At 41.5% G+C, this 133,989-nt stretch overlaps 7 protein-coding genes and 1 long non-coding RNA gene across 13 annotated transcripts in view; 6 read left to right on the top strand and 2 right to left on the bottom strand.

The window, feature by feature from the left end:
* The first annotated feature begins 43,082 nt into the window (after positions 1–43,082).
* On the top strand, positions 43,083–56,664 carry LOC108416168 (C-C motif chemokine 13-like). Of its 2 annotated transcripts, none has more exons than XM_037544813.1 (8): positions 43,083–43,183; positions 46,704–46,824; positions 48,748–48,859; positions 49,098–49,189; positions 50,235–50,346; positions 50,585–50,632; positions 55,893–55,971; positions 56,210–56,664. In XM_037544813.1, exons 2-7 carry the CDS (start codon positions 46,749–46,751, stop codon positions 55,933–55,935), a joined length of 483 nt encoding a protein of 160 aa, XP_037400710.1. In that variant the 5' UTR covers positions 43,083–43,183; positions 46,704–46,748; the 3' UTR covers positions 55,936–55,971; positions 56,210–56,664. The 2 variants fall into 2 exon arrangements, with proteins under 2 accessions (XP_037400710.1, XP_037400712.1); XM_037544815.1 differs by lacking the exon at positions 43,083–43,183 and adding an exon at positions 43,665–43,772.
* On the top strand, positions 50,730–53,522 carry LOC119265140. Of its 2 annotated transcripts, none has more exons than XM_037544808.1 (2): positions 50,730–51,515; positions 51,805–53,522. In XM_037544808.1, exons 1-2 carry the CDS (start codon positions 51,440–51,442, stop codon positions 53,130–53,132), a joined length of 1,404 nt encoding a protein of 467 aa, XP_037400705.1. In that variant the 5' UTR covers positions 50,730–51,439; the 3' UTR covers positions 53,133–53,522. The 2 variants fall into 2 exon arrangements, with proteins under 2 accessions (XP_037400705.1, XP_037400703.1); XM_037544806.1 differs by having other exon boundaries at positions 50,730–51,542.
* Positions 56,665–60,715: 4,051 nt separating the features above from the next.
* LOC108414803 lies at positions 60,716–69,311 on the top strand. Its single transcript, XR_005131601.1, has 4 exons — positions 60,716–61,018; positions 64,950–65,070; positions 68,141–68,249; positions 68,488–69,311. It is a non-coding gene; the product is annotated as an uncharacterized LOC108414803 (long non-coding RNA).
* A 5,345-nt stretch (positions 69,312–74,656) lies between these two features.
* Positions 74,657–81,113, bottom strand: ccdc96 (coiled-coil domain containing 96). Of its 2 annotated transcripts, none has more exons than XM_017687709.2 (4): positions 81,058–81,113; positions 79,435–80,057; positions 78,782–79,333; positions 74,657–75,412 (listed from the first exon to the last, which is right to left on the bottom strand). In XM_017687709.2, exons 2-4 carry the CDS (start codon positions 80,047–80,049, stop codon positions 75,071–75,073), a joined length of 1,509 nt encoding a protein of 502 aa, XP_017543198.1. In that variant the 5' UTR covers positions 80,050–80,057; positions 81,058–81,113; the 3' UTR covers positions 74,657–75,070. The 2 variants fall into 2 exon arrangements, with proteins under 2 accessions (XP_017543198.1, XP_017543197.1); XM_017687708.2 differs by having other exon boundaries at positions 79,435–80,052; positions 81,058–81,088.
* Positions 81,114–81,307: 194 nt separating this feature from the next.
* tada2b (transcriptional adaptor 2B) lies at positions 81,308–90,118 on the top strand. Its single transcript, XM_017687710.2, has 2 exons — positions 81,308–81,590; positions 84,125–90,118. The coding sequence occupies exons 1-2, from the start codon at positions 81,321–81,323 to the stop codon at positions 85,346–85,348; spliced, it is 1,494 nt and encodes a 497-aa protein (XP_017543199.1). The 5' UTR covers positions 81,308–81,320; the 3' UTR covers positions 85,349–90,118.
* A 9,164-nt stretch (positions 90,119–99,282) lies between these two features.
* Positions 99,283–107,086, bottom strand: grpel1 (GrpE-like 1, mitochondrial). The gene is made up of 4 exons (XM_017687707.2): positions 106,972–107,086; positions 103,652–103,808; positions 102,701–102,782; positions 99,283–100,579 (listed from the first exon to the last, which is right to left on the bottom strand). The coding sequence occupies exons 1-4, from the start codon at positions 107,037–107,039 to the stop codon at positions 100,233–100,235; spliced, it is 654 nt and encodes a 217-aa protein (XP_017543196.1). The 5' UTR covers positions 107,040–107,086; the 3' UTR covers positions 99,283–100,232.
* Positions 107,087–109,753: 2,667 nt separating this feature from the next.
* LOC108410550 (piggyBac transposable element-derived protein 4-like) lies at positions 109,754–122,121 on the top strand. Its single transcript, XM_037544972.1, has 2 exons — positions 109,754–110,034; positions 118,942–122,121. The coding sequence occupies exons 1-2, from the start codon at positions 109,871–109,873 to the stop codon at positions 120,773–120,775; spliced, it is 1,998 nt and encodes a 665-aa protein (XP_037400869.1). The 5' UTR covers positions 109,754–109,870; the 3' UTR covers positions 120,776–122,121.
* A 7,158-nt stretch (positions 122,122–129,279) lies between these two features.
* The window catches only part of sorcs2 (sortilin-related VPS10 domain containing receptor 2), a 473,194-nt gene continuing 468,484 nt past the window's right edge, over positions 129,280–133,989 (top strand). For all 3 annotated transcript variants that reach the window (XM_037547570.1, XM_037547568.1, XM_037547564.1), the window contains exon 1: positions 129,280–129,593. In XM_037547570.1, the coding sequence (XP_037403467.1) occupies positions 129,366–129,593 (228 nt within the window). In that variant the 5' untranslated portion in view covers positions 129,280–129,365. The remainder of the gene's footprint in view (positions 129,594–133,989) is intronic.

Genomic DNA, 133,989 nt, shown 5'->3' with positions numbered 1-133,989 from the left:
TCTGCATCTTTGAAAACTGCACATTAATTAGAATTTGTTATCAGATCTAGAAGTCTAACGACACAGTTAAGTGCAAATCAAAGGTAAACACTGACTCAGATGTTTTATTTATTGCAGTTTGACAACGAAGAAGGGTCCTGTCTGTGTAGACCCCAGCTTTAGATGGGTCCGGCGGCTCATGGACAGGATTGATCGTCAATTTGTAGAAAATTCTTGTGAGGTACCCAAGACGCTGGAAGAATGTGAAACCAAATTCCAAAGCCGACCTGAACCCAAGACCCCGAAACCAGAGTCAACTACAGTTAGACATGAACGTGAGACTGAAACTCAAACTCATCCTGTACGCGAGACCTCCAGGCCTGATTCTAATGAGCCCGACTGGTTCTGTCAGATTTGAAATTCAAACTCAATCCTTCAGGTCTTTCTCTTTTATTTCTTTCTTTTTTTTTAGAACAACACAGACATGGACACATTTTTCTGTTTTAAAGATTCTTCTATTTTTAAATGATTTGATTGATTTCATGGACAGAAAACGCCACGTGTTGAAGGAAACTGATGCATGACCATGACGGCCATGCCAGGTGGGTCACGGTGGGTGCACACCCTCCAGAAAAGTGAGTGTTTATGTTGTATATTTTGTTGTTGTTTGTCAGTTATGTGGTGTGTTTATTGTGTTATTTTGTGTCAGGATGTGGGTTTAGTTGTGTGGGCTTTATGTTCAGGAGATCACTGTCAGGGTGAAGAAGTGTGCGGCTAATGGTGACCTCCCCTGTGGTTTATCTGTACCCTTTCTGATGCTGTTTAAAGGAGCACTTCTTGCAGCAGAATCATGATCTTTCCTGTGTCCACACAGATTTAATAACATCTATCATCCTGTATGTTGTCGTCCTGTAACTGTAATTGGATTCTAATCTCTGTTTAATCTCCTCTGTAAACTTGCCCTACTTGGTTCTCAGTGGTGGCTGGGGGTCAAATTTGGGTATTTAGCTCTAAACCAGGGATAAAATATGTGACGTGGGTGGGAGGCCATGTGGGGTGGCTGAATATAAATAAAACAGGCAAAATATCAAAGACACACAATTAAGTTTATTTTAATTTAATTTTTTTTTATCTATATTTTGTTTTCACATGGTCACTTCATGTGACTAGTATCTGGATTGCATGGCAACAGCTTTTGCAGTCCATCCTGATTAGAAATCGATTGTTTAGGCCCCATGTGTCAAACACAAGGCCTGTGGGCTAAGTCAGGCCCGTGACACAGCCCTATTTGGCCGTGTAATTATTTTAACCCTGAGATACAGCCACAGTTCCCAGCATGCACTACAACATAGTACGTGTTCTGTCCCCCAACAACAATCTCTGTGATGGCAGTTGCACAAAAAAAGATCTCTGGTGTCTGGTTCATGCAAATAGGCAGTTTTCAAAAAGAATTTTTTTGTATTTTTTCTTCTAATTTACTAATTTCATTCTAAACAGTTTTGGCATATTGTAAATTAACAGTCCAGGTCATGGCAAAATGTTAAGTAAAATGAAAGAAAAACACAACTGGCCCACAGAATTGCTGAGATTTTTTAATATGGCCTCTTAAGTGTTTGAGTTTGGTTTAGACTAAAATCAACAATGACCCCGACTGCAGCTGCAGCAAATGGCACTACAATCCACAGATCAATTCAGAAGTGAGAACAGAGTGAAGACCATGTGTGTCCCCCTTGATTATCTTCTTACAGACGTGGATCACATGCCCAGTGACACACTGCATGGAGAGGTTTTGGTTGTTCTGGGAGGGGTTTTGGTTGTAGTGGGAGGGGTTTTGTTTGTACTGGGAGGATATTTTGTTGTTGTGGGAGGGGTTTTGGTTGTACTGGGAGGGTTTTTGGTTGTAGTGGGAGGGGTTTTAGTTGTAGTGGGAGGGGTTTTGATTGTCAAATGTATCTTAGAGAGAGGGATGTGTTATGTGGCCTCATCCAGATATAATCCTGATACCTGAGACCCATGAAGTGACCTGGTATAGAGGATCATTTTCATTCCACTTTAGAAAATGTGGCTCCACTAAAGAGTAAAAGGACAATCTATGCATTTCACATCCAAGTCAATGACTGTAGAAATTTTGGGGTTTACCAGCCTGCCCCCACTTTTTTTTTCAAATTCAGCAAGATGGCATGAATCTGGTGTCGACTGAGACACCAGGCAGTTCTACAGAGTTCAGCCTTTTTACTTGCAGTATCGATGTAGAATTTTTTTGTATGAATCATGCAGATGGACAGAAGCAGTACGAACTGCAAGAAACAAAGAAGGCACTGAGAAGCTGTCTGTGTGTGTGTGTGTGTCTGTGTGTGTGTGTGTGTGTGTGTGTGTGTGTGTGTGTGTGTGTGTGTGTGTGTGTGTGTGTGTGTGTGTGTGTGTGTTTTTATGTAGCATGCATAAAATCTATATAATGTGTCTTAACCTGACCCAGTGAATGGCAAGCTGTTTATGTTAGGAACCTTTGCAGAATTTTTTGGCCTGAGGTAGAGGTGAAGGGGGTCCAGGACCTACCTTTGATGACCAGCATTATCCAGTGAATGATAGCTGGAGATGATCAACATTATTTTAAAATTTTACTCATTATCTAAATCAGAGGTCACTAATAGGTGGACCGTTATCGGAGTCCAACACGCTGTCCTATGAGGACCTGGATCTATAACTGATGAACTATGTAGAATTATTTAATTTGGATGGGGTGGTCCTTTTTTAATCAGCGTAACTTTTCTATCCTTTACAGTAGCTTTAACAGCCTGGGAGACTCTCAGACAATCATATGTGTTGTAAATATCACATGCTGCTGCTCAGCCAATCAGATCTGTGCATTATGATGAGCACTGAGTGACGCACAAACTGGGGAGGGACGAGGCAAGAAACAGCAGTCAGAGAAGAAAGTGAGTCAGAGGGAAGTTGTGATGTCAAAAGAGAAAATGACAGTAAATGTTGTTGAAATCCGACTGAACTGGACTTTATTTGATCTGATATTCAGTTTCTGACTGTATAAGATGTTTATATAACTGCTAGGCTGCTTCAGTAAATAGTATATGGCACTGAGTCATGATGCAAGTTAAACATGATATTCAGCCCTTTGCTTGAGGAAATGTTCTCTAACTGGACCTTAGTGAATTTTAATTAAAGACCCCTGGTCTAGATGTTGTGAATGCTGCTTCAGTTTCTGTCCCAAACCAGTCCTTGGAGCTCAAATTAAAAACGAGCACCAACTGAACAAAACCCAGAGTGATGTAAGTTTTGACCCCTGTCCTTTATTAATACTGTATTAGTAAAATGATATTCAGGTTAATGTAATTATTGTAATGCAAGTAGCCATGCTGCATCCTTTAAGGTTGCACTTTAATTTTAAATATTTCAGCCACCAAGATTTATCTGTCAGATCTAGAAGTCTAACAGCTTCTTACAGTTTGATGACCATGAAGGGAATTAGCGTCTGTACAGACCCCAGTCTTAAGTGGGTGCAGCAGCTCATGGACACAATTGTTACTAGAGATGGAATGATTGATGATTGGCTAAGTATTGGTATTGGCCGATTTTCAGCCCAAGTAGGGCGATCGGCTGATATTGCTCTGACTTGTCCGATCCTGAGAGCTGATCACTGAAGTAAAAGATATGAGCCGTATTTACGGACCGCTGCAGCCTCTGAGAGGCCCCTTTGTCACAGGACCCAGCAGTTCATAGATGGACATACAGACCTTTTGACTACAGGACTAAAGGCCTTTTCACACTGTTTACTTGTTTGAGGTCATTTTATTTAGTGGAATTATCTCACTATACTGGCAAATAATTTTGCTGTGTTTTTTAAACACATTTCTTAAAATACACAATTATCTGCTAATATGAGGTAATTTTACTTAATAAAATTGCTTAAAACAAGTACAAATGTCTAGAAACAAGGTAAATTATCATAAATGAAGCTTACAACAATCTAAACAGGACCAGATTTATTGACTGTATTTAAAACAGGTTTTCAGATAAATTGGCACTTGTCCCCTACTTTCCAGTCTTTGCAGAGAGCTACACTGAATCTAACAAGGCTTTCAGAAGTTCAAAAGCAAACAGTGTTATAATGAGTGTTGTGTCGGACTGGCCTGGACTGGTTTTCTTCCAAGTCATGTCACATTGAAAAGAGCCCTAAAAGTCTTGCAAAACGGTGGCTTGGTGACCTCTTAAAACATCAGTGAGGCCTCGTGTGGCCAATCGTGTACTTGCACGTAAGGAGACACAACAGGGAAAACACACAGAATGCCAGCACAAGGCACATAAAAGGTATATTACTACTAGGAGTCGTAACAGAGACCCTGAGAGTTTCTGTTCAGGCCCCATAATCTGCTCAGCCAGCTGATACTGTGCTAAATTGAAAGATCCCCACCAGAACTATAGAGTTACAGTCTTGAAGTGAGCAGAATGATTTGCAAGCGATAACAAGTGTTTCCAGTTCAGCTGAGCACGTTCTGGCCTGAACAGTTAAGTCCAGTTAACTTTTGTTTTTTCTGAGAGAGGTCACGGTCCTCTCTGTACAGCTGGGAAGCTCCACTGCAGTGTCGGAAATACAGAAATTGCTTTAGTCCAAAAGCAGATGCTTATTTTAGCCACATCCCCTGCATTTTAGAGCAGGAAGTGAGGCTGCATCCCTGTCCCTCATGACCACATGGCGAGCAGTTAGATCCCACTGTTTTGACGTAAATGTGTCCCAAAGTCTGAAAATCGGTCTGGAACATTAAGAACTGTCACTATTGAAATACATGCTTAAGTAATGCAGTTAAGTACTTTTTTGTGTTTTAATGAGAAATATGATGATTTTGTGTGAACAGCTGTTCACAGCTGTGTTTGCTGGTCATGAACTGGCTGCGTTTTTGAGTTCTGCTCAAAATGAGCTACAATAGTCTCAACCCAGACAGGCACTACTGAAACATCTGGTAAAGTTTTGTGATATGATGATTGTTTTGTTAGTGACAAAATGGAATTTTCATTATATATAATATTATATATATTCTTATTCTGTTAGTAATAAAATAAACGTCATTAAGGTTTAGAGACACTCAAAGCAAAGGATTTTAGTCTAAAGTCAAGCATGTTTTCAACTGAAGCAGTTCGGTGGAACGAGCCACAGTGTGAGAGATAAAGGTTTTCATCTTTATTTATTGTGTGATTTCTTTATCATCTGGTCTTCTTTGTAATGCCTGATGCTCTTTATCTGTGCACAATCAGACTCACTTTAGGTGGTGAAACCATAGAGGCATTTCCATAGAAGCAGAGCTTTTTTCCCTTTGTACTTTCTCTTTGTTAACCACAGCGATGGCAAGGATTAGTGTTAAAGCTACGTTCTTACCACCATGGACCCCCCCCCCCCTCCATCCCCTCCCCTCCAAACTCGCCCCCATACAATTAAAGCAAGAGGATATTTGCCTCATTGCAACACCTCATCACCTGGAGCTGAAACTGCAGCCATGAGCGTCTGCTCTCGTTCTTTTCTCCTGGGTCTGAAGATCATCCTCCACCTTCAGTCAGTGGAAGGATGTAAGTTGAAGTTTATACTTGAGGTTTCGGCTCCTTTTTTCGTGCTCAGCTGTTTTTATGAATTAAAATTGTATTACTGTAGTAAACTAAACTTCATGTTTTTGTGGATGAACTTTTCACAAGAAGAGGAAAGTTGGAGATTGTCGTATTTGTGTAATTCTCTACTTATTTAAATGTTTGGGATTGCATTCATGTACTGAAATGTACTGAAATTTAATGTCTCTCTGCATTGGGTTTGGTTTTTATGGAGACCTCAGGTCTCTTTTTGCATTTTTTCATCTTGGTATCAACTTTGACTCCTGTTTCTGCAAGTTTATTAATTCAAAGGTATCATTAGCCTTTAGGTACCTTTAAGCCTATTTACACAAGTTATGATTCATTCAACAAAGCACTTTTGCATGTTGATCTGGGTAAGAGTGTTAGCTGAATACCATAATGGTAAAATGCACTAGTGTGCTGTGCAACACTGTTGTTATCCAATTTACACTCTTCCTATTAGTCTTCTTCTTAGTCTTAGTCTTAGTTTTGTCTGCTAACTCATCCAGCAGTTCTCGAGATATTGACACTGTTCCGACTCCTGAGTGATTTCGGTCTGAATGCAATGCTTGTATATCTGGTTTTGTACAGTGAACATTAAATGGTGATTTTTTTGCCCATAAAGATGAACTGGGGGCAAATATTGCGTAACCATGTAAGTTACACAGGATACACATACGCTAGCAACACCCTATTTGTCTGTCCCAGGTGGCATCGCTGTATGACCACACTGTCATTTCAATGAGCAGAAAAACTGAATTATATTGTGTGCGTACAGATTAATGCAACATGATTATGTTTATTTACTTCAATTACTTTAAAAAAGCAATTTCACTCATTTAAAGCATGTAAAAGTCATCAAAACCAGTCCGAACAACACAGTCACTATGCAAAATGGTCCTCACAGGTCACTGGTTAATCTAGATAACTAATGTTACAGCATTTATTTTATTTATATATAATGTCACATATTCTCTGATTTGTCCTCATGAAATCTGTACTGCTCACCCATCCTGCACTGAAGCAACAGCATCAATAGCTACTTTTAGTGACCCTCAGGCTTCATGGGGTGGACTATGTGCTAAAACCAACAATATATCAGTCACCAAACTTCACATCTAAATTTTAAGTAGGCGAGTGTAGAGTTAGGAGTCATGTAAAAGTGCTTTTACTGGCACAGTGTCTGTCTTGTGTTGGGGAGCGAGTCCACTATAAAGTTATATAGTTCAGGTTAGTAACGAATGGGAACTGTATAGAAATCATACAACTTTCTATACATCATAGATAAACAGCCATCAATACTGCCACTGCATAGAAAAGTCACCTGACTGAAGCAGATATATTAACCCTGAGGCATATCATAGCAACTACCTAGCAACCCTGAAGCAGCCATCTGGGATACCACAGAATCCATCTAGCACCATCCTTGCAACATTCTGGGACACTATAGCAACTATGTAGCAACACCCAAACAATCATCTGGAATACCACAGCAAATATAGTAACACCATAGCAACCAACTAGCAATAACCTAGCAACCACCTAGTACACTATAGCAACCAACTAGCAATAAGCTAGCAACCATCTGGAACTAGCAATTATTTAGCAACCACTTGGACCCCTAAAGCAACCACCTAGCAACCCTGAAGAAGCCATCTGGGATGCCATAGAATCCATCTAGCACCATCCTAGCAACATTTTGGGACACTATAGCAACTATGTAGCAACACCCAAACAATCATCTGGAATACCACAGAAAATATAGTAACACCATAGCAACCAACTAGCAATAACCTAGCAACCACCTGGACCACTGTAGCAACAACCTATCAATATCCTACAAACTATGCAGATTGCCATTGCAACCTTGCAACACTCTAGCAACAACTTCAGATACCATAGCAACCACCTATAGTAACCGCTTAGCAAAACCCTAACAACCACCTGGGATACCTTAGGAACCACTTAGCATCACCCTAGCAACCATGTGGAGTACCACAGCAACCACATAGAACACCATAGCAACCACCTAGCAATGCCCTAGTAAACAGATGGGGTACAACAGCAAACACCTAGCAACACCTTAATGACCACCATGGGAACCATAGAAATGACCTTTTAACACCCTAGCAACCACCTCTTATACCATAGCAACCACTTCACAACACCATAGCAACCATCAGCAACAGCATAGCAACCACCTAGCAACTTCCAAAAACCTTTTGGCAACACCTTAGCAACCACCTGGAAATGACTGAATCTGCACAATCATTTTGTCAGGAGGTGCCTGATTGTAGTTATTATTACTTTTATTGATCGTATTATTTTTCCACACAGTTGCACTGGAAGAACCGGAGCAGTGCTGTTACAAGTTTTTTAAAGGGAAAATCCCTGAACATGACATTACTGCATATAAACTAACAAGAGACTGTCCAAAAGCTGGAGTGATGTAAGTTTTCACCCCATCATTTATTAATATTGCAGTGGGAAGAGCAAAAATCATTTTAATCATTTTAATCACTGTTCTGATTACTGGGACTGTTATCACTTTGACATGTTGCACATTGTTACAGGACTTCAATTGATTTTATTTCAAATGTTTCAGACATATTCTATCATCTATCAGAAGCTTGACGCTTGTTTTCTGTAAATCACAGTTAAACACTGACACAGGTGTTGCATTCATTGCAGATTTACCACCAAGAAGGGAACTCACATCTGCGTAGACCCCAGCTTTGAGTGGGTGCAGTCAACCATGCGAAGCATTGATCAAACTTCAAGACATTCTAGTGAGCTGCACAAGCTTGAAGTTGAAACCAAAACTTGGCCCATTCCTGAGACCTCAAAACCTGTCCCGTTTACAGATCTGGATGGACATCAAACTGAAACCCAGTTCAAACCAGAGATGGACACTCCGAGCCCTGACCCAACCACAGTTTCACATGGATTTGAAACCAAAGTCCAAACCCAACTTGAAGTTAAGACCTCAAAGCCTGAGTCAACTACAGTTAGACGTGAAACTGAAACCGAAACCCGAACCCGTCCTGTAGCTGAGCCCTCCAAGCCTGACGCTAATGAGCCCAACTGGTTCTGCAAAGTTTAAATCCTAAACTCAAAACCCTCAATTTTGTAGTTATAGAACAACACAAACATTATAGAAAAACACACACACATATTATAGACTAACACACACACACACATTATAGAACAACACACAAACACACACACATTATAGAACAACACACAAACACACACACACATTATAGAATAACACACAAACACATTATAGAACAATACACACACATTATAGAACAACACAAACACACATTATAGAACAACACACACACACATTATAGAACAACACACAAACACACACACATTATAGAACAATACACACACATTATAGAACAACACACAAACACACACACACACATTATAGAACAACACACAAACACACACACATTATAGAACAACACACACACACATTATAGAACAACACACAAACACACACACATTATAGAACAATACACACACATTATAGAACAACACACAAACACACACACATTATAGAACAATACACACACGTTATAGAACAACACACAAACACACACACACACATTATAGAACAACACACAAACACAAACACATTATAGAACAACACACACACATTATAGAACAACACACAAACATACACACACACACATTATAGAACCACACACATGGACACGTTTTTTCACCTGTTCTCATTTTTAAGATGCTTTGCTCTGCTGTAATCTGGTGTTATAAACTGATGTTTAGTATATTATACGGTATTATACAGCAGTTAGTTCCAGCCATGCAAGCTGATTGGTTGGGAAGTGCTCTAACTGTCCTATTATTTCACCATAACATCACATTTTTCACAAACACTGTATCACTCCGCCGAAATGCCATTGCTAAGCAACGACTCTGACAGCTGTAGGAGACGTTCAAGCCATTTGAACGTTTTTACTACTTACTTTGCCACAAACAGAAAACGGACACTGTTAAGATCACATTTGCCCGACAGCCGATTCGGTCCGACTCTGAAGACGAGACGACACTAAATTCCCAAACTGTCGTCACCACTGAGCAGCTTTTCAGTCGGCAGCTGTGACAGAAGAACAGCTGAACAACCTGGAATCAGCCAGAAATTAACCCAACACCATTCGCCAAACTAAACGGGCTGTAAGAAGCTTTACAGACCGGCTGGAACAAAACAACATTAAAACTGATCTGGAAAAACTGACCAAACTGAGCTGAACCTGATATTGGGTCAGTTTTATGGCTCAGTCTGATTTGGTCCGACTCTGAAGATCAGACCACGCGTTTGGTGAATGGTATTGGGTTCAATTCTGGCTGACTGCAGGTTGTGTAGGTGTTCTTCTGTCACAGCTCCAACTGAAAAGTCACCTTCAGCTCGTGCCTGCGATCAAATCAGAGCCGGTCTTTCATGATCTACTGCTTAAATTAAATACGGCTCTTTGTGTTTATTTTCCTTTTTGATGTTTCATTTATGTAAAGCATATCAAATTGAGCTGCCTTTGTATACAAAATATACTGTATGAATAAACTCGCCTTGCCTGGGCTTGTCCAGTTTTGTCCAGTTCTCTGCAGTGACTCATGCTGTTCATCTGTGCAGTTTCCACCACTTAAAGTTACAACCACAACAGCATTTCCTGTAGAAGCAGGTTTCTTTCTCACCTCTCACCTTTTTCATCTCTCGTTTTAGTGCTCCTCAGTGCTCGGCGACCCGCTCTGTAACTTTGCATGGTCTGACACTTCGTGGCTGAGTTGCTGTGGTTTCTAAAAGCTTCCACTTTTCAATATTACCACTCAGAGTTGATAGTGGAAAATCTAAGAGGGAGGAAATTTCACAAATTGACTTGTTGCAAGACTGGTACCTTATTACAGCACCACGCTCGAATGCAGTGAGCTCTTTAGACCCTTTCTTTCACTAATGTGCTGCATGGCTAAATGCCTGATTTTACACAACTGTGGCAATGAGACTGAATAAAACAACAAAACATCAAAAATTAATTATTACATTCTGACCACCTCCTTGTTCCTATACTCACTGCCCATTCGATCAGCTCCACTTACTCTATAGGTGCACTTTATAGTTCTACAGTTAGAGACTGTAGTCCATCTGTTTCTCTGATACTCTGTTACCCCCTTTTACCCTGTTCTTCAGTGGTCAGGACCCCCATGGACCCTCATAGAGCAGGTACTATTTGTGTTGTGGGTCATTCTCAGCACCGCAGTAACACTGATGGTGGTGGTGTGTTAGTGTTGGTGTTGTGGTGGTCTGAGTGGATCAGACACAGCAGTGCTGATGGACTTTGTAAACACCTCAGTGTCGCTGCTGGACTGAGAATAGTCCACCAACCAAACATAGGGATCAAGCCTGATCCCATGGCCGCACCCCGTAGCAAGCCTGCCCCCGTGGATGTCATAGCAGGTCTGCCTACCCCGTGGACGTTGTAGCAGGTCCGCCTGCCCCCATGGACGTCGTAGCAGGCCCGCCTGCCCCCGTGGACATTGCAGCCCCTTTGTTCCCACCCGTTCCGCCCTTGCCTGTCTCTGTTCCCTGTGGGTCTCCTGTGTCTGCTTGTGGGTCTTCTGTTTCTGTTCCTGCGATTTTGCCTTCCTCTGTCCCTGGTGTGGTTTTATTCCCCTCTGTTGTGTTTGTGTCCATTCCCGTTCCTGTAGTGGTGTCCGTTCCTGTTTCTACTTTCGTTTCTGTCCGTGTCCTGTTTTTTGTGCCTGTGTCTGTCTTGGTTCCTGTTCCCCTCTCATTTGCGTGGTCTGTGATCCGTTCCTGTTTTCCTTGTTCTATTTCTCCGGTCATCTCTCATTTGGCGTCATTATGTGTTGTGCCTCCTCGTCCTCCCTCCATGTTTCGTCCTCGGTCTGTTCGTGTTTCCTCTGTTCCTTGTTCCCGTGTGCCCATTTCTGCCTCTGTGCTTGTTTCTGCCTCTGCTTCTGTGCCCATGGTTCTTGTTCCAAGTTCTCTTGCTCTGGCTTCTGTGTCTGTTCCTGTCTAGTTTGGTTCTGTTTTTGGGTCTGTTGTGTCTGTTTTTGTGTTTTTGTTTGGCGCGCCTCACAGTGCACGCCTTTGGGGGAGGGTATTGTCATGATTGGCCCCTCCTTGTCCTGTCCATGTGTTCATGTTTTGGTTTAGCCCCCTCATTTCATGACTCCACCCCTGATTGTCTCCACCTGTTTTCCACCTGTCCCTCGTTTTCCATGCGTATTTAAGCCCTGTGTTGGCCCCTTGTCTTTGCTGGTCTTTGTTAGAACTGTTTGGTTGTTTGTGTTTCTCGTCATGTCTGTCCCTGATTCTTTACGTGTTGGCAACATGAACCTGGACCGTTATGACCTTGATTTTGGATTTGCCCTCAATAAAAGTCACTTACCTCTGCATATGCGTCTTCTACCTCGCTCCACGTTACATATACATTTCTGCTGTTGTTTATGTGCAGTTTTAAAATTTACACAAGTTGTACATGTAAAACCCTCTTTCCTTAGTCAGTTTAAAGCTGCTAAAACAGGTGTGATACATACATATGGGGCACCATGGTGGGAAGCGTAGTCACCTCACAGCAAGAAGGGAGAAGGGCCTGGGTTCGATTCCCCGGCCGGGTGACCAGGGTCCTCTCTGTGTGGAGTTTGCATGTTCTCCCCGTGTCTGTGTGGGTTTCCTCTGGGTTCTCTGATTTCCCCCCACAGTCCAAAGACGTGCAGTCAGGCCGTTTAGACATGCTAAATTGCCCCTGGGTGTGAGTGAATATGTCTGTCTGCCCTGTGATGGACTGGCGACCTGTCCAGGGTGTATCCTGCCTTCTGCCCGATGTCAGCTGGGATAGGCTCCAGCACCAGCTGCAACCCAGAAGGAGAAGCAGCTAAGAAGGTGTGTGTGTGTGTGTGTGTATATAAATATATATGAGGTAAAAAAAAATTTAAACTACTTTTTAGCAAATACAGGGGTAGATGCAAATCAGTTGCATCTCAAACTGCATACAGACCTAGTGTACTAAGTAATATGACAAATTAATTGTGCCATCATGTCTTGAACACAATTAGTACAGTAGTATGTGAACTGAACCATCATTGCTACAGTCAAACATTTGTGGGGTGAACTGGGCAACTGCAACATTCTTGAAAAAGACAGCTCTTTAAGGGTTCTTTAGTCAAGACAGTGGTCCTGTATAGATCCATGATTGTATGTGGTTCTATGTAGAACTTTTTTGGAGAAAAAAGACATTCAGCAGATTTGAGGGGTTAATTAGGGCATTCCAGACCACCTAGGACCCCCAGCATTTTGCACGTTGGTGTCTGTATGAGTTTATATGACCTCACGTTTAAGGCTGCATGGATCATTACGGTGCTGTGATTGCATCCAGCTGACCGCACTGCCGGGCTCATCACCACCGTACTGTTTTTTTTTTTTTGTTTGTTTTTTTTGGAAAAACTTAGGCTACAGCGCGGGACTTGAGGTAAACACGTTAAAAGACTATATATATCAGAATATATCAGTGCACAAGGCCCACCCGGCCTGTCAGACCCAAAGCACCACTTCATTGTTTAGGGCCTCCTGTTTATTGCTAGAAAGCTTTAAAAGTATCTTTTGTTTCTCATCTGCTGATGCTTGACCACATTGTCAATTTTAGTCCAGTCCCAGTAACCAAGATTTAGTCTTAAATAATGAAGATTAGAAAAGAATTTATTGTGTGTTTACAGCTTTTTGTTCAGCATCCAGGAGGAGAGATGCACTGAAAACCTAGACTGGATTAAGATTTTTTAATACAATGAAAGGGGATAAAAGAATGAAATTGTATGTTTACATTCATTTTACATAATAACAATAATAATAATGATAATAATAATATAAATTTTTCATAACTTTTTCATATGGTTAATATTGTTTACTTGTTATCTTTCTTATTATTAAGTCAATTTTTTCCCATTAATTTTTTATGACATATATGACAAAGTGCTATCACCCTCTATGGACGCCCGGCTCCCCTCAGTATAGGACCGAGGACCACCGATAGGCACTTCATGGACCACTTGTAGTCTGCAGCCCCAGAGCTGAGAAACCTTGCCCACCACGCCGGGCAAGTGTGCTCACTGCCCCTTAGTGTGTGTGTATTCACTAGTGTGTATGTTGTGTTTCACTTCACGGATGGGTTAAATGCACAGGTGGGATTAAAAAAGTATCACTTAACTTTAGGTTATGGACATTGATGGAAAGAGGCCAGAGTACAGCGAGAGGACAAACATGAACAAAGAGGAACTTTCTGATATCAGCAGAAAAGAAACTGAAAAGCCCAAATGAACCAGAGAGCAAGGAGAGAACTTTCTAGAGTCGATGTACTCTGGCCTTCAAACTCTGAACGTCAGAGGAGCTGTTTTCACTGGAGATTAAACCTCTTCATCAGATACATCATACAAGACCTTTCATCATGAGAACTGCTTTTAATTAACAGCTGCATTTAATGAACATCATTCAGTCCACTGACTATTTTGCTTGTACTGGTGTGTCACAAACAGATAAACAGGTGGCTCCCTCTGCTGGTGAGGAAATTAAACACTAGTTGGTGTCAAGAAAGGAAAGAAACGCAGAGAAATGATGGAATCAGTCACCATCTGATACAAAAACACAAAGTCTATGTTTATATTGATCTGTTTAGTAATGTCAAATGTCTCACAGTAACGAAGTCGTTTTTGAGAGAAATGGTGCTGACTGATGAGCCGTCCCAGGCTGAAAGGTCTAATTTGCAACTGTTGCTTTTTTACTGTTGGTAGTAGATTCCTGTGCATTTAAGCTTTTCATGGTCTTAACAGCAAATCATTAGTCAGCAAATTAGTAAGAATTAAACACATAGACGCAGTGAGTTAGTGTAGAACAGTTTTTCCCTGACTTGATTTCTTTAAATGTTGATTTGTGTGTAAATTTATGGACAGTTGTAACGTGGGAGCGATGAGGAGGCGGACGCAAATGCTGAGAGAAGCGAGATTTATTATGGGCAAATCCAAAATCAGGGTCAAGACAGTCCAGGGTCATAGAGCCAACACATAAACACAGGATAAACAAACAAGCCAAGACAAAGACCAAACACCTCAAACAAGAACCAAACACTACAAGAACACAAAGAACAGCAAACTCACAGGGGAAAAGACAGGCCTTATGGCCTGTGGGATTATGGGATATGTAAGGCAGTGCAGTACACATCTACACATGGTAAAATGGTTCTTGACATTGATGGAGAATGTGTTGTATGCAGTTCTGTATAAAACCTTTTTGGAAAGGTTCTATACAGCATTAAAAATGTTTTGCTATTGTTACAATGTCAAGCTTATGACAACAGAAGAACCCTTTTTGATGCCATTTAGAACCATTTACAACATATCCTACATCAATCTGAATAACCATTTCACCATCCAAAGTACACTTTAAGCATGCAAAGTGTTAGCATAGAAGTATTTTCCTCACTAAAGATCCCTTGAAGCACCATCTTTTTAAAAGTGTAGATGAGATTAATGTATTGCTATCTTTATCAGATACAAAAATATTGGTGTCATTAACGAAATAAAGTAAAATAAAGTTAAAACAAAATAAAGAATACATCATTTGCTTCCTAGTAAAGATAATAGACACATATCAAAAACATTAGGGGCCCCAATATTGACCCTTGATGAATTCAACAATCTATATTCTGTAGAGTGGGGCAATTACTCTGATGTGAGACACATGTGATAAGTAGCGATTAAACCATTTTAACTCCACATTTTGAAAGACATAATATTATGATTTCTGAATCAGAATATTGTAATTGACTGTTTCGAATGCTTTGGATAAGTCAATAAAGACTCCTGTGGTTATTTCAGTAACACTTTACATTAAGGATGGCAAATTTATTGATTGTTATATGCTAATTAGTAATTCAATAGTTTTTTACTAGGTTCCTTATTAAGAACTTAGTAATTAATTTATCAAAAGCTTGGTTTGTTGATTACATCATTAATGTTTATTCTAAATGATGTCACATTGAACCAATTTTTGGTATAGCTAAAATGAGTCCTTCATATTTGCACATCTCCTCCAGTTAAAGTTTGTTTAGGAATTCAAGAGTAGGTTTTTGTTATGGTAGCACTCCAAAAAAAAGAGTCCTTTTCGCACCGTAAAATTTTAAACAAAAGTATACTAGTATGAACAGACACTGTATCTGTTAAATCCTCATTTGTTTTGAAATTAAAATTTAGAAAGTTTTAGAAAAATGTTTTTGCATGTGTCAATGTGTTTCATTGACACATGCAAAGATCACCAGCAGGAGGAGATACAAGACTCTGAACAGAGAAAGAGGCAGAACATAGTAAAGATGGAAAGATGCATCATTATAGCCTCAACAGGAAATGATTGTTGACATGTGAAATGTATGAAGAAATAATAAAATAATAAATGACAATGAATAAATGTCTTTTAGCAGGTGTTCATTGCTTTGAGTTTTTATTTCTCCATAAGTGTGAAATTTGTTAATTTAAACAGTTTTTGAAACGTGTAAACAAGTACCAATGTACATTAAAACCAGTTCACATTTGTTCACAGTAATGAAGTAAATGTAATTCAGTTTTTTCGTGTATCTGTACTTTACTGAAGTATTTCCAGTTTGGGCGATTTTTTATTTATTTTCACTTCGCTACATTTTTAAAGTCAAATATTTTACGTTTTAGTCCACTAAATTTTTGTTCCTTTTGGTTTCTGTGTGTATAAAAATGTAACATGTCAAAACTAAAGAAGCGCAAAGCCAGAGCACCAATCAGGGCACAGCAGTTACTTTGTTTAGAGCTGGTTTTGACCTGTTGGTCATACCGACCCAGTGCAGCACACGGTTCAACGTCAGCACAGCAACGTAAAATTTTGGGAGAGTCTGTTCAACATAAATGATGAACTAACCTAACTTTGTGTAAATAGAGCACAATAGAGAAATATGTACACACATGCAGTCGTGACTGACGTGTCTTTTTTCCAAAAACCCTTCCTCATAAATGGACATAGACCATTGTGTACCCTGCCTGGGAAAGGGTCACTGGGACCTACCTCTGGAGCCAAGCCTGGAACACCTGGTGGCCGGGCATCTCACATAACCCCGCCAGGCTCAGTCCGAAGAGGCAACGTGGGGAGACCATGTGGGCACCATCACCCGCAAGGTCCAGCATGGAGGAGCTGTGCAGCGGCGTATAGGCAGTGAGAGATTGCAGGGGGGGCCTTTGTGGCCTAGCCCCCTGCGGCAGAAACTGGCTCTTTGTACGTGGAACTTCACTGAGGGGGAAGGAGCTGGAGCTTGTGCGGGAGTTTGAGAGGTACCAACTAGATATAGTTGGGCTCACTTCCACCCACAGTGTCAGTTCTGGAACCAAACTCCTGGATAGGGGTTGGTCCCTCTCCAACTCAGAGGTTGCACAGGGTACTGACAGTCAAAAAAGGTCGCAGCCACAACTGTGGCAGAAGCAAAATCCAGGGCATGGGAGGAGTTTGGTGAAGCCATGGAAAAAGACTTTCGGTCGGCCTCAAGGAGGTTCTGGACAATTGTCGGGGTGGCTACGCCCAAGCTGTATTCAGCAAGGGTGGAGAAACTCTCACTTCAAATGAGGATGTCAGTCGGTGGAAGGAGCACTTTGAGAATCCTTAATCCAGGAGACATGCCTCCCTTGTGGGAGTCAGGGCCAGAGGTTTCTGGTGAGTCAAGCTCCATTTCCCTGGTGGAGGTCACTGAGGTAGTTGGCAAGCTCCTCAGTGGCAAGGCACTGGGGGTGGATGAGATGCTTAAGGCTCTGGATATTGTGGGGCTGTTGTGGCTAACACGCCTCTGCAATATTGCATGGACTTCGGGAACAGTACCCTTGGACTGGCAGATCGTGGTGGTGGTCCCTATTTTTAAAAAGGGGGACCAGAGGGTGTGTGCCAACTATCGGGGTATCACTCTGCTCAGCCTCTCTGGGAAAATCTATGCCAAGGTGCTGAAAAGCAGACTTCAACTGATAGTTGAACCTCAGATTGAGGAGGAACAATACGGATTCCGTCCCGGAACAATGGACCAGCTTTTCAAACTCTCATGGATTGTTGAGGAGACAAGGGAGTTTCCCAACCCAGTGCACATATGTTTTGTGGATTTGGAGAAGGCTTTTGACCGTGTTCCCAAAGATATCTTGTGGATCAGAACGCCAAAGCCCACGCCTTCGGACACTGCCCGATCCACAAAGCACTGAACCCCTACTACTGCCCTTCCCATTGGTGGTTGGTCGATGGGAGGGGGGACTCATGTAACCCTTTTGGGCTGGGCCCGGCCGGGCACCATGAGTAAATGCCCGTCCACCAGATGCTCGCTGGCGAGCCCCTCCACCAGGCCTGGCTCCAGGGCGGGGCCCCGGTAACCCTGTTCCAGGCAGGGTACACAAGTCCTGTTTTTTATTATTTTTTCATAGGGGGAATTTTGGATCACACTTTGACTGACCTGTCACCTAGGACCAGTTTGCCATGGGAGACCCTACCAGGAGCTTTTGCTCCAGACACCATAGCTCCTAGGATCATTCAAGCACGCAAACCCCTCCACCACGATAAGATGGTGATCCATGGAGAGGTACTTAAGTACATTTGAAGGCAAATACTTTTGTACTTTTACTCAAGTGGAGGTCTAAAGGGAGGAACCTTTACTTTTACTGGGGTCATATAGGAAAACTAAACATGTCTTGTTAATGCCTTAATGTAGCTGAAATGTTTTTAATTAATATTAAAAAAACATTATTAACATTGTATATCCTGTGATTTTAATTACTTCCTGGTGTAGTTTATCCCTATTTGAGCTGGATTAGTTTTACCAGATTAGGTCTAATAATGTCATTTGTAAAGACATGGTTACAGCTGGTTGCCGTAACCCTCAGTTCACACATTCCAACACTCAGCACCCCCCCCTGCTCCAGTCTGACCTTCACAATGGCCCAGGTGAGAAATGAGCTCAGGAAGATCAAGGTGAAGAAGGCTACAAGGCCGGATGGCATCAGTGCTAGGCTCCTCAAGTCCTGTGCAGATCATCTGTGTGGGATAGTGGAGCACATTTTCAATACCAGCCTGAAGCTGGGGAGAGTACCGCAACTGTGGAAAACATCTTGTTTGCACCCAAAGGACCTCAGCAACTACTGACATCACACCTGATGAAAACACTGGAGAGGCTGGTCCTTAGACAAGTCCACCTTATGGTGAGCTCATCTATGGACCCACTTCAGTTCACCATCATCCACCTGCTGCATGGAGCTCTTTCTCACCTGGAGAACCCTGGGTGCACTGTGAGAATCATGTTTTTTATTTCTCCAGTGCTTTCAACACCATACAGCCTGGGCTCCTAAAGGACAAGCTGGAACAGGCAGAGGTGGACTATCACCTAATGCACTGGATCCTGGACTACCTCACCAACCGTCCACAGTATGTGAGGACAATGGACTGTGTGTCTGACATGGTGGTCTGTAACACAGGGGCCCTGCAGGGAACAGTGTTAGCACCGTTCCTCTTCACCCTGTACACTGCAGACTTCATGTACAACTCACCAAACTGCCACCTACAGAAGTTTTCTGATGATTCAGCAATCATCGGCCACATCACAAACAAGGACGACGGAGAGTACAGAGAACTGATTCAGGACTTTGTGGACTGGTTTCTGTGGAATCACCGACAGATCAACGCGGGGAAGACCAAAGAACTGGTGGTGGATTTCCGCAGGCGCACACATCCCCCTCCAGCAGTGAACATCCAGGGAACGGACATTGAAAGAGTGGATTCTTATAAGTACCTGGGTGTGCACCTTAACTGTAAACTGGACTGGTCAGACAACACAGCTGCACTTTACAGGAAAGGACAGAGCAGACTCTACCTGCTCAGGAGACTGAGGTCATTTGGAGTGCAGGGGCCACTCCTGAGGACCTTTTTTGACACAGTGGTGGCATCAGCCATCTTCTATGGAGTGGTCTGCTGGGGCAGCAGCATCTCCACTGCAGACAGGAAGAAACTGGACGAATTGGCCAGGAGGGCTGGCTCGGTCCTGGGAACTCCTCTAGACCCAGTGCAGGCGGTGGGAGAAAGGAGGATGCTGAACAAGCTAGCATCCATGCTGGAGAATGACTCCCACCCCATGCGTGAGACTCTGGCAGCACTGGGCAGTTCCTTTAGTGACCGGCTCCTTCACCCCAAGTGTGTGAAGGAGCGCTATCGCAGGTCCTTCCTTCCTGCTGCTGTGAGACTGTTCAACCAGCACTGCTCCCAGTAGACCACACACACACATACATTTACATTTACAGCATTTAGCAGACGCTCTTATCCAGAGCGACTTACAAGAAGTGCTTTGTCAATCTAGAGAAAGTATCTTTGCTAGTTACCAATAGCTTAGAGAAAAAGAGCTCAGATACTGCTAGAAACATAATGTCACTGCAGACACAGAGAGAAAAACAACATACAATATACACACACACAATATACACACATACAATACACACACACACACACACACACACACAATATTTACACACATACAATACACAAACTCACATAATATATACACACTTACAATATACACACACAATACACACAATATATACACATATACAGTATACACACATAATATACACACATACAATATACATACATACAATACACACACACACATACAATATACACACACAATATACACACATACAATACACACACATACATACAATATACACACATACAATACACACTTATATTCAGAATGCAAATATTTTTCATTGTGCAATATGTTCATAAGTGCAATACAGATCTTATGCAACTCTTTTTTATTCTTATTCTTATTTTGTTGTAAATAGTCTAGATATTTTTTATAAAAAAATATTCTAGATACATTTTTATAATTTATAATGTTTATAATGTTTTTACTGTTTCCCGTTTCTACTACTGAGTGCCTTACTTCTGTTACTCTGCTGCTGCTGTAATACTGTCCATTTCCCCGCTGTGGGACTAATAAAGGATTATCTTATTTTTATCATATCTCATATCTTATCTTGCTTTATGCTTCTTTCGTTTTGACGTTATGGTTTTTTCCACACAGAAACCAAAAAGAAACGACACATTTCTCAAAATGTAGTGGAGGAAAAAGAAGATATTAGACTCTGAAATGTAGTGGAGTGAAAGGAAAAAGTTGCCCAGAATGGAAAAACTTCAGTACAGATACAGCAAAAAAATACTAAAGCACAGAAACTAATTACATTTACTCTGTCCACCACTTTAATTCACTCACTAATTAACTGAGTATGATAACTAAGTAAGTTGGCAAATACATACATGTATATGTATATGTGTATATATAAATACTATTCGGGTACAGACTCAGTCAGAACGGAGGACTCTTTCCCTGCTGTTTATTCTGTAACACAATTTAAAATGTATAAATCTTTACCTGAAAAAGATGGCATCAGACTTCACAATCTGAATATGTGAGAATAAGTAAATAATACGCATCAATATTTTTGAATAAACATATATCTTATCTGAATATGCATTCCCATGGATTGGTTAACTACAACATGACAATGTGGTAAGATAATTAACCTCTGTAGAGTTATTATTAATGGCCAAAACTACTCACTGACCAACACATTATATATTAATATTAATTATAAGAGTGATTTACTTTAGTTTTGGCCAAATGTGACATTTAGTCTGTATTGTGTGTGGAAGATCTAATAGACTGTAACACTGCAGCTTTATTCACAGCGTTAACAAGAAGAGTAAAGTTAAAAGTATAGGAAGAATTTATTTGTTTGACCAAAACTAACTGCCAACAGCAAATCTGACACTTTAAGTGGAAACTAAGCACTTTTTAATCATATCTATTTAATCATGTCTATTAATTTACCACCTATTAAACACTACTGAACATCAGTCAGGATTTGTTCAATGCCTTTCATATACTTGATGTAAAACTAAACATGTCTTGTTAATGCATTAATATAGCTGAAATGTTTTTAAATTAATACTGGAAAACCATTATTAACATTGTATATCCTGTGGTTTTAATTATTTCCTGGTGTAGTTTAGCCCTATTTGAGCTGGATTAGTTTTACCAGAGGAGGTCTAGTAATGTCATTTGTAAAGGATTTGACAGGTCAGTTCATGTGGGAGAAAATATTGTTAGCATTTCCCAGATTACTTCAGACAGCCTAAAATAAAGCAATATATCCTGGCATCAGCTTTTAGAATTGAATGAATCCAAACTAAATAACGACAACTAACATGCAGTCAATCCCAGATAGAAAAGCATTTGGCTAGAAAAGTGGGCTCATTTAACTTAATATCACCCAAAAGGACAGAACTCATTCAGTCTTGAGTGAGAACACATGAAACTTTTCAAGCCTGACTGAAGTTCTATGGTGGATGCACATCACTTTGAAAGGAAATTCTGTGTAGTTTCTTAAAGGCAGAATCTTTTTTGTGCAAAGCTGCGGTTCAAGCACACCAAGTTCTTTAAATTAATCACGATATGTCTGTGTGTCAGGAAAAAACATCTTGACCTGCAACCACATCAATTGTCGTTTCCTGTTTCTTAACACCTCAGTGTGAAAATGAGCAGACAGAGTGAGGTCAAAGTGGGATCAGAAAAGGGGACAGAGAAACAAAATTCTTACATATTAACTGTCTTTTTAAACACGCAACCGTTTGAACAAAATGTTTTGACATTTAGAATGTACAGAAGTACAGTGTGAGAAATAAAAGAAATAGCTGTATCTTTATTTATTGTTTTCTTTCTTTATTAATTGGTTTTGTCCACTTCTCTGTGTTCTCCATTTGTGCACAATTAGCTTTACTTTAGATACTAACTTACATATTAACTACAGAGGTGTTTCTGGTTGAAGCAGAGGGTTTTTTAGCTTTAGAGCAACTTACTAACCACTACCCACTACCCTCCCACGTGCTGATAAAAGATTAAACTAATCTCATTACAGGCTGTTCAGATCATTGATCCTCATCTCCTGGAGCTGAAACTGCAGCCATGATCATCTGTGCTCGTTCTCTTCTCCTGAGTCTGCTGATCATCCTCTACCTTCAGTCCTTTGCAGTGAAAATAAGTAAGTTAACATTCATCCTCAAGTTTTTGGCTCTTTCACACTGCTAACCTGTTCATGGGAATTAATTCCCATGTCTTTATTGTAATCAAATAAATTACCTGTTTAAATGCTTCGTAATTTACCAGCGGTGGACAAAGTCCACAATCCACGTGCTTGAGTTAAAGTAGAGTCTCCCAATGTACCGTAGATGTTCCTCCCTTTAGACCTCCACTTGAGTAAAAGTACTAAAGTATTTCCCTTCAAATGTACTTAAGTATAAAGTAAAAGTACTAAAAGAGTAATTCTGGCTCTGATGTCCTGTTATCATTTTTATAACCAGACTGGCTTCATGAACTCATTTCAGGTGAAAGTCCTCCAGCGTCTCTCTTGGTAAACCAGTCTTTTAATAGAACGTCATTAATTAGTGACGCTGACGTCTATTAAAATGATCAGAAGCACAAAACACTGAAGGTAAACAGTTTCCATCAGGGAGAACCGAGTGGCTCTGAAATCACTTTTTACACACAAGCAAAGTTTCAGTTTCAGATTTATTTACAACTTAGTTCCAAGTTTAAGTTGAATAAAAACTGGCTTTAAACTCAGGATCACAGATGAGCTCCTTTGCTATGTTGATCTGTAGGCCTCTGTTCATAAACATACATGATGTCAGAGTCAGGAAAACATCCTTCACATGTACTTATAAAGGAAGCGGCGAGAGGACAACGTCATATTCTGAGTCACATAAGCTGGTCATTTGGAGCTTAGTTTGCTAAAGCTTAGTTTGGAGTTCTGAGCTTTAAACTAGAAGGCCAGACTTCTCTTTGTTGAACAGAGGTAGGACTGAGGAACAAGGAGCTGATGGGGTGGTATGGTATGGTGTTCACTGCATCAGACATAGTCCACCTTCTAAACTTCAGGTATTTTATAATAGCCAGGCTGTAGTAAACCAACAACACTCACTGGCTGTAATATTTCCAATACAAGCAAAACTAAAAGATTCACACCTGACTGGCGTTCAATGGACCTACCAACTCTAAATTATCATCTACAGATCAAGGAATTCGAGGATGGATCATTGTTGTGACCAACTCAACAACAGTTTTAGCCATATATTTGAATGCAAACAATATATAAATAACTGGTGTGATAATCTGTGACATTTCTTAAAATTTCTAAAATGACTGGCTCTTCAGCTAGTTAAGATGCATGTTTTATGGCCTAGCAGCTTTTCTTTACTTCATGTGAAGCTGTATTGACAGTATTGACCACAGTCTGCAGAAATCCATATTGTAGGTAAATATCTTCACTCAGTAGCTACTTACTGATCAGACTGTATACTGTGCACTTTATACTGTACACTGTATACTTTACAAAACACCTAATATTAATTTTAGTGAGCTTTAACATAAAATCCCGTCACAACTTCCGCAGTTGTTTACTCATGTTACTTTGCAGAGTAAGTAAGAGTACCCAAGTCTGATATAATTGGCTTACAACTTATGAGGTCCGATATGACTGGCCTAGGCAGTGTTACACTAAACAATCCACGTGAAATAAACTCTTGATTTATTATAACTGCAACTTTTCACGCAAACTCAGGGCATTTGAGACCTAAACATCGAGCTGAACCTTCTTGTTGAGCCAGTGTGTAAAGTAGGCATGTTGGAAGGATCCATTTGCAGCATTTTGATGTCGGACAGTTCCATTATTAAAATTTTGATAATCCATAAAACAGAGACTTTTAAATGATTATTTCACAGTGTTAATAAGAAGAGTAAAGTTAGAGACGATCACACCTGCTGTAGCACCATTACACTCACTAACACTGTCAACTACAGTTCAGTGTGTCACACACTCAGAGTTCACTACATGCATTAATGTCATTATTATTATTTCACACAGAATTATCTCTACCAAATTGCTGTATCAAGACTACTACATTACAAAAAATCCCACTTAGTCTCATTAAAGTCTGGGAAATGACAGACCCTAAATGTCCAAGAGCTGCAATAATGTAAGTTTCCCCTCTTCATACTTATTAAAGGAGAATTCCATCATTTAGATTCATGTTGATATGTAATCAGAGAGATTCAGAGTGGGTTTCATGTGAAATGGTTCAGATGTCTTTACAGTGGTGGTGATAGGAACCAGACATTGCCATGATTACAACACAGATATAGACATTTTACTTACTATCCAGAACCACCAGTGAACCTACACAACTTTTCTGAGTTTATATGGAATGTTGATGATGGAAAATAGTGGAAAATCTGGAATAAAACATTTTCTTCTGGGACTATTTTGCCTCATAGCGTCCTGCATGTGTCTCTCCACCATGAATATCATTTTAAAACTATCATAAAACAGCGTCTCAGTCATCAGGCAGTGAATTCATGACCATTTTATGCAGTAACTTTCTGTGAGGAGTGTTTAGAGGTGGACGTCTGGTTCCTATCACCACTGTGAACAGTTCCGGCTCTGGAAGTTTATCTAGAACAGAGGGTTTCACACCAAACCACGCTGAATCACTCTGTTTACATCTCAACCATCTAATTATGCAGAAAATATAAAATATAGTTTTAATTTTGTCATGTGTATTTTTAGGATTCAATATCAAATCTAGTAGCTCATTTTTTACATTGTAGTTAAACATTACAAATCTTCTCTTTTCTGCAGCGTTACCACTTGGAGAAACCGTACTATCTGTGTAGATCCTGACTTTAAGGGGTGTGTTTACCGCAGGAGAGTGCATGAATTACTCAGGCCTAAAGAAACACATCTGCATGAACATCATGAAAATGAAGCCCAAACCTGGCCGGTAACAGAGACTTTGAGATCTGATCCACCTGAAGATGAAACTAAAGCCCGAACCCCATCTCCGCCCAAAAATTTGAATCCTGACCCAGCTGAGCTCATCTTGTTCTGCCAAGTCTGATGCTTAAACCCCAAATCCTCAGTTTCTTTCTTCTTGGAACACAAACACAGGGACACCAATGGTGCAATTGGGTGTATGTACAGGTTTACACCATATATGTCTTTTTTCCCCATCACAGTTGTTTGAACAAAACCTCGTATATCTGGAATTGTAACTCTACAGGAGAAAGAAAAAATATCCTTAATTTTAAATGTAAGTCAATGGAACCAGACGTCTTTCCAAGTAATTCTGGGCCATTTATTTTGGTCCATTCATCATGAAATTTACACACAATGTAAAGAACAACAGGCAATTTCAAATTATGTCAAAAACTGAAAAACGTCAAAAATGGAGATGGAGAAGAAACGGTTTTCTTCCGACAGCAGAGATATACTGCCAGATTTTTTGTGTATGCCTACTTACATTTTTATGGTCCAATATTACATTTTGCCACACCTGTCAGGGAGAAAGGTTTGATTGGCTAATTCCATATAGACAAAAACCTCTTCTCCTCAAAATAGGAACAAAAAAAACACATGCATAGCTTTCAGTGGAATTCAAAGTACTTCTGGAGCATTTCTATTGGTCAGTTCATCATTATATTTTAACATTGTAGGGCAGCTGGTGTTTTCAAATGAAAAATACAAATATACAAGTATTGTAATGTACTGTTAATAAAAGTTCATTAAAGCTGTATTTTTGTAGCAGGGCTGAGACTCAACAGTGTGTTTAGTAGTAGTTTGGTTTTGTTTAGGTCTTTCATCATATGAAGAAGAATTCTGGCTTTATACATTATACATTTAGAACAGTAGCCCAGAGGTCCGACTCATACTGGGCAATATCATGTGAAACATCTAAATAGCTCACCAAGCTTTGAATTCCCAAAAATATAGTTTCATTAAATTTTACCTTGCAGGACAACATAGGACTGTGAAGCTGAAGAAGCTCGATATTCCAATATTTAATACTTTTTATTGTAAATCATACATGCATGCAATACCCAATTAACTCCACCCAAATATTTAATGATATTTTCAATAGTCATTTTCATAGTACAAACAACTATACATTACCTACATGTGTGTATTTCTGTTTGCCTTGTGTTGGATTAAAGTCTTTCTTCTGAAACTGTTTTCTCTCCTCTTTATTTCACAATGAAAAGGAATGGAAAGTCAGATTACATCACTTTAATTACAGCACTCTGCTGTTCATCTTCTTACTCATACTTGCTCTCCCAACCATATTACTAATAAGGGTCACGATGTTTTCTTCTGTGTGACTTTCTTTGTTTCTTTGTTTGTTTCATTCTTTCTATTGCAGTGCCACTCCAGTCCAGCAGGGGCTCGACCTATAAAAGCTGGGGGTGAGCAAGAGGGTTACATACTGTTGCTTCCTGGTTTTCTGTCCAATAATCTGAGAAACACTCATGCTTCATTAGAGTAACTATAAGGCTGTGGTGGCCTCCTTTTTTCAGTGTGGTGTGTAAAACCTGTCTGGCTCAGATGGTGTTGACATTACTTTTGAAGTCTGTATGTTCTCCATCAAAGTCCAGCACCTTTACTTCCTCAGTTTAGGGAGGAAGGCCATTTTTGGATATCTCTGTTTTCTCCTGGTTATTGGTTTAATTAAGGAGCTCGGTTAAATTTGATGTATTTTCTTTTCTGTTGGTTTAGTTAGTTGTTTTAATTTAGTTAGCTTTGTTAGGTTTGTTGTTTTCTCCTACCCTGCTTTCTTGTTTTTCTATTTTGGTTCAGTATTCTCATCTACATTTCAACTTCAATAAATCTTTATTTTTGGTGAAGTTGGGTGTGTGAGTTAGTGCACTTGGCTAAACTGTTTGGGAAATGGAGACTGAAACTGAGAGCGGTGACGCTCTAATAAACAGCAGGGGGTTTTCTCACAGCATTCACTACTTACAGTTTAGCACACTTATTTTTTTTATTTGACCTTCTTTTACATCAGTAATGGTAGCTAACATTAGTCATCTGGCTAACTAACTTGTTTACGTTTCAGCTCTCCACATATGGCCAGTTGCTAGGTAACAGACACAACAGTTGATAATCAACTTCAATCAAGTAAGTCAAGATTTCTTGAGATAAGAGAAGATGTTGTAAGATAAGGTTCCTAAACAAAGGTCAGATTTGCTCCTGTAATATGAATTTGTAAAAAAAATCATATCTTGACCTGTCAGATCTTAAGTTAAGACAAAAAGATAGGAAGTTTCTGTAAGTCGACCCCTGATATTTCTTCAGTTAGTAGATTACGGTTCATATAATAGAGAGCAGCTGCTCTGCTGAGGACAGATGGGCTACGTTCACACAGCAGGTAAAAGTGTCTCAAATCTGATTTTCTCACCTAATTACATTGTTTTGTTTGGCTGTTTAGATTATCTTTTAAATGTGATTTGTATGCGACATCAGTCTGAGCAGATCAGCTCCTAAACTGAGCCGCAGGCGTAAAAGAACAGAGTGTCACGCTGCTTCACACATCTCAACCAGAGGTAAACAATCACGACCGCCAACGAACTCCAGTCGCTCCTGGAGGATCAGCTTCATCTTGACCAGCATCACAGGAGCCATCATGAAGCTTCACTGACTGACAGCTGGGCTCATCACCTACAATGTTCTACAACACTTCTTTGGTTCACGCCCTCGGATTCTTTAAACTTTGCTTTCAGACCTTTAACTGTTCTATGATGCTGCAGCCTCATTCTCCTAGCAGCCGTGTTCAGACATTTCTTTAGAAATCTCTTTGAACACAGAGGGTTTTGGGGATATGTCTCGTCAAATTTTTGTACAGAAACATCGGCCTAAAATTTGAGTCTCGCAAAATGATGATGAATGTCAAGTTGGACTGACGTAAAAGTCACATGAATTTGGATCTGGCTGATCAGACTGAGTTGCATTGATACAGATCGGATAAAGATTGGATTTCAGTGCCACATATGAAAGTGTTACAGACTGAAAATGTCAGATTCAGTGTGTTTATCTGTTCACACTGAGACTCAGACACACATCTGTGTCACACATAAGGACCAGATTTGGGCCACTTTTACCTGCTGTGTGAACAAAGCCTTACACTCCAGTTACAGACTGGAACAGCTCTTTGGGGAACTCCCTTCAAGAACTGGAGGGGGGTCTCATACAGATCCTTACAGTTTAAGAGATTAACACAGATGATGCTGATGTTATTGATGTTTCTGAGAGTTTCCTGTAGGGAAAGAGGGAGGGAGATGAGCCTTCTTCAGTCTCTGCTGGAAGTAGAGGCGCTGCTGGGCTCTCTTGGCTATAGAGCTGATGTTGAGGGACCAGGTGAGGTTCTCTGTGATGTGGACACCGAGGAACTTGCTGTTCCTGACGATTTCCACAGCAGAGCCAGTGATGTTCAGTGGGGGGTGGTCACCTCGCACTCTTCGGAAGTCAACAACCATCTCCTTAGTTTTGTCTACTTTCAGAGACCGCTTGTTGGCTCCGCACCAGTCTGTTAGCTGCTGCACCTCCTCTCTGTACGCTGACTCAGCGTTCTTGCTGATCAGACCCACCACAGTCGTGTCAACAGTAAACTTGATGATGTGGTTTGAGCTGTACTTTGCAGTCGTGAGTCAGTAGAGTGAACAGCAGTGGACTGAGCACACAGTGCTGAGGGGCACCAGCGCTCAGTGTGGTGACGCTGGAGATGTTATTTCCTATCCTGACTGACTGAGGTCTCTCAGATAGGAAATTTTTGTGGTTTTTCAGAACTTCACTTTTCTCTCAACAGCACATCTTCTGACAACTTTCAGTCCAACCCATCATCTTGTTTAGTGCCTAAATGCTGAACAGTGCCGTCCGTACGGTTTGCTTTAGGTTCTGAGAAGAAATGTAAGTAGAAAATGATCATGTGGTTGCAGTTCTGGATTCCTGCCTGTAGGGGGCTCTCGTGTTAATCATTTCTCTCCTGTTTGTGGAGAGTCAAGATTAAACAGTGAAGGCCCGTTGGACACTTTGTGAAGGTAAGAGGTTTTGTTCAGTATCAAGAAAAATATCACTTTTCTAAAAGCCATCTGAGCTTAAATCCTCTCTGAAAGGGTTCTAGATACGTTCAGCAGAAGTGCTGGAGTATCACTACAGTCTCTGTGGAAAGTTATGACCATTATTTTTTCATAAACGGTCACTGTTGGCAGAGATTGTTCATGATAAGAGTGACAGCTCCTCACAGAAACTCTCAACTCTATCTGTATGTTTTTCTCTCTGCTGTTATTTGTTGTTGTTTATTGTCTGTGGCTGATTTCTGATCCTATTTATCTGCGTATCAGTGGGTTATATAACTCTGTGTGCAGTGTGAGGGTCTGGATCTGACTGTGTGGTGTTTGTTTAGAGACGTTTGAGAAGCTTCTGTTCAGTTCTGTCCATAAACTGTGAGCTGTGAAAGTGAAAGTGACTCTCCAGCAGTCTTTCTTCCCTCTTTTCCTTCCTCAGTGAGGAAAAGAGGAGGAGCTGCAGGCCTGAAATACCTTTGGCAGGAACTCACAGCATTAAAGAGATCATATCCTACATTTATCTTGCATTTTATTTTCCCCTCAAGTCCACTTTTAACATTTGGGCGAGTTTTTATATTTAAAGTCATTTCTACATGATTATTCTCCAGCTTCTCTTTATCCCTTAGAATTAAAAAGGTTGTTTTGTTTCTCTTCCTTTACAAAGGATATATGTAAATGAGCTCTGTTCTGATTGGCTGCCCATTCCAAAAGCAGTCTGGTTTGAAACGCTCCTTATACCTTCAGTGCAAGTGGGCGGGGCTGAACAGGTGGATGTATGTAAATGTGTTGATTGTTGTGATGTCACAATAACAATGAATTTAAGGTGGGATCTTTTTGCAGCTTAGTCTACTAATATGAAGTGTGTCATCTGGGGAGTGAACGATACATTTGAAAGTGTGACAGTGTTTCCATACTACATCAAACTCTTTTATTTAAAAAGAAAAAGGGGAACATTCAGTTTTCTGTAATATAAGTATATGGAGTGTAGTCAGTATAATGTAGCAAGTGATATAGTATCACTACCCACTGTATCATATGGGTGTATAGAGGTGAATGGTAATATCTCCATCAGCTCTGGATCTTGTCTCAGTTAAACGGTCAGTAGTTGATATATTTGTTTTATTACAAGTGAAAATAAACTGGCCTCCTGCCAGTCAGCTTTACACTGTTTTGCCAACCTAAGATGCAATAAAGTTTCATTTTTTTAAAGAACTACTTTGGAGTGACTAAACTAAGTTGAGAAAAATTTAAGACTGACTTAAAATTTCAAGTTGACCTGACTTTTAATTATTTACAGTCTAGATCAATTAAGATTCAATAAGGTCCAGTTAGAGAAAATGTCCTCAAGTGAAGGTCCAGAACATCATAACGTCTAACTTACATCATGACTCAGTGCCGTATACTGTTTACTGAAGTAGCCTAGCAGGAATATCAACATCTTATACAGTCAAGAACTGAATATCAGATCAAATAAAGTCCAGTTCAGGCAGATTTCAACAACATTTACTGTCAGGTTCCTCTTTTTAGATCATGTCATGTGGAATAACTTCCCTCTGACTCACTTTCCTCTCTGACTGCTGTTTCTCTCCTCGTCCCTCCCCTGTGTGGCATCACTCACTCGAGTCTCAGAGCTCATCGTAACGCACAGATCTGATTGGCTGAGTAGCATCACATGTGATATTTACAACGCATGCGATTGGTCTGTGAGCCTCCCAGGCCACTAAAAATACCTTAAAGGCTAGAAAGATTACGTTAATTAAAATAGGACCACCCAATCAAAATTGAAATTCCATAAATGGCAATTAAATCAAAGCTGGAGCCAGGTAGCCAGCTGACTGGCAGGGCTCTATCTGATAAGCCCTGCATGTAGTAAAGAATAGAGTTCCGTATCTCAGTGACCAGTTGACCAGTGCGTTAAATTAAATGTTGTGCTCTAACCAATTAGCAGCCACCTCTGAGTTCACACTACAGGTAAAGTGGTCGAAATCTGAACTTTTTCTTCATACGTCACACAGATTTACAGTTTTTATGTGATGGTGTGAACATTAAAACACACTGAATGTGACCATTTTAATTCAGATTTAGGCCTCTTTCATGTGTAGTACTCAAATCTGATGTGTATCTGATATGCGGCGATGTGACCTCTATCTAAACAGCCAAACCAGAATTAATGCAACTTTTACATCAGTCCAACTCAATCTTCATCACAATTTCACACATGTGGGAACTGGTGGCACCTTCTAATGAGAGAAACCAATTTACCAGCTTTTCTCTTTATCTGTTATGAACAGCTGGATTTGTACTCCCTTCACATCAGGTAAAAAAGACAAATAAAAAATGATAGAAAAAGCTGATATGTTTTACTGTTTGATCAGCTTCACAATTAAAACAAGCACTTTTTTATGCCAATTATCATTAATATAATGAATCCATGTACCTGTTTCTTATTATTGATATGTTTTTTAAAATGAGCAAAAAAAAAATTGTATCACTTTTAACAGTTAATGTCATGATTGGCCCCTCCCAGTCCTCTATGTGCTTGTGGTTACCTTTTGGTCTTGTCCATGTGCTTCCTTGTTTTTAACTCTTCCCTGTTCTGCCCCCTTGTTTCTAGGCTCCGCCCTTGATTGTTTTATAATATAATATGTTATAATATATAATATATGAATATACACTCACCACCCACTTTATTAGGTACAGTTGCTTATTAACAGAAATAGCTAATCAGCCAATCACATGGCAGCAACTCACTGCATTGAGGCATGTAGAGGTGGTCAAGACAACTTGCTGAAGTGCAGACCGAGCATCAGAACGGGGAAGAAAGGGGATTTAAGGGGCTTTGAACGTGGCGTGGTTGTTGGTGCCAGACGGGCTGGTCTGAGTATTTCAGAAACTGCTGATCTGCTGGGATTTTCACGCACAACCATCTCTAGGGTTCACAGAGAACGGCCCGAAAAAGAGGAAATATCCAGTGAGCGGTCAGTTGTGTGGACGAAAATGCCTTGTTGATGTGAGAGGTCAGAGGAGAATGGGATGTATGTAAATGTGTTGATTGTTGTGATGTCACAATAACAATGAACTTAAGGCGGGATCTTTTTGCAGCTTAGTCTACAAATATGAAGTGTGTCATCTGGGGAGTGAACGATACATTTGAAAGTGTGACAGTGTTTCCATACTACATCAAACTCTTTTATTTAAAAAGAAAAAGGGGAACATTCAGTTTTCTGTAATATAAGTATATGGAGTGTAGTCAGTATAATGTAGCAAGTGATATAGTATCACTACCCACTGTATCATATGGGTGTATAGAGGTGAATGGTAATATCTCCATCAGCTCTGGATCTTGTCTCAGTTAAACGGTCAGTAGTTGATATATTTGTTTTATTACTAGTGAAAATAAACTGGCCTCCTGCCAGTCAGCTTTACACTGTTTTGCCAACCTAAGATGCAATAAAGTTTCATTTTTTTAAAGAACTACTTTGGAGTGACTAAACTAAGTTGAGAAAAATTTAAGACTGACTTAAAATTTCAAGTTGACCTGACTTTTAATTATTTACAGTCTAGATCAATTAAGATTCAATAAGGTCCAGTTAGAGAAAATGTCCTCAAGTGAAGGTCCAGAACATCATAACGTCTAACTTACATCATGACTCAGTGCCGTATACTGTTTACTGAAGTAGCCTAGCAGGAATATCAACATCTTATACAGTCAAGAACTGAATATCAGATCAAATAAAGTCCAGTTCAGGCAGATTTCAACAACATTTACTGTCAGGTTCCTCTTTTTAGATCATGTCATGTGGAATAACTTCCCTCTGACTCACTTTCCTCTCTGACTGCTGTTTCTCTCCTCGTCCCTCCCCTGTGTGGCATCACTCACTCGAGTCTCAGAGCTCATCGTAACGCACAGATCTGATTGGCTGAGTAGCATCACATGTGATATTTACAACGCATGCGATTGGTCTGTGAGCCTCCCAGGCCACTAAAAATACCTTAAAGGCTAGAAAGATTACGTTAATTAAAATAGGACCACCCAATCAAAATTGAAATTCCATAAATGGCAATTAAATCAAAGCTGGAGCCAGGTAGCCAGCTGACTGGCAGGGCTCTATCTGATAAGCCCTGCATGTAGTAAAGAATAGAGTTCCGTATCTCAGTGACCAGTTGACCAGTGCGTTAAATTAAATGTTGTGCTCTAACCAATTAGCAGCCACCTCTGAGTTCACACTACAGGTAAAGTGGTCGAAATCTGAACTTTTTCTTCATACGTCACACAGATTTACAGTTTTTATGTGATGGTGTGAACATTAAAACACACTGAATGTGACCATTTTAATTCAGATTTAGGCCTCTTTCATGTGTAGTACTCAAATCTGATGTGTATCTGATATGCAGCGATGTGACCTCTATCTAAACAGCCAAACCAGAATTAATGCAACTTTTACATCAGTCCAACTCAATCTTCATCACAATTTCACACATGTGGGAACTGGTGGCACCTTCTAATGAGAGAAACCAATTTACCAGCTTTTCTCTTTATCTGTTATGAACAGCTGGATTTGTACTCCCTTCACATCAGGTAAAAAAGACAAATAAAAAATGATAGAAAAAGCTGATATGTTTTACTGTTTGATCAGCTTCACAATTAAAACAAGCACTTTTTTATGCCAATTATCATTAATATAATGAATCCATGTACCTGTTTCTTATTATTGATATGTTTTTTAAAATGAGCAAAAAAAAAATTGTATCACTTTTAACAGTTAATGTCATGATTGGCCCCTCCCAGTCCTCCATGTGCTTGTGGTTACCTTTTGGTCTTGTCCATGTGCTTCCTTGTTTTTAACTCTTCCCTGTTCTGCCCCCTTGTTTCTAGGCTCCGCCCTTGATTGTTTTATAATATAATATGTTATAATATATAATATATGAATATACACTCACCACCCACTTTATTAGGTACAGTTGCTTATTAACAGAAATAGCTAATCAGCCAATCACATGGCAGCAACTCACTGCATTGAGGCATGTAGAGGTGGTCAAGACAACTTGCTGAAGTGCAGACCGAGCATCAGAACGGGGAAGAAAGGGGATTTAAGGGGCTTTGAACGTGGCGTGGTTGTTGGTGCCAGACGGGCTGGTCTGAGTATTTCAGAAACTGCTGATCTGCTGGGATTTTCACGCACAACCATCTCTAGGGTTCACAGAGAACGGCCCGAAAAAGAGGAAATATCCAGTGAGCGGTCAGTTGTGTGGACGAAAATGCCTTGTTGATGTGAGAGGTCAGAGGAGAATGGGCAGACTGGTTCCAGATGATAGAAAGACAACAGGAACTCAAATAACTAACCAGAATCTCTGAGGAACGTTTCCAACACCTTGTTGAAAGTGAGCCATGAAGAATTAAAGCAGTTCTGAAGGCAAAAGGGGGTCCAACCTTTTACTAGCAAGACGTTCCTAATAAAGTGGCCGGTCAGTGTATTATTTTTATGCAAATAGAAAAGTTAATAATGTTTTTCAAAAGTTTTTAACAGATTTATCTTCAAAACTTACTTTGTTGCAGTAATGAGAATGGCTGGGACAGTGTGTGTGAAATGGTACTAAAAACAGAAAACACTGATTAGTGAATTCAGTTTGATCTGCATTAAATAGAAAAAGTTGCTGTTTCCTGTGGAATCCACCTTGAAACTTCACTCAACACCATCCCACCACTTACTTACCTATAAAACCACATGCAGGATGAAATCTCTCTCATTTCCAGCTCTGCTCAGACTGATCATCATCTCCTGGAGCTGAAGCTGCAGCCATGATTGTCCGTCCTCGTTCTCTCCTCCTGGGTCTGCTGGTCATCCTCTACCTTCAGTCCGGTGCAGTGGGAGAGAGTAAGCTGAAGTTCACGTTTGAGTTTCTGTCTCCTTCATAGCACAAACTGTCATCTCTGTCTGTTTATTATAACTGGAACTATTACATGTTGAACTGGTCTTTAATTTGCTGTTCCGACTCGATCAGATTATAAACATACGGCACAAGTTTATTATGTGCTGTGGATGAACTGATAGACTGTGGCACTGCAGCTTCATTCACAGTGTTAAAAAGAAGAGTAAAGTTAGAGACAGTCAGACCTGCTGTAGCACCATTACACTCACTAACACTGTCATCTACAGTTCACTACAGCACCTCCTCACTCTTTACTACAGCACCTCCTCACTCTTTACTACAGCACCTCCTCACTCTTCACTACAGCGCCGCCTCACTCTTTACTACAGCACCTCCTCACTCTTCACTACAGCACCTCTTCACTCTTCACTACATCACCTCCTCACTCTTTACTACAGCACCTCCTCACTCTTTACTACAGCACCTCTTCACTCTTTACTACAGCACCGCCTCACTCTTTACTACAGCACCTCCTCACTCTTTACTACAGCACCGCCTCACTCTTTACTACAGCACCTCCTCACTCTTTACTACAGCACCTCCTCACTCTTTACTACAGCACCTCCTCACTCTTTACTACAGCACCTCCTCACTCTTCACTACATCACCTCCTCACTCTTTACTACAGCACCTCCTCACTCTTCACTACAGCACCTCCTCACGCTTTACTACAGCACCTCCTCACTCTTTACTACAGCACCTCCTCACTCTTCACTACATCACCTCCTCACTCTTTAATACAGCACCTCCTCACTCTTCACTACAGCACCTCCTCACGCTTTACTACAGCACCTCCTCACTCTTTACTACAGCACCTCTTCACACTTGAATACAGCACCTCCTCACTCTTTACTACAGCACCTCTTCACTCTTTACTACAGCACCTCCTCACTCTTTACTACAGCACCTCTTCACACTTGAATACAGCACCTCCTCACTCTTTACTACAGCACCTCTTCACTCTTTACTACAGCACCTCCTCACTCTTTACTACAGCACCACCTCACTCTTTACTACATCACCTCCTCACTCTTCACTACATCACCTCCTCACTCTTTACTACAGCACCTCCTCACTCTTTACTACAGCACCTCCTCACTCTTTACTACAGCACCTCTTCACACTTTACTACAGCAGCTCTTCACTCTTTACTACAGCACCTCCTCACTCTTTACTACATCACCTCCTCACTCTTCACTACATCGCCTCTTCACTCTTCACTACAGCACCTCTTCACTCTTCACTACAGCAGCTCTTCACTCTTTACTACAGCACCTCCTCACTCTTTACTACAGCACCTCTTCACTCTTCACTACAGCAGCTCTTCACTCTTTACTACAGCACCTCCTCACTCTTTACTACAGCACCTCTTCACTCTTCACTACAGCACCTCTTCACTCTTTACTACAGCACCTCCTCACTCTTTACTACAGCACCTCCTCACTCTTCACTACAGCACCGCCTCACTCTTTACTACATCACCTCCTCACTCTTTACTACAGCACCTCCTCAATCTTCACTACAGCACCGCCTCACTCTTTACTACATCACCTCCTCACTCTTTACTACAGCACCTCCTCAATCTTCACTACAGCACCTCCTCACTCTTTACTACAGCACCTCCTCACTCTTTACTACAGCACCTCCTCAATCTTCACTACATCACCTCCTCACTCTTTACTACAGCACCTCCTCACTCTTCACTACATCACCTCTTCACTCTTTACTACAGCACCTCTTCATTCTTTACTACAGCACCTCCTCACTCTTCACTACATCGCCTCCTCACTCTTCACTACGCTCTGCTTCATTTTATTATTTATGATATTTTTTCTCACACAGATCAAAAATCACCAAAGGAATGCTGTTTCAGTTTCTATACCAGACCAATCCCTGTAGCTGACATTACTCAGTATGTAGAAACAAACCCTGACTGTGAAAGAGCTGGAGTGATGTAAGTTCTCACCCCGTCCTTTATTCCTTTATTAATATTGGAATAAGACAAACTTTAATACAGTTACTTTAAGCTGCTGTTCTCTATTCACTCTTACTGTTGTCACTTTGACCCACTGCAAACTTTAACACTACAAACCTTTCCTGATATTATACATATTAATCAGATACAGTTTATATGATTATCTATCAGCTCTATTAGACTAAAACACTGATGCTCATCTTTCCTTCACTGCAGTTTTACCACCAAGAAGGGTCCTGTGTGTGCGGACCCCGGCTTTAGGTGGGTGAGGCGAGCCATAGACAAAATCGATCGTCGATTTGTGGAAGGTTCATCCTGAACTCAGTCGAGTGATTAAATCTTCTCTCTATTAATGGGAAACTAAATCCTTTTAATATTCCAGCTCTTTATTACTACAGCAGTGTACTCGTCTCTGATTGGGTGAAGGAATAAAGCTTTTCTGTTTTTTATTAAGTTATCTTTGAACATTAAGTACAGACTGGAGGAATGTGGTGTAGATCAGAATATAATACATGAATCAAATGTATTCAGTGTTTTACATCAGCACGATTTCCTTTCACACTTTAAATGTACAGAAAACATTTACAGATATTTGTATTGGAGTCTGTAATCTGTGGCTGCACAAATGTAATAATGTTTATATAATGATTAAAATATTATAAACTCTACACCAACTTTTATCTTTAGATATTTTGGGATTGAGGGTTTATTAATGAAGTCCTATACTGTAATTCTCTATTTAGACTAATATAATCAAGTTATTTACCTTCAGATCTGAATATCATTTTTAAAGATGCCGCATTTCTGATGTTCATTTTATCAGAATTTCATTCTTGATGTTCTACAGACTTTCAGTTACTTTAGGATCTGCATTCATCACGTTCATCAATGTTCATCATTCTGGACGCGTCTAACTTTCCTACATTTTTATTTGCAGCTTCTATTTGATGATTTGGAGTCTGTAAAATTGTAAAATATGATTTTTTCTTAACTCTTATGTACTTTTTTCTGTAATAAAGTCATAAAAACATTAAATATGTTACATTTTTGCTTTGTGTTTTCACACAGTAGCTTAATAATCATATTTCAAATTTAAAAGCTCTGTACATCTACAACATGTACATTTTAAAAGATCAATTCTGCTTTTCCCAGTTCAGCTATCAATCACACGAAGGTCGTAGAGACCAGTGTCAATATTTTAACAATTCTCAGGTGGTTACCATGGAAATGAGACGTGATGCTAGAACAAAAGGTTTCAGTTTTTCTACTTGCTGTGTGAAAAAGTGCTCGAAACCCAACACATGGTATCGAACTTTGTACTGGATTTACTGTAATATGGATTTCTCATTGTAGCTCTGAGTTCTCTACTTAGCGTGGAGCATCTGTGACTGTGCTTAACACCTACTCTGAGAGTACCTGTGTTGCTCGTGCTTTGTGGATTATTTCGGGATTATTCTCTGGCTTTTACTGGACTGTTACGGCTGCAACTTCCATTGTGGCCTCATCATGATGGCGAGGAGAACAGGGTGCTCTTTTGGTGAACTTCTTATGTTCTGAAACACACAGTGCAAAACTCCTGCTCCTTTACTGATGCATCGTCACCTTGGGATTTTGCGACGACCTAAATATTGTCATCGGGGTCTTGGTCGGACTTTTAACTATTATCAGCATCCCAACAATATTCCCTCACTCAGGGCATCGTACCACCGTAAATCTTCCCAGGCGACGGCGGGCTCAACTGACCACATAAATAACCTGAACCTATGTTACGTATCTACAACATCTCTACACGCCCCGAGCACTGATCATACTCTTAAATGTGCTCTGTTCAATGTTCGTTCCTTAAATAATAAGGCAACGTTTGTTGCTGATATTATCCTGGAACATGACATTGATCTGCTCTGTCTCACGGAAACCTGGCAGAGGCCTAATGAGTAGTTCTTGCTCAGTCAGACTCTGCCTCCACATGATCAATAAGCAGATAAACCTCATTTAACTGGACAAGGTGGAGGACTTGCAGTGGTGTACAGATCTGGCCTTAAAGTTAAAACAGTTTTAATCCTAAATATGACCTCGTTTGAGTGTTTGGCACTGTTGGTCTCTACTGGTAAACCTGTATTGGTTTTGCTTATCTATCGTCTAAAGAATTTCTTAATGTTCTACAGAGCTTTGGTATATCTCAGCATGTTGATTTTCCTACTCATATCAAGGGCCACACCTTGGACATTGTTTGCTCTCTGGGTAAAACCCCTTTTAATGTGAAAGGCATTGATCTGTGTGTATCTGACCATAAAGCTGTGTTCTTTGATTTTCCGCTATCATGTCAACAGCGAGGGCACCGTCAATCACGCCAGTTTACATCCCGGGGCCTTAAAAATATCAGTCCTCCTGCTGTTATGGAGATGCTCAGTCAGAGTCCGGTTTAGATTGTTTAGATCCTGATCTGCTAGTGACCCATTATGAGGAAACACTGTCGCATATTTTAAATCATCTGGCACCTCTAAGAACACGCTTGGTTACATTTTCTCAGCCTGCTCCCTGGTGTACCGCTGAGCTACGCAAGCTGAAAGCTGTTGGTCGTCAGCTTGAACGTTTTGCTAACAGAACTGGCCTGACTGTGCGTGCCCTTGCTTACAGTGATCATGTTTTGTTTTATAAGGAAAATCTACAGGAAGCTAAAACACTTTATTATTCTAATGTTATTCATGGTGCCCATGGTAACCCTAGAGCTCAGTCTCTACTAACTCGTCTCAAAAATATATTTGGCATAACTGGTACTGCATTAGCTTGGTTCCAATCATATCTTTCTGGTTTGCAGCAGTTTGTTTCAATGGGAGGTTTTCGATTTGACACATGCTACTTGTCACATGGTGTCCCCCAGGGCTCTGTTCTTGGGCCCCTGCTTTTTATTTTGTACATCCTTCCTCTTGCTAACATCATTAGACATCATGGGCTGCAGTTTCACTGTTTTGCCGATGATGTCCACATATACATTTGTACAAAGCCTTCTCACAGCTTGCCACCTAGTGCCTTGCTGAATTGCTTAACCGACGTGAGGGCTTGGCTGGTGGAGAACTTCCTGAGCAGGAATAATAAAAAATCTGAAGCCATCATAATTGCTTCTCCTGCAACAGTCAGGAGGCTTAGTGACACTACTGTCTGTATCCCTGGCTTTGTTGTCTCTACCGCTACACAAGTGAGAAATCTTGCAGTAATTTTTGATTCTACTTTATCATTTGAATCACACATTAACAACACATGTAGGACAGCCTTCTACCATCTTAAAAATATTTCTAGGATTCACCCTTTCCTCTCTTTCACTGCTGCTGAGACCATAGTCCGTGCATTTATAACTTCCAGGCTTGACTACTGCAATGCTCTGCTGTCTGGCCTCCCTGGCTGCAATATGTGCAGAACTCTGCTGCTAGGGTGCTGACCCATACACGATCTTGGGAGGATATTACTCCAGTGAAGTACCGTATACAGTACAAATGACTTGTGTTGGTGTTTAAATCCCTGCATGACCTTGCCCCATCTTACCCAAGAAGTCTACTTCAATCTTATACTCCAGTGCGGACTCTTCGGTCCTCCAGCCTCCACTTGCTTGAGGTCCCACATTTTAAGCAAAGCACCATTGGTAATCGACTATTCTGTGTCGCGGGTCCAAAACTGTGGAATGGTCTTCCTGATGAACTGCGAGCTTGTTCATCTGTTGATGTTTTTAAATCCCGACTCAAAACTCATCTTTTTAAACTAGCATATGGTTGATATTATGTGTTTGTGTTTATGGTTATGTATGTATATGATCTTAATTTTTCTTCTTTTATTATCTATTGTACAGTGTCCTTGGGTTTCTTGAAAGGCACCTTTAAATAAAAATGTATTATTATTATTATTATTATAAAAGCTGCAGTGACAGAACTACTTCACTGTGATATTTTTACTCTGATGTCAGGGCTGCGACTTTAAGATGACTTGATCATATCAAAGATACATGTGTGCTTGTTTTGGAGTGGATGACAGAGTGTATGTACTTTTATTAATATAGTCGTTTCTGGATTCAGTTAGAGAAGTAATCAGTAATCTGTGCCAGAATAAAGCACCTCTCAAGCCAACTTACTCTACTTCACATTGTCCAGTACAGTGTTAGAAACTGTGGTCTGTAAATCTATGATAACACTAACTTACTAAAACATGGAAATTTCTGAGTAAGATTAACGAACCAGTGATAAACGTCCATCGTGGTCCTTAAGCAGTCAGCAGGCTACATGCTGGCCTGCTGTTTCTGCACTGAGCACAAGCTAATGCTAACATTAGCTCACCAGCTCTCCATCCTCAGTGAGGTTTCCTTCGAGCTGCGCCGTCACTTCATTTATTCAAATATACAACATGTAGAAAACAAACAGCTCACAGCATAAAGAGCAGAGAACAAAGAAAAGACAGTCGACCTAGAACTGTGATGCGTTCCGCTGCCATGGTAACTTCAGAACCATACTATAGTGATGTCATACACCAATTAAGACAAATTACAGAAACTTCTTATCTTCTTCTCTTTGCTTAAGATCTGACAGGTCCAGATTAGACTGAATGATCTGGCTGTTCAGAGTCGCGCTGCCGCAGTTCGGACACAGATCGGATTTCAGTATCAGATATGAAAGCGTCTCAGACTGAAAATGTCAGATTAAGTTTAAGTGATACTGTTTTGATCCCACAACCGGGGAAATTCCATCTCCGCATTCAACCCATCCATGCAAGTGAAACACCACACACACACCAGGGGGCAGTGAGCACACTTGCCCGGAGCGGTGGGCAGCCCTATCCACGGCGCCCGGGGAGCAATTGGGGGTTAGGTGTCTTGCTCAAGGACACCTCAGTCATGGACTGTCGGTGCTGGGGATTGAACCGGCAACCTTCCGGTCATAGGGCCAGTTCCCTAACCTCCAGCCCACGACTGCCCCCCTAATTCAGAGTGTTTATCTGTTCACACTGACGCTCAGGCACGCATCTGTGTCACACATGAGGAAAAAAAGCCTTAGAGTCCAGTTACAGACTGTTAACAGCATCCAGAGGTCTCGCATCACTATGAACAGCTCCTTGGGGAACTCACTTCAGTGCTGTTGGGAAATAATTGTGCAGTATAACAGGGGAAGGAGAGAGTAGTGGCAGCAGTAACACCATCACTGTGAGCTGGCTGTGCTGTAGAGGTAGAAGTCTGGAGAAACAGTCTATCATGAAGAAAAGTGTAGTCATGAGAGTGAGGAACTGAAGTGGGGGGTCTCATACAGACCCTTACAGTTTAAGAGACTAACACAGATGTTATCGATCTTTTTCAGTTTCCTCTGGTTTTTCAGAACTTCACTTTTCTCTCAACAGCACATCTTCTGACAACTTTCAGTTCAACCCATCATCTTGTTTAGTGCCTAAATGCTGAACAGTGCCGTCCGCACGGTTTGCTTTAGGTTCTGAGAAGAAATGTAAGTAGAAAATGATCATGTGGTTGCAGTTCTGGATTCCTGCCTGTAGGGGGCTCTCGAGTTTATCATTTCTCTCCTGTTTGAGGAGAGTCAAGATTAAACAGTGAAGGCCCGTTGGACACTTTGTGAAGGTAAGAGGTTTTGTTCAGTATCAAGAAAAATATCACTTTTCTAAAAGCCATCTGAGCTTAAATCCTCTCTGAAAGGGTTCTAGATACGTTCAGCAGAAGTGCTGGAGTATCATTACAGTCTCTGTGGAAAGTTATGACCATTATTTTTTCATAAACGGTCACTGTTGGCAGAGATTGTTCATGATAAGAGTGACAGCTCCTCACAGAAACTCTCAACTCTATCTGTACGTCTTTCTCTCAGTTGTTATTTGTTGTTGTTTATTGTCTGTGGCTGATTTCTGATCCAGTTTATCTGCGTATCAGTGGGTTATATAACTCTGTGTGCAGTGTGAGGGTCTGGATCTGACTGTGTGGTGTTTGTTTAGAGACGTTTGAGAAGCTTCTGTTCAGTTCTGTCCATAAACTGTGAGCTGTGAAAGTGAAAGTGACTCTCCAGCAGTTTTTCTTCCCTCTTTTCCTTCCTCAGTGAGGAAAAGAGGAGGAGCTGTAGGCCTGAAATACCTTTGGCAGGATTTCACAGCATTAAAGAGATCATATCCTACATTTATCTTGCATTTTATTTTCCCTCAAGTCCACTTTTAACATTTGTGTGAGTTTTTATATTTAAAGTCATTTCTACATGATTATTCTCCAGCTTCTCTTTATCCCTTAGAATTAAAAAGGTTGTTTTGTTTCTCTTCCTTTAAGAAGGATATATGTAAATGAGCTCTGTTCTGATTGGCTGCCCATTCCAAAAGCAGTCTGGTTTGAAACGCTCCTTATACCTTCAGTGCAAGTGGGCGGGGCTGAACAGGTGGATGTATGTAAATGTTTTGATTGTTGTGACGTCACAATAACAATGAACTTAAGGTGGGATCTTTTTGCAGCTTAGTCTACTAATATGAAGTGTGTCATCTGGGGAGTGAACGATACATTTGAAAGTGTGACAGTGTTTACATACTACATCAAACTCTTTTATTTAAAAAGAAAAAGGGGAAAATTCAGTTTTCTGTAATATAAGTATATGGAGTGTAGTCAGTATAATGTAGCAAGTGATATAGTATCACTACCCACTGTATCATATGGGTGTATAGAGGTGAATGGTAATATCTCCATCAGCTCTGGATCTTGTCTCAGTTAAAGGGGCAGTAGTTGATATATTTGTTTTATTACTAGTGAAAATAAACTGGCCTCCTGCCAGTCAGCTTTACACTGTTTTGTCAACCTAAGATGCAATAAAGTTTCATTTTTTTAAAGAACTACTTTGGAGTGACTAAACTAAGTTGAGAAAAATTTAAGACTGACTTAAAATTTCAAGTTGACCTGACTTTTAATTATTTACAGTCTAGATCAATTAAGATTCAATAAGGTCCAGTTAGAGAAAATGTCCTCAAGTGAAGGTCCAGAACATCATAACGTCTAACTTACATCATGACTCAGTGCCGTATACTGTTTACTGAAGTAGCCTAGCAGGAATATCAACATCTTATACAGTCAACAACTGAATATCAGATCAAATAAAGTCCAGTTCAGGCAGATTTCAACAACATTTACTGTCAGTTTCCTCTTTTTAGATCACGTCATGTGGAATAACTTCCCTCTGACTCACTTTCCTCTCTGACTGCTGTTTCTCTCCTCGTCCCTCCCCTGTGTGGCATCACTCACTCGAGTCTCAGAGCTCATCGTAACGCACAGATCCGACTGGCTGAGTAGCATCACGTGTGATATTTACAATACATGCGATTGGTCTGTGAGTCTCCCAGGCCACTAAAAATACCTTAAAGGCTAGAAAGGTTACGTTAATTAAAATAGGACCACCCAATCAAAATTGAAATTCCATAAATGGCAATTAAATCAAAGCTGGAGCCAGGTAGCCAGCTGACTGGCAGGGCTCTATCTGATAAGCCCTGCATGTAGTAAAGAATAGAGTTCCGTATCTCAGTGACCAGTTGACCAGTGCGTTAAATTAAATGTTGTGCTCTAACCAATTAACAACCACCTCTGAGTTCACACTACAGGTAAAGTGGTCGAAATCTGAACTCTTTCTTCATACGTCACACAGATTTACAGTTTTTATGTGATGGTGTGAACATTAAAACACACTGAATGTGACCATTTTAATTCACATTTAGGCCTCTTTCGTGTGTAGTACTCAAATCTGATGTGTATCTGATATGCAGCGATGTGACCTCTATCTAAACAGCCAAACCAGAATTAATGCAACTTTTACATCAGTCCAACTCAATCTTCATCACAATTTCACACATGTGGGAACTGGTGGCACCTTCTAACGAGAGAAACCAATTTACCAGCTTTTCTCTTTATCTGTTATGAACAGCTGGATTTGTACTCCCTTCACATCAGGTAAAAAAGACAAATAAAAAATGATAGAAAAAGCTGATATGTTTTACTGTTTGATCAGCTTCACAATTAAAACAAGCACTTTTTTATGCCAATTATCATTAATATAATGAATCCATGTACCTGTTTCTTATTATTGATATGTTTTTTAAAATGACCAAAAAAAAAAAAAAAATTGTATCACTTTTAACAGTTAATGTCACGATTGGCCGTTCCCAGTCCTCCATGTGCTTGTGGTTACCTTTTGGTCTTGTCCATGTGCTTCCTTGTTTTTAACTCTTCCCTGTTCTGCCCCCTTGTTTCTAGGCTCCGCCCTTGATTGTTTTATAATATAATATGTTATAATATATAATATATGAATATACACTCACCACCCACTTTATTAGGTACAGTTGCTTATTAACAGAAATAGCTAATCAGCCAATCACATGGCAGCAACTCAATGCATTGAGGCATGTAGAGGTGGTCAAGACGACTTGCTGAAGTGCAGGCCGAGCATCAGAACGGGGAAGAAAGGGGATTTAAGGGGCTTTGAACGTGGCGTGGTTGTTGGTGCCAGACGGGCTGGTCTGAGTATTTCAGAAACTGCTGATCTACTGTGATTTTCACGCACAACCATCTCTAGGGTTTACAGAGAACGGTCCGAAAAAGAGGAAATATCCAGTGAGCGGTCAGTTGTGTGGACAAAAATGCCTTGTTGATGTGAGAGGTCAGAGGAGAATGGGCAGACTGGTTCCAGATGATAGAAAGGCAACAGGAACTCAAATAACCAACCAAAATCGCCAACATTTCCAACACCTTGTTGAAAGTGAGCCATGAAGATTTAAGGCAGTTCTGAAGACAAAAGGGAGTCCAACCTTTTACTAGCATTACTGTACCTAATAAAGTGGCCGGTGAGTGTATTATTTTTATGCAAATAGAAAAGTTAATATTTTTCAAAAGTTTTTTAACAGATTTATCTTCAAACCTTACTTTGTTGCAGTAATGAGAATGGCTGGGACAGTGTGTGTGAAATGGTACTAAAAACAGAAAACACTGATTAGTGAATTCAGTTTGATCTGCATTAAATAGAAAAGGTTGCTGTTTCCTGTGGAATCCACCTTGAAACTTCACTCAACACCATCCCACCACTTACTTACCTATAAAACCACATGCTGGATGAAATCTCTCTCATTTCCAGCTCTGCTCAGACTGATCATCATCTCCTGGAGCTGAAGCTGCAGCCATGATTGTCCGTCCTCGTTCTCTCCTCCTGGGTCTGCTGGTCATCCTCTACCTTCAGTCTGGTGCAGTGGGACAGAGTAAGTTGAAGTTCACGTTTGAGTTTCTGTCTCCTTCATAGCACAAACTGTCATCTCTGTCTGTTTATTATAACTGGAACTATTACATGTTGAACTGGTCTTTAATTTGCTGTTCTGACTCGATCAGATTATAAACATACGGCACAGGTTTATTATGTGGTGTGTGGATGAACTGATAGACTGTAGCACTGCAGCTTCATTCACAGTGTTAATAAGAAGAGTGAAGTTAGAGACGATCACACCTGCTGTAGCACCATTACACTCACTAACACTGCCTACAGTTCACTACATCGCCTCCTCACTGTTCACTACAGCACCTCCTCACTCTTTACTACAGCACCTCTTCACTCTTTACTACATCGCCTCCTCACTGTTCACTACATCACATCTTCACTCTTTACTACAGCACCTCTTCACTCTTTACTACATCACCTCCTCACTCTTTACTACAGCACCTCTTCACTCTTTACTACAGCACCTCCTCACTCTTAACTACAGCACCTCTTCACTCTTTACTACAGCACCTCCTCACTCTTTACTACAGCACCTCTTCACTCTTCACTACAGCGCCTCCTCACTCTTTACTACAGCACCTCTTCACTCTTTACTACATCACCTCTTCACTACAGCACTGCCTCACTGTTTACTACAGCACCTCTTCACTCTTCACTATATCACATCCTCATTCTTTACTACAGCACCTCTTCACTCTTTACTACATTGCCTCCTCACTCTTCACTACATCACCTCCTCACTCTTTACTACATCACCTCCTCACTCTTTACTACAGCACCTCTTCACTCTTTACTACATCACCTCCTCACTTCTTACTACAGCACTTCCTCACTCTTAAATACATCACCTCTTCACTCTTCACTACAGCAATGCCTCACTCTTTACTACAGCACCTCTTCACTCTTTACTACATCGCCTCCTCACTCTTTACTACATCACCTCCTCACTCTTAACTACAGCGCCTCCTCACTCTTAACTACAGCGCCTCCTCACTCTTAACTACAGCGCCTCCTCACTCTTTACTACAGCACCTCCTCACTCTTTACTACAGCACCTCCTCACTCTTCACTACAGCACCTCTTCACTCTTTACTACAGCACCTCCTCACTATTCACTACAGCACCTCTTCACTCTTCACTGCATCACCTCTTGGGATTGAGGGTTTATTAATGAAGTCAAATACTGTACTACATCACCTCCTCACTCTTTACTACAGCACCTCCTCACTCTTTACTACAGCACCTCCTCACTCTTTACTACAGCACCTGCTCACCCTTTACTACAGCACCTCTTCACTACAGCACCTCTTCACTCTTTACTACATCACCTCCTCACTCTTTACTACAGCACCGCCTCACTCTTTACTACAGCACCGCCTCACTCTTCACTACATCACCTCTTCACTCTTCACTACATCGCCTCTTCACTCTTCACTACATCGCCTCTTCACTCTTCACTACATCGCCTCTTCACTCTTTACTACATCACCTCCTCACTCTTTACTACAGCACCGCCTCACTCTTTACTACAGCACCGCCTCACTCTTCACTACATCACCTCTTCACTCTTCACTACATCGCCTCTTCACTCTTCACTACATCGCCTCTTCACTCTTTCCTACAGCACCTCTTCACTCTTTACTACATCGCCTTCTCACTCTTCACTACATCGCCTTCTCACTCTTCACTACATCGCCTCGTCACTCTTCACTACATCGCCTCGTCACTCTTCACTACATCGCCTCGTCACTCTTTACTACATCGCCTCGTCACTCTTCACTACATCGCCTCGTCACTACATTACCTCCTCACTCTTCACTACAGCACCTCTTCACTCTTCACTACATCATCTCCTCACTCTTCATTACATTCTGCTTCATTTTATTATTTATATTTTTTTCTCACACAGATGTAAATGCACCAAAGAAATGCTGTTTCAGTTTCCATACCAGACCAATCCCAGCAGCTGACATTAGTGATTATGAAGAAACAGACCCACACTGTCCAATAGCTGGAGTGATGTAAGTTCTCACCCCCATCCTTTATTCCTTTATCAATATTGGAATCAGACGAACATTAATACAGTTACTTTAAGCTGCTGTTCTCTATTCACTCTTACTGTTGTCACTTTGACCCACTGCAAACTTTAACACTACTAACCTTTCCTGATATTATACATATTAATCAGATACAGTTTATATGATTATCTATCAGCTCTATTAGACTAAAACACTGATGCTCATCTTTCCTTCACTGCAGTTTTACCACCAAGAAGGGTCCTGTGTGTGCGGACCCCGGCTTTAGGTGGGTGAAGCGAGCCAAGGACATAATCGATCGTCGAACTGTGGAAGGTTCAAACTGAACTCAGCCGAGTGATTAAATCTTCTCTCTATTAATGGGAAACTAACTCCTTTTAATATTCCAGCTCTTTATTACTACAGCAGTGTACTCGTCTCTGATTGGGTGAAGGAATAAAGCTTTTCTGTTTTTTATTAAGTTATCTTTGAACATTAAGTACAGACTGGAGGAATGTGGTGTAGATCAGAATATAATACATGAATCAAATGTATTCAGTGTTTTACATCAGCACGATTTCCTTTCACACTTTAAATGTACAGAAAACATTTACAGATATTTGTATTGGAGTCTGTAATCTGTGGCTGCACAAATGTAATAATGTTTATATAATGATTAAAATATTATAAACTCTACACCAACTTTTATCTTTAGATATTTTGGGATTGAGGGTTTATTAATGAAGTCATATACTGTACTACATCACCTCCTCACTCTTTACTACAGCACCTCCTCACTCTTTACTACAGCACCTCTTCACTCTTTACTACAGCACCTCTTCACTCTTTACTACAGCACCTCCTCACTCTTTACTATAGCACCTCTTCACTCTTTACTACAGCACCTCTTCACTCTTTACTACAGCACCTCCTCACTCTTCACTACAGCACCTCCTCACTCTTTACTACAGCACCTCTTCACTCTTTACTACAGCACCTCTTCACTCTATACTACAGCACCTCCTCACTATTCACTACAGCACCTCCTCACTCTTCACTACAGCACCTCCTCACTCTTTACTACAGCGCCTCTTCACTCTTTACTACAGCACCTCTTCACTCTTTACTACAGCACCTCCTCACTATTCACTACAGCACCTCCTCACTCTTCACTACAGCACCTCCTCACTCTTTACTACAGCACCTCTTCACTCTTCACTGCATCACCTCTTCACTCTTCACTACATCGCCTCCTCACTCTTCACTACATCGCCTCCTCACACTTCACTACATCACCTCCTCACTCTTCACAACATCGCCTCCTCACTCTTCACTACATCACCTCCTCACTCTTCACTACATCGCATTTTTTCTCACACAGATGGAAATGCACCAAAGAAATGCTGTTTCAGTTTCTATACCAGACCAATCCCTGTAGCTGACATTAGTCAGTACGAAGAAACAGACCCACACTGTCCAAGAGATGGAGTGATGTAAGTTCTCACCCCCATCCTTTATTCCTTTATCAATATTGGAATAAGACGAACTTTAATAAAGTTACTTTAAGCTGCTGTTCTCTATTCACTCTTACTGTTGTCACTTTGACCCACTGCAAACTTTAACACTACAAACCTTTCCTGATATTATACATATTAATCAGATACAGTTTATATGATTATCTATCAGCTCTATTAGACTAAAACACTGATGCTCATCTTTGCTTCACTGCAGTTTTACCTACAAGAGGGGTGTTCGTGTGTGTCTGGAACCCGACTTTAGGTGGGTGAAGCGAGCCAAGGACATAACACTATGTAACAATTTTCAAAAAGAATTTTGTTCCCAGTTGTTAAGTGTGTTTTCCTGATTGTTTGTACCCTAAATGAATAGAAAAAAGTTATTATTCCCTGTAAACTTTGCTTTTGTGGTCAGCACAATGATATTTTGAAATTCATCTATTTTTAAGGATATTCGCCATATTTCAAGATACTTAAGAAGCTTCTGGAATTGTGAGAACTATCAAGAAGTTTCTAGAAATGTCCAGAATTATCTAGAACTTTCTGGGACTGTACAGAATTGTAGGTAGCTGTATAACTACAGTTATATAGGGCCACTATAGCCCTTCCTGAGAGACGGAGAGACATGATCTAATTGATTGGGATTGCATAGTAAGTGGGCAACAGCCATCACAGACAAAGGGGAATTGACCTGGACAGACAGGTGTGAATTCATTCTCTATTCAGATTCTGATAACGACAGTATTCACACTTCATCCCACACCCATTACAGGAGGAGCTTAGGAAGGACCACTACTTTCAAATGTATATATTGTGTGTTACTCTGCTACCGGGTGATCAGTCTTGCTCTGCTGAATCCTCAGTACACTCTTGTACTTTGATACTGCATGGAATAAAGATTGACCATTTTTATCGAGTTTGGAGAGACATCCTTTTTCCTTACAGTACACAGCAACTTAGTCAATTTAGATGGCATCAAGAGGTCGCATACATCCGGTAGACGCATTTTGCAATGTATGTGGCCATTTTATAAAGACGAGCGAAAAAGTACTCTGTGGAAGCATCTGCTAAGATGTGTGAGGCCTACAAACCATACTTCGGCATGCCTGTTGGTGACCAAGACAAACCATGGGCTCCTCATTTCACATGTGAGCACTGCAAGAAAACTCTTGAAGGTAAGCGGATAAATGATACTCTCTTAAATAGCAGATTTAAATTTTTATTTAGCAAAATTTTTAAATCAGTTAGTTTAAAAGAGCTTTAATTAACACCATTTCACATGTTGTAGTTAAATATATCAAATATATACAGATATATGTTATTGTTTGATATATAACAGATTTCAAACTGTGTTACTATTGCACATACCACTAGTCATTAGTGTGAAATAGGCCTAAATCAAATTCTCAATCCAAATTTTATTTTGTTTGCTTATAGGTTGGTACAGGGGAGAGAAGAGAGCCATGCATTTTGCTGTCCCAAGAATTTGGCGTGAACCGACTGATCACTCAACAAATTGCTACTTCTGCATGGTGGACCCTTCCAAACGTTGCACTGGCAAAAATGCAACGCCTGTAACGTATCCTGACATTCCTTCATCTATTGCCCCAGTACCACACTGCCCTGAACTTCTGATCAGAGACCTTGGTCTCACCAAGTCCAGCGCTGAGCTTCTGACATCAAGGCTCAAGCAATGGAACTTATTAGATGAAAGCGTCCAAGTCACAGGTCAGAGGAAGCGTCACCAAGTTTTTTCCACCTTCTTCAGTCATCAAGACGGACTGTGCTTCTGCAACAATGTGGCCGGTCTATTCGAGGCTATAGGTATCACCTGTAACCCGAATGAGTGGCGTCTCTTCATAGACAGCTCATGCAAGAGCCTCAAAGCCGTGCTGCTTCACAATGGGAACAAGTACCCATCTCTTCCTGTAGCTCACTCGGTGCACCTGAAAGAGGAATACACCAGTGTCAAGATGTTGCTAGGTGCCTTGAAGTATGATGAGTACGGCTGGGAAGTTATTGGAGATTTCAAAATGGTGTCATTCCTGATGGGCCTTCAAGGTGGTTTTACTAAGTATCCTTGCTTTATTTGCCTTTGGGACAGCCGGGATACTAAAGCACACTACCACAGGCGGGACTGGCCTCAGCGGACAGAGTTCACTGTGGGGAAGAACAATGTAAAGTGGGAGCCACTGGTGGACCCACGCAAGGTGCTGATGCCACCACTACACATCAAGTTGGGGCTCATAAAACAATTTGTCAGGGCTCTAGATAAGGAGTCGAGAGCTTTCAATTACCTCCAAGATCTTTTCCCTAAGCTGTCTGAAGCAAAGATCAAAGCTGGTGTCTTCGTCGGACCACAAATCAAGAAGATCATAGAGTGCAGTGAATTTCCCAAGAAGCTGAATAGGAAGGAGAGAGCGGCTTGGAACAGTTTTGTCGCAGTGGTTCGCGGCTTCCTAGGCAATCATAAAGATGAAAACTATGTACAACTGGTCCAGACTCTGATAAAGAACTATGCTGCAATGGGCTGCAGGATGTCACTCAAAATCCATATCCTTGATGCTCATCTTGATAAGTTCAAAGAGAACATGGGAGCTTATTCAGAGGAGCAAGGCAAGCGCTTCCACCAGGACATTATGAACTTTGAATGCCGTTACCAAGGACAATATAACGAGAACATGATGGGCGACTATATTTGCGGATTGATTCGTGAATCTGATTTGCAGTATAGTCGTAAATCTCGGAAAACCACACACTTCTGAACAGTTTTTGGTAATCTGTGTAAATTTGCAATGCCTATAGTGTTCTTAGTCTGACTGTATAAATGAGAAGATGCAAAATCGTCTTTCTATAATAAAAATTCATAATTTTCGTTGCCGTGGTCACAAAAGTGAAGTTTATGATGAATGTAAGCAATTTTTTATTTGTTTTAGACATAAGCAATTGGAATATAACATTAAAAAGCTGGGAACAAAACTTGTGTTACATAATCGATCGTCAATTTGTGGAAGGTTCAAACTGAACTCAGCCGAGTGATTAAATCTTCTCTCTATTAATGGGAAACTAACTCCTTTTAATATTCCAGCTCTTTATTACTACAGCAGTGTACTCGTCTCTGATTGGGTGAAGGAATAAAGCTTTTCTGTTTTTTATTAAGTTATCTTTGAACATTAAGTACAGACTGGAGGAATGTGGTGTAGATCAGAATATAATACATGAACCAAATGTATTCAGTGTTTTACATCAGCACGATTTCCTTTCACACTTTAAATGTACAGAAAACATTTACAGATATTTGTATTGGAGTCTGTAATCTGTGGCTGCACAAATGTAATAATGTTTATATAATGATTCAAATATTATGAACCCTACACCAACTTTTATCTTTAGATATTTTGGGATTGAGGGTTTATTAATGAAGTCATATACTGTACTACATCACCTCCTCACTCTTTACTACATCACCTCCTCACTCTTTACTACAGCACCTCCTCACTCTTTACTACAGCACCTCCTCACTCTTTACTACAGCACCGACTCACTCTTTACTACATCACCTCTTCACTCTTCACTACAGCACCTCCTCACTCTTCACTACATCACCTCTTCACTCTTTACTACAGCACCTCTTCACTGTTTACTACAGCACCTCCTCACTCTTTACTACATCACCTCCTCACTCTTTACTACAGCACCTCCTCACTCTTTACTACATCACCTCCTCACTCTTTACTACAGCACCTCCTCACTCTTTACTACAGCACCTCCTCACTCTTTACTACAGCACCTCTTCACTCTTCATTACATCACCTCTTCACTCTTTACTACAGCACCGACTCACTCTTTACTACAGCACCTCTTCACTCTTTACTACAGCACCTCTTCACTTTTTACTACAGCACCTCTTCACTCTTCACTACAGCACCTCTTCACTCTTCACTACAGCACCTCTTCACTCTTTACTACAGCACCTCCTCACTCTTCACTACATCACCTCTTCACTCTTCATTACATCACCTCCTCACTCTTTACTACATCACCTCTTCACTCTTCATTACATCACCTCTTCACTCTTTACTACATCACCTCTTCACTCTTCACTACAGCACCTCTTCACTCTTCACTACATCACCTCCTCACTCTTTACTACATCACCTCTTCACTCTTTACTACATCACCTCTTCACTCTTCACTACAGCACCTCTTCACTCTTCACTACATCACGTCCTCACTCTTTACTACAGCACCGACTCACTCTTTACTACAGCACCGACTCACTCTTTACTACATCACCTCTTCACTTTTTACTACAGCACCTCTTCACTCTTCACTACAGCACCTCTTCACTCTTCACTACAGCACCTCTTCACTCTTCACTACATCACCTCCTCACTCTTTACTACATCACCTCCTCACTCTTTACTACAGCACCGCCTCACTCTTTACTACATCACCTCTTCACTTTTTACTACAGCACCTCTTCACTCTTCACTACAGCACCTCTTCACTCTTCACTACAGCACCTCTTCACTCTTCACTACATCACCTCCTCACTCTTTACTACATCACCTCCTCACTCTTTACTACAGCACCGCCTCACTCTTTACTACATCACCTCTTCACTTTTTACTACATCACCTCCTCACTCTTTACTACAGCACCGCCTCACTCTTTACTACATCACCTCTTCACTTTTTACTACAGCACCTCTTCACTCTTCACTACAGCACCTCTTCACTGTTCACTACAGCACCTCTTCACTCTTCACTACATCACCTCCTCACTCTTTACTACATCACCTCCTCACTCTTTACTACAGCACCGCCTCACTCTTTACTACATCACCTCTTCACTTTTTACTACAGCACCTCTTCACTCTTCACTACATCACCTCTTCACTCTTTACTACAGCACCTCCTCACTCTTTACTATAGCACCTCCTCACTCTTTACTACAGCACCTCCTCACTCTTTACTATAGTACCTCTTCACTCTTTACTACAGCACCTCCTCACTCTTTACTACAGCACCTCCTCACTCTTTACTATAGCACCTCCTCACTCTTTACTACAGCACCTCCTCACTCTTTACTACAGCACCTCCTCACTCTTTACTATAGCACCTCTTCACTCTTTACTACAGCACCTCCTCACTCTTTACTACAGCACCTCCTCACTCTTTACTACAGCACCTCTTCACTCTTTACTACAGCACCTCCTCACTCTTTACTACATCACCTCCTCACTCTTCACTACATCACCTCCTCACTCTTTACTACATCATCTCTTCACTCTTCACTACATCACCTCCTCACTCTTTACTACATCACCTCCTCACTCTTTACTACAGCACCGCCTCACTCTTTACTACAGCACCTCTTCACTCTTCACTACATCACCTCCTCACTCTTCACTACATCACCTCCTCACTCTTTACTACAACACCTCACTCTTCACTACAGCATCTCTTCGCTCTTCACTACGTTCTGCTTCATTTTATCATTTATATTTTTTTCTCACACAGATCCAAAATCACCAAAGGAATGCTGATTCTGGTTGATGTATGAAGAAACAAACCCTGACTGTCCAAGAGCTGGAGTGATGTAAGTTCTCACCCCCGTCCTTTATTCCTTTATCAATATTAGAATAAGACAAACTTTAATACAGTTACTTTAAGCTGCTGTTCTCTATTCACTCTTACTGTTGTCACTTTGACCCACTGCAAACTTTAACACTACAAGCCTTTCCTGATATTATACATATTAATCAGATACAGTTTATATGATTATCTATCAGCTCTATTAGACTAAAACACTGATGCTCATCTTTGCTTCACTGCAGTTTCACCACCAAGAGGGGTGTTTGTGTATGTGTGGACCCCAGCTTTAGGTGGGTGAAGCGAGTCATGGACATAATCGATTGTCAATTTGTGGAAGGTTCATCCTGAACTCAGTCGAGTGATTAAATCTTCTCTCTATTAATGGGAAACTAACTCCTTTTAATATTCCAGCTCTTTATTACTACAGCAGTGTACTCGTCTCTGATTGGGTGAAGGAATAAAGCTTTTCTGTTTTTTATTAAGTTATCTTTGAACATTAAGTACAGACTGGAGGAATGTGGTGTAGATCAGAATATAATACATGAATCAAATGTATTCAGTGTTTTACATCAGCACGATTTCCTTTCACACTTTAAATGTACAGAAAACATTTACAGATATTTGTATTGGAGTCTGTAATCTGTGGCTGCACAAATGTAATAATGTTTATATAATGATTAAAATATTATAAACTCTACACCAACTTTTATCTTTAGATATTTTGGGATTGAGGGTTTATTAATGAAGTCCTATACTGTAATTCTCTATTTAGACTAATATAATCAAGTTATTTACCTTCAGATCTGAATATCATTTTTAAAGATGCCGCATTTCTGATGTTCATTTTATCAGAATTTCATTTTTGATGTTCTACAGACTTTCAGTTACTTTAGGATCTGCATTCATCACGTTCATCAATGTTCATCATTCTGGACGCGTCTAACTTTCCTACATTTTTATTTGCAGCTTTTATTTGATGATTTGGAGTCTGTAAAATTGTAAAATATAATTTTTTCTTAACTCTTATGTACTTTTTTCTGTAATAAAGTCATAAAAACATTAAATATGTTACATTTTTGCTTTGTGTTTTCACACAGTAGCTTAATAATCATATTTCAAATTTAAAAGCTCTGTACATCTACAACATGTACATTTTAAAAGATCAATTCTGCTTTTCCCAGTTCAGCTATCAATCACACGAAGGTCGTAGAGACCAGTGTCAATATTTTAACAATACTCAGGTGGTTACCATGGAAATGAGACGTGATGCTAGAACAAAAGGTTTCAGTTTTTCTACTTGCTGTGTGAAAAAGTGCTCGAAACCCAACACATGGTATCGAACTTTGTACTGGATTTACTGTAATATGGATTTCTCATTGTAGCTCTGAGTTCTCTACTTAGCGTGGAGCATCTGTGACTGTGCTTAACACCTACTCTGAGAGTACCTGTGTTGCTCGTGCTTTGTGGATTATTTCGGGATTGTTCTCTGGCTTTTACTGGACTGTTACGGCTGCAACTTCCATTGTGGCCTCATCATGACGGCGAGGAGAACAGGGTGCTCTTTTGGTGAACTTCTTACGTTCCGAAACACACAGTGCAAAACTCCTGCTCCTTTACTGATGCATCGTCACCTTGGGATTTTGCGACGACCTAAATATTGTCATCGGGGTCTTGGTCGGACTTTTAACTATTATCAGCATCCCAACAATATTCCCTCACTCTGGGCATCGTACCACCGTAAATCTTCCCAGGCGACGGCGGGCTCAACTGACCACATAAATAACCTGAACCTATGTTACGTATCTACAACATCTCTACACGCCCCGAGCACTGATCATACTCTTAAATGTGCTCTGTTCAATGTTCGTTCCTTAAATAATAAGGCAACGTTTGTTGCTGATATTATCCTGGAACATGACATTGATCTGCTCTGTCTCACGGAAACCTGGCAGAGGCCTAATGAGTAGTTCTTGCTCAGTCAGACTCTGCCTCCACATGATCAATACGTGGATAAACCTCATTTAACTGGACGAGGTGGAGGACTTGCAGTGGTGTACAGATCTGGCCTTAAAGTTAAAACAGTTTTAATCCTAAATATGACCTCGTTTGAGTGTTTGGCACTGTTGGTCTCTACTGGTAAACCTGTATTGGTTTTGCTTATCTATCATCTAAAGAATTTCTTAGTGTTCTACAGAGCTTTGGTATATCTCAGCATGTTGATTTTCCTACTCATAACAAGGGCCACACCTTGGACATTGTTTGCTCTCTGGGTAAAACCCCTTTTAATGTGAAAGGCATTGATCTGTGTGTATCTGACCATAAAGCTGTGTTCTTTGATTTTTCGCTATCATGTCAACAGCGAGGGCACCGTCAATCACGCCAGTTTACATCCCGGAGCCTTAAAAATATCAGTCCTCCTGCTGTTATGGAGATGCTCAGTCAGAGTCCGGTTTAGATTGTTTAGATCCTGATCTGCTAGTGACCCATTATGACGAAACACTGTCGCATATTTTAAATCATCTGGCACCTCTAAGAACACGCTTGGTCACATTTTCTCAGCCTGCTGCCTGGTGTACCGCTGAGCTACGCAAGCTGAAAGCTGTTGGTCGTGAATGTCTTGCTAACAGAACTGGCCTGACTGTGCGTGCTCTTGCTTACAGTGATCATGTTTTGTTTTATAAGGAAAAACTACAGGAAGCTAAAACACTTTATTATTCTAATGTTATTCATGGTGCCCATGGTAACCCTAGAGCTCAGTCTCTACTAACTCATCTCAAAAATATATTTGGCAAAACTGGTACTGCATTAGCTTGGTTCCAATCATATCTTTCTGGTAGGCAGCAGTTTGTTTCAATGGGAAGTTTTCGATTTGACACATGCTCCTTGTCACATGGTGTCCCCCAGGGCACTGATCTTGGGCCCCTGCTTTTTATTTTGTACATCCTTCCTCTTGGTAACATCATTAGACATCATGGGCTGCAGTTTCACTGTTTTGCCGATGATGTCCACATATACATTTGTACAAAGCCTTCTCACAGCTTGCCACCTAGTGCCTTGCTGAATTGCTTAACCGACGTGAGGGCTTGGCTGGTGGAGAACTTCCTGAGCAGGAATAATAAAAAATCTGAAGCCATCATAATTGCTTCTCCTGCAACAGTCAGGAGGCTTAGTGACACTACTGTCTGTATCCCTGGCTTTGTTGTCTCTACCTCTACACAAGTGAGAAATCTTGCAGTAATTTTTGATTCTACTTTATCATTTGAATCACACATTAACAACACATGTAGGACAGCCTTCTACCATCTTAAAAATATTTCTAGGATTCGCCCTTTCCTCTCTTTCACTGCTGCTGAGACCATAGTCCGTGCATTTATAACTTCCAACTTGACTACTGCAATGCTCTGCTGTCTGGCCTCCCTGCTCGGGCTTTGAGCAGGCTGCAATATGTGCAGAACTCTGCTGCTAGGGTGCTGATCCATACACGATCTTGGGAGCATATTAGTCCAGTCCTTAGTCGTCTCCACTGGCTCCCAGTGAAGTACCGTATACAGTACAAATGACTTGTGTTGGTGTTTAAATCCCTGCATGACCTTGCCCCATCTTACCTAAGAAGTCTGCTTCAATCTTATACTCCAGTGCGGACTCTTCGGTCCTCTAGCCTCCACTTGCTTGAGGTCCCACATTTTAAGCTAAGCACCATTGGTAATCGACTATTCTGTGTCGCGGGTCCAAAGCTGTGGAATGGTCTTCCTGATGAACTGCAAGCTTGTTCATCTGTTGATGTTTTTAAATCCCGACTCGAAACTCATCTTTTTAAACTAGCATATGGTTGATATTATGTGTTTGTGTTTATGGTTATGTATGTATATGATCTTAATTTTTATCTTTTTTTTTCTTCTTTTATTATCTATTGTACAGTGTCCTTCAGTTTCTTGAAAGGCACTTTTAAATAAAAATGTATTATTATTATTATAAAAGCTGCAGTGACAGAACTACTTCACTGTGATATTTTTACTCTGATGTCAGGGCTGCGACTTTAAGATGACTTGATCATATCAAAGATACATGTGTGCTTGTTTTGGAGTGGATGACGGAGTGTATGTACTTTTATTAATATAGTCGTTTCTGGATTCAGTTAGAGAAGTAATCAGTAATCTGTGCCAGAATAAAGCACCTCTCAAGCCAACTTACTGTACTTCACATTGTCCAGTACAGTGTTAGAAACTGTGATCTGTAAATCTATGATAACACTAATTTACTAAAACATGGAAATTTCTGAGTAAGATTAACGAACCAGTGATAAACTTCCATTGTGGTCCTTAAGCAGTCAGCAGGCTACATGCTGGCCTGCTGTTTCTGCACTGAGCACAAGCTAATGCTAACATTAGCTCACCAGCTCTCCATCCTCAGTGAGGTTTCCTTCGAGCTGCGCCGTCACTTCATTTATTCAAATATACAACATGTAGAAAACAAACAGCTCACAGCATAAAGAGCAGAGAACAAAGAAAAGACAGTCGAACTAGAACTGTGATGTGTTCCGTTGCCATGGTAACTTCAGAATCATACTATAGTGATGTCATACACCAATTAAGACAAATTACAGAAACTTCTTATCTTCTTGTCTTTGCTTAAGATCTGACAGGTCCAGATAAGACTGAAGAAGTCTGGAGAAACAGTCTATTGTGAAGAAAAGTGTAGTCATGAGAGTGAGGAACTGAAGTGGGGGGTCTCATACAGACCCTTACAGTTTAAGAGACTAACACAGATGTTATTGATCTTTTTCCTCTGGTTTGTCAGAACTTCACTTTTCTCTCAACAGCACATCTTCTGACAACTTTCAGTTCAACCCATCATCTTGTTTAGTGCATAAATGCTGAACAGTGCCGTCCGCATGGTTTGCTTTAGGTTCTGAGAAGAAATGTAAGTAGAAAATGATCATGTGGTTGCAGTTCTGGATTCCTGCCTGTAGGGGGATCTCATGTTAATCATTTCTCTCCTGTTTGTGGAGAGTCAAGATTAAACAGTGAAGGCCTGTTGGACACTTTGTGAAGGTAAGAGGTTTTGTTCAGTATCAAGAAAAATATCACTTTTCTAAAAGCCATCTGGGCTTAAATCCTCTCTGAAAGGGTTCTAGATACGTTCAGCAGAAGTGCTGGAGTATCATTACAGTCTCTGTGGAAAGTTATGACCATTATTTTTTCATAAACGGTCACTGTTGGCAGAGATTGTTCATGAAAAGAGTGACAGCTCCTCACAGAAACTCTCAACTCTATCTGTACGTCTTTCTCTCAGTTGTTATTTGTTGTTGTTTATTGTCTGTGACTGATTTCTGATCCTGTTTATCTGCGTATCAGTGGGTTATATAACTCTGTGTGCAGTGTGAGGGTCTGGATCTGACTGTGTGGTGTTTGTTCAGAGACGTTTGAGAAGCTTCTGTTCAGTTCTGTCCATAAACTGTGAGCTGTGAAAGTGAAAGTTACTCTCCAGCAGTCTTTCTTCCCTCTTTTCCTTCCTCAGTGAGGAAAAGAGGAGGAGCTGTAGGCCTGAAATACCTTTGGCAGGATTTCACAGCATTAAAGAGATCATATCCTACATTTATCTTATATTTTATTTTCCCTCAAGTCCACTTTTAACATTTGGGCGAGTTTTTATATTTAAAGTCATTTCTACATGATTATTCTCCAGCTTCTCTTTATCCCTTAGAATTAAAAAGGTTGTTTTGTTTCTCTTCCTTTAAGAAGGATATATGTAAATGAGCTCTGTTCTGATTGGCTGCCCATTCCAAAAGCAGTCTGGTTTGAAACACTCCTTATACCTTCAGTGCAAGTGGGCGGGGCTGAACAGGTGGATGTATGTAAATGTGTTGATTGTTGTGACGTCACAATAACAATGAACTTAAGGCAGGATCTTTTTGCAGCTTAGTCTACTAATATGAAGTGTGTCATCTGGGGAGTGAACGATACATTTGAAAGTGTGACAGTGTTTCCATACTACATCAAACTCTTTTATTTAAAAAGAAAAAGGGGAACATTCAGTTTTCTGTAATATAAGTATATGGAGTGTAGTCAGTATAATGTAGCAAGTGATATAGTATCACTACCCACTGTATCATATGGGTGTATAGAGGTGAATGGTAATATCTCCATCAGCTCTGGATCTTGTCTCAGTTAAACGGTCAGTAGTTGATATATTTGTTTTATTACTAGTGAAAATAAACTGGCCTCCTGCCAGTCAGCTTTACACTGTTTTGTCAACCTAAGATGCAATAAAGTTTCATTTTTTTAAAGAACTACTTTGGAGTGACTAAACTAAGTTGAGAAAAATTTAAGACTGACTTAAAATTTCAAGTTGACCTGACTTTTAATTATTTACAGTCTAGATCAATTAAGATTCAATAAGGTCCAGTTAGAGAAAATGTCCTCAAGTGAAGGTCCAGAACATCATAACGTCTAACTTACATCATGACTCAGTGCCGTATACTGTTTACTGAAGTAGCCTAGCAGGAATATCAACATCTTATACAGTGAACAACTGAGTATCAGATCAAATAAAGTCCAGTTCAGGCAGATTTCAACAACATTTACTATCAGTTTCTCTTTTTAAGATCACGTCATGTGGAATAACTTCCCTCTGACTCACTTTCCTCTCTGACTGCTGTTTCTCTCCTCGTCCCTCCCCTCACTCACTCGAGTCTCAGAGCTCATTGTAATGCACAGATCCGATTGGCTGAGTAGCATCACGTGTGATATCTACAATACATGCGATTGGTCTGTGATTCTCCCAGGCCACTAAAAATACCTTAAAGGCTAGAAAAGTTACGTTAATTAAAATAGGACCACCCAATCAAAATTTGAATTCCATAAATGGCAATTAAATCAAAGCTGGAGCCAGGTAGCCAGCTGACTGGCAGGGCTCTATCTGATAAGCCCTTCATGTAGTAAAGAATAGAGTTCCGTATCTCAGTGACCAGAAGACCAGTGCGTTAAATTAAATGTTGTGCTCTAACCAATTAACAACCACTTCTGAGTTCACACTACAGGTAAAGTGGTCGAAATCTGAACTTTTTCTTCATACGTCACACAGATTTACAGTTTTTATGTGATGGTGTGAACATTAAAACACACTGAATGTGACCATTTTAATTCAGATTTAGGCCTCTTTCATGTGTAGTACTCAAAACCGATGTGTATCTGATATGCAGCAATGTGACCTCTATCTAAACAGCCAAACCAGAATTAATGACACTTTTACATCAGTCCAACTCAATATTCATCACAATTTCACACATGTGGGAACTGGTGGCACCTTGTAACGAGAGAAACCAATTTACCAGCTTTTCTCTTCATCTGTTATGAATAGCTGGATTTGTACTCCCTTCACATCAGGTAAAAAAGACAAATAAAAAATGATAGAAAAAGCTGATAATTTTTCTGTTTGATCAGCTTCACAATTAAAACAAGCACTTTTTTATGCCAATTATCATTAATATAATGAATCCACGTACCTGTTTCTTATTATTGACATGTTTTTTTAAACAAGCAAAAAAAAAAAAGTATCACTTTTAACAGTTAATGTCACGATTGGCCCCTCCCAGTCCTCCATGTGCTTGTGGTTACCTTTTGGTCTTGCCCATGTGCTTCCTTGTTTTGATTCTTCCCTGTTCTGCCCCCTTGTTTCTAGGCTCTGCCCTTGATTGTTATATATGTTATAATATATAATATATGAATGTACACTCACCTGCCACTTTATTAGGTATTCAGTTGCTTGTTAACACAAATAGCTAATCAGCCAATCACACGGCAGCAACTCACTGCATTCAGGCGTGTAGAGGTGGTCAAGACAACTTGCTGAAGTGCAGACCGAGCATCAGAATGGGGAAGAAAGGGGATTTAAGTGGCATTGAACGTGGCGTGGTTGTTAGTGCCAGACGGGCCGGTCTGAGTATTTCAGAAACTGCTGATCTGCTGGGATTTTCACACACAACCATCTCTAGGGTTCACAGAGAACGGCCCGAAAAAGAGGAAATATCCAGTGAGCGGTCAGTTGTGTGGACGAAAATGCCTTGTTGATGTGAGAGGTCAGAGGAGAATGGGCAGACTGGTTCCAGATGATAGAAATCAAATCAAATCAAATCAAATTTATTTATATAGCGCTTTTTACAACTGATGTTGTCACAAAGCAGCTTTACAAAAATGGGAATCACAGCACAGAGAATCAGACAAAACACTGAACATAATATACAGAATATACAGAATATACAGAACCCCCGTGAGCGCTGAGGCAAGGAAAAACTCCCTCAGAGCTGGAGGAGGAAGAAACCTCGGGAGGACCAAGACTCACATCTAAAGGGGGGACCAGCCTACCACTGGTCAGACAACTTATAAGTTAAACATTGAAAAGTCAATTTTACATCCACGCAGTTCTAATATATTCAGGTGTGTATAATCAACAGTGGAAACAATTAGAGTTCATATAGATTTGGATGTGATCTGTAGTGGAGAAGCTGCGTTCCAGAAACTTCCATCAGTCTGGTCAATCAGGGGGATAGAAAGGCAACAGGAACCCAAATAACCAACCAAAATCTCTGAGGAACGTTTCCAACAGCTTGTTGAAAGTCTGCCATGAAGAATTAAAGCAGTTCTGAAGGTGAAAGGGAGTCCAACCTTTTACTAGCAAGGCCTAATAAAGTGGCCGGTGAGTGTATTATTTTTATGCAAATAGAAAAGTTAATAATGTTTTCAAAAGTTTTTTAACAGATTTATCTTCAAACCTTACTTTGTTGCAGTAATGAGAATGGCTGGGACAGTGTGTGTGAAATGGTACTAAAAACAGAAAACACTGATTAGTGAATTCAGTTTGATCTGCATTAAATTGAAAAGTTGCTGTTTCCTGTAGAATCAACCTTGAAACTTCACTCAACACCATCCCACCACTTACTTACCTATAAAACCACATGCAGCATGAAATCTCTCTCATTTCCAGCTCTGCTCAGACTGATCATCATCTCCTGGAGCTGATACTGCAGCCATGATCGTCCGTCCTCGTTCTCTCCTCCTGGGTCTGCTGGTCATCCTCTACCTTCAGTCCGGTGCAGTGGGAAACAGTAAGTTGAAGTTCACGTCTGAGTTTCTGTCTCCTTCATAGCACAAACTGTCATCTCTGTCTGTTTATTATAACTGGAACTATTACATGTTGAACTGGTCTTTAATTTGCTGTTCCGACTCGATCAGATTATAAACATACGGCACAAGTTTATTATGTGGTGTGTGGATGAACTGATAGACTGTAGCACTGCAGCTTCATTCACAGTGTTAATAAGAAGAGTAAAGTTAGAGACGATCACACCTGCTGTAGCACCATTACACTCACTAAAACTGTCATCTACAGTTCACTACAGCACCTCCTCACTCTTTACTACAGCACCTCTCCACTCTTTACTACAGCACCTCCTCACTCTTGACTACATCACCTCTTCACTCTTTACTACAGCACCTCCTCACTCTTTACTACAGCACCTCCTCACTCTTTACTACAACACCTCTTCACTCTTCACTACAGCACCTCCTCACTCTTTACTACAGCACCGCCTCACTCTTTACTACAGCACCTCCTCACTCTTTACTACAACACCTCTTCACTCTTCACTACAGCACCTCCTCACTCTTTACTACAGCACCGCCTCACTCTTTACTACAGCACCTCCTCACTCTTTACTACAGCACCTCCTCACTCTTTACTACAGCACCTCTTCACTCTTCACTACAGCACCTCTTCACTCTTCACTACAGCACCGCCACACTCTTTACTACAGCACCTCCTCAGTCTTCACTACAGCACCTCCTCACTCTTTACTACAGCACCTCTTCACTCTTCACTACAGCACCTCCTCACTCTTTACTACAGCACCTCTTCACTCTTCACTACAGCACCTCTTCACTCTTTACTACAGCACCTCTTCACTCTTTACTACAGCACCTCTTCACTCTTCACTACAGCACCTCCTCACTCTTTACTACAACACCTCTTCACTCTTTACTACAGCACCTCCTCACTCTTTACTACAGCACCTCCTCACTCTTTACTACAGCACCTCTTCACTCTTCACTACAGCACCTCCTCACTCTTTACTACAGCACCTCTTCACTCTTTACTACAGCACCTCCTCACTCTTCACTACAGCACCTCTTCACTCTTTACTACAGCACCTCCTCACTCTTTACTACAGCACCTCTTCACTCTTCACTACAGCACCTCATCACTCTTTACTACAACACCTCTTCACTCTTTACTACAGCACCTCTTCACTCTTTACTACAGCACCTCCTCACTCTTTACTACAGCACCTCTTCACTCTTCACTACAGCACCTCCTCACTCTTTACTACAACACCTCTTCACGCTTTACTACAGCACCTCCTCACTCTTTACTACAGCACCTCCTCACTCTTTACTACAACACCTCTTCACTCTTCACTACAGCACCTCCTCACTCTTTACTACAGCACCTCTTCACTCTTTACTACAGCACCTCCTCACTCTTTACTACAGCACCTCTTCACTCTTCACTACAGCACCTCTTCACTCTTTACTACAGCACCTCTTCACTCTTCACTACAGCACCGCCACACTCTTTACTACAGCACCTCCTCAGTCTTCACTACAGCACCTCCTCACTCTTTACTACAGCACCTCTTCACTCTTCACTACAGCACCTCCTCACTCTTTACTACAGCACCTCTTCACTCTTTACTACAGCACCTCCTCACTCTTTACTACAGCACCTCTTCACTCTTCACTACAGCACCTCCTCACTCTTTACTACAGCACCTCCTCACTCTTTACTACAGCACCTCTTCACTCTTCACTACAGCACCTCCTCACTCTTTACTACAGCACCTCTTCACTCTTTACTACAGCACCTCCTCACTCTTCACTACAGCACCTCTTCAATCTTTACTACAGCACCTCCTCACTCTTTACTACAGCACCTCCTCACTCTTCACTACAGCACCTCCTCACTCTTTACTACAACACCTCCTCACTCTTTACTACATCACCTCTTCACTCTTTACTACAGCATCTCTTCACTCTTTACTACATCACCTCTTCACTCTTTACTACAGCACCTCCTCACTCTTTACTACATCACCTCCTCACTCTTCACTACAGCACCTCTTCACTCTTTACTACAGCACCTCCTCACTCTTCACTACAGCACCTTTTCCCTCTTTACTACAGCACCTCCTCACTCTTTACTACATCACCTCTTCACTCTTTACTACAGCACCTCCTCACTCTTTACTACAGCACCTCTTCACTCTTTACTACAGTACCTCTTCACTCTTTACTACAGCACCTCCTCACTCTTTACTACAGCACCTCTTCACTCTTTACTACAGCACCTCCTCACTCTTTACTATATCACCTCTTCACTCTTTACCACAACACCTCCTCACTCTTTACTACATCACCTCCTCACTCTTTACTACAGCACCTCTTCACTCTTTACTACATCACCTCTTCACTCTTTACTACAGCACCTCCTCACTCTTTACTACAGCACCTCCTCACTCTTTACTACATCACCTCTTCACTCTTTACCACAGCACCTCCTCACTCTTCACTACAGCACCTCTTCACTCTTTACTACATCGCCTCCTCACTCTTCACTACAGCACCTCTTCACTCTTCACTACATCGCCTCCTCACTCTTCACTACAGCACCTCTTCACTCTTCACTACATCGCCTCCTCACTCTTTACTACATCGCCTCCTCACTGTTCACTACAGCACCTTTTCACTCTTTACTACAGCACCTCCTCACTCTTCACTACAGCACCTCTTCACTCTTCACTACATCGCCTCCTCACTCTTCAATACAGCACCTCTTCACTCTTTACTACATCGCCTCCTCACTGTTCACTACAGCATCTTTTCACTCTTTACTACAGCACCTCCTCACTCTTCACTACAGCACCTCTTCACTCTTCACTACATCGCCTCCTCACTGTTCACTACAGCATCTTTTCACTCTTTACTACAGCACCTCCTCACTCTTCACTACAGCACCTCTTCACTCTTCACTACATCGCCTCCTCACTGTTCACTACATCACCTCTTCACACTTCATTACGTTCTGCTTCATTTTATTATTTATATTTTTTTCTCACACAGATGGAAATGCACCAAACAAATGTTGTTTCAGTTTCTATACCTCTATACCTCTATTTGTCATTAGTGAGTATGAAGAAACAAGCCAAGACTGTGAAAGAGCTGGAGTGATGTAAGTTCTCACCCCCGTCCTTTATTCCTTTATTAATATTGGAATAAGACGAACTTTAATACAGTTTCTTTAAGCTGCTGTTCTCTATTCACTCTTACTGTTGTCACTTTGACCCACTGCAAACTTTAACACTACAAACCTTTCCTGATATTATACATATTAATCAGATACATTTTATATGATTATCTATCAGCTCTATTAGACTAAAACACTGATGCTCATCTTTCCTTCACTGCAGTTTTACCACCAAGAGGGGTGTTCGTGTGTGTGTGGACCCCGGCTTTAAGTGGGTGAAGCGAGCCATGGACAAAATCGATCGCCAATTTGTGGAATATTCATCCTGAACTCAGCCGAGTGATTAAATCTTCACTCTATTAATGGGAAACTAACTCCTTTTAATATTCCAGCTCTTTATTACTACAGCAGTGCCCTCGTCTCTGATTGGGTGAAGGAATAAAGCTTTTCTGTTTTTTATTAAGTTATCTTTGAACATTAAGTACAGACTGGAGGAATGTGGTGTAGATCAGAATATAATACATGAACCAAATGTATTCAGTGTTTTACATCAGCACGATTTCCTTTCACACTTTAAATGTACAGAAAACATTTACAGATATTTGTATTGGAGTCTGTAATCTGTGGCTGAACAAATGTAATAATGTTTATATAATGATTCAAATATTATAAACTCTACACCAACTTTTATCTTTAGATATTTTGGGATTGAGGGTTTATTAATGAAGTCCTATACTGTAATTCTCTATTTAGACTAATATAATCAAGTTATTTACCTTCAGATCTGAATATCATTTTTAAAGATGCAGCATTTCTGATGTTCATTTTATCAGAATTTTATTCTTGATGTTCTACAGACTTTTAGTTACTTTAGGATCTGCATTCATCACGTTCATCAATGTTCATCATTCTGGACACGTCTAACTTTTCTACATTTTTATTTGCAGCTTCTGTTTGATGATTCAGAGTCTAAAATTGTGAAATATATTTTTTTCTTAACTCTTATGTACTTTTTTCTGTAATAAAGTAATAAAAATATTAAATATTTTCGCTTTGTTTTCACACTGTATTTTAATAATCATGTTTCAAATTTCAAAGCTCTGTACATCTACAACATGTGCATTTTAAAAGATCAATTCTGCTTTTCCCAGTTCAGCTATCAATCACACGAAGGTCGTAGAGACCAGTGTCAATAATTTAACATTTCTCAGGTGGTTACCATGGAAATGAGAAGTGATGCTAGAACAACAGCAGCAGTGACAGAACTACTTCACTGTGATATTTTTACTCTGATGTCAGGGCTGCGACTTTAAGATGACTTGATCATATCAAAGATACATGTGTGCTTGTTTTGGAGTGGATGACGGAGTGTATGTACTTTTATTAATATAGTCGTTTCTGGATTCAGTTAGAGAAGTAATCAGTAATCTGTGCCAGAATAAAGCACCTCTCAAGCCAACTTACTCTACTTCACATTGTCCAGTACAGTGTTAGAAACTGTGGTCTGTAAATCTATGATAACACTAACTTACTAAAACTTTGAAAACATGGAAATTTCTGAGTAACATTAACGAACCAGTGATAAACGTCCACTGGCGACCTGTCCAGGGTGTGTCCTGCCTTCCACCTGATGACCGCTGGGATAGGCTCCAGCACCCACCCCTGCAACCCTGAGGGAGAAGCGGCTTAGAAAATGGATGTATAGATGGATGGATGGATGATAAACATCCATCGTGGTCCTTAAGCAGTCAGCGGGCTACATGCTGGCCTGCTGTTTCTGCACTGAGCACAAGCTAATGCTAACATTAGCTCACCAGCTCTCCATCCTCAGTGAGGTTTCCTTCGAGCTGCGCCGTCACTTCATTTATTCAAATATACAACATGTAGAAAACAAACAGCTCACAACATAAAGAGCAGAGAACAAAGAAAAGACAGTCGACCTAGAACTGTGATGCGTTCCGTTGCCATGGTAACTTCAGAACCATACTATAGTGATGTCATACACCAATTAAGACAAATTACAGAAACTTCTTATCTTCTTGTCTTTGCTTAAGATCTGACAGGTCCAGATAAGACTGAATGATCTGGCTGTTCAGAGTCGCGCTGCCGCAGTTCGGACACAGATCGGATTTCAGTATCAGATATGAAAGCGTCTCAGACTGAAAATGTCAGATTCAGAGTGTTTATCTGTTCACACTGACGCTCAGACACGCATCTGTGTCACACATGAGGAAAAAAAGCCTTAGAGTCCAGTTACAGACTGTTAACAGCATCCAGAGGTCTCACATCACTATGAACAGCTCCTTGGGGAACTCACTTCAGTGCTGTTGGGAAATAATTGTGCAGTATAACAGGAGAAGGAGAGATGAGTGGCAGCAGTAACACCATCACTGTGAGCTGGCTGTGCTGTAGAGGTAGAAGTCTGGAGAAACAGTCTATCATGAAGAAAAGTGTAGTCATGAGAGTGAGGAACTGAAGTGGGGGGTCTCATACAGACCCTTACAGTTTAAGAGACTAACACAGATGTTATCGATCTTTTTCAGTTTCCTCTGGTTTGTCAGAACTCCCCGTGTCTGCGTGGGTTTCCTCCGGGTTCTCCAGTTTCCTCCCACAGTCCAAAGACATGCAGTCAGGCCAATTGGACGTGTTAAATTACCCCTGGGTTTGAGTGAGTGACTGTGCCTGTCTGTTTGCCTGCAATGGACTGGCGACCTGTCCAGGGTGTATCCTGCCTTCTGGCCAAAGTCCACTGGGATAGGCTTCAGCACCCCTGCCCCCACCACCACCCCGTGCCCCCCCGACGGCCTAGAAGGAGAGGCAGCTTCAAAGATATATTTGTGTGTGTGTGTGTCTGTGTATGAGTGTGTATGATTATCCATCGGATCTGTTAGCGTAAAAAACACTGATGCTCATCTTCCCTTCACTGCAGTCTTATCATCAAGAATGGCGATCATGTGTGTGCGGACCCCGGCTTTAGGTGGGTGAAGGAGATAATGGACATAATCGATCGCCAAAATGTGGAAGGTTCAGACTGAACTCAGCTGAGTGATTAAATCTTCACTCTATTAATGGGAAACTAACTCCTAGCCCCTAGGCCTGCAGACTGCTTCTACAGACTTTAGTGAAAGAATGGGTCGCTCTCAGGAGCTCAGTGAATTCCAGCGTGGTACCGTGATCGGACGCCACCTGAGCAGTCCAGTGGCGGCACTTTACTCCACTGCATTCCACGCTTTGCACTGCGCTTGGTGATGTAAGGCTTGGATGCAGCTGCTTGGCCATGGAAACCCATTCCATGAAGCTCTCTACGCTGTTCTTGAGCTGATCTGAAGGCCACATGAAGTTTGGAGGTCTGTAGTGATGGACTCTGCAGAAAGTCGGTGACCTCTGTGCACTATGCCCCTCAGCATCCGCTGACCGCTCTGTCATTTTACGTGGCCGACCACTTCGTGGCTGAGTTGCTGTCGTTCCCAATCGCTTCCACTTTGTTATAATCCCACTGACAGTGGACTGTGGAATATTTAGTAGTGAGGAAATTTCACGATTGGACTTGCTGCACAGGTGGCGTCTGATCACATATTTAAACCCTATACATAACTGCATCAATCATCTTATCCACAACATGGAGCGAAGAGGGGGTGGTTTCCAGGCATATTTAACCTGATATCAGTGTCGTCTTAAGAATGCTGACATAAATAGTTATGTATAGTGTTTTAAATGTTTAGTGCTGTAAATATGTTCAAGGTTTATTCTTATTATGTCAGGACAATGTCATTTATTTTATAAAACATCTTATGTCAGGTTGCGAGAACCGACATAAGCACTTAATAAATGTTCAAGTAGTGCTTCATAAACACATTATTCAGTGCTTATGAATGCGTCATGAAGTCCTTATGAAGGTAGCCTTCAAATAAAGTGTTACCACACATTCTCAATCGAACATTGAACCATTCTCTTGACTAAACAGCCTTTAAAGACCCATATTTTAGAGGGTAACTATGAAGGCCAGAGCACAGCTAGAGGAACGAACAAGCATGAGCTTTCTAATGTCTGCAGTTGTTCTTAGAACGTCCAGAAACGGAACCAAAAAGTCAAATGAACCACGAGAGCGAGGAGAGAACTTTCTATAGTCTGTTAATTACCAAAGACTGGTACAGTGAAGCACCCAGACGTCTGTGTGTGTTTGCGTTGATCCGTGTTTGTCCAGTCCATGTACTCTGGCCTTTGAACATGTACAGAAGAAACGTCCCAAACATCAGAGGAGCTGTTTTCACTGGAGAATAAACCTCATCACATACATCATACAAGACCTTTCACCATGAGAACTGCCCTTAATGAACATCTACATTTAAAGAACATCTACATTTAATGAACATCAGTCAGTCCACTGACCATTTTGCTCGAGCTTGTGCCTCACAAACTGATAAACAGGTGGCTCCCTCTTCTGGTGAGAAAATGAAACTGTAGTTGGTGTCAAGGCAAAAACAGAGAAAGATGCTTTAGATGCTTTACAAATACGAGCTTTAAGAGAAGAATCATCACCATGTGGCTCAAAAATAGTGTCGCTGTATTATAATCACTTAACAGTGACTCTATACTTTATATTTACAGTACTGAAGCTACACTGATCAGGATACTTTGTTACCTTGTTCTTCAGTGGTCAGGACCCCCATGGACCCTCACAGAGCAGGTACTATTTGTGTGGTGGATCATTCCCAGCGCTGCAGTAACACTGATGTGGTGGTGTTGTGTTGGTGTGTTGCGCTGGTCTGAGTGGATCAGACACAGCAGTGCTGCTGTTATGTTTGGAGATATGATGTCTGTATTTCTTTGGACAGTGATGATCGATATGAACACATGGGGTGAAGTTCATGTGGTTCTGGGCTCTTTGGAGTTTATTACCAATGGAGGGATGTAGATTATATCTTATAATCAGCTTCGAGACCTTTAATGTAGAACATTATAATTCAGAATATATATTTATACACCTAGGAATATTAGTTCTTAGGCTGTGGTGTCTCTGTGAGGCCTGTGGTACGTCCTTCAGAAAGGGCACTGTGACATGAGATAAGAGCTCGTTTATGCCCATCTCCAGTCTAGCCCACCAGACATGGTGGCCATCCGTGGTACAAGAGCTGGAACTGGGCATCTCCATCATTGTATGCTGCTTTTGCACTGCATGGTACCAGCTCGACTCAACTCGACTCACTTTTGGTACTGGTCTTCATAGCGATGCCAAACGAACGTGAATGAGACTGATTTTGTTCAGAAGAGGCTGACATGAGTAAGAGAACAGACTGCTGATGAAAACAGGAGAGTTTGGGAAAAACTACGTCAGCGTTCAGACGACAAGGCGGTTCTTGTTGCTCCAAAATAGCGACCGTTTCTGGTACCATGTAGTGGAGAAGTGCCTTTAGTGGGTGAAAGGTGACCATTTGGGATCCTTCGTGGCCTTCAGCCTGACTGAGAGCAGGTCTTGGTGACGTTGTTAAGATGTGCATGACGGACACTGTCTTTGTTGACTGAATCTCACTGATGACACAGGGTTCGATTACTGAAGCAGTTTGCAGGACAGTAGCTGTGATTTGTAATGATGGATCAACAGTTGTTTATGTAGATAAACAAAAAGTTGTTTATTTTACATATAACTTGCAGTGTAAGATGGTGAAGACACCATTCACTCTCTCTCTCTCCCTCTCTCTGTCTCTCTTTCTGTCTCTCTCCCTCTCTCTGTCTCTCTCCCTCTCTCTGTCTCTCACCCTCTAGCTGTCTCTCTCTCTAACTCTATCTTTCTCTCTGTCTCTCTCTCTCTCTCTGTCTCTCTCTCTAACTCTCTATCTTTCTCTCTCTCTCTCTCTCTCTCTCTTTCTCTATGTCTCTCTCTCTCTTTCTGTCTCTCTCTCTAACTCTCTATCTTTCTCTCTCTCTCTCTCTCTCTCTCTCTTTCTCTATGTCTCTCTCTCTCTCTTTCTGTCTCTCTCTCTAACTCTCTATCTTTCTCTCTCTCTCTCTTTCTCTATATCTCTCTCTCTTTCTGTCTCTGTCTCTCTCTCTCTCTAACTCTATCTTTCTCTCTCTCTAACTCTCTCTCTCTCTCTCTCTCTAACTCTCTCTCTCTTTCTCTCTCTCTCTCCCTCTCTCTCTCTCTCTGTCTCTCTCTCTGTCTCTCTCTCTCCCTCTCCTTCTCTCTCTCCCTCTCTCCCTCTCTCTCTCTCTCTCTCTCTCTCTCCCAGTTTTAGCCGGCTGATTTTCTTTAAGCTTTGAATTTTTTCTAGTTGCCTTGCATAGAAAATAATTAGGAATTGTGCTATGAAATCTGCCTGTTTAAGTGCAGAGAGTGTTTTGACTTACTTTCACTCAGAAAATCAAAACAGAAAGTTTCTGGGGTCTTTCAGACTTTCGTATATGACAGAATGTTTTATTAATAATGCATTTCTCACACATATTTGTACTGAGTTGTCTGTATGTATATGTTTATACTGTCAGTGGTCTGTTGTGTGCCAGAAGTCAACGGTGTGTCAGTGGTCAATGTATCAGTCATCCATGTTGTGTCTGTGGTCAGTGTTGTGTCAGTGGGTTTATGATGGGTCAGTGGTCCACGGTGTGTTAGAGATTCATGCTGTGTCAGTGGTCCTGTGCTGTGTCAGTGGTCCTGTGCTATGTCAGTGGTCTGTGCTGTGTCAGTGGTCCTGTGCTGTGTCAGTGGTCTGTGCTGTGTCAGTGGTCCTGTGCTGTGTCAGTGGTCTGTGCTGTGTCAGTGGTCCTGTGCTGTGTCAGTGGTCTGTGCTGTGTCAGTGGTCTTTGTTGCGTCAGTGGTCTGTTGTCCTGCTGTGCTCCAGCTTCTGCTTCACTCCAGCACACTTAAGAGTGAGCTCAGCATGGCGTCTCTTCAGCGTCTCCAGTCTGCTCTTCAGACTCTCACAGGCATCTGTCTTCTCCTCGAAGTCCCTCAGGAGCATGTTGTTTCCCAGCAGGCCACAGCGCTGACGCAGACTCAGGTTATCCGCCCGCAGACTGTCACGCGCCCGCTTGGTTCGCGTCAGCATGTCCCTCTTTCGGGCCACCGCAGCGTCCACCTCGGCCAGCTGAGCCCGCTTAGCCTGGTTTTCCACCTGAACAAACCGAAGCTTCTCCTTCACTTGGGTCAGCACCTGACAGCGCCAGACACAGCGTTAGGACAGAATAATGTCTTTACACATAAACTACACTTCAAAAAAACAGCTCAGAGAGCTACAGTGCACTGCACTTTAACTGGTTTTAGAGTCAGAAAACCCAGTCAAATGATGTGTTCTGTTGATTTTCTGGGTGCAGTTTTCTATTACATGCGAAGAATTTTTGGGAAAACAAAAGTTTTGCCACATTTTACAATTTATTTTAAGAAACTTTATCTTTTAATAAACATTCTGTCTCTTTTGGTATTTGTCTTTTAATCTGATCTGCATCTTTGCTGCTTATTCATTTAATTTAATACAGCATAGTTTCTTTGATTTCTGATCAGCTTTATCATCTGCCTGGAAAGCACTTTGAGCCGCGAGAAACATGCCTAATAAATAAAGCTATTATTTTTACTATTATTTTTTTTTGCCCAATATGGTAAATTCAGTCAATAAACATCCATCCATCCATCCATCCATCCATCCATCCATCCATCCATCCTTCTCGTCAGGGTCGCGGGGGTGGGGGTGCTGGAGCCTATCCCAGCAGTCATCGGGCGGAAGGCAGGATACACCAATAAACAGAAGTCAATAAAGTCAATAAACAATAACTGTGTATTAAAATGTGTGGTAGTGTGTCTCTGTAGGGGAGGCGTTCACTTTTGTAAACTTAGAAAATTTGCTGCCCCAAATTTTGCACACGACTGTATGTTAAGGAAAAAATAAAACTGAGTAAGATAAGTGAGTGTGGCTGAAAAAGATCAAGAGATTTAAAAGAATATGATATGAAAGGATATGATGAACATTGGGTTCTTTTAAACCATTAAAAGAGAAAAAAGGAATAAATGCTTCACCCATTAAAGCAATGAAAACCTGTGTAAGGCCTCAAATCTCTGGGATGGTGGCTGTACAGGAGACGGATAAAAACATCCTTAACCTTTAATGGAAATTCACATAACAACGATTTTCTTTCTTAGTAATTTTGGGCCGTTTCTGTTGGTCCATTCATTGTGAAATTTTAACACAATGTAAAGGGCTGGAGGTTGTAGAACCAGCTTTGCAACTGGAAGGTCGCTGGTTCGATCCCCTGAGCTGACAGTCCGTGACTGAGGTGTCCTTGAGCAAGACACCTAACCCCCAATTGCTCCCCAGGCGCCGTGGTTACGGCTGCCCACCGCTCCGGGCAAATGTGCTCACTGCCCCCTAGTGTATGTGTGTATTCACTAGTGTGTAAGTGGTGTTTCACTTCACCGATGGGTTAAATAAGGGTCTATTAATCTAATCTTAAAATTGTGGCTTCAAATTATGTAAAAAAAAAAAAAAAAAAAGAAAGAAAAATGATGAAAATGCAGACGCAAAGTTTTGGTCTGACGGTGACGTTTTACTTCTACTCCCATATAAAAATGAGTATTGTAATTTAGTTTTTCCTCAATTCCAGTTTAGTCATTAATATTTTTGTTAATCGAGAATTTAATCTAATCCTAATTAATGAGGATGAATTTTCACAAACATAAACAACAGAAATCGCTACTCTAACGTGACACTCGTGTGCCTGTACGATGTGTTCAAAACCACGTCAGCAAGTCTGTGGTACCTTATTGAAGACCTGGACATGGTTTAAGCAGGTTGTGAGAAGTTTTGGGGACGTACAGACAAAAAAAGATTTCGGTGACTATTGACTTCTAGTGTTTGTTAGCAATGTTAGCTTTGTAGCTCCAGTTTCCAAATGTATTTAATTTTTCAAATATTTTATTACAATGTGTGAAAAATGGCCAAATAATGTATTTATTAAATATTTAATTAAAAAACAATGCATTTATTTATATTTGTTCTTATATTTTTTCAATTGTATTTAGTTTTAGCAAATGTTACAGATATGACTAAATATGCCTGAGCTGAATAAACGGCGCTGATCTTTACATTAATCATTTACGTATACAGTAAGACATTCACACACAATGCATTCCAGATAAACTAGATATCAAACCATAACTGCAACGTTCAGTTATGTCATGTTAAAGGTTCATTTAATCGTATTTAAAATTAAGATACTGGAATACAAATTCATTTCAAAAGGTATCAAACAGTTAAGTATTTTGGTTATTGTTAAGTTAAACTTCTCTAATCCCACAAACGGGAAAATTCCACCTCCACATTTAACCCATCCATGAAGTGAAACACCACATACACACACACACACACACACACAAACACACACACACACACACACACCAGGGGGCAGTGAACACACTTGCCCGGAGCGGTGGGCAGCCCAATCCACATCACCCAGGGAGCAGTTGGGGGTTAGGTGTCTTGCTCAAGGACACCTCAGTCACGGACTGTCGGTGCTGGGTATCGAACCGGCAACCTTCTGGTCACAGGGCCAGTTCCCTGACCTCCAGCCCACGACTGCCCCTACGTTTTTAAATGTATTTTTTTATGGTACATTTCTAAGTGTAATATTTCCACAAATAAAAGCATTTTAAAGTATCTTTGGTTAATATGGCAAAATATACTGAAATACATTCAAGTGTTTTGGATGTATTTCAGTATGGACTGCAATGTATTTAAAAATCTTTCAAATATATAAATAGATAAGACCATATATTTTTTCCATAGGGGTAACGGTCATACCTTGCTATTCTATTCAGTCAGAGTAAAGTCGGCACTTTGGTAGGAAATGTTGACTGTATCAGTGAATTTTTATGAGCACGGTATTGACTCAAACCCTGATGCAAGCATCGGTATTGATGCATCCCTACACAAGTCACTGAAGCTACATTCACGTTACAAGCCTCGCTGCTCAAATCCGATTTTTTGCTCAGATCCGATCTCTCTGACTCGACGGCTCCCACTCGTTTAGGTAAGTGACTCAAATCTGTCATTAATGTGATGAACCGGCCTGAACTGACCCTCATGAGCTCCTCCTACTCAGTAACGTCACGTGACTGAATCACTGCATCATCAGCACAAACTAACGAGCAGAACGAGCTTCTCTGAGAAGATCATTAACTCTGATCAGCTCTCAGCTTCATTATTAGAGCCAGACGGAGGAGAAAAAGGTGAGATGAGCTGCTTTTCCACCTTTTACAGGCTTTAACGTCTGTACAGCGCTGCTGCCATGGTAACGCTGAATGACGGCGCAGCGCAGTGGAAAGAAAGCACATGAATTCCAATCTGAGAGTCATATTAAGGTCATACGGCCACGTATCGGATACGTATCCAATCTAGGACCACATATGAAACTGACTCGGGTCGGATTTGAAAAGATCAGATTTGTGTCAAGTTAGGGCAAAAAAATCTGATTTGTGCCACATCAGCCTGGTAATGTGAACGTAGCCTAATTCTTTCAATGCTCAGCCCCACCTGCTCAGTGTGGGTGATCTTCTTCCTCAGCTTCAGCAGTTCCTCACTGCGTTCCTCGATCTTCTCGTTGTAGGTTTGGTTCTCGATCTTCAGCTGCTCAAAGTCAATCCGATGTAGACCTTCAGCCAGCTCCTCTTTGGCCTTCAGCTCCACCTCAAGCTTCCTCGTCTTCATCTTCAGCTTGATGTTTTCGAGCCTGACAGCCACAAGTTCCTCCTCTTGTTTCTGTTCAGCTTGCTGGAGCTGCTCCACCTGGGCCTGAGCGACCGGTTTACCCAGCTTTCGCGCCAGAGCTGTTACAGCTAACTCATACTTCTTCTTCATCAGAGCTCCCCAACTTCGTTCCACCAGCTCCAGCTTTTTCTGGCTCTGCCTCTTCAGCTCCTCCACCTGCTGCTGGTGGAGCTCCAAATGATGGAGTCGCTGCCACTTCAGATCCTCAATGGCATCTAGATATGTCTGGTAGCGCAGCTGCAGGTCAGACACGACCTTCTCTTGCTCTGGCCGAGGGTCTTCACCCATCTTTCTACGGAAGTAGTCGGCCAACTTGACCTGAAAGAAAGATAGATGGACAGATAGATAGACAGGCAGACAAATAGATATATAGACAGGCAGACAGACAGACAGATAGATAGACAGATAGACCGTCTGACCTGTATCTGAGTGTTGACCTGGCTGAGTTTGTCTCTCTCTGCCTGCAGTTCCTGTAGAATCTCCAGCTGCTCCTTGTAGCGGGTCTGAAGGTTTTGTTGCTCTATCTGCAGCTGATCTGAGGGAGCTTCATCCTCAAGCTGCTGGCCCTCTGGCTCTGAAGTGCCTGAGAGCAGCACCGCAAGCCCTTCGTCCTCCTTCTCCTGCTCATCTCCCTCAGCTTTGATGCTGCCCTCCCTGGAGAAACGCTCTCCAATGAGAGGATCCACACCTGGAGCCTCACCCTCCTCAAAAGTCAGACCGGTGGGTAGATCTCCTCCAGCTGTTTGGTCTGGTAGGAGAACAGCCTCCTCAGGCTCTTCTCCTATGGTCTCCAGTTCAGCCGTCTCTGGAAGGTTCTCCACAGGAACAAGACCTAAATGTTCCTCTGCTGCAGGCTTCTCCATCTCCTCTGCCTCCAGGCCTGTGGTGGTGTCAGCTTCGGGGACAGCTGGTTCCTCACCATCCTGGATGGCATCTGCTGCTTCTGTCTGGACCACATCTCCATGCCCCTCTGAGCTGTCTGCCACTGTGGCGTCTGCAGCAGGACTCACTTCCTCCAGTGATGGCTCCTCCATTTTCTACACTTCAGCGAGTTTGTTTGCAGGTTATTAATTTGTTTCTTTTATATTTTATTATAAATGTTATTATTCAAATATGCAAAGTTATTTGTAATTGCTACTATTAATATTTTGCTATAAGACAAATATTTGAATAGAAGACATAAAAACATCCACGATACAGTGAATTAAAACAAATAACCACAACAAAACCAAAATGGCAGGACTATAGACAAATAAACACAGAGCAGCAGACGGGGGGATAGACAGAAATATAGAGAGAGATGTACAATATAATGGTTTTTACTGATGACTTTGGCCTGTTCAGAGTCCAGATTTTAACCCTGTAGAGAACATTCGGGGTCAGATTAAACTCAAACCAGCTCAGCAGTGTTTCTCAGCTGTTTGAAGCCGTCAATACTGAGTGGATCAATACGGACGCTTTCTGTAAAAGACTGTCCTCAGAGAGATGGACAGACAGACAGGCATACAGACAGATAGATAGGTTGATGAACATACAGACAAACTAACAGACATATGGATAGACAGACAAGCTAACAGACAGACAGACTGATTAACATACAAACAGATAGACAATCAGAGGAATACATTTACAGCATTTGGCTGACGCTCTTATTTGATTGCTTTACACAGGGGGGGGGCCAAGGTGGTGTTAGGAGTCTTGCCCAAGGACCCTTATTGGTATAGTGTAGGGTGTTTACCCAGGTGGGGATTGAACCCCAGTCTACAGGGTAGAAGGCAGAGGTGTTAACCAATACACTAACCAACCCAACATGAATAGTCAGACAGATGAGACACAGACAGACAGCTGAACAGTGAGAGAGACAGACACAGAGAAAGACAGACAGACGTCTCTGAGTGTGAATAAGACGATAATGATGTACTAAAAAAACTGATACATTTGCTCTCAGTTCAGCGAATAACAATAATAACAAAACTCAGCCACACATAAACCGTAAATGAATAGGAGTGCATTCGATATTGAATATGGATCACTGTCCTCACCCTGGCTGAAACTCCGCTCTGCTCTCCTTCAATTAAAAATAAAACTCATTTCTGTTTTCATACCGGTTGTCAGGGAAACGGCTTTTTGGGAGCCAATCAGCGCGGTCGGCGCCGCTATTTTTCTAAATATTCATGAGCTTGCCGCCTCACGACAGCGCCTGGTTAATATTAATGAGCGAGGGGGGCGGAGCGGCGCGCATGCGCAGCGCGGCGCTGCGCGTCTCCAGCAGCGGCAGCAGGCGGCAGCAGCGGGAGGAGCAGAAATGGCGGACCTGGGGAAGAAGTACTGTGTGAACTGCCTGTCGGACGTGAGCAACCTGCGGATCCGCTGCACGGACTGTCCGGACATCGAGCTGTGTCCCGAGTGCTTCTCGGCCGGAGCGGAGATCGGAAACCACCGCAGATGGCACGGATACCAGCAGGTGGACGGAGGCCGGTTCGCCCTGTGGGGAGCCGAGGCGGAGGGAGGCTGGACGGGCAGAGAGGAGCAGAGCCTCCTGGACGCCATCGAGCAGTACGGCTTCGGCAACTGGGTAACCACACTCAGCCAAACTCCGCTCGCTGCCCGGCTCAGGGGCTTTCAGTGGGGTCAGAAAACAGCAGGGCCAGCTGGACACCAGCTGGGTCCAGGACTTAGACTGAACAGGGTGGAATAAACTTAGTATAAAGCCAATATAACTCAAAATATCTGATTATTATGGTCCCAGTGTGGTGATATTGTAAACAGAGGCGGGTAGAAAGTAGTTTCATTCAGTCAGTTACACAGACTTAATGCATTTGTACTTTTAAAGCCATCAGAACTTGGTTTATAGGTTTATTATTGGTAGATGGACAGAGAACCAGAGACCAGCTGGGTCCAGGACTTAGACTGAACAGGGTGGAATAAGCTTAGTATAAAGCCAATATATCGGATTATTATGGTCAGTGAATGGTCCTAATGTGGCGTTATTGTAAGCAGAGATGAGTAGAAACCAGTTTCGTTCGATCAGTTTCATCCGCTTGGTGTATTTCTGGGCTTTTAAAACCATTAAAACTTAGATTGTCCATGCATTATGGTCAGTGAGTGGTCATCATGTGGTGCTATTGTAAACAGAGAGTAGAGCAGAGAGTAGTTTCATTCATTTGACAGAAATGGGGCATGTAGTTTTATTCATTCAGTTCCATAAACTTGATGGATGTGTGCTTATAAAGCCATTATAACGTAGATTATGGGTTTGTTATTGTTCGGTGGGCAGAGTGAACCAGAGTTCTGCTGGACACCGGTTGAACTGTAGAGAATAAGCCTGATAAGAGCCGTTATATCTTACGTTATCTAGTTGTTACAGTGACCGAAGTGGGCAGAAGTGTGTAGAGTGTAGTATTGATGTACTTGATGTGTTTAGTCATTTTTACTACCTACTTTTTAATACTTACGTTTTGTTTGGGTACAAAACAAAGTTGGCTAAACTCTACTTACAGCCCATATCAGGGGCTGTTATTACGGTTGGACTGGTCAGAAAAGAGATTGCTGGGTACAAAACCAAAGCTGGACCCGGAAGAATAAACCTAATACAAAGCTAGAATAACTTGGATGATGTGTTTTCTATGGTCAGTGAAAAGTCCTAATATTATGCTATTTAAAGCAGAGGTGAGTGTGTAGATGTGTATGTTTAAAGCCACTATATCTTCTAAATTCTGGGTTTATTATTGTTATTTGAGCAGAGAACCAAAGTTCAAACTGTGGTTGGTTAGTGTAGTGGGTAACACCTCTGCCTTCTACGCTGTAGACTGGGGTTCAATGCCCCACCTAGGCAGCACCCTACACTATACCAATAAGAGTCCTTGGGCAAGACTCCTAACGCCGCCTTGGCCTACCTGTGTAAAAATAAATGATCACATTGTAAGTCACTCTGGATAAGAGCGTCTGCCCAATGCCATGAATGTAAACGTACTGTACACATTGGGTACAAAACAAAATCAAACTACCCGCATCTCAGATAAGTGGCTTTTAATGTGGTTAACTTGGTTATAAAAGAGCAGAAGTCACTGCACACCAGTGAAGTACAAATCTTAGACTGAACTGAGTGGGATAAACAGTATATAAAGCTATTATAACTAGGTTATCTGTGTCTTATGGTCAGTGAGAGGTCTTAATATGAAGTTACATTAAACAGAGGTGGGTCGAAAGTGGTTTTGTTCAGTTATTTCCATGTACTTGATGTATTTTGTACTTTCAAAGTCGTTATAACATAGATTATGGATTAATTATTGTTAGGTAGGCCGCTGGACACCAACTGAGTACCAAAAAGAGTCAACTAAACTCTGTTTCAAGTTCCGACGAGGGGCTTTTAATGTGGTTATATTGGTTAGAAAAGGGTTTACTTGTGGGTTTGGGTTATGGGTTTACTTGAGTTTTACTGGACACCAACTGGGCAGAATAAGCCTAATAAAGCCCATTATAAACAAAAATGTCGTGGTCCTAAAAAGTGTCCTGCCCTGCTCTTTTTAATGTTTAGTGATTCAAATAATCAGCGTATTAACAGCTCATTATTGAGTTAAAGTGTGAGAGCTAAAGAAGGAAAAGCACTGAAATGAGCAGGAACGTGGGCCTTCTAAGACCAAGGTTGAGAAACACTGTATTAAAGTACCTGTTTGATGGATAAACACAGTGATGGATGTGTAGTTTGGTGGTAAATGGTCCTACAATGAAGTGTTGAGTGGTTTGAAATGTAAGCAGTAACTTGCTGGTTTCAAACAGTACCATGCTCTTCTGTAATATTTTGATGGATGTTAATTTATAAATTATTAATGTTGGGAAGGACAGTGTTAGGTGAGCAGGAAGATGGAGTAGCTGTTGGACACCAAAACCTTGTATCTCAAACTCTGGAGTCTGAAAAAACATTCGTAATTTTTAAATGAAAGTTAATGGAACAGGTTAATTTTGGACTATTTCTATTGCTCTGTTTCTCGTAAAATTTTAACCAAATATTTTGCAAAAAAATTAGAAAGTGGAAAGGTTTTGTCCCAACAACCACACTGTGTCTGCGTGTCACTATCTGATCATTTCTTCATCTGTACACTGTTCTAGGAGGACATGGCTGCCCATGTTGGAGCCTCTCGTACCCCTCAGGAAGTCATGGACCACTACGTCAGCATGTACATCCATGGCAACCTGGGCAAGGCTTGCATCCCTGATAGCATTCCCAACCGCGTGACGGACCACACCTGCCCTGGCGGGGGTCCCCTTTCACCCAGCCTGACCACCCCTTTACCCCCACTGGACATTTCGGTGGCCGAGCAGCAGCTGCTGGGATACATGCCTTTGCGGGATGACTACGAAATAGAATACGACCAGGAGGCGGAGAAGCTCATAAGTGGGTTATCGGTCAACTACGACGACGAGGATGTTGAGATTGAAATGAAACGTGCTCACGTGGACATGTATGTACGGAAGTTAAGGGAGCGCCAAAGGCGCAAGAACATTGCCAGGGACTACAACCTGGTTCCAGCTTTTCTTGGCCGGGACAAGAAGGATAAAGAGCGGGACAAGCAAGGTGGCACTGGAGGAGTCGGGTCAGGAGGTGTCGGAGGCACGGGATTGGCTGGCGGAAATGCAACGACTAATGTTCCGACAATGACTGGAAGCGCAGGTTCCGTGACTGCAGCATCAGCTGCAGCATCTTCGGCACCAAAACGCAAGATCACAAAGGAAGAACGTGAGCAGCGCACAAAGTTGCGGGCGCTGTGCCAGTTCATGGCGCACAGGGAGTTTGAGGACTTTTTCGACAACATGCACAAGGAGCGGGTTTTGCGGGCAAAGGTACGCGAGCTACAGCGCTACCGGCGCAACGGGATCACTCGGCTGGACGAGTCTGCCGAATATGAAGCTGCGAGGCATAAGCGAGAGAAAAGGAAAGAGAACAAGAGTTCCAAGAGGGGTAGCGGAGGCGGTGGAGGATTAGGGGGCTCGTCTGGGATCGGAGGTGGCGGTGCTGGGGCCACAGGAGGCGGAGCAGGCAGTGGAGGGGGTGGGGCCATCAAAGAGGAAGGGAAAGATGGTGAATTTGCAGCGATCGAGCATTTACCGGGCTTTGAGCTGCTTTCTGATCGCGAGAAGGTGCTTTGCAACTCTCTGAACTTGAGTCCCACCCGTTACTTAACCGTCAAGACCATCATCATCAAGGACCATCTGCAGAAGAGGCAGGGAGTCCCTGCAAAAAGTCGACTGCCTGGCTACCTGGACAAAGTGCTGAAGAGGCGAATCCTCAACTTTCTCACAGAGAGCGGCTGGATATCGCGGGATGCTGCCTAATGTTGACTCAAGCCTTAACAACCCTGGATACTCTTTGTGCTTCTTTTCTACTGTTTTATTACAAGGCATTTCACGGACACTTGAAAACTTGGTTGGATGCAACAGACTTTGGATCCCCAACGTTCTCACAGAGTGCGCTTGGGTATTGTGAGGCGCTGCCTAATGCTAACTGAAGCTTTAGCCACCCTCACAAATGTGCGTGCTTCTTTTCTACTGTTTTATAAAGCATCTCATTTGAGAAGACCTGGGTCGAGACGTCAGTGTGGCATCTTACCTCGGTCCCGATTCTGGTCATAGGAACGTAAACGAGTAGAAAGAGTTTAACTAGAGAGAAAGTCAAATTTACAAGATTTTGATAAGAATATAAGGTTTCAGAGGAATACGTCTTTATATATTTTTGCTAATTGAAAGAAGTCCTCATTGAAGAGAGCGATCCTCTGGTGCAGGTTTTCTACGGGTTTTGTGTTGAGCTATCGTCGAAGGTAACCTTTGCTAACATTGCGTAGCAGTGTTACCCTTTCAAATTAGCTTCTTTATGAATATGATGGAGGCTGTTCTGCTTCTCTAAGGAGAAAGCTCCATTATATCCTCCCAAAGAGCAGCGCAGAAAGAGATATTAATCTGCAGAATGCAGGAGCTTCATGGTGCAGCCCAATTTTATAGAGAACCTCATTTTGCTAAAATACTTACTATAAGCTGAATGTGTTTGTCCTGGCAGGGTATTCGATGATGCTAAAGTTAAAGCTGTAGAAAGCAGCCTTGAGCTTCTGTAGAGCATTCCTTTCATTTGGCATTAAAGATTTTTTTTTATAAAAGCAAAGCTAGAAAAACCGAGAAACCCAAGCACAAAGCATAAGGCATGTTCTGTTGGCCAAAAGTCTTGCCTTCTTTTGTGATCATTCATTGTTCTTCCACTTTTCTTGAGAAGGCGATGTCTTGTCTTTGATGCTGGGACAGTTTCATGCAAATTTACCTGCCTTTGTAAAGCAAAACAGTGTTAATCATTGGTTCCTCCTTATGGATGCCTGGTTGTGTTCATGTTTGGTGGTTGTTGCTGTTCTTTTTCCATGATTTCTTTCGGTTACTTCACATACTGCTTCCATATGCATTACTGGATTTAGCTTCAAGCCTTTACTTCAGTTTTGCCCTTATTGCACCCCTGGCTTCAGAGAAATGCCTATGAAGAGAGACTTTTTTTTTTTTTTTAAAGAGCGACTTTCGTTGACCGTGACAAATGGTTCCTAGAGGTCCAAATGAAGGGACTGACTTTAAGCATCGATAAAAGCCAATGATTCATGAGCTTTAAAGATTTGATTTCCACATATTTTTGGAATTCCTGAACAACATTTTTCATTTGGCTAGAAGTGTGGAGGTTTACTGATATGTCAGCATATTTCATGCTTGGTGGAACATGCAGATTGTAATTTGGAGGTGCAGAAGATAAACAACGCAAGCACTGAGCCTTAGAAAATGTAGCGTAGCTAAATTTGATTACGTTTTGGGAAGAAATTCTTAATATATATTTAGTTGGTTTGAAATTTAGACATACTCATGTTGCACCTTCCTTGTACATCCTGTAGAGTGCATTTTGTAGTGATCTTGAAAATAAAGGTTCTTAAATGGTTCTTAGCTTGGACCAATGGTTCTAAGAACAAAATATTCAGTTGATATAGAACCTTTTACGTTATGTGGACATTCTTCAGACTTAAGAAGGGGTCTTCGCCCTTGTGCATCTTATTTCAATCGAAAGGTTCAAGTAACCAAAGTTCTGTTATGGATTTTGCTCCAAAGGACCTCTTTAACACCTTTATTTTTAAGAATGGTTGTTGAATGCTTGAGTGTTTTTCTGCCTCTAACACACCAGTGTGATGTCTTCAAGCAGGATCTTTTGTTTAGCCTGATCGCTTAAGCCAGGGTTCCTCAATCCTGGTTCTGGAGATCTGTGTACCTGCAGAGTTCAGCTCCAACCCTAATCCAACACACCTGATCCAGGTAAACAAGGCCTTCAGGGCCATCTGACTGTATGAACCAGGCGTGTTGGATCTGAACTCCACAGGGTGGTAGATGTCCAGGACCAGGATTGAGCACTCTGGCTTAAGCTCAAAGTCATATCTGTCCAGTAGGAGAAGAGTGGAGGGACATTCTTGTTGGATAAGCCTCACCCTTGACTTCAGTTATCTAGCTTTACTGAGGTAAGCCCACCTGATTGGGCTCAAAAGGCTAATTGCCAAGCCCATTATAGAGCATGAGGCTGTTAAATTTCCCCAAAAAAGCTGGATAACTTAAGCTAAAACTGAAGTGCATCCAACAGAAATGTCCCTCATCTTTCCTGCTATTGTACTTGACTTTTGCAGTTATCTGGCAGACTGCTTTGTGAAATACCCCCTGACAAAAACACTTAACTGTGGTAGGATCACATTGCTTCCTTTTCTTTTCCTGACCCCTGACGTCTGTTATAATATCGCAAAATTGCTCCTCAAAGCAATTTTCACAATAACAACCTGACACCACCTGTATAAGACAAACAAGGGAGAGATATCGGGTCTTGGAAAAGCTCAGCGGTGGAGGAAAGCTGCTCTTTCTCTGTCACTTTTTAAATGTTTTCCCCAGTTGAGAGCTTTTGTGCATTTGCCTGGTCGCAGACTCTTTCCTATTTAAATGTAAATGATGCTGTCTGAAGGGCTGCACGCCTGAATACAAACGAGGGACGAGGACCAGGGAGAGCAGAGGGAAGAAGTGGACGAGTGTCTCCATCTCGCATCCTTTTCTTCCTCACTGCCCTGTTGTCATAACCTGAGTTTATGGCTTGTGGGTTCTTTTAAATAGTTTCCACCCTCTTTTCTTGCTGTTTTGTTCAGTGTACCCAATGCTGAAGGCATAAAAGGTCTCAAGCTATTCACAACAGCTCACCTAGCTCACCGTGGATGCTGGTGGAGAATCACTGGGTGACACTACCCCGGAGAGTATATCTCAAAGGAGGATAACTTGAGCCAAAACTCAGGATTGCACAGCAGGAATCAGGAGCTCTTGGCTCTCTTCTTTGATTTTGAGCTTAGGTTAGCTGGCTAACTGAGGGGGTGGAGGCCACAAAGTGGAATGTTCCAACCAGAGTCCAGATGTTTGAGTGTGTCTAGTAAGACAAGCGCTAGGTGACATTTCTGTTGGACAGGCCTCACTTTGGGCTTAAGTTATCCAGCTTTGTTAAAGAAGCTTGCTGTGTCAAACAGCACCCTGTTTTTGATCTACATATCAGGATTAGAACCATTTGGCTAGTTTAATCCCAAAACTGAAGATTATCTAGTAGACACACCACTTAGCTGTTGTTCTATTCGACAATCCTCACTTTTGGCTCAAGTTAGGAGGCTAACTGAGACCTCCGGCTACTCAGCACAAAATATCAGGTTAACTGTAGGCAGTCATCTTAGGCTGAACTTATCCAGTTTTATTGGAGAACCCTGCCTTGTGAAACACCCTTCCATCCTCAAGCTGCTTACTCTTTGGCTATCGTACTTTGGCTTAAGTTAGCTGCCTAACTGACAAGTTCTGTTACTCAGCATACAATACTAGGATTAGAGCTATATGGCTAACTTGCTGTTTGGCTATCCCAAGCCAAAAGGGAGGACTGTCCAACACTGAGGTCGTCTTTTATTGGATGGTCCTCGCTTTGGCTTTACCTTTGGTGATCGGTACAGTAGGTTAGGATTAATTCTGTAATCTGCAGGGCGGCAGATCTCGAGACTTTGCCAGATCACTGAGCATCTCACGTTCATTGAGATCCATGTACTAGTCTAATGAGAGGCTTTAACCGTACAGTCGGGAGGTCCAAAAGTCAGTCCAGACCACTTTATTTCTCTTCTGCAGTTCAGGAACTGTATCCTGGTTTATTGTTGGTTAGATGTTTTCATTTGCCTTAAAGCATTATATTGATGCTGACTCAGTTCATCATAGATGTTCTTGGACTGTCCATCACTGATGAGCTACAGCAGGATTGTCAGATGTTGCTCCTTGATTTGAAACACCTGATTGGACTCATAGGCACTTAGGTAATATGCTGAAGAGTCAATGCAGGTGTGAAGCTTCATAACGGAGAATTTCTCATTAGAGCTGGGTAACTTCAGCCCAAAGTGGGGACTGTCCAGTAGATAACGTCCCTTAGCTCTTCCCCTATTCAACAGTCATAACGTTTGGCTTATTTCTGTGGCAGTGATCTGAAAATGACGGCATGTGAAGCTACCAGGCCGTCAGCCCTCGCAAGCTGGAGTCTAATCACTAGATTTCCATCTTGGCCTGGAAGAACCTTGTGTTTCAGAGTTTAGTGTTTTTCCTCTGGTCTAACAGACCTGAACAGACTCATCAGCTCAGTGTTTGATGGATTAGCAAAAAAAACACTTTTCCCCCTGAATTGAGTTGGTTAGCCAAGACACGTTTGTGGACTGAAGGTTGTTTCTTCTGTTTTAGTTCAGTTTTGATGCCATAATTTGTCTGTAAATGTCCATGTTTCTAGATAAGTGTGTCATCCACGTTAAGTAACCTTATAATCAAGTCTGTTGGAGATGCTAAACATCTCCTCACAGTTTGAGGACAGTGTGTGATGATTTAGACACGCACTTAGCACCATGCTAACTGGAGAGTTGTAAGCCTTCATTACTTATTAGCCACATTAGCCTTGCAGCCCCAGCGATACAATTAAAGAAGCAAAGACACCGAACACGTCTTGGCTGATCAATTACATTCGGGATGGGGGTAACTGTGTTGATGTAAAGGACAGCCCCGCCAATTTTTCAACATTTTTGCTCAATTCAGATGTAAACAGAGAGATTCAGAGCGGGTTTGGTGTGAAATGGTTCAGACGTCTTCACAGTGCTGGTGATGGGAACCAGACGTCGCCATGACTACAACACAGATATAGACACTTTATTTACCATCCAGAACCACCAGAGAACCTACACGAGTCTTCTGGGCTTATATGGAATGTTGATGATGGGAAGATGTGGAATATCTGGAATAATAAGTTTTCTTTGGGGACTATTTTGCTTCACAGCGCCCTGCATATTGTGTATCCCTCCACCATGAATGGAGTTTAAGCATCTCAGTCATCAGGCAGTGAATTCAGAACCATCTCATGTAGGAACTTTCTGTGAGGGAACTTTTAGAGGTGGACTTCTGGTTCCTATCACCACCACTGTGAATGGAGCGTAGCACACCAAGCCACTCTGAACGACTGTTTACATCCTAACCATTTAATTATGCAGAAATTTGGATACGTTAGTGGAGTTCCCCTGTAAGGCCTTGCTGAGTTCAGGTATGCTGCAGCGGTAAAGCCACTAGATGGCGCTCCAAGAGTGGATTTCCTACAGTGAAAAATCTACTCGGTTGTTTCAAGCCAGGATCTGTTTTTGTGACAGACGTCGTCGTATAGCACCAAATGATCGCTTTGTGAGTGTTACTCTTCCCACGGTGATCAGAGGGTCTCTGTGTTTTGTGGACAAATAACTTTCAGACGAGCACGATGAGAAACGGCAGCCTTTCATTCGTTTTTCCGCCACTGGAGCTGCGTTTTGGTGTCCCGGGGTGTAAAGGAGAGGTCTGACCTCTTCTTTTGGGTGAAATAGTTGTATTTTAATGGCAGCAGGAGTCATTGTGCTATTTTAGAAACTGTAAATATGTCTCTTTTTGTAAAATAATTTGTGCAGAAGCTCTGAGGGGGTGCTTAGAGAAAAAGTGATCTGTGAATTGTAAAGTATTTTATTTCAAATGCATTTTTATACATTTTGTAAAAAAAAAAAAAGAGGAAAAAGAAACTGAGTGAGAAAAAAGCTTCTGGTTCAGGTGTGACATTGTTCAGTGCATTTTTAGTAAAGCAGTGTTTTGTTTTTGTTTTTTTTTTCAGAACTTTCTCATTTGTAAAAGTGTTCTGTACATTGAAGATGTTCAAAAGCTGTGTGTTCAGGCTCGTCTGCTCACCACTGCACACGATACGACGTACGTTGTGTTTTGTATGAAAGAGTTCCCACTAAATCTTCTTTTGTTTTTCTGTGTTCTTCAGTCCTGCAGTTTTTATTCATATAAAAAGACAGAATTTCTTGTATGTGACAGATTTGGGGCTTTTAAGAAACATTGTTGAAGGGGTAGTCCACCAAAATGATGTAAACAGGAGTCGTTCACAGGGGTTTGGTGTTAAACCAGACGTCCACCTCTAAAAGCTCCCTCACAGACATGTATTACATGAAATGGTTATGAATTCACTCACTGATGTCTGAGACACTTTTATGATAGTTTTGAGAAGATTTTAGCTTTAAAATCCATTCCTGGTGGAGGGATACATAATATGCTGGGCGCTGTGAGGCAAAATAGTCCCCAACGAAAACGTATTATTCCAGATTTTCCTTAAAAAACTGAAATGATGATCTTTTGAAGATGACAAAGCACATTTTCCACAATGCGTTAACAAACTACATAATCATGATGGAAGTGTCTCAGACTACGTTTGAGCCCTGTCTCTGTTCTCCCACGTTGCTGAACCTGAACCATCCTGTTGAGAACACTAGATGGCGCTCCAGGACTGTGAGATCTTAATAAATGGGCCACTAAGTGCATGTTTGGTGACTGACGTGTGCTGCTTTTGAGTTGGGCTGAAGCAAAAAATAAAACCTAATATAATAGAAATTTTATTAAACAGACTTCCCTGCTCATTGGCAGTGCTACAGCTAAAGAGGCCAGCTTCAGACACCATACATACACTATATGGAGTCATGCTGCCAAAAGTATTGGGGCACATGGCTGGGTGAATCTGGTGTGGAAGAATTTGACTGGCCCTCACACGGAGCCCTGACCTCAACCCCATCAAACGCCTTTGGGATGAACTAGAACGGAGACTGTGAGCCAGACCCTCTCGTCAAACATCAGTGTCTGACCTCACAAATGCTCTTCTGGGTGAATGGGCAGAAATTCCCACAGACACACTCTGTGTGGATGGATTTTGTAAGGCGGCGTACTAACCTCAAACTCCTTGAGACCACCGGTGGTTCCAAAACGCTCTTCGTCATGTTCCTCATAACGTTCATATTCCAAGCTGGGCGTCGTGTAAGGCTGTAGCTCTTCTCTCCAGTCTAATAGACAGTGATGTCATTTTAAACCCTTATAATAAAAGAAGCTGAACTCAGTTTGTTTTTCTACTGAAAGTCGACCCGTTTTTCCCCAAATCTGGGCTCTAAACTATAAACAGATGGCGTCTCTTCAGTGATCTGCTCTGGAAACATCACTTTAATAGAATAACACAAAGAGCGTCGGAGATTTTTGGCTTTCAGCAGTAAATTGTGAGAATGTAGTGATATGTGGAGATCATAAAACACGTGTTCTGTTCATTTGAGGGGAACTTTTAGAAAAATATTTTTAAAAAATGTCATAATAATAATGTCATCACACACTGTCTGCAAATAAATAATAAAGACTACAGAGAGGGAAAAAGGAAGGTTTTTAGCAGGGATTTGAAGGAAGACAGAGAAGAGCAATTATGAAGAGTGGAAGGTAGAGAATTCCAGAGTTTGGGGGCAGCAGCTCTGAAACATCTGCCAATCATAGTAGAAAGTCTACTTGAGGGAACTGTGAGGAGTCCGGAATTAGAAGATCGGAGAGCATGAGAGGGACAATATAAAGAAAGGAGATGAGAAAGGAATGTCGGAGTCAGACCACGGAAAGCCTTGAAGGTAGGAAGAAGGATTTTTGTACTTAATCCTAGAACTAATAGGGAGCCAGTGCAGCTGTTGAAGAACAGGAGGGATATGAGCTGTGCGCTTGGTGGAGGTCAGAACAGTTACTGAATAATTTGGCTCACGATTTGGTCGTGAAAATTTTGTACTACTGTCTCGTGCAGTAGTGTGTGTTTCCTCTCAGGTCACGACATTCACATGACCTTCAGCAGATGCAGGTTTGCTGGAAATTGTGTTGTAGGTCAGGCCTGTTGAGTTAGGGGTGGACGGTATGAAACAAATGCACCGGCAACACAGCAATGACACGTTTTTAAAAAGGCTATAAAATCAGATCAGATGATATTGGGCGTTCTCAGAGTGGCTGGCCAGAAGTTCCACCCAATTGGTGCTGGAATAGCCTCCAGCTGCCCTTGACCCAGTAGGATAAGCAGCTTAGAAAGTGTGTGTGTAAAATCAGATGTGTTTTTGAGAAAAAGTGGAGGGTCTTCGTGTTGTTCTGCTTCTAAACAGTGGAACTCAATTCCACCCTTCCATTAGACAGTGAAGATCAGTTCCCACATTTGAAAACATCTCTGTAGTTTAGCTTTTAATTAAAATTTCATTGTGAATTTACCTTCTTGAACATCTCAGATTAGCTCAGCTGACACTTTGAATTTCATTCATTCTAATGTATTATTTTTATTCCTGAATAGTAAAGTAATCCACTAAACTCAACTTGTTTTATAAGTTATTTTGTCTCCCGTCCATTCCATACTTTGAGGTGCGACCTGTATGAAAGTGCTGTAGTAATAAATTTATCATTAACCTAGCACTAAATTTAAGTTGGCACAGAATTGAAAGTGGAGTGCTCTTTAACGTAGCACTAAAATTGTGGCTGAGAATTTAGAGCGGAACTTCATTTAAGGTGGCCCTGAATTTAAGGGTGGAACTGCGATTAACATAGCAGGAAATTTAAGGAGGCACGGAATTTCAGAGAAAGATGGAATTTCATTTAGGGTAGCAGTAATATTACTGTGGTACAGAATTTAAGGTGGAGCTTCTTTTAAGGTGGCACAGAATTTTAGGTGGAACTTCGTTTAGTATAACACCTAACAACGCATCTGCTTGGCAACTTGTTAGCAACGTTTTTACAACCATCAACAGTGTTCCAGCATTTTAATGTGTTAACTCAATTAGCCAGCTTTTTCACACCAAAGTTTGTTCACGAACTTTCGCTTTCTGGTTATAATTACTAGCATTAGCTATTGGCTTATTCAGTAACTGTACGCCAGTTATTGTTGTCTTTAGACGCTCTATATTTGGTCTAGATTTTTGTTTATGATCCCAGCAGGTGTTCAATGTTCTTGAAGTACTGATCTTATCCATCATAAACTCAGAGAAGAATATTTTATCAAGATGATAATATACTCTATATAATATACTTAAAACTCTCCATTAGCTGGAATTAATAAAGGAAGAAGACATTCACAAGCATGGTTGGTGACCACAGCCACAGAACTGCAAACTTCACCAGGAATGTTTGACTTGGAAAGGAAGTTTAACAACATGATCTCTCATTTCTGATTAAATCCTTGAGTATTTTAGAGATCATCAAGCATCTCAATGAGTCACAACTAAGAAAACAGACTTGGTCAATTTGCAATCTGTTCTTTAGCATTTCTGAGCGAAGCATTCGATTAAAAGTCCTAAAAGAAACCCAAAATAAAATTCAGTTATTCCAATCATCTCAACCTTATTTTATTAAGAAACATTCACCTTATGGTACACATGCAACTGTAAATAACGTAAATATACTGAGGATCTTCCAGTGCTGGACTCAGACAGCGAAGCGTTCCCAACACCAGATCTGCATATTTGTGTTTTCAGTCTTATTAGAACAATGAAAACATGAATATTCAGAACATAGAGACCCAAATGTGGGATCTGGAACCACTGTAGAGATACAGGATGATGTTTGCCTAAGTTTCAAATCCAGACGTTTCCAATCCTGATGTTCTAATGCAAACCCAATACACCTGAGCCAGGTTGCTAATCTCCGTTGTACGGCCTACATACTTGAGCCAGCTGGCTAGTCAGTCTTCTACACACCTAAACCTGCTAATCCATTGGCTTAACCATGAAAATACAACTGCTTAAACCAATGGATTACCTGGAACTGGGGCTGGAAATCCACAAATATGTGGAATAGCTGGGATTTATAGCTCTGGCTTGGCAATCACCACTCTAACGGAGTCATCCACACTTCAGCTGTAGCTAACTGAATCCAGACTTGAGATATTGTCCTATTTCAAACATGTTTATTGATGGATACATGAAAAAAATACAATTAGGTCCAGTAATTTATCTCAGACAAACCAAGAAACATACAGATACACAAAACTGGGGGGGGGGGCGGGAACCTGAACCTGATGGTTGCTTCTCGAGAGCAAGAAAGACTGACCCCGGTTCTGAAGATGTAACCCTCCCACACCGGGTAATGCTCAAGTTGATTAGCTTGAGCAAGTGTGCTAATTAGAGCTAGAACCTAGAGTCAGATCTCCAGGAGCAATGGTCGACAAACCTTGCATGTTAGCAATTATCGAATGCTGAAGTGTTGTTCAGAGATCCGAGTACGCTTTAAAGGAGCAGCTCTGCAGACATGCTAACGAGCTTAACAATGACTTAAAGGAAGCTAGTACCACCAGTCAGCATTGTCATTAGCATACTGCTAACTGGCGGATGTTCACTTTCACTGTCAGCAACATTAGCCTCTCTAACTGAGCTCCAACTTTAAGCAAGCAAGCAACACAGGGAAAGATACATGGACACAGCAGAAGCTTGGGCTTTCAAGAATGTCCACCAATTTTCTTCATTTTACCCGAGGGTCAAAACTGCACATGGTCAATACATTTTTATAGACTGACAGGAATCACTACAAATGCTTCTTGGTTGAATCCAAGAAAGGTCCAGTTCATTGAGCGTTTAGACTTCATTCAACCATCCTCTCTGATTTTCCCATAACGACGTGATCAGGTTCTTACTAAACATGTTTAAGGCCGATCTCTTTGTGTAGCTCTCACTTTATTTGCATAGTCCACTATAGATGATCTACAGCTGTTCACATTGGCAACAAACCATGTGTTGAAACTCCATTGATTCTAAACAGTGGTGAGGTTACGGTTATGATTTGGACCAGGGTTAGGTCTAGGACCAGGGTGAGGGCTCGCTATAGGAGAGCAACTGTGAAGTAAGGTCACAGTGATCGACTGTTTCTGTTTGGGGCAAGCTGGCGCCTGTGTTTGGCTCTGCCGCTGCCATGGCGTGGTTGTCTGTGTCTCACCTGTTCATTGTTTTCTGTTTGGTATCTTAATTTTTCCTGTGTGCTTGGGATGCCTCGGCTGTCCTGGTCTACGATCGGCAAATGCTGCTGCAGATTAGAGGCTCTGCGGAAAGTTCGTCTTTTGCCGGGAATTTTTCATTTCCCGGAGTGGCTGTTTACTCGTCGTTGCACGGTTTAACACCGATGTGCGACTTTTAGATTTTATTTAATACTATAAGTAATATTGTTTCTCCACCACCTGCAACATTGCCATGCTTTCCTGTCAATGATTGTAATAAGGTTCTTTCATTTTTTGTGGATAAGGTCATGGCCATTAGATCCAGTATTAAGCCTGAGACGTGTGCTTTTAACATTAGTTTCCCACCCTCTTTTGGTGGTTTGGACTCCTTCCAGCCTATCAGCTTAGTATATATGCTGGATGTGATTAAGAAATTAAAGCCATCCACTAGTGCTCTGGATGTGATACCTTCATTTTTATTTTTAAAAGCTTTACCAAGTATTGGCCCTGCAGTTCTAGCTATTATTAATTCTTCTTTGACTAATGGCTGTGTTCCATCTTATTTCAAACATGCTACTGTTCAGCCGTTAAACCCAGCTGTGCTAAAGAATTACAGGCCTATATCCAAACTTCCTTTTATGGCTAAAATTTTAGAGAAGGTGGTGGCCAATCAACTCACTGCTGCTTTAGAGAAATACAATATGTATGACAATTTCCAGTCTGGGTTTCGTAATCGGCACTCTACGGAGACCGCTCTTCTGAGGGTCTCTAATGATTTGTTAATGTCAGCTGATGCAGGTGATCGCTCGGTGATGGTTTTACTTGACCTTAGCTCTGCATTCGACACTGTTGACCATCAAATTCTGATAAATAGGTTACATGACTGGGTGGGCATATCTGGCACAGTACTAGATTGGTTTAAATCGTATCTCACTGAGAGAACCGTCACTGTGACTATTGCAGATTTTGTGTCTGAGTCAACTCCATTATCTTGTGGGGTTCCACAGGGTTCGGTCTTGGGGCCATTGCTGTTTTCTTTGTATAGGTTGCCTTTGAGGCAGATTATTAGTAGTTTTAATATTGCGTACCATTTATTTGCTGATGATATTCAGCTTTATTTCTCATTTAAGCCTGGTGAGGTGCATAGTCTATGTAGGCTAATGGACTGTCTTAAAGCCATCAGAGAATGGACATCAAATAATTTTCTACAGCTGAATGCTGGCAAGACTGAAGTCTTGATTGTTGCTCCTGACAAGGTTTCTCCAATGATTAAACAAAACCTTTGTCTTCTTTCTCCTGTTGTCCACTCCAGCCTGTGTAATCTGGGTGTCATTTTTGATCATTCATTATTGTTTGACACACATGTTAAACAACTGACAAGATCTTGTTTTTTCCACTTAAGGAATATTAGTAAATCGAGGTCTATAGTTTCAAGGGTGGAGCTAGAGATGCTTATACATGCATTTATGTCATCTCGTATTGATCACTGTAATGCTCTTTTCTCTTCACTTAGTATGTCTGCTCGTGACCGACTGCAGGTGATTCAGAATGCTGCAGCAAGGTTGATGACCAAGTCAAATAGACGGTCTCACATTACCCCTCTGTTAGTCTCGTTACACTGGCTTCCTGTTGAGTATAGGATTCAGTTTAAAATCCTTACACTTACTTTCAGAGCATTGCATGGTCAGGCTCCTATGTATGTGGTTGATCTGCTTCATCCATACGTATCAGCTCGTTCTCTTAGGTCGAGTAATTTAAATGTACTGTTCCACATTCTTGATTAAAGACTCGTGGAGATCGAGCATTTGAGGTTGTCGCTCTTGAATTGTGGAATACACTGCCCCCTTTTTTAAGATCAATTGATTCTGTGGAGTCTTTCAAAAAGCAACTAAAGACCCACCTTTTTAAGCAGGCATTTGGATAAATGGTCAAGGCAGCTAAGGCATTGCAGGCCCTGTTTTGTTTTATTTCTTTTTGTACTGTGTCATGTTGTATATTTTATATTGTGTTATGTTTTTGTAAAACATTATGTCTGTAAAAAGTGAAATATAAATAAATTTTACTTACTTTAAGTTGAGGTTAAGGGTACGGTTAGGATTTGGCCCAGGGTTAGGGGTAGGATCAGGGTGAGAGTTGGATTTAGGTTTTGGACCAGGGTGAGGGTTGGATTTAGGTTTTGGGCAGAGGTTAAGGATGGACCAGGCTTAGGGCTAGGACCAGGGAGATAGTTGGATTTAGGTTTTAGACCTTGGTGAGGGTTGGATTTAAGTTTTGGGATGAGGTTAATATTAAGATTTGGGCAGGGGTAAGTACTGGGACCAGGGTGAGGGTTGGATTTAGGTTCTAAGCTGAGGTTAGAGTTAGGATTTGGACCATGGTTAGGACTGGGACCAGGGCGAGGGTTGGATTTAGGTTTTGAGCTGAGGTTAAGGTTAGGATTTGGACCAGGGTGAGGGTTGAGTTTTGGATTTGGACCAGGGTTAGGACTAGGACCAGGGTGAGGGTGGGATTTAGGTTTTGAGCTGAGGTTAAGGTTAGGATTTGTACCAGGGTTAGGACTGGGACCAGGATGAGGGTTGAGTTTGGGTTTGAGGTTAGGATTAGAGCAGGTTTAGATTTTAAGAGAATTATGGTCAATGTAGTAGATATTTAGGTGAATATAACTTAACAGTAAATTAAATATCTACAAAGCATCTCAAGTGGATTATCCAAATAAAGCGTTACTGGAATATATTCTACAAATTAAAAGAAAAAAATGGGGCACTGGTGGTCACTTCTGAAGCAGGAATGATCAAGTACGGTTCTGAAGATGTAAACCAATTAGCGGAATTAGCCGAATGTGCTAATCAATTTTAGCACAGATTTGTACTCTTCCTGTTTTAACAAACCAACCAAGTCAATAATCAGGTGATTATTAAAGCCTTCAGAAGTTTAATAGACGCATTAGGGCAGAAAAAAAATGATCAGCGTGCCGTGAACGTTTGCTACGCTGCCTTAAACTGAAGAGGTTTTGGATGCAGGATGAAGATCTATGCTGAGTATACAGACTTTATGTAGAAAATTATAAGCCCTTTTTTGTCCAAAATTGTCTTAAATGTATAAAAACTCTACTGGACAAGTTTGAAACTTTCTAAGGATTCAAAATGCATTTCCTGGACTGTCTTGTCATGAAGGATCACCGCTGTTAAGTTGTGATTATGCCTACTCCTCCAAAACATAGAGGGTTTTTAAGCCACCATCCATGTATCTCTCACCATCTGCCACTTACTCCACTCTCAAAAAATGCACTCGAATGATCATAAACATAAATTATATTCGTCACTATTCATATAGAAATTCAAAGTTGAATCAATCCACTATCATCCGTACTGTTGGTCATCACTGTGAAGTTAGAGTCCAGCATCTTCAGCAGCACAAAGACTGGACGGCTCGTTCCGCTGTCCTTTACTGCAGCAAAACTAAACCAAATTACCTACCCAGGCTCCGCCCACCAATGTGCTCTTTCGTAGCTAGTGTTACGAATTTGGATAAGCTTTACAGAATGCTGGGGAAAAAATCCCATTCAATCTTATGAGAAACTGAAACCAACAATCCTTACAATAGACCATCAACTGCATATGTTTACTGCTAAAAACCTCCAAAATAATAGACCACTCTGTCCTGATTATTCATGCAAAATAAACATCTGAAATTAATAACTGGCTCTAAATGTAGGTATTGTGATATAAACAGTCTGTTCTACAGTTTCTCATTAGGTTGAATGGGATTTTTTTTACCAGTGTCCTAAAAAACTCGTCAATCCCAGCAACAGTTGCTTAGAAAGACCGAATTGGTGAGTAGGCCATAAAAATAAGTCAATTAGGGGGCTTTCACCACACCCACCAAGGCCGGCCGGAGGGTTCGGCCATGAAGCTTGTAGCCTACTTTAGTAACCAAGGCAACTGTGCCGGGTTCTTTGCCCTCGACAGGGGCGTGGAAGAGGGCTTCGTGCTCATAGGGGTCGAACTTCTGCCCAGCAGGGTCCAGCTTCACCAGACCGTGCTTGGAGAAGACCTTCTGGATTTGAACCTCTGTCATCACCAGCCCGTCGTACAGGTTCTTCAGGTGCGGATTCTCAGAGCTCACTTCCTCTTTGGGCACGCTTTGCGTCGCCTTCTCCAAGATGTCAGCCACCTCCAGAAGATCCTTGCAGAAGCCTTGGATTCCTAAAAACAGTGAGATCGGCCAGGTTAATTTCATGTTTAGCAATATTTCAGTACCACAGTCAGTCATGTTCCAGTGAACTGCAGCCTTTGAATCATCTAGGCAGCCAAACTTTAGACACAAAAGCTACATTTACACTATATAGACAAAAGTACTAGGACACTTCTCCTAATTACTGAGTTCACATTTTAACCAAAACTATTTCCAACAAGTGGTTAAAATTAGGCACACAGCCTTGCAGTCTTGATAAACAAACACTGGCAGTAGAACGGGTCGTACCGATGATGAATCACGCTTTTCTTTCCGATGGACAAGTCTGGGTTTGGTGAATGCCAGGAAAACACTACCTGCCTGACTGCACTGTGCCAGCTGTAAAGTTTGGTGGAGGAGGGATGATGCTATGAGGCTGTTTTTCAGGCGTTGGCCTAAAACCCTTAGGTCCAGTGAAGAGAAATCTTAATGCTTCAGCAGACCAAGACATTCTGGACAACTGTACACTTCCAACTCCGTGGGAACAGTTTGGGGGAAGAACCTTTTCTGTTCCTGCATGACTGAGCCCTAGTGCACAAAGCAGCTCCATAAAGGCCTGACTGGGTGAGTTTGGTGTGGAAGAACTTGACTGGCCTTCACAGAGCCCTGACCTCGACTCCATCAAACACCTTTGGAATGAACTAGAATGGAGATTGTGAGCCAGGCCCTCTTGTCCAGCATCAGTCTCCGACTTCACAAAGGCTCTTCTGGATGAACCAAACACCAAACTCTTGTAGAAAGCTTCCCAGAAGTGTGGAAGCTGTTAGAGCTGCAAAGGGGGGCGAACTCCATATTAATACCTATGGATTTAGAATGGGATTCAAAGCTCCTACAGTGTGGAAGTGCCCCAATATATATATATATATATATATATATATATATATATATATATATATATATATATATATATATATATATATATATACACACACACACACACACACACACACACACACACATATATATATTTTTTTTTTCATACAGTGCAATGAGGACCAGTTTTTTTTAATCGTAGACATGAACGCACAAGAATGCAACTTCGCATCCCAAGCCTAAGCACACATATTTATAAAATTAGTCCTAATTGGCCTTAAATAAAAGAGGCAACATGGTGCACACAGTCAGTTGGGAGGCTAATTTCTAGCGTGACTGCACCAAACACTTCAGCTACGTTTACACAGCAGGTAGAAGTGGCCCAAATCTGATTTTCTCACCAAATCTGATTTTTTTTTTGTTTGGCTGTTCACAGTATCTTTTAAATGTGATCTGTATGTGACATCAGCCCTTTTTACAGATCAGCTCCTAAATCGACTCACAAGCGCAAAAGAACAATGCATCATGTGGCTCGTCCAGAGACTTCCAACGAACACCAGTCACTCCTGGAGCTTCAGTTTAGTCTTCGCCAGCATCGCAGGAGCCATCATGAAGTTTCACTGACTGACAGCTGGGCTCATCACCCACGGTGTCTTTGAGTTCACCATAAAAGGGCCCATACGGCCACTTCAGTCTAGCAGAGCGAAATAATGACAAATGTCGAGTTGGACTGATGTTAAAGCCGCATGAAATCTGATCTGGCTGTTCAGAAGGAGTTGCACTGCCACTGATCTGGTACGTATCGGATTTCAGTACCACATACGAAAGCGTCTCAAATCAGAATTGAAAATGTTTTTTTCTGTTCACACTGACACACATCTGAGTCATACACAGAGATTGGATTTGGGCCACTTTTACCTGCTGTGTAAACGTAGCCTTTGAGAAACTTTCAGTAAATCAGACTCCAACCTGATTAAAATATTAAGCCTAAAATGCATAACAGTTTAAAAGACATAGAAGCTTGATGGGCCGATACAAATATAAGGCCATTAACGACCTGAGATGTTCCAACAGTTGGAAAATTGCTCAGGTATCAAAGCATTAAATTAACCCTTACCTAAACCTGCCAATGCAGCAAACGATAATTAGAACTTGGAGTTGATCTGTTGACATGACAAGTTCATAATTGCAGCCAATGCACATTTTCATTCACTGGTATTCCTGGGATGTTTACAGCAGGTCTGTCCTAGTTTCAGTCATAGTGTTTGTGACTGACTTACCATACAGCTTAGCCTCATCTATCATCTTCTGACTCCTCTGCCGAATGTTCTCTGTGTCGGCCAGCGCCCGCTTGTATTTGTCCTGCAACCAAACAGGTTAATCCAGCGTTAGGGCAGCTGTCAGACAGCCAGCACTACAGAACTGCTTCATTTACCTACTGCTGGAGCATCATAGTTATGCCTGTTTTACTGTAGTACTGACCTACTGAACTTTAAGATAACAGTTTGGTTTTTTATTTTACATACACACCAAAATGTGTCTGTCTTTGAATTGAACCCCCACTAAAGTAAACCCACCAAAATGTGGCCGCATTTGAAACAAACCCACCAAAATGTGGCCTACACTGAACCAAACCCACCAAAATGTAGCCTCCACTGAACCAAACCCACCAAAATGTAGCCTCCACTGAACCAAACCCACCAAAATGTGGCCTACACTGAACCAAACCCACCAAAATGTAGCCTCCACTGAACCAAACCCACCAAAATGTGGCCTCCACTGAACCAAAACCACCAAAATGTGGCCTCCACTGAACCAAAACCACCAAAATGTGGCCTCCACCTAACCAAACCCACCAAAATGTGGCCACCACTGAACCAAACCCACCAAAATGTAACTTAATCGATAGTCATCTGAATTCTATTATAATTCTTTAGAAAATGCTTCATGAAGTCTCGAGTGACTTGATCATTATGATGTTAACTCATTTTTAAAAATATGATGACCAAACAAACACAGTAGTGGCCTAAAGATAATATTACAAGCGTTTATGTTTGAAAATAACACAAGAAATATATTTTGGCAAAATGTATAAAATATTATAATCAATTTTATTCTTCCAAAACTGATGCAGTTGAATCACCACGTTCATATCAGCCTGATTCCTTTTCACAGGCCTAACAGAAATGATGATATTTACAGCTGAACCACAGGTTGTGGTCTCCACTCACCGTGAGTTCTTTGACCTGTTCTTCCAGCTGAGCTTTCTCCTCAGTTAAGGCCTTCTCTGCGGCGGGTGGTTCGGGTTTCTGCGCTCCATTCTCCTCCTCCGATCCCGCTCCAGGGCTCTTCTGCTGGGCTGCCGTGCAGAGCAGGCGGGGTGTAGCTCTGGAGAAGGCAGAGTGACAATACTTGGTGTAATCACTCGAAATGTTGCAGCCAGCATTCAGTCCAGCTGGCCAATCAAAAACAAGTGAGTACCCGAAATGCTGTGAGGATCAATCAGCTCTGTACAAAAAGACTAAACTCTACCCCACACTGATAAAAACATTCCACACATACAGAGCCACCTTTAATACTGAGCTCCTTTCACATCGTAAGACCACACAGGCCAACAATGACTTCACTGATCATCTGCATCATCTTCTGTCTGTTAACCAGCTAACATCACCATCAGGTTTCATGATGAAAGATACGGTTAGATTTCCTTGTCACTCTACCGGAACGTGCTGAGCTCTGTCGTGTTTCATAGCTGCAGCCACAATAGACACGTCTGATCAGTTAGATTTAGCTTTATTATACTCATATATATCATTTATATTATTTATCCAACAGAAAAATAAAACTACATTTTTGTGCAGAGTGTTTTTTCTTCTCCAATGCCATTTAGATCAAGTTCTTTTTTTCAATATGTTAGAACACCCATAAAAACATGCACATGGGTCCCTACCGACAAATACACGTCTATTATAAGAGCTGCATTAGCCGTCACATAAGAGAATAATCCCAGGGTTAGAACTGTAAAGCAGAACCTGCTAAATTGTAGCCACCACTGAAGTAAATCCAGCAAAATGTAGCTGCCACTGAACTAAACCCAGCAAAACGCAGCCGCCCCTGAGCTAAACCCTTGGTGGGTTTAGTTCAGTGGCAGCTGCGTTTTGCTGGGTTTAATTTAATGTAATTTAATTAAAACTAATTTAACATTAGTTTAATGTAGCCGCCACCAAGCTAAACCCACCAAAATATTGCCGCCACTGAACTAAACCCACCAAAATGCAACTGCCACTGAACTAAACCCACCAAAATGCAACTGCCGTTGAACTAAACCCACCAAAATTTAACTGTCGCTGAACTAAACCCAGCAAAACGCAGTCGCCACTGAACTAAACCCAGCAAAACGCAGTCGCCACTGAACTAAACCCAGCAAAACGCAGTCGCCACTGAACTAAACCCAGCAAAACGCAGTCGCCACTGAACTAAACCCAGCAAAACGCAGTCGCCACTGAACTAAACCCAGCAAAACGCAGTCGCCACTGAACTAAACCCACCAAAATGTAACTGTCACTGAACTAAACCCACCAAAATGTAACTGTCACTGAACTAAACCCACTAAAATGTAACTGCCGTTGAACTAAACCCACCAAAATGTAACTGTCGCTGAACTAAACCCACCAAAATGTCACTGCCACTGAACTAAACCCAGCAAAACAGTCGCCACTGAACTAAACCCAGCAAAACGCAGTCGCCACTGAACTAAACCCAGCAAAACGCAATCGCCACTGAACTAAACCCAGCAAAACGCAATCGCCACTGAACTAAACCCAGCAAAACGCAGTCGCCACTGAACTAAACCCAGCAAAACGTAAGTGCCACTGAACTAAACCCAGCAAAATGTAACTGCCGCTGAACTAAATCCCCCAAAATGTAACTGCCACTGAACTAAACCAATTAAGTTGTATCCTAGACAAGTTTCAAATGTAAGCACAGCTCAAGTGCATATACAGTGTTATATACAGCAAGTTACAATAACTAAATACAAACCCTAAGGCTACACTAATAAAGATCAGTGATGCGTCTCAACTGGAACAGCAGTACGGTCCAATTCTAGACTCTGAAGACTTGGATGTCCAGTAAACTGGCCCTGATTAGATGTTTCCACCCACACTTTAAACTAAACTGATGTGTAGGCCTGCCTAAAAACAGCAGCCCCTCATTTATCCATGACTTTACTTCATCTCCCACTCCGCTTTTCATGCTATCAGCACATATAATGACGGACAAGTTTTTATATATAATATATAAGCTTTCGTCATACACACTTAAGAGATGGTTCCTCATGGGTTCTTCACTGAAGTTAGTGGTTCTATGTAGAACCATGGGTCCTATACAACTATTTCATGTGCAAATGGTTCAGGCATGGTGAAATGGCTCTTCAGATTGATGGAAAATATGCTGTATATGGTTCTTTACAGATCCTTTTTGAAAGTGGTTCTGTATAGCACCAAAAAGGGTTCTTCTGTTATAAACCTGGCAGAACCCTTTTTGAAGTCACACAGAACCTTTTAGAAAATGGTTCGGTGTAGCCCCAGAAAGGGTTCTTCTGTCATCCTCAATTTGTCATTGTAACAACAGCAGAATACTTTTTGGTTCTTCATAGAATCTATACATTTGGTGCCATATAGAACCTTCTTGAAAGTGGTTCTGTACAGCACCAAAAAGGGTTCTTCTGTTATAAACCTGACACCTTAACAATTGTAGAACCCTTTTTGGCGTTACACAGAACCTCGGTTCTGAAAATGCTTCTGTGTAGCCCCAAAAAGAGTTATTCTATAATGACAACCTCGACTCTGGAACAATAGCGGAACCCTTTTTGGTGCTAAATCGAACATTTTTGAAAATGGTTCTGTATAGCACCAGAAAAGGTTCTTCTGTTATAAACTTGACATCGTAACAAGACCAGACCCCTTTTTGGTGCTACACAGGACCCTATTCAAAAAGGTTCTATACAGAATCACATACAACACACTCTGCCTCAAACCTAGGAACCATTTAAGCATGCAAATGTTCCTTTCCTCTACTGAAGAGAACCACCTCAACTTAAACATCTACCCCAAAACAGCTCCATATGTCCATCCACGACTTTATCTGACCCCCCACTCTTATTTTTCACGCTTTTTTATGTCCTGGAAACGTGGAAGAGAAGAGTGGGAGATGAGGTGAAGCCGTGGAGGAAATCATGGAGCTGTTTTCAGAGTAGAACATGAGGAACACAGGGTTCTTCAGGGGTAGATGATGGATATGAGGTCCAGTCCCAGCTCAGAGGACACTCAGAGCCGCAGCCTTGAAACCCAAACTGGACAGGGCATGCAGGTTAAGCCTCAACCGGACACACTCAGACCACCTCCAGACTCAGAAGACTAGATGTAGAGTAAATTAGAGTCAGGCCACTGGAGCACTGACTTAAACAGACTGAGTCAGGTCAGCTAAGCGTTAGAGAGCAGCTCAGCTCCACCCAGACTGCTCTACAGGCAGAGGTAGATGTTAGAGGTACCTGAAGGCTGAAGGTGACAGCAGTCTGAGGCAGCTCTGTCTCGCCGCGCGCGCACACAAGCTCGCCATCTTCACTCCAGTGGACCTGCGGGAACGCGCACGCGCCGCCACGGCGAGTTGCGTCAAAGCGGAAAGTGAGCGGTCTCGACCAATCACAGCGCGCCGTCCCGTGACGCTCTTCGGAAACGACCAATAAGCGGCCGGACTGTGGCGTGACCACTTCCTGGAGGGCGGTGGCGACGGTTGCAACACGCGCACGTGTGAAGGTTATCAGCACGTGGGTTAGGACCCCTGCCTCGACCCCACAGGAGAGTCACTATTTATTTATTTATTTATTTATTCATTCATTCATTCATTCATTCATTTTCTCCTTCATTTTTCCCCTCCTTCTCACTTTCATACATTTTACGCTTTTTAAACATTCCATTTTTTCTTTAAATAAAATACATTAAAACTAATAATAAGAGTCTCTAGAGTCTACCATACAAGTCTATGGGGAAACTGAACAAAGACTTTTATTATTATTATTATTATTATTATTATTATTATTATTATTAATGTTTTATACATTTTATTTTTTTGATGCAGTGCATAACAGTACCTAGCTTACGTGTTTTACACACCAGTATAATGAAGTGTGCACAAGAATGTTCAATAAAAACAGAGAAAAAAACAAATGAAAGTGTTTTAATAAGAAAGCAAGTTAAGAGTCCTTAGTGCTTTAATTTTGGCCGAAGCAGAAATTCTATATAGTGATTAATTTGGTGGAATCTTGAGGCTGTTTGAATTCCTTTTCTCTTATGACATCATAATGTGCTTGAAGCTGATTGATTGGCTGTGCTTGTGCTTGTACCAAGCACTGCTCTCCCTTTCAGGTTCCCAATGTTCTTTGTTTCTCTTTCTTTCTTTTTCTTTTTTCTTTCTTATGTTTGTCCCTATTTTTCTTCATTCCTCAATTTTCTAATGGGCTGGAGGTTAAGGAACCAGCCCTGTGACGGAAGGTCGCCGGTTCGATCCCCAGAGCCAACAGGACTTGGCTGAGTTGTCCTTGAGCAAGACACCTAACCCCTAACTGCTCCCCGGGTGCTGGGGATTGGGCTGCCCACCACTCTGGGCAAGTGTGCTCACTGCCCGCTAGTGTGTGTGTTCACTAGTGTGTATGTGGTGTTTCAGTGCACGGTTTGGTCAAATGTGGAGGTGAAATTTCTCCCGTTGTGGGACTAATAAGGGTCAATTAATCTAATCTTAATATTTCTTCTTTCCTAAATTTATTTCTTTTCTTCTGAAACAGTCACTACTGATACAGTCACTACTGAAACGGTCACTACTGACACAGTCACTACTGACAGTCACTACTGAAACAGTCACTACTGAAACAGTCACTACTGATACGGTCACTACTGACACGGTCACTACTGAAACGGTCACTAGTGACAGTCACTACTGAAACAGTCACTACCGATACAGTCACTACCGGCACAGTCACTACTGATACAATCACTGCCGACACAGTTACTACTGACACAGTTACTACCGATACGGTCACTACTGAAACAGTCACTATTGAAACGGTCACTACTGAAACAGTCACTACTGATACAGTCACTACTGACACAGTCACTACTGACACAGTCACTACCGAAACATTTAGTAAAGTTTGGGTTATGACAGTTTTTTTTAATGACAAATTGAATTATTTCAATAAAATAAACATAATTAAGGTACAGTATCACAGGCTACTGTAGCAGAAGGAGTTTAGTCTAAAGCCCAAGTCTAATTTAAAAGTCCAAAATGAGTTTGGACTGTGACTTTAAACCTATTCAGTAGAATGACTCATAAACTCTAATACACTAATATGCTTGTGTTGCTCCACTTATCTCCTATTACTTTCACATCATTTTGCCATTTAATACATATCAATTCCCAGATAATGAGCACACATCGGTCCGCCTGCTTGACAAGGTCGCTACCCCACTGACTGTTTGCCACTGCTGGTCCACCTTTGGACCACCCAGACTACTGTCCTGCATACAAGCTCTGTCTAGTTTTTAAACTCCTCAAACAGATTTTAAATGAACAGAGACTTTTATTTTAGAAAATAAACTAAGACAAATATTACACACAACAGAGCTAAAGAAAGAAAGAAAGAAAGAAAAAGAAAGAAAGAAAGAAAGAAAGAAAGAAAGAAAGAAAGAAAGAAAGAACGATAATTTCTGAGATAAAATGATTTTATAGAAATGTTGCTGACACTGAGCTGGATTAAAATGATTTACTAAACCGACTCACAAACTAGAACCAAAGAAAGGAAGGAAGTGAAACTCAGTAAAATTGGACTGTGAGAGGAAAACGAGCTCTGATAAGTGGACTTTTTGTCTGTTACTCTGCTTAAACACCGCTCACTGGGTGAAAACACTGAGCGCAGCTGCAGTGGCCCGCAGGCTTTGGCACCAGTGGCCAGGCAGTGGCCCACTGGCCTCTTGCCATCAGGGGTTTTCACTAAAACAGCGTTCTCTGACTTTAAAGAGGGGCAAAGGGTAAACCGCGCGTCAGCCTGGTTGTGTGAGGCGCTGCAGACAGTAAACATCATCAGATGAGACGCGCCTTCGTGTTTTATGTATCTGTCATCTGACGCGAATTTTCGAGGTTTAATGCGGGACTTTTATTTTGAAAAGAACATAAACTCGGCGACAGTGGCCAAGAAGCGCTTGATGATGACGCGCCGCCTCGCTTGCGGCTCTAGTCCAATCAGACGCTGGGAAGGTTTTGGCGCGCATTGACGGAGACGAGGAACGGCGGAGCAGCGCGCGCGCTGTAAACACTGTAAACACTGTAAACACCGAACATCTGCCGAACATCTGCCGAACACCGGGCGAACACCGGGCTTTCGGTTTCGGTTTCGGATGGAGGCGAGGAAGCGGCTGAGCTCCGCGGAGGAGGACGGGGGGGAGGAGGAGGAGAGCGACGCGGAGGCTGTCCGCGAGACCGACAGCGAGAGCTCGGTCTGCTCGTACGACTCCGAGGAGGAGGAGGCCTTCCTGGAGGGAGAAGACCTCCTGCTGGATCGGTACGGACCGCGGTCTCCACCGCCCTCACGCTCGGTTAGCAGCAGCTGCTCAGTGTAGCCAGGCAGCGAAGGGCAAGTCCACCGGTTTCCCATGTAAACAGCTGTAAGCGGAGTGTGTGAGGAGTAAGCGGAGTGTGTGAGGCGTAAGCGCGGAGTGTGTGAGGAGTAAGCGGAGTGTGTGAGGCGTGAGCGGGGCGTGTGAGGCGTGAGCGGGGCGTGTGAGGCGTAAGCGGGGTGTGTGTGAGGCGTAAGCGGGGCGTGTGAGGCGTAAGCGGGGCGTGTGAGGCGTAAGCGGAGCGTGTGAGGCGTAAGCGGGGTGTGTGTGAGGCGTAAGCGGGGTGTGTGAGGTGTGAGGAGTAAGCGCGGGGTGTGTGAGGCGTAAGCGGAGTGTGTGAGGCGTGAGCGGGGCGTGTGAGGCGTAAGCGGGGTGTGTGTGAGGCGTAAGCGGAGCGTGTGAGGCGTAAGCGGGGCGTGTGAGGCGTAAGCGGAGCGTGTGAGGCGTAAGCGGGGCGTGTGAGGCGTAAGCGGAGTGTGTGAGGCGTGAGCGGGGTGTGTGAGGCGTAAGCGCGGAGTGTGTGAGGAGTAAGCGGGGTGTGTGAGGCGTAAGCGGGGTGTGTGAGGTGTGAGGCGTAAGCGCGGGGTGTGTGAGGTGTGAGGCGTAAGCGCGGGGTGTGTGAGGCGTAAGCGCGGGGTGTGTGAGGCGTAAGCGGGGTGTGTGAGGTGTGAGGAGTAAGCGCGGGGTGTGTGAGGCGTAAGCGGAGTGTGTGAGGCGTGAGCGGGGCGTGTGAGGCGTGAGCGGGGCGTGTGAGGCGTAAGTGGGGTGTGTGTGAGGCGTAAGCGGAGCGTGTGAGGCGTAAGCGGGGCGTGTGAGGCGTAAGCGGAGCGTGTGAGGCGTAAGCGGGGTGTGTGTGAGGCGTAAGCGGGGTGTGTGAGGTGTGAGGAGTAAGCGCGGGGTGTGTGAGGCGTAAGCGGAGTGTGTGAGGCGTGAGCGGGGCGTGTGAGGCGTGAGCGGGGCGTGTGAGGCGTGAGCGGGGCGTGTGAGGCGTAAGCGGGGTGTGTGTGAGGCGTAAGCGGAGCGTGTGAGGCGTAAGCGGGGCGTGTGAGGCGTAAGCGGGGTGTGTGTGAGGCGTAAGCGGGGTGTGTGTGAGGCGTAAGCGGGGCGTGTGAGGCGTAAGCGGGGTGTGTGTGAGGCGTAAGCGGAGCGTGTGAGGCGTAAGCGGGATGTGTGTGAGGCGTAAGCGGGGCGTGTGAGGCGTAAGCGGAGCGTGTGTGAGGCGTAAGCGGGGTGTGTGTGAGGCGTAAGCGGGGTGTGTGTGAGGCGTAAGCGGGGTGTGTGTGAGGCGTAAGCGGAGTGTGAGGTGTGAGCGGAGGCTCACAGCGGGTTTGGTATGAAGTGCTTCAGACGTCTTCACAGTGGTGGTGATGGGAACCAGGGGTTTCTCTGCGTTTGGCAGACGCTCTTCTCCAGAGCGACTAACAGAAAGTCTAGAGAAAGTATCTGTGCTGGTTACCAGTGGGTTAGAGAGAGAGACGGTCCTGAGCTCAGATACTGACAGAAACAGTCACTGTAGATACAGAGAAAACGAGCAGAGCTGAACACAGAACAGTGCAATACACTACACTACAACACACTACAGTACAATACAGTACAGTACACTACAATACACTACACTACAGTACAGTACAATACACTAAAATAGAATACAATACAGTACACTAAAATACAGTACACTACACTACAATACACTACAATACAATACAGTACACTACAATACAATACAATACAGTACACTACAATACACTACAATACACTACAGTACAGTACACTAAAATACAGTACACTACAATACAATACAGTCCAATACACTACACTACAATACACTACAATACAGTACAGTAAACTAAAATACAGTACACTACACTACAATACACTACAGTACACTACACTACAATACACTACAATACAGTACACTACAGTGCAGTACAATACACTAAAATACAATACACTACAGTACACTAAAATACAGTACACTACAATACAGTACAGTACAGTACAATACACTAAAATACAATACACTACAGTACAATACAGTACACTACACTACAGTACACTACAATACAATACACAAACACAGTACACTACAATACACTACACTAAAATACAGTACAGTACACTACAATACAATAAACTACAATACAATACATTACAATACACTGCAATATAGTACAATACAATTCAGCACAATGCAGTACAGTACATTACACTACAACACTATACAGTACAATACAGTATGCTATAATACAATACAGTACAGTACACTAAAATACAGTACAGTACACTACAGTACACTACACTACAATACAGTACACTACAATACAGTACAGTACACTACAGTACAGTAAAATACAGTACACTACAATACAGTACACTACAATACAGTACACTACAATACAGTACAGTACACTACAATACAGTACACTACAGTACAGTACACTAAAATACAGTACAGTACACTAAAATACAGTACACTACAATACAGTACACTACACTACAATACGGTACACTACAATACGGTACACTAAAATACAGTACGGTACACTAAAATACAGTACGGTACACTAAAATACAGTACAGTACAATACAGTACACTACACTACAATACAGTACACTACAATACAGTACAGTACACTACAATACAGTACACTACAGTACAGTACACTAAAATACAGTACAGTACACTAAAATACAGTACACTACAATACAGTACGGTACACTACAATACAGTACGGTACACTAAAATACAGTACGGTACACTAAAATACAGTACAGTACAATACAGTACACTAAAATACAGTACACTACAATACAGTACAGTACACTAAAATACAGTACAGTACAATACAGTACACTACACTACAATACAGTACACTACAATACAGTACGGTACACTAAAATACAGTACACTACAATACAGTACGGTACACTAAAATACAGTACAGTACACTACAATACAGTACACTAAAATACAGTACAGTACACTAAAATACAGTACAGTACAGTACACTACAATACAGTACAGTACAGTACAGTACAGTACACTACAATACAGTACAGTACACTACAATATAGCACACTACAATACAGTACACTACACTACAATACAGTACACTACAATACAGTACACTATAATACAGTACAGTACAATACAGTACAGTACCCTACAATACATTACAGTATACTGCAATATAATACCAATACAATGCAGTACAGTACATTACATTACAATACTATACAGTACAATACAGTATGCTACAATACAATATAGTACAATACACTAAAATACAATACTGTACAATGCATTACAATACAGTACAATACTATACAGTACAATACAGTACAATATGCTACAATACAATACAATATAGTACAATACAATACACTACACTACAACACAGTACAATACACCTCAATACAGTACAATACACAATACAATGCAATGCATTACACTACACTACAATACAGTACAATACAATACATTACACTACATTACAATATATTACAATGCAAGACAATACAATACATTACACTACATTACAATGCAGTACAATACACCACAATACAGTACAATACGATATAGTACAATACACCACAATACAATACATTACACTACATTACAATATATTACAATGCAAGACAATACATTACACTACATTACAATGCAGTACAATACAATACATTACAGTACAATACACCACAATACAGTACAATACACCACAATACAGTACAATACACCACAATACATTACAGTACAATGCAATACATTACACTACACTACAATACAGTACAATGCAATACATTACACTACACTACAATACAGTTGGCGATGTTTTTTTGTCAATAATCTGTAGGTAGTTTGACCAGAAGAGGACGGGTCCCCCCTAGTGAGCTTTGGTTCCTCCCAAGGGTTCTTCCTCAGCTCTGAGGGAGGTTCTCCTTGACACTGTTGCCCCCCTGGCCTGCTCACCTGGGGGTTTTACATTCTTGTTAAAACTCTGTCTTTACTGGAATTCTGTGAAGCTTTGTGACGACATCAGTTATAAAAAGCGCTACAAATAAATTTGACTTGATTTGATGGGGGATAATGGGGGGATGGTGGGGGATGATTGGGGGGGGTGTAAGAAAGAATTTGAAAGAAGACAAGAACACTAAATGACATGGTAGATTAACTTCACACATATATAACTTCCATAAACCATTCACTTAAGACCAGCCTAATTAAACAAGAGATAAGAATTAATTAGAAATAAAGAAATAAAAAAATCCCTGAACTTCGGTCAGAAATAAACAGTGGTGCTTTCAGTTGACCACACATATTTAAGGAAAAGCTTAAAATAGGTTTTAATCTGTTCTTTGAGAACATCATCGTGTCCACACTGTCCAGTGAGAGGCTTGCTCTCTGTGCTGTGACGGGGTCCCCCTCAGTAGAGAGAACCCACTGGGTCTCACTGGGGACAGATGATGCTGGGACGTTGGCTAAACGAGAAAACGCTGTGATTGGGCCTCATTCACTAAAATTCACTTAAACGTGTTCTTGATGAAGGTCCTAGCAAAAAGTCTGCGCCAGAGTCACTGGGAGGCTCTGCACTGCCTTGTAATGCTGCATCTCCTCATCCATGAGTTGAGACAAAGCCGTGGGTGATGTCTGTTCCACTGGAAATAAGTTTCCAACAGTTCAGTGATTGGTGGTCTTTTGGCTGGAGGTTTACTGCTGATGGATGCCATATCCATCTCCTCTCCTGAGGGCCTGGACCAAGCAAAGACAAATCGATATAATATTGCAATATAACGTTACTGTCAGATATTATTACAGTAAAATATCTTACAAATGTACAAATCCAGGAAAATGACACAACACCACCAAACCCAGATGTACGTTTCTAATGGTTAAAGCTTTTATCGTCTGTTCACTTTTAGCCAAAATGCTAAAATTCAATGAATTTTGAAACAAATTTATAGATTTGTATGCTTCAACCAAAAAGGGCTCCTGATTATTCAGATTATGAATCACTACATTACCAAATAACTTTTATCTACAGCACTGTTTGAAAGTTTTAGGCATCTGAGCAAATTTTTAAACAGTTTTTAAACAACTCAGCAGTGAGTTTATCACAATATACATCAGAATAAAGTCGTATTCATAATTCAAATAAACAGAAAAACAATAAACAGTAAAAAGAATTTCTTGGGTCCATATTTTTCCTGGACACCTTCACAGCCGCCACAGAGACTCGTTACTATCATCAATGACATCATGAGCTCAATTTACTGAGCACTGATTGGTCAAACCAGGAGCTGCTTTTTAACTACATATAATACTGGACTTCCTCAAGGAGAGGCTTGGAAATGGGTAAACAAACACACCAACATCCAGAACATCACTATTTATTATTTATATTTATATATAATCATTATTAACTAATATTATGTACATTTTGTTTATTCACATATTAACACTTTTCTCAGCAAATAAACACAAACTGCACAAATAAATAGATTTTGAAAATGTGTCTTGGGGTCTAAGACTTTCACACAGTACTGTAGCTGTTAGCTTTTAAATTTAGTTGGAGGTTGTTTTATGCATTTGCTAACTAAGACAATAAAGATGAATGACGTTCAAGAATTCGCTGCTTTAATGACTTTCCTGCTGATACAAAAGATAAAAGAATAAAACTCCAATATATTTTTCCTGTCGAAATGTACAACCAGGGATGTGCAAATTAGCGGCAATAAAATACAACAGTAAATCAGTTTTTCTTTAATCAGGCAAATTTAATGTAAAATTGAATCAGTGCAGTCTCTTTGCTCTGCCGTAATTGTGCTTGGTGACTTCAGTATCCATGTTGATACTGAATGCTGTTTCACATCTGAGTTCCTTTCAGCTTTAGAGTGTTTTGACTGGATGCAGCATGTTGATTTTCCTACTCACCATCATGGTCATACTCTTGATTTACTCTGCTCTACTGGTTTGAATGGTATCTCTGTCTCTGGTCCAGTCTCTGGTATCTCTGACCATCTGACCTCATTGAATGTAGTTTTCATATTTATCCTCCTCCCCCCTGTGAAAAAATCTCTGTTGTCTATTGTGATATTAGGTCTGTCAATCTTAATCTGTTTGCTGCTTCTCTTCAGTCTTCAGCCCTGTCTGACCTACATAACCCATCATTCCCTGAGAGCATGGCTTCTCTCTATAATGACACTGTCTCTGGACTGCTTAATGATTTTGCCCCTTTTAAGAATAGACTCCTCCCTGCCGTCCACTCCTGTCCTTGGTTTACCCCTGAACTAAGGGTACTGATGGCTACTGGTCGGCGTCTTGAGCGCCTTTATAAAAACTGGCCTTACTGTCCACTCTCTACTTTACAGTCAACACACCTACAAATATAGGGATGCCCTTAATACTGCCCGCTCCATCTACTCTCCTCCATCATAAATAATGCTAAGTCTAGGCCAAAAGCTCTCTTTCAAACCGTTAACAAACTCCTCCATCCTCCTGTATCAGCGTGCCCCCATTCAGCTGAGCAGTGTCAGGCTTTTCTACATTCCTTTGAAAAGAAAATGAATCAGATCTACAGCCCCTTTCCTTCTGCTTCCCAGCCATTCTTCTTTACAGATTCTCCTGCCTTGATCACAAAGCTAACTTGTTTCACACCCGTTGACTCCTTTTCTGTCTCTGAACTCATCACCTCTCCTTCTCCTCGACTTAAGTGCAGCTTTTGATACTGTTAATCATGATGTTCTCATTTCTCATCAGTGGCTCAGGTCATATCTTTCAGACAGACAGCTGTTTATCACACTAGGTCCACAGAGGTCCTCCACCTCTCCTGTTACATGTGGTGTCACGCAGGGCTCAATTCTTGGACCCTTGATTTTCTTAATTTACATTTCACCCCTTGGCCAGATCATTCATAGCCATGGCCTAAACTTTCATTGTTATGCTGATGATATTCAGTTATATCTCAGTACACACACATCCTCAGATTCCCCTCCCTAATCAGCCCATTTTGAGTGAAAAGCAGCCGGCTCGGCATGATTTATCTGGGTCCTTTGTTTTCTACAACTGAAAAAGGACGCAGGCCCAGTGCCATGAAAACCCTGATTGGCTTGGTCATTGCTTGAGCATGGTCTGGGTTACCTGTTGTTGGGGTTTCTTTTGTGGACCACTGATATCTTCTGATGTGCACTTGCATTTTTGAAGTGTTGCCTGTTGCCTGGGCAAGTGAAACTTCATCAATTGTATGAGTTTTGTGTACAGTATGACTGCCATCCCTGCACTCCCTATATTGCTGCACCGTTTAAATTCAAACTGGTGAATAGGATGCCAACTTCAGCCTTGTCATTTTGTATTACGTGGGTTTTTATTTCTGTGATGTCAATTTGAGCAGGATTACGATCACTGAGGAGCTCTGAGTTTGGTGAATTATAGGAGGTAATTCACTATGGAATTATTACTAAGTAGAGACAGACACACAACACAAGATTGTGGATGTTTGTATTGCGGTTTTGGTCTCTGTATCAGAATCATTACACCCCAGTTCTTTGTCGACTAATTTACCTCACACTGCTGTGCAAGTATTTATCCACCACGAATGTGCTTTAAAATATAGATTTTAGGCCAAATCTTTATCTCAGAACTGTCAATAATGATTAATCATCAGGCAGTGAATTCATAACCATTTCATGTAGTAACTTTATGTCAGGAGCTTTTAGAGATGGACGTCTGGTTTCTATCACCACCACTGTGAACAGTTCTGACTTGGTAAGTTTCTCTAGAACAGAGTGTTTCACACCAAACCACTCTGAATCACTCTGTTTACATCCTAAGAAATTATATTGATTGAAAAATCAGTGGAAATCACTTTTAGCCTGAAACGGAGGATTGTCCAGTAGGAATGTCCCTCAGCTCTTTTCCTATCAGACAGGCTTGGCTAAACTGAATTCTTGCTTTGTGAAAGATCTCCCAGGACATTTTTTTCTTATTCAAAATCTTTCATACATTTATACTTGCAGACCTAAGTTAAAATTTTGGTGCAGACAGCATGTAGCACTGTATTTTGTAAAGACAATAGTTCTATATAGAACCATGAACACTCAAAGAAACATTTGCTTGCTTAAAGGGTTCTTTTCATAGTGAAATGGATCTTCAGATTGATAGAGAATGTTTTATGTATTTATAGAACACTAAAAAGAGTTCAACAGCAGAACCCTTTTTGGTGCTATATAGGACAATTTTCAAAAAGATATATAACACATATGCACAAAATCCTTGTTTTGATCTTACTGGATCTTGCAGTGTCTGACACCGTTGATCACAAGTTTCTGGTCCCCCATCTTGCATACTGGGAAGTTGGTTTCACTGGGTAATTGTTCATCAAAAAAAATGATAATTTCTTGTGAAGTCCCACAGGGTTCAGTTTTAGGGCATTAGTTTAGGTTGTGCATGTTACTAGATGTCATTAGGAAACATAATATCCATTTTCATAGTTATGTTGATGTCATGCAGTTATACATTTCTAATCCTTCTGATAATCAAGACTCTGTAGAAAGACTGACCAGCTGTGTGTCATATATTCTTCAATGGATGTCACAAAGTTTTGAAAAAATGAAATTCTGATTGTTGGTTTTAAAACCCAGAGAAAGCTGCTTTATGAGAGACTTGGTTCTTTAGCTTCACAAACCAATTCTGAATTACAAAACCTATGTGTGATCTTAGACTCTGAAAGTTTTATCCTGCATGTAATTACAGTCATTAAACAAGCTTTTTGTCATTTTTAAGCCTCCAGTGACGATAATGACTTGTGCTAGTTTTGTTTATGTATTTATTTAACATTGTTATTTTATTTATTTAGTGATTACAGTGATGAGGACAGTAATGAGGAATGGGAGCCGAGCAAGTCATCAGAAAGAAAAAGAGCCAAACCTGCGTCATCACCATCAGCCAAGAAACGCAAGACCATCCCTGTTCCACTGACACCACCATCAACATCATCTGGCTCCCTGTCTGAGGGGCCATGCTCCACCCCTATGTCAAGTTCAGACAAATGCAAAGGATCAATTTCAAAGAGAACATCTAAGCCGAGGTCCAGTTCTGCAATAAAATGTCCTTTGCAAGCTGCTAGTGGTGGTGATGATGAAGAGGATATGTGGCATGACATCTCTGAAGAAGACAAACAGCCTGACCTTCCCAGTTTCCAGCCACAGCGTCCTCCTGGCCCACAACTCCTCTCATGTACATCGTATACTCCTCTTGAGTTGTTTAAGTTGTTTATGTCCATGTCTGTGGTTGAAAAAATGGTTGAGAATACAAATGCACATGCTGAGAAAAGAGCACAGGCTGGAAAAAGATACACCTGGTATCCTCTTACAGTTGAGGAGTTCTACACCTACATTGGCCTCATCATATACATGGGTTTTACGCCACTAAAACGATTCAGTGACTACTGGAGTGAGAAATCAATTTACAGACTTCCCTTTCCCCGCTCCGTCATGTCCAGGAACCGGTTTCTAGCAATAACATGGAACCTTCATCTTTGCAATCTGGAGAAGGATGAGGAGAACATGTGTAAAAAAGGAACCCCAGGGTATGACCGGCTGTTCAAAATAAAGCCTCTGTACATGGACCTGCTGTCTGCATGCCAGACCTATTTTCAACCTAGCAGAGAGCTGTCTGTTGACGAAAGGATGGTGGCATCTAAGGCCCGTATAGGGCTAAAGCAGTATATAAAGGACAAGCCTACAAAATGGGGATACAAACTCTTTGTGCTTGCTGATTCAGCCACTGGGTACATCTGGAACTTCTTTGTGTATGAGGGAAAGAGCAAACTTAAGACAAAGAATGGACTAGGCTACGACTCAGTTACTCAGCTTGTGAATCACCCCTTGCTGGGCAAGGGTTATAAACTGTACATGGACAATTTTTACACAAGCCCCAAGCTTTTATCTGATTTGTATGCAGCAAAAACACTTGCATGTGGCACCATCCCAATGAACAGACAGGGCTTTCCACGCACCAGATGCCACGACATGCCCAGGAAAGCAGCAAGGGGAACAATCCGCTGGATTAGGCGTGGTGAGCTTCTGTTTGTCAAGTGGATGGACACCAGGGAGGTAGTTTTATGCACCACTATGCACAAAGCATATGACGGAGACAATGTGAGCAGGAGAGTCAAAGACACTAAGGGCATCTGGCAGGTGAGTCAAGTCCCTATCCCGTGTGCAGTCCAGGACTACAACAAGAACATGGGTAGTGTGGACCTCTCAGATGCCCTGTTTGGCTACTGCAATGTGCTACACAAAACCAAGAAGTGGTACAAGACCTTTTTCTACCATTTCATTGACATTGCGGTTGTGAACAGCTTCATAATGCACAAAGAGTTGTCTAAAGCAAACAGCCGGGAAACAGTGACACTCAAACAGTTCAGAGAAACCCTTGCAACTGACTTAACCAAAACGCTCACCCGCTTGGCTCCACTTCAGCTGCCTTTAGCAGGTGATGAATGTTATCCCGATTTCTTCTCGGAAGACTCTAGAGTTGGGAGAAGGGCGTGTGAATTATGCAAACAAGACGGCAAAAAAGTGAAGACCTCTGCTTTCTGCATGAAGTGTAGAGTGCCATTGTGCTTGATGCCTAAGCGCAACTGTTTCCTGCAGTGGCACCAGGAAGGGCTTCACTACATAGGGTAATGGGCCTTTAACCAGAGTTGAATTGACTGACTTGCAACTCAACTTGGATGCCTCCTTAACTGACTCACAATGTAAGACCTATATCATTTAAGCAAGCCACATGGTTTGATGGTCATTTCCAGAGCTACAATACCTACTTATTTCTCAGCCACCTTGCAGTGTGCCTGGCAGGTCGCACAAAACATCCCTTATTCATCATAGCTTATCATCTACTTGTCTGACACAAACTTTCACTTCCTGGACAAGCAGATAAGTGGTAATGTGGTTTTGTAAAGTTTATCTGAAGCCCTGTTAACCAGACATGTTTCTTTAGGGCTTTACTCTTGTAAAATGCAGTGCCTGCAGTTAATTATGACACTAAACTGAGTGACAACACAGACTCTCACTTTAGAGACATGAGACTTGAGACTCAAGACCCAACTTGGAGTTGCATCTCAGAGACCCAATTTGCACTCACATCCCAGATATACACTGAACTCAAAGTCTCACACCTGGGAATCGAGACTCAGACTTGCTCATCAGAGAGAGAGCCAACTCTGAATTGCATCCGAGAGACTCAAGGCCTGACTCGGACTCATACCTCAGAGACTTGAGACTCGACTCAAACTTGTACCATAGAGACTCAAGACCCAATTCAGACTCACAACTTGTACCACGGAAAATTGAGACTTGTATCTCAGGGACTTGAGATTCAATTTGGACTCGTACCTTAGAGATTTGACTTGGACTCACACCGCAGAGACCTGAGACCCAATTTGCACCTTGGAGACTTGAAATTCTAGTCCTACTGGCAGAACTAAGACTCGAGACTCGGCTCGAACTCATGCTACAGAGACTTAAGATTCTGCTTCAGCCTGCACCCCAGAGATTTGAGAGTTGTCGTGGACTTAAACCTCAGGATCTGACATTAATTGTAATGCAGAGCTAAACAATTTTTGTTTCACATCCCATTAATTTTTGTGGGAAAACGCAGCTGTCTTAAAGGAGTAAAGCCAGGGGGTACGGGTTTGTATGGTTGAGTGTAACTGGCTGGCCCCAAGTTACCAATTGATAAAGATGTTTCTCCATAGACTTTTAAAATGACCTTCTTTTTTCTGACAAAATGGGGTTCTAGTAGATAGTGCAAAAATGTATAAATGTTTGAAAATGTCAGATTTTACACGGTTAATGGTATTAAGTTCTAAAGTAGTTCCTAAAGATAAGGTTAATAAGTCTAACTGTATATCATCATCATCATCATCGTTGACTGCTAGTCCAGATAGAGTCGCGGTAGCAGTTGAGAGAGCAGAGAATCCCAGATGACCCTGTCCCCCACAACTTCCTCCAGCTCATTCCCAGGGACCCCAAGCCACTCCCAGGCCAACAGCAGGTCCTAGGACGACCCCAGGGTCTTGTCCTGGTAGGCTGTGCCTGGAACACCCCCACCAGGAGGCATCCAGGGGGCATCCGAATCAGATGCCTGAACCACCTCAGCTGGCTTCTCTCAATGCGGAGGAGTAGTGGCTCTACTCTGAGCTCCTCCTGGATGACCGAGCTCCTCACTCTATCACATAGCATGTAGCCCGCCACCCGATGAAGAAAGCTCATTGTAGCTCATTGCTTGTATTTACGATCTCGTTCTTTCGGTCATTACCCACAGCTCATGACCATAGGTGAGGGTTGGGATGTAGATTGACTGGTAAACAGAGAGCTTCGCCTTTTGGCTCAGCTCCCTCTTCACCACTATAGTCTGATACAGTGACTGCATTACTGCTGCCGCCTGTCCCAGCTTGTGGCCGATCTCACGATCCCTCTTCCCATCAGTCATGAGCAAGATACTTAAACTCCTCCACCTGGGGCAGGGCCTTTCCCCTTACCTGGAGTGGGCATGCCATCCTTTTCCGGGCTAAGACCATTGACTCAAACTTGGAGGTGCTGATCTGCATACCAACCGCTTCACACACAGAGATTGGATAGCCTGGAGTAGCAGCCCCAGCACCCCATACTCCCGGAGGACCTCCCACAAGATATCTCGAGGAACACGGTCATAAGCCTTCTCCAAGTCCACAAAACACATGTAGACTGGCTTGGCAAACTCCCATGTATATTAAATAACTAAAAATATACTCCACTGTCTGGGACTGTCTTACTGACAGTGGTCAAAAACTGACGACTGGTGAAGGACTAGAGGATGACGGTCAATTCTAACACGCTAAAGATATATGCTCTGCATATACCCAGGGTTTGGATGTAATGGAATACTAGTATTAGGATAACCTACTCAGAATACAGAAATGAAGTATCTGCATTCAGTCCCCACATTTTGTAAAGGTAGTATTCAGCATCCAGTTACTTTTTACATCTTTAGGAAAATCATTTTATTATTATTAAATTAACTACTCAGTTTTAAAATATATACCTTAAGAAGAAATATTATTAATGCTTGCTTATTAACCATTTAAAATAACAGTGTCGAAAAATGTACTCTAAAGAAAACCTCAATCAACAGGTTCTTTACAAACACCAAACTTCCTGCTAAAGCCTGAGTAGACTGATAAATCACTGGCATGTGTCAGTCATTTATCTCAGCATTACTGAACTCATTTGAGGGATGACTGAAATGAACAGTCTCCTCAGTAGTGCACATGTTCCTGAGCGATAATCTTAGCATTGTACTGGACTTGTTGCAGGCGTTTTATGGCAAGTTCCACACGTTGTTGACTGAAACTCACATAGTTGCCCACTTTATAGTCAAATTAGCAACATTTTGTTATTGCGAAATGGCAGATTTGCTGGCTTAGGGTAGTCAGTAGGAGTAGTTGTGGACCAACGTAGGTCATAAGAGCCAAAATGATGTTGAGATATTGGTATCCATCAATGTATATTCTTAATGTATAAATATGCGACTTTTTATGTATTGTAATGGAATACTTTACTGCACATATTTAGGACGGTGTATTTAGTATTCACGCATCACTACTTTTTCAAAGTATTTTGCCCAGTTCTGCATCCACACCCGTAACTGATCTGTGAATAAAATAAATATGCCACATTTACATATCGTATTTCGGTGCGTGGCTGTGTTGTGGAAACCGTTCCTTTGTTGAGGTCTTGTATAGTTTTTTCAAGATGACCTTTCGGTAAGTGTTCCTCTCATTATGCATGTTATTTTCAGAGATGGTTTATTTTCGGTGGCACTTAAAAACGTTCTCTATTTCTTGACTTTGTTATTATGCACACGTGGTTTTATCACTACATTTTAACATATTCAAAATTGTTGTATTAGCCAGCGAACCAAATTGTAATTTAAACATTAACAAAAACATGCATTGTCTGTCTGGTGTGGCCTTATTTTGTCTCCTATTGAATACTTGGGGTATATACCTGTATACTTGGGGTATACCAATATAGAAATTGTGGGCTGGTGTCAACATCAGATTTTCTTGTATACTCTCTCGCATAAAAAAAAGTCTTACCCAGAATATACTGATGATTTTGGGCTGGTCAGAGTCCAGATTTAAACCCTATAGAGGACATTTGGTCTTGCATGAAACACAAACTAGCTCAGCAGTGTTTTTCAGCTGTTTGAAGCCGTCAGTGCTGAGTGGATAAATACGGGCTCTTCTTTCTGTAAAAGACTGAAAATTTACACACAAAGCTTTACCGTTTAAAGAAATCAATGGAAAACGCTCTACACACTAACTTACTCTTTCTGTTTGTTTAATGCACACAAATTTACTGACTAATGATTTGTCGTTAAGACGATTAAAAGCTTAATGTTTTGCCAATTTGGGCGTGGCCCATTATTTTGGTACTGGAGTGTATATAACTGTCAATGCAGATACATAAACATTTTATAAAATTTAGAAATTGGCACTACATCTATTTTGGTTAGCATTACAGATGAATACAATGTTTCTATTGGGTTCACCCCCTAAAATCCCAGGCTTATTACATACTAAGGCCTATTTTTAGTAACTACAGGGAGTTCAGTGTATACTGGCTGAGCTGTTCTTAAGTTATAGAAGTGCCTAATAAAACTATCATCATTCATATCCAGTTTTAAAAATTGTATTATTTTTGGAGTGTGATAGTGATTAAATACGACAAATTTAAAAAACCCTGTATTGATGCTTAAACACAAGGCAAGAAGTTTGGGCACACCTGCTCAAAGACATTGTGCCTAGGAAGCCTTTTGGGCTCCGTTTGGCATCTTTAATATCCAGACAGCACTCAATTAACCTCAATCAATCAGTCTTGTATTCTCTGTTTTCCTTTTCAAATTCTGTTTGATGATGTTTTTTATTTTAATCTCTATTTATCTCAATTTATTCTGTCATCTTTCAGTCATTTTTCCTTTGTATTTTGTTTGTGTTCTGATCTTCCTGTTACTTTGTAAGCTGGAGTTAAAACGATGCTCTATCAATAAAATCTATTATCACTTATTATTTTATGAAGCAATTGTGCCTTCATATTGATATTGTTAATACACGCACAAGATGAATTCTGTGTGTATTAATACATTGTGAGATTTTTATTTAATTGACACTAGAGGGCGATAAAGGCTCCAGTTTATTACAGACTCTGTCCTGGTTTAGGCCATTTCACAGTGCTGTGAAAGGCCCTGGAACCCAATTGACTGATTGATATACATGCACTAAATTGGAAAAACTTGCTGGTACTAACTTTAAAATCTTGAGGAATTGAATTTAGAAAGGTCAGTTATTAGAATCTACTTTTATGATTTAAAGCTCAAATAAATCAAACTTTTAAAGGATCCTGGACATTTTTATGTAAAAATGCCCCATAAAAAATAACAGACATGAGCACAAAACATTCACACCTCATATGAATGACATTATTACATTGTTGTCAATTAGTTGTCTGAAGAAAACTTCATGTCTCCATTTTTTTGACATTTTTCGGTTTTTGGCATAATTTGAAAATACCTGCTGTGTTTTAAATTGTGTGTAAATTTCATGATGAACGCTGTAGAAGAAACGGCCCAAAATGACTTGGAAAAAATTCTGGTTCCATTGACTTACATTAAAAGTAAAGTAGGTTTTTTCCTTCTCCTGTAAAATGACCATTCTGGAGATTTTGGAGTTGAGGTTTTGTTCTGACATCAGCAATAGACAGTACTGTGTGAAGGTTTTAGGCATCCAGGCAAATGTTTAAACAGTTGACCTCAGCAGTGAGTTTATCACAATATACATTAGAATAAAGTCGTATTAATAATTCAAACAAACAGAAAAACAATAAAAAAGTAACAAGAATTTCTCGGGTCCATATTTTTCCTTGACATCTTCACAGCCGCCAGAGAGACTCATTAATATCATCAGTTACATCATGAGCTCAATTTACTGAGCACTGATTGGTCAAACCAGGAGCTGCTTTTTAACTACATATAATACTGGGCTTCCTCGAGGAGAGGCTTGGAGACGGGTAAACAAACACACCAACATCCAGAACATCACTATTTATTATTTATATATGTATATATATTTCACAGAATAAGACACAGCAGTGGTGTCATTCCACCACCAGAAGCACTCTTTACTAAACACCAGGGCAGAAAGGCACAAACGACATACTGCACTCATCAGGGAGGTCACCACCAGCCGCAAGCTTCACCCTGACGGTGACCAACCACTAATTCAAAGCACTCTAACTAAACCAGCATCCCAACTTTACAATACCTCAAAGAAAACAACACATTTTTATACTAATAAACCACAACATTTAAACACGTAAAGTCCATTTTTAGGTGGAGGGCCTACCAGGACCCTCGGTGTGAGGCCGTTCACATGGCCACACCTCCCAAGCCTCTCTGAGCCAGCAACAGCCAGGACTGGGTCACTACCATATTAATCAACACTCCAATGGAAAAAGCAGAGTCCTAGCACAGGCATTAAAGAGCCCTGTCAGGACAAATGACTCAATGATATGCTATTGGAAAGTTCATGGAAGCACAGTTAAGCATCTCCAGACAGGAGCACCACATAAGGTTTCTCTCACTGAGAGACACTGAAAAAGAGCTACAGGTCAGCCTGGACACACCTTCCCAAACCCCACACTGAACTGTGTAGAAAACTGTGAACACCAGCAACGTCTTTGCAACAAAGTACTGATATTAATTTGTGGTCTTCTAAAGTCATCTTTATTTATACACTACATTGTCAAAAGTGTTCACTCCCCCATCCAAATCACTGAATTCAGGTGTTCCAGTCACTTCCATGGCCACAGGTGTATAAAGCCGAGCCCCTCGGCCTGCAGACTGCTTCTACAGACATTAGTGAAAGAATGGGTCACTCTCAGGAGCTCAGTGAATTAACGTTTAATGCTTCAGCACCAAGAGATTCTGGGCAATTTCACGCGCCCAACTTTGTGGGAACAGTTTGGGGACGGCCCCTTCCTGTTCCAACATGACTGAGCACCAGTGCACAAAGCAGGTCCATAAAGACACGGATGAGCCAGTTTGGTGTGGAAGTTCTTGACTGGCCTGCACAGAGTCCTGAACTCAATCACATTGAACACCTTTGGGATGAATTAGAGCGGAGACTGTGAGCCAGGCCTTCTCGTCCAACATCAGTGTCTGACCTCACAAATGTGCTTCTGGAAGAACGGTCAGAAATTCCCATAAACACACTCCTAACCCTTGTGGAAAGCCTTCCCAGAAGAGCTGAAGCTGCTATAGCTGCAAAGGGTGGGCCGATATCATATTAAACCCTATGGATTAAGAATGGGATGTCACTCAAGTTCATATGTGTGTGAAGCCAGACGACCGAATACTTTTGGCAATATAGTGTATTTATGAATGCATACCTTTTTGTTTAGATTGAGAAATACAGAGTCAAAAGACATGTAAATTTGAAGTGACAAAAGTAACAAGCAAACAAAAAAAATATCAGAAATTCAGATTTCCTGCACTCTATCCCCTCATCAGGGGTCAGTGTCGGACAGAAGAGCCACTCTTGGTTGGATATTTTTGATACATTCCCAAGGACACTGAAGTCGCAGCATATTATAGAGATATTGTTACTATTGCCTCATTTACAGTCTTCTCAAGTGCATAGACTCAACGGCTCAGTCTCTTAAAGCAGCGATTTCTAAGTCAGACCACATTGTAGATCCATTAACGATCAATTTAAACCAGCACTTCTCAATTAAAAGAGCCCAAACTCTGCTCTTTTGTGTTTCCCCTATTCTAACTCTCTTTATTCAGCTCTGAAATCAGCTGAGGAACCACTCATTTAAACCCAGCCAAAGTCAGATACCTCTTTCAAAGTGGTTGCGGTGAATACACTATATGGCCAGAAATATGTGGACACGTCACATTCACACCTATGAGTTTGGTGAACGTCTCATTCCAAAACCATGGGCATTAATATGGAGTTGCTCCTCTTTCAGGCTATAACGGCTACCACTCCTCTGGGAAGCGTTCCGCAAGATTTCGGAGAGTGTCCGTGGGAATTTGTGCCTGTTCAGTCAAAAGAGCATTTGTGAGGTCAGACACTGATGTTGGGTCCCAGAGGTGTTCAGTGGGTTTGAGCTCAGGGTTCTGTGAGGGCCGTTGGAGTTCCTCCACACCAGACTTGTCACTCCACATCTTTATGGAGCTGCTTTGTGCACAGGGGTTCAGTCATGCTGGATCACTAAAGGGTCTCCCTCAAACTGCTGCCGCAAAGCTGGAAGCAGATAATTGTATAAAATATGATTGTATAAATTGTGTTTGTATGTTGCAGCATTAACATCAGTGGACATCATAACACCATAAGTGAACATCATAAGTGAACATCATAAATCATAAAGTGAAGGGTCACTAAGGGGAACTAAGGGGCCCAAACCCTGATAAACAGCCCAGCCCATTATCCCTCCTCCTCCAAACATTACTGTTGACACTATGTCTTCTGGTAGGTAACGTTCTCCTGGCAACCACCAAATCCAGATATGACTGACATATAGAGAAGTGTGATTCATCACCCCAGAGAACATATTTCCACTGCTCCAGAGCCCAATGGAGTGCTTTACCCCACCCCCCCGCCAATGCAAGGCATTGCATATATATTTATGAAGCTCATGTTGCTTCTATAGACGTTTTGGAACTCTGTAGTGAGTGAGGCGACAGAAGTTTGGTGATTTTTTTGTCCAGCTATGTGAGTTTCTGTGGTCTATGCCTTCGCAGCTGCGCTGGTGTTGCTCCTAGAGGCTTCAAGTTCACAATAATACCACTTACAGTTGACTGGGGCAGATCTAGCAGGACAGAAATGCATTGATCTTAGGCTTTGCTGAGTTTAACATGCTCGCTCGTAAACCTCGTAAACGCCTCTGTGCGTAAAAAGCAGCAGTACCGCTCCCGGCCGCCAGATGGCGCCTCGACCCTCCGTTTTCCTCTCTCTCTCTCTCTCTCTCTCTCTCTCTCTCTCTCTCTCTCTCTCTCTCCCTTACTCTCTCGCTCTCTCCTCCCTCCCTCTCCCCTTTCTCTGTCGCTCTCGCGCTCTCGCTCGCGCAGAACCACGAGCAGAGGGAGAGGGAGCGCGCAGCCGTCTCTCCATCCGCTCTTTTCTTTTCTCTCTCTCTCGTTTTTTCCCCCCTCTCCGTCGCGCGCGCGATGCGTCTCCGCGCGCTCTCGCCGCGTTCCCTGCTCTCGCTCTCGCTCGCGCTCGCGCTCGTCCTCCTCGCCGCGTGCGCTCCTCCTGCTGCTTCCACCTCTTCTTCCTCCGCGGCTCCGGGGTCGCCGTCTCCCGGGCGCCTCGCGCTCAGCAGCAGCTCGTTCGTGCTCAAGGGCGACGCCACGCACAACCAGGCGATGGTGCACTGGACCGGGGAGAACAGCAGCGTGAGTACCACGAGCTTCTGCTGCGCGAGGATGGCTGGGGCATTCAAAGAGAAGCCGTGCAACCAGCGCGCCAGCGGTGCACGAGCTGACTGCATCATTCGTGTGGTCAGCTCGTGCACCGCTGGCGCGCTCGCTGGTTCCATGGAGCACTTCTGGAGCCCTGTGGTTGATGGACCTGGTGGGGTTTCTGGTGAAGTGGACGCTGTTTGTGAAAGCCATGCTCGCTGGCCACTTTATTGGAAACCAAACTCTTGTGGTTCCACCTTGCTGGTGATCAGCTGGAGGCTGAAGCTCATCTGCTGATGCCAGGTCCATCAGTGGTCAGTTTCTTACCTGGCAGTGACCCTGACTTGGCAGCAGGTGTCCCGCTGGTGTGAGCATAATAGCCACATCAACGCTTCTGGGTTTGTCACGCATGTCAGTGTCGCTGCTGCGCTGAGACGGGTCCACCACCCATATAACATCTAGTCAATATCTGGTCCTGCGGTCAGATACTCAGCAGTGATGGCTGGTGTAGATGAGGGGCTGATAAAATATGCAGCTGCAGAAACAAGCAACAAAAGCAGGTGTTTCTAATAAAGTGGCCAGTTAGTGGAAGCACAAGGTAGGTGTTTCTAATAAAGTGGCCAGTTAGTGGAAGCACAAGGTAGCTGTTTCTAATAAAGTGGCCAGTTAGTGGAAGTACAAGGTAGGTGTTTCCAATAAAGTGGCCAGTTAGTGGAAGCACAAGGTAGCTGTTTCTAATAAAGTGGCCAGTTAGTGGAAGCACAATGTAGGTGTTTCTAATAAAGTGGCCAGTTAGTGGAAGCACAAGGTAGCTGTTTCTAATAAAGTGGCCAGTTAGCGGAAGCACAAGGTAGCTGTTTCTAATAAAGTGGCCAGTTAGTGGAAGTACAAGGTAGGTGTTTCTAATAAAGTGGCCAGTTAGTGGAAGCACAAGGTAGGTGTTTCTAATAAAGTGGCCAGTTAGTGGAAGCACAAGGTAGGTGTTTCTAATAAAGTGTCCAGTTAGTGGAAGCACAAGGTAGGTGTTTCTAATAAAGTGGCCAGTTAGTGGAAGCACAAGGTAGGTGTTTCTAATAAAGTGGCCAGTTAGTGGAAGCACAAGATAGCTGTTTCTAATAAAGTGGCCAGTTAGTGGAAGCACAAGGTAGGTGTTTCTAATAAAGTGGCCAGTTAGTGGAAGCACAAGGTAGGTGTTTCTAATAAAGTGGCCAGTTAGTGGAAGCACAAGATAGCTGTTTCTAATAAAGTGGCCAGTTAGTGGAACTACAAGGTAGGTGTTTCTAATAAAGTGGCCAGTTAGTGGAAGCACAAGATAGCTGTTTCTAATAAAGTGGCCAGTTAGTGGAAGCACAAGGTAGGTGTTTCTAATAAAGTGGCCAGTTAGTGGAAGCACAAGATAGCTGTTTCTAATAAAGTGGCCAGTTAGTGGAAGCACAAGGCAGGTGTTTCTAATAAAGTGGCCAGTTAGTGGAAGTACAAGGTAGGTGTTTCTAATTAAGTGGCCAGTTAGTGGAAGTACAAATGGGTGTTTCTGATAAAGTGGCCAGTGAGTGGAAGTACAGCTTAGGGGTTTAGTAGAAGAACAAAGTGGCCGTGTGGTTTGGTCCGAGCTCAGTCTGTACAGCTGTTCATCGTGGCTTTGTGTGGCTGGGCTTGAAGATATTGGGATTTCTTCTCATGTTGTGTTACTGATTTGTTCTGTTCACCATGTTTATTCGAATATGCTTTTTTTGCATTGCACTCGATGTTCCTCTCTTAACTCCTACAACTGTCTTGCTCTATTTTTGAAATGGAAACAGTCACATAGTGCTTGCATTTGAAGTTGCAGATCTGTGCGCTTGGATTGTACATTGCCTGAGTTGCGTGTCGTTTTGGATAAAAGTGTCTGCCAAGTGAATAAATGGAAATGGAAATGTAAAATGCCAGAGCCAAAACTGTGCTCCTCCCTATAGACTTCTGTTCACTGCAAATGCAATGAAATGAGTGCTGGAGCAGGGACTATATGGCAAACATGCTGCAATAACAGCTGCAGTGTTCATATAAAGGTCAGGTGGACGCATGAGCACTATATTAGTCAACTCGGTACTGTAAGGGTTAATCCAATGTTTTAAAAAGTGCTACTAAAAGCTCTCAGTACTGCATTTACTCTGTCTTGTAGGGGTTTAATTTAGTACTCTACAAGTTAATACAATACTTTAAGGGTTAAGTCAGTACTTTAATAATGAATTCTGTACTGTAAGGGTTAAGACAGCACTTTAATAGTTAAGCCAGTACTGTAAGGGTTAAGTCAGTACTTCAATAGTTAACACAGTACTGTAAGGGTTAAGTCTGTACATTCATAATGAATACAGTACTGTAAGGGTTAAGTCAGTATTTCAATAGTTAACACAGTACTGTAAGGGTTAAGTCAGTATTTCAATAGTTAACACAGTTCTGTAAGGGTTAAGTCAGTATTTCAATAGTTAACACAGTTCTGTAAGGGTTAAGTCAGTACTTCAATAGTTAACACAGTACTGTAAGGGTTAAGTCAGTACTTAAATAGTTAATACAGTACTGTAAGGGTTAAGTCAGTACTTCAATAGTTAACACAGTACTGTAAGGGTTAAGTCTGTACATTCATAATGAATACAGTACTGTAAGGGTTAAGTCAGTACTTCAATACCTAATCCAGTACTGTAAGGGTTAAGTCAGTACTTCAGTAGTTAAAACAGTACTGTAAGGGTTAAGTCTGTACATTCATAATGAATACAGTACTGTAAGGGTTAAGTCAGTACTTCAGTAGTTAAAACAGTACTGTAAGGGTTAAGTCTGTACATTCATAATGAATACAGTACTGTAAGGGTTAAGTCAGTACTTCAATACCTAATCCAGTACTGTAAGGGTTAAGTCAGTACTTCAGTAGTTAAAACAGTACTGTAAGGGTTAAGTCTGTACATTCATAATTAATACAGTACTGTAAGGGTTAAGTCAATACTCCAATAGCTAATACAGTACTCTAAGGGTTAAGTCAGTTCTTCAATAGTTAATACAGTACTGTAAGGGTTAAGTCTGTACAGTCGTATTTAATACAGTACTGTAAGGGTTAAGTCAGTACTTCAATAGCTAATCCAGTACTGTAAGGGTTAAATCTGTACATTCATAAATAATACAGTAATGTAAGGGTTAAGTCTGTACATTCATAATTAATACAGTACTGTAAGGGTTAAGTCAGTACTTCAATAGCAAATCCAGTACTGTATGGGTTAATTCAGTACTTCAGTAGTTAAAACAGTACTGTAAGGGTTAAGTCAGTACTTCAATAGCGAATCCAGTACTGTATGGGTTAAGTCAGCACTTTACTTAACTTATACAGTACTGTAAGCATTAATTTGGTACCAAAAGGGGACCAAATCAATTAATAACTGGTTGATTCAGTATTGTAAATGTTAACTCAGTACTTTAAGTGTTAATTAGGCACTAAAGGAGTAAATCGATTACTGATTATTAATTGATTACTGTACAGGTTAATTCAGTATTGTGAAGGTTAAGTCAGAACTTTAAGTGTTAATTAGGCAATTACCGGGGTTAGTTGATCACTGTACAGGTTATTTCAGTATTGTGAAGGTTAAGTTAGTACTTTAAGTGTTAATTAGGAACTAAAGGAGGTTATTGATTACTGTAATGATCAATTCAGTATTGTGAAGGTTACGTCAGTACTTTAAGTGTTAATTATGTACTGAACGGGGTTAATTGATCACTGTACAGGTTATTTCAGTATTGTGAAGGTTAAGTTAGTACTTTAAGTGTTAATTAGGAACTAAAGGAGGTTATTGATTACTGTAATGATCAATTCAGTATTGTGAAGGTTACGTCAGTACTTTAAGTGTTAATTATGTACTGAACGGGGTTAATTGATCACTGTACAGGTTAATTAAGTATAGTGAAGGTTAAGTCAGTACTTTGTGTTAATTAGGTACTGAAGGGGTTAGTTGATCACTGTACAGGTTAATTAAGCATTGTGAAGGTTAAGTCAGTACTTTGTGTTAATTAGGTACTGAAGGGGTTAGTTGATCACTGTACAGGTTAATTAAGCATTGTGAAGGTTAAGTCAGTACTTTGTGTTAATTAGGTACTGAAGGGGTTAGTTGATCACTGTACGGGTTAATTAAGCATTGTGAAGGTTAAGTCAGTACTTTGTGTTAATTAGGTACTGAAGGGGTTAGTTGATCACTGTACGGGTTAATTAAGCATTGTGAAGGTTAAGTCAGTACTTTGTGTTAATTAGGTACTGAAGGGGTTAGTTGATCACTGTACGGGTTAATTAAGCATTGTGAAGGTTAAGTCAGTACTTTGTGTTAATTAGGTACTGAAGGGGTTAGTTGATCACTGTACAGGTTAATTAAGCATTGTG

Source organism: Pygocentrus nattereri, chromosome 2 (genome assembly GCF_015220715.1).
Source record: "Pygocentrus nattereri isolate fPygNat1 chromosome 2, fPygNat1.pri, whole genome shotgun sequence".
NCBI lineage: Eukaryota > Metazoa > Chordata > Actinopteri > Characiformes > Serrasalmidae > Pygocentrus > Pygocentrus nattereri.
Note: the sequence above shows the minus strand (reverse complement) of the source record. Positions and strands in the feature narration are given on the sequence as shown.

Coding starts and splice junctions, on each gene's coding strand:
- tada2b (XM_017687710.2), top strand. CDS start 81,321: ATGGCGGACCTGGGGAAGAAGTACTGTGTGAACTGCCTGTCGGACGTG. Junction 81,591..84,124: donor AGTACGGCTTCGGCAACTGG/GTAACCACACTC, acceptor ACACTGTTCTAG/GAGGACATGGCTGCCCATGT.
- LOC119265140 (XM_037544806.1), top strand. CDS start 51,440: ATGTGTGAGGCCTACAAACCATACTTCGGCATGCCTGTTGGTGACCAA. Junction 51,543..51,804: donor CTGCAAGAAAACTCTTGAAG/GTAAGCGGATAA, acceptor GTTTGCTTATAG/GTTGGTACAGGGGAGAGAAG.
- ccdc96 (XM_017687709.2), bottom strand. CDS start 80,049: ATGGAGGAGCCATCACTGGAGGAAGTGAGTCCTGCTGCAGACGCCACA. Junction 79,334..79,434: donor AGGTCAACACTCAGATACAG/GTCAGACGGTCT, acceptor TCTTTCTTTCAG/GTCAAGTTGGCCGACTACTT. Junction 75,413..78,781: donor AGATCACCCACACTGAGCAG/GTGGGGCTGAGC, acceptor TGGCGCTGTCAG/GTGCTGACCCAAGTGAAGGA.
- LOC108410550 (XM_037544972.1), top strand. CDS start 109,871: ATGGAGGCGAGGAAGCGGCTGAGCTCCGCGGAGGAGGACGGGGGGGAG. Junction 110,035..118,941: donor GAAGACCTCCTGCTGGATCG/GTACGGACCGCG, acceptor TTATTTATTTAG/TGATTACAGTGATGAGGACA.
- LOC108416168 (XM_037544813.1), top strand. CDS start 46,749: ATGATTGTCCGTCCTCGTTCTCTCCTCCTGGGTCTGCTGGTCATCCTC. Junction 49,190..50,234: donor CGATCGTCGAACTGTGGAAG/GTTCAAACTGAA, acceptor TTTCTCACACAG/ATGGAAATGCACCAAAGAAA. Junction 50,347..50,584: donor TGTCCAAGAGATGGAGTGAT/GTAAGTTCTCAC, acceptor GCTTCACTGCAG/TTTTACCTACAAGAGGGGTG.
- grpel1 (XM_017687707.2), bottom strand. CDS start 107,039: ATGGCGAGCTTGTGTGCGCGCGCGGCGAGACAGAGCTGCCTCAGACTG. Junction 102,783..103,651: donor AACAGGTCAAAGAACTCACG/GTGAGTGGAGAC, acceptor GTTTGGTTGCAG/GACAAATACAAGCGGGCGCT. Junction 100,580..102,700: donor AGATGAGGCTAAGCTGTATG/GTAAGTCAGTCA, acceptor CACTGTTTTTAG/GAATCCAAGGCTTCTGCAAG.